The 143,283-nt window shown below is 49.1% G+C and overlaps 1 protein-coding gene across 2 annotated transcripts; it reads right to left on the reverse strand.

The window, feature by feature from the left end:
- Positions 1 to 24,823: 24,823 nt before the first annotated feature.
- Positions 24,824 to 109,803, reverse strand: Pax2 (paired box 2). Of its 2 annotated transcripts, XM_057777982.1 has the most exons (13): positions 109,796 to 109,803; positions 108,946 to 108,962; positions 103,932 to 104,042; positions 100,269 to 100,437; positions 99,452 to 99,649; positions 72,398 to 72,483; positions 70,431 to 70,550; positions 64,479 to 64,547; positions 45,351 to 45,526; positions 42,925 to 43,051; positions 28,783 to 28,884; positions 26,612 to 26,698; positions 24,824 to 26,119 (listed from the first exon to the last, which is right to left on the reverse strand). In XM_057777982.1, the coding sequence occupies exons 1-13, from the start codon at positions 109,801 to 109,803 to the stop codon at positions 25,998 to 26,000; spliced, it is 1,392 nt and encodes a 463-aa protein (XP_057633965.1). In that variant the 3' UTR covers positions 24,824 to 25,997. The 2 variants fall into 2 exon arrangements, with proteins under 2 accessions (XP_057633965.1, XP_057633966.1); XM_057777983.1 differs by lacking the exon at positions 64,479 to 64,547 and having other exon boundaries at positions 25,994 to 26,138.
- Positions 109,804 to 143,283: the final 33,480 nt, after the last annotated feature.

Genomic DNA, 143,283 nt, shown 5'->3' on the forward strand with positions numbered 1-143,283 from the left:
GGGAATTGAACTCAGAACCTCTGGAAGAGCAGCCAGTGCTCTTAACCGCTGAGCCATCTCTCCAGCCCCCCACTAGCTCTTATAACTTAAATTAACCCATTTATATTAATCTACATTTTGCCTCGTAGCTTTTTACCTTTTATTCTGTATGTCTGATTTACTCTATGTCTCATTGGCATCTGACATGTGCCTAGATTCCTCTCCTTCTTCCTCTCTCTTTCTGCCTGGAAATCCTGCCCATACTTCCTGCCTAGCTATTGGTTGTTGAGCCCAGAAGGATATAATATTACCTGAGTAAACAGGAAGTGGAGAGCAAGCCACTTCCAAAGCTATAGAAATGACAGAGATATCTGGCTGCCTGGATAGTCACCAAAGATTCCTCTATAATGTTGGGAATTCATCTTTGGCCTACAGGCCTAGAATATCTGAAAGACTTTTCTGTGAGACAGGAATTTTGAAGGACTGTCCTATCTTGTCTTGGTAAAGTTCAGCAGTCAGTTTCTTTTGTGTGCTTGTTGGTTCCTAGATAGTCAGCTCCGAAATAATCACACAGAAACTATATTATTTAAACCACTGCTTGGCCCATTAGCTTTAGCTTCTTATTGGCTAACTCTTACATATTAATTTAACCTATCCCTGTTACAAGGATGAGGGCCTGCTTGTTCATCCCAGCCACGCAGCTAGCTTATACCTAAAATACCACACAGAAATTGTATCAATTAAATCACTGCCTGGCCCATTATTTTTAGTTTCTTATTGGCTAATTCTCACATCTTGATTTAACCTATTTCTATTAATCTGTGTATCGCCACATGGCTGTGGCTTACCGGCAAGATTCTAACCAGCATCTGTCTGAGGCAGAGGATCCATGGCTTCTCTCTTTCTGTGCCTTCTTCCTCCCAGCATTCAGTTCTGTCTTCTCCACCTACCTAAGTTCTGTCCTATCAGGCCCAATGAAAACAATGCATGAACAGAAGAACCTCTTATACCACATCTCCATTAATCTGTGTATCGCCATGTGGCAATGGCTTACTAGGTAAAGTTCCGGCATCTGTCTCCAGAGGGGCTGCATGGCTTCTCTCTGACTCTGCCTTTTTCTTCCCAGCATTCAGTTTAGTTTTCCCTGCCTACTCTGTTCTTCCCTATCAGGTCAAGGCAGCTTCTTTATTCATTAATGGTAATCACAGCATACAGAGGGGAATCCCACATCAGAAGAGAACCATAACTTTTTGTTTTCTGCAGAAACAAAGGTGTAACCTCTCCCACAATGCAACATATTTTTTGACTTCCAATTTGAAGTTAAGACATCCTTATAATATATAGGTTGGTTTAATGTAGCAGTTTCCATAATCCAATGTCTCTCAGCAGCTATTGTTTCTTGTTTATTAAATTTTTTAATTTTAATTTTCTATTTAAAAAATTTATAGTCGGGCTGGAGAGATGGCTCAGTGGTTAAGAGCATTGTCTGTTCTTCCAAAGGTCCTGAGTTCAAATCCCAGCAACCACATGGTGGCTCACAACCATCTGTAATGAGGTCTGGTGCCCTCTTCTGGCCTGTAAACAGAATATTGTATACATAATAAATAAATAAATAAATAAATAAATAAATAAATATTAAAAAAAAATTTATAGTCAACAAAAGTACCATACAGGATATAGACACTCTGTATTTTCCATCTTAATGTGACTTTTTAAAATATTACTTTACTCCTCCTTTAAAGACCTACTTTATTATTTTTTAAACTATTTTTTCTATGACTGACTTTATTCATTTTCCTTTCTTTCTTCAGCATCTAAGCACATTTTAAAACATACTGTACCCTTTTAGAGGTTTTTCTGTATCTTGACCTGGCTTTACTAAGTATCTACAGTGTTAGCTGACCATGTGAGCCAAACCTTAATCTTGCTGCAGTTCCATACAAGGTGCTGGCTGGCTCAAACCTGCAGACAATGGCTGGGAGCCTCATTTCTGTAAGCCATGGGCCACCTAAGAGACTGCAGGATTAGGAAGCTGTATCTGACTGTTCATTTTTAGAACTTTTTAAAAAAGATTTCTCATGTCCTATGTAGAAATACATGTCCTCAAGTTGGACATCATATGTGACAAGTCTTTGTGCCTACAGTCAGTTCCCAAATAATGATACTCAGTATTTACCATGACAGCTCAACCTTGTCTTAGGCTTGTCCCACTAGCTCTAATAACTTAAATTAACCCATTTATATTAATCTATGTTTTGACTTGTGGTTTTTTACCTTTCTTTCATCCCATGTTCAACTCCCTCCACGTCTTGTTGGCATCTCCATGCACCTAGATGCCTGTGCCGTTTCTCTCTCTATGTGTAAGTTCTGCCTGTACCTCCTACCCAGCTATTGTTCATTGAGTTTTTTATTACACCAATCACAGCTTGATAATTGTTCTTATTATATATAATTTTACTATGTTAGAATTAAAACCTTTCCTTTTTATTTAGACAAAAAGGGGGAAATATGGGATATTTTTGTACAGTGTGTGAAAATTATTGCGTGCTTGGTGGTGATGGCACACACTTTTAAATCCAGCACTCTGGAGGCAGAGGCAGGTGAATCTCTGAGTTCAAGGCAATCACTACCTCATTGAAATTAATTTTTTTGATAAGATAAAAACATTCTCCCTGAATTCTTTCTTATTTACAGAATCTGTGTGCTAAAAATACTTTTTTTTTCAAACAGTTTCCCTTTCATTGTTTCATTGTGGTAGAAAAAGAGAAGAAATGCGTCATTTTAGTCTTTAAAATTACACACACACACACACACACACACACACACACACACACACACACACGCACGCCTAGCTGACACCCTTGGAGACCAGAAGCGGGCGTCAGATCCTGTGAAACTAGTTACAGATGCTTGGGTGCCACCATGTGGGTCCTGGGAATCTGGGGGTCTCACCTCGGTCCTTGGTTCTTAACCCCTGAGCCATATCCTCAACTCTCATTTTAGTAATTTTAAAGTATGCATTGATGATTCAATGTGTTGTATAACTACCATCCCTCTCTATTTAAAATATATTAATTACCCCTAATAAAAATAATGACAATGATCACTCCACCACTCCCTCCTGCCAGATCCTGACAACCCTATTCTACTTTCTGTCTCTGAATTTGTGTACTCTTGGAACTTTGTGGACATGAATTCACATATTTATCTTTTGTACCAGAGCCATCAGGGTTCATCCCTGCAGGGGTGTTTATCAGAGAATCCTCCCCTTCTGTGATCCAGCAATGTCCTATTGTATGTTTATGCCACATTTTGTTTCACCAATCGTCTATTGATGTGTAGACATTCCTTCTTTAAATCCATTCCTTCAAATTGATGTTCTATGTGCAGATGTTTTCCGTTATTTCAAATGGGAAGAATGTTAACAGGCTGTGTGTCAGCTCAAATCAGCTGACTTCTTGAACCATAGCTAAAACCCAGAAAAAGATCTGTAAATAAATACCAGCTTCCAATATCAGCTTCTTTTTCCTGTGTGTGTGTGTGTGTGTGCGCACACGCATGCACGCGCGCACGCACACACATTACGATGCCCATGTGGAGGTCAGAGGACAACTTGTGGGAGTCAGTTCTCTCCTTCTACTATGTGAATTCTGGGAACCAAACTCAGGTTGTCAGGTGCCTTTACCCATGAGCCGTCTCACTGGCCCCAAAAGTCTTATGCTAGGATGTAAAGAACTTAGCACACTGTTTCCTGGGTACCAAACAATGAGTAATCTGGCAGGAGTAGGACCTTGGTATTGGTCACACTCCAGGTTCATATCCGCTTGTCCACAAGGTTTTTTTTTTTTTCAGACAGGGTTTCTGTAGCCCCAACTGCCCTGAAACTCATTCTGTAGACCCAGCTGGCTTGGAACTCATTAGAGATCTGCCTGCCTCTGCCTCCCAAGTTTTGGAACTAAGGGTGTGTGCTGCCGCCCCAGCTGTGACTCTTTTTTTGCTATTATTTTGAGGCAGGGTCTCGCCTAACTCAGGCTGGCTCTGACCTTGCTGTATATTCGAGGATGATTTTGAACTGATGAGCCTTTTTTGCTTCTGTCTCTGGCATGCTGGGTATGCTGGGTTTACATGTGTGTGCCATTACACCTAGTTAAACAGCAAACACAGGGTTTCCCGAATGCTTGATAAAACTCTACCAACTGAGCTACAGCTCAAGGCCCACACATATTCCTGACGTTGTACCAAATCTATTGGATAGGCAGTTCGGGATTCTTCCTTTTTTTTTTTTTTTTTTTTGGTTTTTCGAGACAGGGTTTCTCTGTGGCTTTGGAGCCTGTCCTGGAACTAGCTCTGTAGACCAGGCTGGTCTTGAACTCACAGAGATCCGCCTGCCTCTGCCTCCCGAGTGCTGGGATTAAAGGCGTGCGCCACCATCGCCCGGCCTGGGATTCTTCCTGAACACCATTATATTTGGAATATCAAACTGAAATAGAAGACGTACATACTGTGTCTACTTTTGCTATAGAAATGGTTAAAACATGTTGTGCTATAGATGTATCATACAGAGTTCAGGTATTACAGCCCTAGGGCTGTTGGAGGCAAGCATTTATGGAATTTCATATGTAGTTTAAGGAGAAAAAGCAAGTTATATGGATTTATGTGCATAAATGCAGACCTCTGGAAGAATGTTTGGCAAACTGTAAGCAATAGAGAATGGATTAGAATGGGTGATCAATGAGAACTTTAGCTTCATCTCTAATATTTGTATTTTGTAGGGAATGCATTTATATATTACTAATACGACTAAATGTAACATATATTTGTTTAATGCCCAAGACCTTTGGGGTAGAAGGTTATGATGTAGGATTAACCAAGACAGAGAGTCCTCTAATTTTTCTTTATGTTTCCAGAGTATTATAGTGATTTCAAATCAGAAGCAGTAGGGGAAGATCATAATTAAAAGTCCAGATATAAGACACTGAGACTCTGCTGACAGGGACCTTTGGGGACTAATAGAGGATGAGAAGGGTCCTGTGGAGTGTTCATCCCACAATGGGAAGGACCCCGTGGAGTGGATACACACAGAGGAAGGACCCCATGGAGTGGACACACAGAGGAAGGACCCCGTGGAGTGGACACACACAGTGGAAGGACCCCGTGGAGTGGACACACACAGAGGAAGGACCCCGTGGAGTGGACACACACAGAGGAAGGACCCCGTGGAGTGGACACACACAGTGGAAGGACCCTGTGGAGTGTTCAGTCCACAATGGGAAGGACCCCGTGGAGTGGACACACACAGAGGAAGGACCCCGTGGAGTGGACACACACAGAGGAAGGACCCTGTGGAGTGGACATACACAGAGGAAGGACCCTGTGGAGTGGACACACACAGAGGAAGGACCCCGTGGAGTGGACACACACAGAGGAAGGACCCCGTGGAGTGGACACACACAGAGGAAGGACCCCGTGGAGTGGACACACACAGTGGAAGGACCCCGTGGAGTGGACGCACACAGTGGAAGGACCCCGTGGAGTGGACACACACAGAGGAAGGACCCCGTGGAGTGGACACACACAGTGGAAGGACCCCGTGGAGTGGATACACACAGTGGAAGGACCCTGTGGAGTGGACACACACAGTGGAAGGACCCTGTGCAGTGGACACACACAGAGGAAGGACCCTGTTGAATGGACACACACAGAGGAAGGACCCCGTGGAGTGGACACACACAGAGGAAGGACCCCGTGGAGTGGACACACACAGAGGAAGGACCCCGTGGAGTGGACACACACAGAGGAAGGACCCTGTGGAGTGGACACACACAGAGGAAGGACCCTGTGGAGTGGACACACACAGTGGAAGGACCCTGTGGAGTGTTCAGTCCACAATGGGAAGGACCCCGTGGAGTGGACACACACAGAGGAAGGACCCCGTGGAGTGGACACACACAGTAGAAGGTCACACACAATGGAAGGGTCCTGTGGAGGAGTCACCGCCCAGCACAGACAGTGACAGCTTTTCATTGTTGTGGTGTAATACCTGGGAACATCAGGGGAACAGCAGCGAAGTTTGCCTCACAGTTCATGATCACTTGGTTTTGGACTAAGGTGTCCAAAATGTCATTTTGGGGAGTGCGTAGGAAGTGAAGCAAGATTGTAACTGCAGTTACAGATGGTTGTGAGCCACCATGTGGGTGCTGAGACTCAAACCCAGAATCTCTGGGAGAACACCTAGTGCTCTTAACTGCTAAGCCATCTCTATAGCCCTCATTTCAAATATTTTAAAAATTGAAGTAAGAGAATATGCTAAAATCTTGGTAGTTACTAAAATTTGCGATATTAAAGTATGAAAGTTTACTGTATTATTTCTTCCCATTTTGTGTGTATCTGAAATTTTCATACTAAAATGGTCTATTTATGTAGCCCAGAAATGAACTGAAAAGGATATGCAGCTGTCTTCTTATTAACAATCTTTCTTATTGTCAGATTGTCTAGACAGATCTTTTGATATGTCTGTCGTTCCTTATATTCATAGACAATGCTTACATGCACATTTTAGTGTTTTGTTTTTAGATGTAATCTGCTCGCCAATGCTGGAGGATTGGGATGAGGGTCTGACGTCACCATCTAGATTCATTTTTTTGTAGTCTCCTAATACCCCAGTATTTTATCCTTAATAAATTAAATCTATTTTCAACAGTTGATCAATGCTATTTTATCACATTTAATTCCTTTCCTCCCTCCTTCCTTAGCTTTTCCATTCCTCCCCTTTTTTTTTTTTTTTTTTTTTTTTGGTTTTTTGAGACAGGGTTTCTCTGTGGTTTTGGAGCCTGTCCTGGAACTAGCTCTTGTAGACCAGGCTGGTCTCGAACTCACAGAGATCCGCCTGTCTCTGCCTCCCAAGTGCTGGGATTAAAGGCGTGCGCCACCACCGCCCGGCTTATTCTTCCCCATTTTTACCTTTATTTTTGGCCTTGTTGTAGCCCAGGTGCTCCTCGCTGTAGCCTAGGTGCTCCTCAAGCCTGTGTTCCTCCTACCTCGGCCTCCCAAATGCTAGGATTACAGGCTTTTGCCACCATGTCTGCCTTGTCACATTTAATTTCTCATATAATGTTTGTTTTTCCCTAGAGTTGATAATTGCCTTATGTTTTTGCTGTTGTTAAATTTTCTAGTCACTTATTCCTAATTCGTCGCTAACAGAATGAAATTTCCTTTGCTTTCGCTAAATACATATTGTGATCTCTAGCACTATGTTTTTATTTTAATAGTGAGATATTTCCTTGGTTTGTTTTGTTTGGAGGCAAGGTCTTGCTGTATTGCCCAGGCTGGTGTAGAACTTGCTCCAAGCTGGCCTTGACCTGTCTGTCTTCCCAGTGCATGCTTTTGGGACCTGAATGTATCCATTAAAGGCTGCCACTTGCACAAATGACTATTTTGAATGAGTTAGAAAAAAGTACTTGTCACAGACAGATGAATTTTATTCTAATCTTTATTTTTCTAGGTTTTTTTTTTTTTTTTTTTTGAGACAGCTGTAAAACAGCCCTGGCTGTCCTTGAACTTGCTTTGTAGACTAGGCTGGCCTCGAACTCACAGAGATCTGCCTCCTGAGTGCTGAGATTAAAGGCGTGTGACTCACACCAGGCTTGACAGATACAATTTAAAGAGGAGCTTTCTAAAATGACAAATTCAAAGATTTAACTCTAAGGGAAAATTAGTAAGAAATCCCTTTCCTATAGTTGGATGCAATCATTCATCAGGACCTTGTCACTGGAAGCAAAGTGAAAAGGGGATCTCAGCTCTCTCTCTGATGGGCTCAAACCAGATGCTTTCGGGTGTGGAACACCTGATGACTGTATTGGTGAGCGCATCCTTGATCCTGTCATTGTGAAATTTTCTTTTTCTGCCATTTTGAGGATTTTGCTCATTTCTCTCCAATGTTAGATCCTTTGCTTACTGGATTTCAAGCAGTCTCCTTTCTTGGTTAATTCCTTTGTGTTTTTTTTTTTTTCTTCTGCAACAAAGTTTTTTCTGTGTAGCCTAGGCTGCTATGAACTTGGTATCTGCCAGGCTCAGCCTCCTGAGTCCGGAGATTACAGGTGTGCACCACTGTGCCCGAAACCCAGTCATTGTCCACGGTGGACATCTCTAGCAATTTTTCAAGGTAACATTCATGAGAGCTAAATTTGGGGAGACTTTGGATGTATGTTAGTGACATTATTTCAGTTTCACTGTTGATTGATATTTTGGTTGGGTATGGAATTTTAAATTTGAAATCACTTTTCCCAAGAAAATTTCACTTGATATTTGCCAAAAGGCCAAGGAAGTTTCCTAGGAACTTTGAAGGCACTGTTACATTATTAAAGTTTCCATTGTTGCTGCTGAGAGGTCTTAGGCTATTCTTCTTCTCAACAGTCATATTGGATCCTTCCTGCACCCCTTTCTGAGACAAGGTTTCTCTCTGTAGCTCTGGCTAGCCTGGAACTTCATCTGTAGATCAGGTTGGCCTCAGACTCAAAGATCTGCCTGCCTCTGCTTCCCCAGTGCTGAAATTCCAAGGTGTGCACCAACCATACCCAGCTTATTACTTTTTCTCTTATTCTAGAAGCTTCTATTTTTTCTTTGATGTTCTATAATTTCATTCAAATGTACTTTAGTGTGAAAATTTCTAAATCTATTGTACTTGCCTTTCTTAGGCCCTTTCAATTTAGAACTACATTCACTTCTGAGGAATTTCTGTAATTATTTTATTTTCTCACTCTATTTCCTTTTGTTCTTTTTCTGACATTCTTGTTAAATGTTCAAGCTTTCTGTATTTATATTCTAGTTTAATGTGTGTGTGTTAATGTGGGGGTGCATATATGTTTGTATGTGTGAAGACGGAGGACAACTTCATGCATTCTTCCTCAGACAATGTCCTCTATTATTTTTGAGACAGGGAACTCACTGGTCTGAACTCACAAGTAGGTTAGGCTGCATGGCTTGCAAGGCCCTGCTTTCCCAGTTCTGGGATTATAAGTGTGCCCCACAATGTTTAGCTTCTTTTTACTTGGGTCCCGGGATCAAATTCATATTCTTGTGCTTGTGAGGTAAAAATCTGACCAATTTTGCTATCTCCTCGGCCACAGTTAAACAGTTTCTCTTCTTCCCAGTTTTCATCTCTATTGTCCTTTTTCATGATTTCTTGAATTCTATCTTGGAAATTTCTACTGGATATTTTTCTACTTTTCACGTAGATCACATACACAATGTACATATATTGATTTCATGGAATTAAAAAATTATTGTTATCTTCTTAAAGTATTTATTTATTCATTTTATGCACATGGATATTTTGTCTATAGGTATGTCTATATACCGTGTGCATGTCTGGTGCCCTTGGAGGTCAGAAGAGAATATAGAATTCCCTCAGGACTGGAATTATAGATGGTTGTGAGCCACCATATGGTTTCTATTGAACCCAGGCCCTTTAAAAGATCAGCTAGTGCCCCTAAACATTGAACAATCCCTCCAGAGTCTCTCTGAATAATATTAAATATACCAAAAATTGAAAATACACCATGTTCTTGTTTCATGGAGTGAATTTTTTTCCTTCTCTGATGGTACACAACATAGTTTATAAATGTTTTTTCTTTCCTGAATTGTTTTTATCCTTAAAACTCTTTTTTTTTTATTGTTTGTTGAGACAGAGTTTTCCTGTGTAACAGCCCTGGCTGTCCTGGAACTCATTCTGTAAACCAGGCTGGCTTTGAACTCACAGATCCACCTGCCTCTGCCTCCCGAGTGCTGGGATTAAAAGCAAACACCATCTCAGTCCAGACAAACTCTTTTATCTTGGAGCATTTAATTTCAGAGTTTATCACTTATGCTAGAAGTTTGTTTTAAAATATTAGCATCCTTTTCTGACTATCAACATACAAAAGTAAGACATGCAAAGATTACTTTGACATTTTTGCTCATCTACAGGGCCTAGTGATTAGTGCATATATTGAAGAAGGAGCAGAGGAAGACCCAAATGTATAGGAGACATCATAGTCAGATCTGTAGATCTTTTCTCTTTGGCTGGACACTTTCTTCAGCATCTCTGGCTCTGAGGTTTGATCAGCTGATACAGCTATCAACTTTCTGAAGGTCAATGTTGGAGAGTCATTTACCTGAGTTTGTCTAATTAGTCTTCATCAATAAAAGTCGGGAGTCAGCTATCAAGGTAAGAACCCGAATGATCAGAGAAGCGATGGAGAAGCCACCAGTGACCTCCTCGCTCTTGAGTTCCTCAGTCCAAGAAGCTGGAGATCCTCTCTCAGCCCAGTCTTACTACTTCCTGTCTCCTATCTATCCTCAGTCCAAAACCTCTGTGGTTAATTTTGGTCAGCTAGTGGTTAGCTCCACCCTCTGACTCAAAGCAAACTTTATTGTCAGAATACGATCATAATATCACTCAACATTTCCCCCTTTTGTGTAAATAAAAAGGGAAGGTTTTAACTAACATAGTAAAACTATATACAATAAGTACAATAACTATATACAAATATATACAGGTAGGTAAAAATTACATTAACAATGTCCAGTACATTTGCATTTGGTAAATTCAGAGAAAATGCTCCTTTTATCCTATCTTGATAAATCCAAAGTTTTGTACCTAATTCACTTTCTGTCCTAACTTGCATTAGCAACCCCAAATTATCTTTTTATGTCTCTCAACCTTATATGCTTTACACCTATTTTATGAGTTTCTTTTCTGAATTTGTTAACAAAGAAAACTGTAACTATAGTTATTTGGTCTCCAACTCCATCAGAGACCTGATATATTATTACCTGAGTAAACAGGAAGTGCAGAGCAAACAACTCCCAAAACTACTTATTGATTTATGTATCTCTCTCTGTTCCTTCTTTTCTTTTTAAGTTGAGGACCTTAGGCATCCTTGATAAAGGCTCTATCACTGAGTCACATACACAGCCTGGGCTAACTCAAATTTAAACAGCTCATTTCACTATAGTCTTGGTTTAAACAGTTGTTATTGAAAACTTCAAGTATATATAAAAGTGAGAGAATGGTACAATGACCCCAGCTTCAACAATTATTAAGTTTTAACCAGTTAGATTTTTTTTCTTTTGACTTTTGAGACAGGTTCTGGTGCAACCTAGGTTAGCCCTGAATTCACTATGTAGCCATGTATATCTTTGAACTCCTGATTTTCTTTTTGACACAGGATTCATCTGTGTATGCTTTCTGTCCTAGAACTTGCTTTGTAGACCAGGTTGGGTTTGAACTTACAGAGATACATTTGCTTCTGCCTCCTGAGTGCTGGGATTAAAGTTGTGTGCCAACACCACTCCACCTCTCAAGTGCTTGGATTATGGGCATGCACTCTCACACCTGGCTACTATGGCTGGTTTTATTCCATATATTAATGCGATAAGTTCTATTCCATCACTATGTTATAACAAAATCCAGATACTGTATCATTTGATCTATCTCTAAGATAAAAAGATTTTTAGTAACATTGCTAGCACCTTATTCTTATTCTTACTCTTCACTGTCCAAGTAGAGCAGAGCTTATATAGTCATTACGTCACACCGACTCCCCTCTACTACTTACAGGATGCAAACATATGTAATTAATTGCTACACCTCTTAACTATATTTTAATCTATTCATTTGTCTCACTTCTATTAATTGGAGTAGCTAGGTTTTATGTACTGCCACCATCTGTAGTTTTCAAGTTGTGTTCTTGTGGTTACTCTGTCCACAGTATTTTCTGTAAAATAGTGGCTGCATGTAGGCTTGATTAGATTAATGAAGGCCTGATTTTTCAGGAGAATTTTTTCTTGTGCTTCCAGCATAAGGAATCTGATGTTTTATTGTTTCTCTTTTCCCCAAATTAAGAGCCACAAATGGTGGTTGTTAGCTCCATTATTTCATTGGGAAGTTCAAAGTGAGGATGCTCTAATTCTGTCCACTTAGTTTTCATCTGTTAGTTAAATAATAATAATAAGAAAACCTTTGTAAAAAGCAACTTCTCATCTGTTTATCCTAGACACCGTTCCTATAAGAAAGACGGTCAAGATGCTTGGTCCCTTCTTTCCCTATCAGCTTTCCAGGTAAGAAGGTGCTTTTCTAGCATCTCCAAAGAAGATCAACAGAATTCCTCTTTAAGTATAATTACTGCTCATATTTAAATATCATAACTGCGTTTCAGTCAGCTGAGGTTAGTGATGCTCACCTGTCTCACTTTTGGTCAATGAGAGCCTCTAATTGGTGCCTAAGTCCCTTTGACAAGACCTAGTGCACCCTGAAAGCCCTTTTGCTTTCTAACAAGACTTCCAGAACCTTCTTGCCTATATTTTGTTCTAGACCTGCAATCTTCCATTTCCCCTAAAGAATTCTAGTTTCTTCAAGTCAAAGTGGAGTACAAAGACCGCAACCTGGGAACTAAAGGTGCTTGTTGCTGTTGCATGGCTTGACTCCTTGCTCTTCATGGTGGAGATCACCCTGAGATAGATACTTTTACAATTAAGATGCATTGAGGGTTATCGCTGATCCTTCCCAATCAAATTCAAGACGGGGGAGACTTTATTAATCCTCACCCACCATTTGTTTTTGTTCGTTTCTTTGCCCCACACCCAGAGCCTCCAAGAACGCCAATATCATTACGTATTTGCTTTATTAGTGTATACCCCACCAGGGATGTATGTGGAGTCAATTATTGGATTTTAAATTACTTGAAATAGTTTCTCTCTATGTGATGATGGCACCAGCTCAATAGACAGTTAGGTTCATTTATTTCATTTTGCTTTGGAGTTTATTTATTTATTTATTTGCTTGATTTTTATTGTGCCATCATGTAAAGTATTTTCATTCTTTTACATTCAAATCTATAAAATAAGCTGTACTTGGTGATCTCTCTCTTCTACTCCGTCCTCTCTTCACTTTGTTTCTTCTCTTCTCTAGTAATGATTTTAAAAAAACATTTTAATCTTTTCAGTTCATGAAGTGTAAGCAAATAAGTATATTCATATTTCTCATTTAAAAAAGATAAACAATTTCTATTATGTACAATTTATCTACCTTAATATTTGCTTTTTAAAAACATTTTTGTATAAGAATGTGTTGCATACTTATCTTGTGACTCAACCTGCCTCCTGATTTTTCTTATGTTGGCCCACTGCACACTTCTTAAAGCAAACAATGCTAAAGACATGGATTGCTACCCCTCTCCTGCTGTGTGATTTCAACAAATAGGTTCTTCTCTCTGGGTGTCTTTATCCTCATCTGTAAAATGGAAATAGTGAGACTCTCCTCATAGGCGTTCATCATGGCTGAGTCAGGAAGAGCGCTTGGCACCATTGTCAGTACGTGGTAGGTTAGGTAAATGTGAGCTTTCAACAGTGTCACGATTAGAGCTGGAGTTTCTTTCTTAGTCTTGTCAATTTGAAGATTCCAAGGGTCTTCCAATTTTCCCTTCCTTTTTTTCTCCCAAAGACTGAGTGAGCTGTCAGATCGCTGAGTGAAGTCAAAGAGATTCAGCTGCCAGTCAGCAGAGATAGTCCTCCTGACCTAGGACCAGCCTCCTCCATCCCAGCTAGCTCACAATGTTGTGTCCAGTCTTTCAAAGCCACCACCATGTCCTGCCTCCTCAACTTTTCTTCTTGGCTCAGCTCCTTCTGACCCCGGATGCAGAATCCTTCCAGCAACTACTTTTATGCCTCTGTTGCATCCTAAAGTATCTTTTCAAAATAACAAATGTCTTTTTATTCCATTTTTAGGCTTCCGGAGCCTTAGTCTAACATATCCATCTTCTTTCTTCCTCTGCCTTTGAGACTTTATCATCACATGACATTATTTCTGTATCTCGATGATGTCATTCCATCATTATATCAGTACATCATCACCAAGCTACACGATTGCACTGTCAGATTGTCATTCTGTTGCTGGATTCCCCGTACAGTTATGTCAGCACTACAGTTGTGATACTTTATTACAACCAACTATTGCTAACCTGCAATGCATTGACCCATCATTTCTTGGCTAATAGTAGTCAATTGTCACTCGGTTATCTTGTTTTGGAATATGTTATTACAGCCCTGCACTATGGCTTTCACCTCATGGTGGCATGTCTTTGCTGTATTGTACAATTATGAGATTATTATGGTTTAGTATTTTACTGTTATTCAGTTGAAGAATTACAGACACCATTCACACTGAAATAAAAATTTAGAGAGTTGAAGGCAGAGGCAGGAGCATATATCTCCCAATTTCCCTGAGCTATTTTACTGTAACCCTGTTTATGGGACATCACACCCAGGCACATACAACTCAGGCATGGATAATCAGTATACAAAATCATGCTCATTGTTATAGTCCTGACTTGGTCCCTCTTCCTACCTCTGCGAATGGCCCTACCAGCATTCAGTCTCATAGAATGCAGCCTCGGATGCAGTCATTTTTACTCTGTCTCATTTTCTCATCTTCTTATCTAATTGATAGCCAAGTCCAGATCTGCTTGCTACTCCAGTGAGTCTGCATCAAGACTTTCTTGGACCAGATATTTGGAGTTAGTGCCCATCCATCCAGATACTTCAATCTGCTCTGCCCCTGGAAGGAGACTTCTCCATTACAGGTCAACCTGAATCTCCCTCTCTATCTCTCTATATAGATCTCTCTCTCTCTCTCTCTCTCTCTCTCTCTCTGTCTCTCTCTGTCTCTCTCTCTGTCTCTCTCTGTCTCTCTCTGTCTCTCTCTGGATCTATATATGAATGTACATATATATGAATGATAGATATTTGTGTATATAGATAGATAGATCATTCTCTTCTTCCCTCTCTCTCCACCGCTTACTGTATTGACCACTTTTATATTGCTGTGACCAGAATACTTAACAGGAACAACTTAAAGAACAAGGGGTTTAGTTCCTCATAGGTAGACGTTCTGGCAGATCACCACAGTTCATAGTGGCAGAAATGTGCTGAGTGCTGGTTATACCATGATAGATCAGGAAGCAAAAAAATCAGACCAGAATAAGGGACTAAAGAGCCACCCCCTTGCCATCTACTTCTACTAGCTAAGCCCCCTTCCCAAAGTTTTCAGAGCCTCCTGAAACAACACCATCAACCCAGGAACAAGCACTAAAAAGACAACCTTACAGGGTCATTTCAGATGATGCACCAGCCTCCTGATGGCCTCCGGCCTCTACTCACCCTTCAGTCTCTCTGTCTAGCAGCAGAATTAACTCTTCGAATATCACTTTGCATTGAAGATGCCAAACTCAACCTGGCATTCATCACCCTTTTAAAATCACTCCTTCCTGTCACCCAGTTAGTATTCAAGTCCTATCAGCTCAACTTCTAATGACCATGTCATCAGTTTGGGAACATTTCAGCTGTGTCCCCTACCAGCACAAGGTTTCAGTCAGCACAGGCTCTGAGCCAAGCCTGCTTCACCCAGACCCTATCCTTGCTCTTGTAGGATGTCTACCAGCAACCCTGGCCATTTTCTCTGAAACCGTATCCATTAGCTTTCAGGACCCACCCCACCCCCACCACTGTCTGAGCCCCCTCAACACAGCAGTGTGAATCCCTATCACGGGGTCACAAGTTGCTTAAACAGTCTGAAATTTTCTCACTTCTTTAGCCCCCTAGCCTATCCTGGGCTCCCAGCAGACTCCTGATTCTGAGGAACCAGGTTCTTAAATCAGGATAGGACCTGAGCCAACACAGGTCCAGACATTTAAACATCTGAAAAGTGTTTTCTAGTATCTACTAAGATACATGGACTCCATTCTCATGGAACTTAACAGTTTGGTAGGAAGACAAAATAAGGGCCTGGATAGACAGCTCCATGGGAGAGTGTGCTGCTTTCCCAGAAGACCCGAATTCTGTCCCAGCGCTCACATTAGGCAGTCATGGTCCCCTGTAACTCCAGGTCCAGGGGATCTGCTGCTCTCTTCTGGCTTCTGTGGGCACCTGCATGTATGTGGCATACGCTTATGTCAACATACACGCATGCGCATGAAAAGAAAAGAAATGTACAATTACTAGGATGACCTATGAGTGGATGCATTGCGGAGGTTTGAGGAGCTATAAAAGTGTCTCATGGCGTCAGAAAAGGGTTCCTGCCTACAGCACAGTAATCCGAGTTTGGGAACATAGCTAGGAGTTAGTTAACTGACTGGTGGGAGTCTAGGGGTAGAAGGAGTGAGTCATGCTTCGAGAACAAGGTTTACAAATGCCAGCAAGGAAGGTCAGTGGGGCTGGAGACAGAGAGCACAGGGAATCATGCTAGAGATGTGTCTGGCTGGCAAAAGAGGCGAGAGCACATGGCCTGTGAGTTGTTTAAGAGTTCGAATAAGATCTCTTTCAGGCTCATGGTAGTCTACCAACGTGTGTGTATGAGAAAGAGAGAGGAGGGGAGGCGCATAACAGGCTGTTACTTGTGTTTTTGAAGATTGCAGTCATTCTAAACAAAGGTGTAAGGTTGGAGTGGAGTCAGAGGCCATGATAGCTCAGCCTGGGGGTGGTAGAAGAGAGCTAGAAGCAAGGGAACAACTGGATTTGTTGTATTCCCAGGGCTTTGAACTCTTAAGACTTGGATTCTGATTGGATAAGAGAGATGAGTCAGAGGAAGGAGCCAAGATGACGGGCAGAATGCTGACTTGTGCGGCTGAATGGATGGTGGTACTGGTCCCTCAGATTCCCACCAGTGAATGGGACAGTTGTGCTTTGGGTTACAAACGTCACCTAAGATGGGTGGGCGTAATAATAGAGGAGGGTGAGAAGTTATGGTGTCTAACTCAGTTAAGCGGTTGAGACAGTCTTTTTGATTGGGCCAGCTGGTGGCAAGGCCATGACTAAACTAAATGGGAGGGGCCTGGAAGTGGGAGAATCTGGAGACCTGGAGGCTTGGAAGTGGACCCAGGGTGGCCCAAGGCCTGGGTGACTCCAGCCTTCATTGGTGACAGACGGCTGGGCTAGGCCAGGCTGGCCTCTCCTCCTCTGATAATTAATCCCGCGCGGGGGCCGCGGGCGATGACAGGGCTGTCTAGCGTGCACTTAAGCATTAAATGACCAATTTCTGTCAGACTAACTTCCCCAGCCTCCCCATCCCCTCCCCTGCCGCCTACCCCCTGCCTCTACCCCCTCCCTCTGCTCCTTGCACTCTGAGTTTTTCAGCAACTGATGGCTCCTGGTTCATTTCTGTGGAATTAATTGGTCCCTGAATGAATTCTGTTGACAGGGCAATTTATCATGTGTTTGGGCTGACAGTGCGGGTGTGTGTGGGGGGGTAGGGGGTGGGGAGATAGACTGGGAAGGGTCCTGAGATGGGGGAGGAGGTTCCAGGTTGGGGTGAATATTGGCTATACATAAGGGCCTGAGAGGCATAATTCTAAGGGCTTGGGGTACCATAGAGCACCCCAATCATGGTGCCATCCTTTGCTGCACATCTTGGTCCCAGAAGCTTGATAGCAAATCCAAAATTAGAAAGAAACCCTAAAACTTTGTCTGGCTTCTCTTCAACTCTTCCATCACCCAAAATTAAGGTGTTTTCATTGGGAGAACTCATTACCATCCTGCACTAACCCTAATGTCTGGAGAGAGAGAGAGAGAGAGAGAGAGAGAGAGAGAGAGAGAGATTCTCATGCACTTAAGGAGTGAAGGGCTGATTAGTTAGTGTGGAGGTAAGCGGACTAGTCCCCGGGGAGCTGGGCACTCAGCCGGCCTGGCTAACAGGGGCCTGAGGGACTAGCTAATTAGGGTATTGGGGTGGTTCGGGCAGGCAGGCAAGCAATGGGGAGAGGGTGGAAATGTAGTTGGCCTCAAATAGCTGCTTCCTTTGTCTCCCTCCCTGTAGGCCCTACCTTGCGCCCTCAAAGGCCTCCTCAGGCCACTGTCATTTGCCTTAATGCTTTTGGTCTTGACCCCACTGACCTCCAGGCAGACGCTGGGAAGAGAGACAGGGGAAGGAGATGGTGGATGGAGATGAGCAATTCAGTCTTCTCCTGTACCTTCTCCCTCTGCCTGGAGCCACCAGAACTTTCGGGAACTTCTCCTGGCCACAGAAATCGCTAGAACAATATACAGTTACCAAAGACTGGACTGGAAAAGTGGGAAAAGGCCCTAGAAGCCATCAGCTTCTATGAGGAAAGAGAGGCATAGAGAGGGAGGAACTTGTGACATATTGATCTTGCAGGATGACTTCTGGGTTTCTTTTCCCCTTGACTTGGCTGAACCTCTGCACTTAACACCTTTTTGTTATTGTTCTGCCTCAGGTCAACATAAATGGGAATTTCTGTGTGAAATTCCTCCTCTACATGTGTCCAGGCCTTGGTGATAGACAGTCACAGTGACCAGACAGTGATACTGGGATCCAGGTAGGGAGGGCAAATAAAGGATGGGGAGGTTGTGGGAGAACAGGAAGGGAATGGAATCTTGGAAGCCCAGGGGTGTGGCATGAAGGACGGTGACAAGTGAGCCTCAGAGTTGCCACAGAGACACGTTCTTCTGCCCCTGCAGATTTCCTTCTGAATCCCCAGAAGAGGATCTCCGTAATTCCTTGGCCTCCTCAGGGCTGGATCCAGTCCTGCTCTCCTCTCAGGAACAACACTGGAACAACCTTTCCACAAGTTTCTCCTCCTCTCCCCTCTTTCTAGGCCCTCTTTCCTCTGCCAGCAAAATTCTCCAAGCCCCACCCTCTGCTGGGGTGTGTGCCTCTCCTCAGGCCTTCAGGCTTCCTTCCACAGGCTTCCACTGCAGCAAGTTTGTCCAGGTAGTCCTGAGCCTGAAGAGACCCTCTCCTGAGCTCACTGGCCAAGCCACCTGGCCCCTCCTGCTCCCCCTTTCAACTGTTCTAAAGAACCCCCCCCATTCTGTTTCCTACTTCCTTGGGCTCCTTACCCTACCTACACCTTCTGAGAGCACAGCTGTGAGGTCACCAGGTCACCTTGCAACAAACCCAGTGGCCTTTCAGTCACTGGAGAATCAAAAGAACCACATTTGATTTCTTCATGTGACAATTATGCTTCTATGTGTCAAGGATCTGGTTTTCTATTTATTTATTTATTTATTTATTTATTTATAATAAAGTCAAAACTAGACTTGAAGAAGTGCCCTCAAATCTCCCTCTTGCTTTGCCCTCCCCCCCACTGCTCTGTTTTCAGAGACACAGGCTTGCGTTAGATCGTTATTGGGCTTTCATTTATATGCAAACATGAAAATTTCTTGTCTTCTGTCTCCTCATATGATGTTTCCTCTATTTTGTTTTATTCAAAACTCTAGCCTTGTCAGTGTCTGGAGAGATGGTTAAGAGTACTTGCTTTTCTCACAGAGGACCCTGGTTCAGTTCCCAGCGCACACATCCGGCCGCTGACAGGAGATTCAGTGCCTCTGAGGCTGGCACATAGTATACATATAACTCACACATGAAAATAAGCAAGTCAAACGGTGAATAGGCTTGTCATATCTGCATCTCTGCTTCCTTCCAGAGCCCATCTAATTGTTCAGCTAGTCCCCTCTCTTCTGGCTCCCTGCACTGAGTTATGGGTGCACGCACTCTCCCTCCACTCATGGGCTCTCCTTATGTCCCAGTCCGTGCTATTGGCAGATCGTTCTTTCAAATAGCAGGCACACAAAGCGATTCTCTTTTGCCTATAAAAAATATCTAAAACCTTTAACAGGGTTTCATGTCCAGAGCTTCATGGTTGCAAACAACACCCAAAATATATTTGTTTAAGTCCCCAGATGAAAGCTGTATTGGCTTCTGAACCTGGAAGCTATAAAACAGGCCCTTATTTCAGATCTGTCTGGATCCAGGGGCTTAATTATCACTGCCAGGGCTCTCTGGTGCTCTCCGCTCAACTGTGCTAATCTCTGCTTGATTGAGTGGGCCTCACTTATGGGCAGGTACTCTGCACAGTAACACATCAGAGGAGGTCCTTATGGCTCCTAGGCCCTCAACATTGCAGCCCCAGTCCAGGTGGAGACCTTTGCTCCTTCAGGAGCCAGTAGCAGTCCTGCTGAGATGCTGAGAGAAAAAACTACCCTCCCTCTCTCCCTCCTTCCCTCCCTCCCTCCCTCCCTCCCTTCCTTCCTACGTTCCTTCCTTCCGTCATTTCTTTTCCTTCCTTTCTTCTTTCTTAATTTTGAGACAGGGTTTCCCTGTGTAGCCCTCACTGTCCTGAAACTCACTATATAGACCAGGCTGGCCTCAGTCTCAGAGATCTGCCTGTCTCTACCTCTTGAATGCTGGGATTAAGGGAGAAAACTACTACTTCTAACTTGAGGTCTGTGCCCTGCAGCCAGAGACACAGGTTCTTCATTATCAAATGGGGTCCCAGGCCCCATGTGTGGTCAGGAGCTGATGTGGCACTCCGTCAGTACCATAAGAACTTCACAGGATGTTACATGGCTAGTCTTCTGTGGAAGGAGGGGTGCACCTCCAGTGGCCCTCAGAGGAACTGACTGGAGCTTTGAGTTGTGAGGAACAGTTACTTGAGAAGCATGGGGCTTATAAATCTCAAGCCACCAGGTTGTGGGAGGACCAGGAGCAGCAGCTGTCTCCTGGAAACCTTTAGCAACTCAGCTACTCCCTCTGTGGCCACTTCTCTCCTCTGCTCCTTGCGCCTGCCTCTGCCCCTGCCTCCAGCCCCCTGTTGGCTCACCTCATTCCTGGTTGTCTGCCATGTTTGTTGAACAGCTATTGTGTGCCAAATGCTGTTCTTGACATCCCAACATACAGCGGTCATACAACAAACACAAAGTTGCCCTTATGCCTGTTTGTGCCCCATTGGCAGACGATAGGAGAAAGAAAAGTATACTGTAACCTGTTGGGTGCAGTGGTGCACACCTTTAATCTCAGCACTCAGGAGGTAGAGGCAGGAGAACCTCTGTGAGTTTCAGACCAATCTAGTCTACAGAGAAAATTTAAAGCCAGTTGAGGATATATAGAGAGACCCCGCCTCAAAAACAAACAGACAAAAGCACGTCCTTCCAGATACTGCTAAAACAGTATGAAGAAGCAGGAGGCGAATGGTGAACGGTTGTGCAGTTTGCTTCTTTATTTATTCCAGCACTGCAGGATTAAACCCCAGTCTTCTGTGTAGTAGGCAAGCGCTCTATCACTAAGCTACATCACCAGTGTCTGTATGCTACTTTATTTAAGGTGGTTGGAAGTGAGAGAGCCAGTCACGGAGCTATCTAGGGGAAGGATTTTCCAGACTATCCAGTGCACGTTTTCTCAGGACATAGGAGGTCCATGTTTGCTGTGACCATGGCATAGCCCAGAGGTCAGCAGAGAGAACCGCGAACTGAGAGCAAGAACAGGAGGTAGGTGAGGTGGTTGTGAGGGTGGAGCATGGGCAAACAGCCAGAGAGTGGAGAGCCTGGGAGTCAGTCAGGATTCATTCTGACTGAAGTAGAGAACCAGCTGAGGGCTTTGAACAGCTGGGAACGTAATCTGAGCGTAGTTAGGGAGGCTCATTCTGGTTGCTACCGGAGGAGAAGGGAGAAGTGGAAAGATCAACCAGCGCTTTTTCCTTTTCTCCTCCCCCATCTGTCTTTTTCTCTCTTGTATTTTTTTACAAGTTAAATGGCTTAGACAGTATGGTACAGAGCAGGGAGCAGGAAATGGGCACATTCTGAGCCTATTTTTAACGGAGACTGATTTTGCTGATGAACCAGGTTGACATGCGAGTCCATGAGAAAGGTAGGAGACTGGGAAGATCTGAGCTTTAGCCTTGAGGATCCAATAGAGCTAGCTTTGCTGACCCAGTGAAAATTAGGGAATCCCCTCAGAGTATTCATGGGGCTTTGCCTCTCCTGAGGAACAGCCTTAATTTCTTCATACTACCTCTACCTACCTCTGCTTGGTGAGAAAGGAAGGAACACTGCCTCAGTGTGAACTCAGCCCCATATGCTGTGTGCATGGGCAGGATGCGACTCTGGGGGATACCGCTCTTCTTAAACGGCAGGTACCATTCTGACATTCTCAACATTCTCACCAGTGTCCTGGCTACTAACTAAACCAGTTTAAGCTCCGCCTGACATTTTCTCTCCTTATTCCTCCCCAAGTACCTGACACTCTAGCCGCTTTGGTATATTTTCATGTCTTAGTTCCCAACTGTTTGCCCAACCTGGGGCACATTTCCCCCCTATATTAAGCTGTTATATTTGGTTACATCACTTGGGAATCTGTGCCAACGAGGGCAGGGATAGCAGACAGAATTTGGGGGCAGCAAATTGAAACTAGGAGACCAGATTCTCTTGGTGTCTGGGTGGGTGCAAGGGCTACAATTAGACTAGGTAGCTGGCAGGGACCCCAGAGCAGGTTTGGGGGCTTTCAGGCTGATTCCAATATGAAACTAAGCACTCCAGGAAGGACACAGTGTGAGATTTCCACCCAGAAACAGTCACTGTAAACAGTGTGGCACCTTCTGAAGATCAAGAAAAAGTCTTAGAACTTCTGTTTCACTGTTTTCCTATGTCATTCATAATATACTAATATCTTTATGGGAAGTGTAAATAAATGATTTACTTAGATTGAGGAGAACTTCCAGAATTCTTTTACAAATGCCTTAGTATGGCCAAAGAGATTGAAGAGTGTCTTTCTGGAGACTGGAGGCCAGGAGGGGAATCACCCGCAGGGTGAGGTGTGAGAGAGGGTAGACACAGGTGAAAAGGGAGAGAGAAGATGCTGATGGTTTGCTTATATGTTTTGGGGGTTCTGTGTATCCCCCTGGTGGCGTGATATGAATAAGCCTGGGTAAATAGCTCTAGGAAAAGGTCTCTGGCATGTTGGTGGGGAGGAACTGTCTGGAAGGCACTGCCCCAGCCAAGCAGGGAAGGTCACTCTTTAGTCTGCTTCCAGATCCTGCTTGCAACTCTACAGTCAATCAGGAAGATTGGGCGGAAGTTGAGAAGGAAATTGAACTATGGATGCTTCCTAGAGTTGAGAAGGGAAGTCTCTCCTGGTGGAACACAGATAAGAGCTGGTACCACAAGTCTGTGTCAGCAATAAGGAAAGGCCTAAAGCTGACAGGATGCTGAAGAGATGGACAAGGGACACTTCTATGTTTCTCTGATACAGCAGGGCAGGTATGGACAATCAAGGCATCCCTTCTCTAAGCAGGAACAGACAAACAGAAAGACAGACACAGATCTTCCCTCTCACCTGAGCACAAATGTGTTTAAAAAGACCAACACTATTCCTCCCTCTTTGCTTCCAGACCCCTCTAGGACACATAGGCCCACAGAGAACAACAAATGTTTCCTTACATACAGGAAGCAACTGATCCACCCACCCACTCACATTCTCTCTCCGGGTGCACCCAGACCCTAAACCTGAGCCACTAGTTTCAGCTGCTGCTTGACAGGTCCTAGGTGGGACTTTGCAACACCCACGTGGTCCAAGAGGTCCCATGAGCCAGCTCCTAGGGTCTAGAAATAAATGCTGAAAAGAGAAACTTGGGGCCAGGGTCTGCGGCCTGTGTGGTGTCTTAGGGGACACAACACGAAAGTGCAGCTGTGCCAATGAACAGCTGAAGCCACTGGGGGAGAGGAGAGAAAGACAGAGCCTCAGGCTACCCCTATCCCCAAAGAGAGAGCCCTAGATTTGCTCATTCTGGGAACCTGCGCCCCTAGGTGTGGCTGCAGGACACTAGCAGCAAGGCAAGGCTGATTTGTTAGAGAAGGGTAATGTCAAAGTTCCAGAAATCCAAAACTCGTGTGTGTGTGTGTGTGTGTGTGTGTGTTTGGGGGAGCGGGGTGGTGAGGAACAGACTTCTCCAGGCCATCATCAGAGTTCAGCTGCAGTCCAGGGGAGTCTTGGTCAAGGATTTAGAGGAATTCGCATTGGGAGTGGAGTTGAATCCTTGACAGAATTATTGAAGGCCCTCTAGTTGGAGTACAGGGGCAGGAGAGACAAACCTGGAGCCATGGGGAGTGCCATACAAAATTTTATTATTATTTATTATTATTATTTATCATGTGCACAAAAAAAGGAAAAAAGGAAGGAAGAAAGAAAATAAAAATAATTAAAACGAACCGACACGTTGAAAGTGGCGGAGGAGACCAGAACTGTGGAAGACCTTTCGAAAGCTAGGCCTGATCGTGGGTCCCGCGCTTCTTGAGCGCCGCCAGCCAGCCCGACACAAGACCGGGGTCAAGCCTGGCCTCGGACCTAGCGCTCCGCTGCTGGGCCCGGACCAGGCGCCGGCAGTGCCCTTACACTCTTCTCTTTTCTCACTTTCCTTTTCAAATAAAAAGGCTCGAAGGGAAGAGAGATCTGGGCTAGGACTCCAAGCCTTTTCGGATTTGTTCAAGGATTTTTATTTATTTACTTATTTATTTTTTCACTTTTATTGACTTTGTTTCTGTTATTTCGAGTCGTCACGATCCACGGTTGAGGAGACATGCAGGGAGCATCGCCGCTACCGAGAGAGAGCAACTACAGGGCGGGGAGGGACAGGGCGGCCTAGCCGGAGCATGGTGGCAAGGCCACAAGGGGCTAGCCTGGAGGCTGGCTCTGCCACTTTTAATGTAGCCTTGGAGGCCTGGGGCAGGAGGGCCGGGATCGAGACAGAGACAAGTGAGGCAGAGAAAGAGACACAGAAGGGGAGAGCAGTAGAGAAAGGGGAGATGAAGAGGGAGGGAGAGATGCAGGGAGGTGAGAGCGGAATTACAGAGAAACAGTCAACAAAACAGAGGCGAGAGGTGTCCACCGGACCATGTTCGTCATTTTGCATAGAGATTTCTTTCATAATTTTTTTTGTAAAGTAAAAAATGCCCCCTCCCCCAGGACGTGCTGTGCTTGAGTGGGCATGTAGCTGTGTCCCCCCTCCCCCCCAGCGAGCGGCGACCCTCACAGCACGGACAGCAGGTGTATCTACAGGCAGGGCGGGCGGGGGACAGGGACTCTACGGTACCCGGCGGGCGGGCGGGCGGGGCGGAGAGGGAGGGGATATGTACAGAGAGAGGTTCGCCTCCACACCACACACACCGTCTTTCTACAAAGCAGCCTTTTGGGTTTTTGTTTTGTTCGTTTATGCAAAGACCATCATATTAAATAAGTGTAGACTTTAGGGGCTCTGTTCGGCTGAGGGTGGATGGAGTGAGGCAAGCAGCCCCCAGTTTCCATCTCCCGGGCAGCTCGGTCGTCAGTTCGCTCCTGGCTCCTACCGCCCGCAGGTTGGGAGTTTGGGGTGGGGGGCAGCAAGTTACTGCTGGGAAAGACCAGTACTGGCAGCCGCAGTCGGAGGAAACTGTTCCCGCGGTGGCCCCGAATGGGCTGCGTGCAAGGTGTCCTGGGATGAAAAGGCTCAGGAGGGGAAAGTCAGAGTCAGAGGCCAGCAGATGGAAGAGGCGCTGAGGTAGGGGCAAGGCGGGGCCTAGAGTAGAGTCACTTCAGGAGATCCCACGCCCTGGGGAACTAGGCAGTCAGGGTGGACGAGCTCAGTTGGCGTCTGCTCGCCTTGGGTACCAGCCTTGGAAAACTCTGACGTCCCAAACGTCCCTCGAGTCCGATCCTCGCGTCCAGGTGCCACTGTCAGCGGCTGGACGCAGACAGAAGGCGGGGTCAGCCTGGCAGGCACAGGGGATGGGGTGGGGCAGGAGTTTCCCCAGGGGTTCCGACCACGGCTCCTCCTTCGGCACAAAGTCCTTTCCTTAGTTTCCCTAGCTCAGCTTCTGCAGCGAATCCTCCCAGTGACCGGGCGTCAGAAGCGGGCTGCCCCCGGGTGGGCCACGCTGATTGTGTGTCACAGAAACGTGCCGGACGCGCGGGCCAGAGGCAGGCGAGCTTCCGGGCGGCGAGGTGGTCCAGGCAGGCAGGGAGGGGCGGCGGGCGGGGCTGGCGATGAGCCGGGGCCTGAGGGTCCCACCCGCCGCTCCACTGGTGCTGTCAGGCCTTCGACTGGGTGACGTGAAGGGCTGCGGGGGAGGGGGGAGGGTGTCTCGAAGTGGAGGGGTGGGACTGGGACGGTGGCCGAGTGGCAGCTCGTCGCTTCGGTCCTCCCTCCCTCTGGGGTGGGCGGTCAGACTGGGACGATGTGGAGGCCGAAGCTGTCTGCCTGAAGCTTGATGTGGTCCCCGCGGTAACTAGTGGCGGTCATAGGCAGCGGCAGCAGCGGCAGGGGCGGAGCCCCGGGGGGCGGCACTATAATAATAAGGGGAACCTGGAAGTTAACACAGGAGAAGAATGGGCTGGGTGAGAGGACAAACAGGAGAACAAAAAAAGGAAAGAAAAGCAAAGAAAAGCCCTCCCCGGGTCCGGCAGGAACAGGACTGGAGGAATGTGACCGCCCTGAGGCCAGATCCCCAGGAAGAGCGCTGCGTTCTCAGGGCGGGAGAGGGACAGGACAGGTGACACCTGGCGGCAACAAGCCAAGGGATCCTACCGGCCCCTGCGGCCAAGAGCCTTCCAGTGACCAAGAGACAGGGGAGGGGGAAAGAGGCAGGAGGCAAGGCGCCCCCGAGGAGTCCTCAGGCCCCAGCGTTGCTACAATGAGTCTGTCTCCCTGGCCCATCCGGGTACCCAGAGTTAGGGTGGTCTAGAGTGGGATCGCTGTCCCGAAGCAGCCTGCGCGCCCGACCGGGCGGGCGAGCAGGCTAGCCGCTGAGCCGCCCGCCAGCCAGGTGGCGTACTCACTTAGTAAGGCAGGGTTGCTGAATCTCCAAGCCTCGTTGTAGGCGGTGTACTGGGGATGGCTGTAGGGGTTGCCTGAGAACTCGCTCCCTGTGGGAGGGTGGGGAACTGGAATTAGATGTGCTCAGTGTGCCCGGTTGGCCTCTTCTGCCCTCCCCGCTAGTCCCAGTCTCGGGTGTTGCAAGCAGAGCAAGGTCCGTGGGGGCAGGGTAGAGGTGAGGCCACGTGGGGACAGCCACCAAAGGCAAGAAGTAACCGTAACTCTGCGCACCTAGGCATGGAGGGATCTGTGGGCAGGTTTGTGCCTGGGATCCCCCGCGAAGCACTTCTGGCTACCCAGAAAGGGTTTGGCCTGGTCTGGCTGTGCCCACTTAAGTAACTTGGGAGCCTGAGAGCTTTTATGGTGGACACCTGCTTTAGGAACTCCACAGGATTAAAGAGGGGGAGGGTGGTGAAGGAAGGCCCTTGAGACACTTTGTCCCAGAAAGTCCTAAGAATGGTATCTCAGCGCTGTGCCAAAACTAGGCAGGTGGTGATGGTGCTGTTCTCCCGGGAAACAACCCCTTCCACTTTTTCCTCCTGAGGTTCACAATGGGCACCACGCAACTGAAGAAGGAGATTTGCAGGAACCAAGCGGACTGCCCGCAGGCCCGGGAGCCTGGGTAGTGGAGGGCACTGTGGGTTGAGCGCTGCCTCCCTCCCTTCAGGAGGAGAAAGGCCGGGCCTATGGGTTTCCCCCTCGCCCTTTCTCCTGTGTGATGACCCCAGACTGTTTACAGTGATCCCTAACCGCGGGTTAAGTAGAGGAGAAGGGGCCGCACTCCAAGAAGGTGCTGGGTGGGGGTGGGGGATGCAGCCACTGGAAAGCCTGTTTATTGACGAGGAGGGAAAGCATGCGTGCAGCGGGATAATGAGCTTCTGAGCTCAACTGTGACCAAGAGGAACTGAGCTATCTCCTTCCCCATCGCTAATGAAACAAGTGTAATTTCCTCATCAGCACTAGATTCTGTTTAACGACTCCCCCCTTGCCACCATGAGCTCTCTGCGGCTCCCCTCATCCCCACCTCCCTGCAGACTCCCCACCCCCACCTTCCCTCTCTTTCCTCACCCCCCACCTCCCTAAGACCTCCTCCAGCCTCCACCTGCACACGGATCTACCTCCAAAGCCTCTCCTGGCCCCCTACCAAGGCTTCCACTTGCCTTCTGCAGAGCCTGAGCGGGATTCCCTTCATCCACACCTCCAGCTTCTTCCGGTCCCTATTCTCTACTGCCCTACAGCCGACTCCCTAGTTTTCTCCACCCCACCTCTGCTTACTCAGGACTGTTCCTTGATGGATGAGGACAATCACCCTTTCTGGCCTCTTCTCCCCCTTCCAGTGAGAGTTGAACTTCAGGAACAGGGCAGACAAAAGACTCCAGAGTCAGTGGGTTGCAGGCTGGGAAAGTCTTGGTCATTTTAAGACAAGAGATCTTGGTGTTTCTTTGCCTTTAAATCACACCCATTTGGGATGGACGGTGGGGATAGCAACCACCAGGCTTTAAATACAGTCTCTGCCTCCTTAATTCCAAACCCAAGTACAAGGCCTCTGAGCAAAAAAAGGTGCGCTGGAGTCCCAGAGGAGCCCAGAGGCCCGTGTCCTCTGAGGTGTCGAGGTGTTCTAGATTGTTTCTCTCTGAAGTTGGGGTTTCTCTGTTTCCCTCCTGTCCTCCACTCCACCTTGAGACTAGCTTCCTTCTCTCTCTGAATTAGGGTTGGTTCTCTATAGTGCTTTCCCCCTCTGGCTTGGTGTGGACCAGTGTGGCTTTGTCTGAATGACTGCCATGCCCCTGAAAATGGTCTTTGGTTCCAAGTTTCCATGGAAACCAGGGCAGGCTCTTCCAAGCAGTGTCAGCTAGCTGGGGTGGGCTGGAGCATTGGGGCATAGGCTTGGACGGTTGGGTGCTGAGGAGGGGCCATAACCTACAGCTCTGTACACAAGGGGCACTTCTGAAAGCTTCCTCCTGGCATTACTTCTAAAGGGCAAACTGTGGCTTCTAAGGAGGAGGAGGGATGAAGGACAGTGGTTTGCAGGACGGTGGTTTATTGGCTCTCCTCCCACTCCCAGCCTGAGACTACAGACCATTCAGCAGCTCACCCACAATTTAGATCAGACATCTCCAGTATTGTCACCTACCAGGCACCATTCCTGCCAGGGTGGAGGTAGGATAGCTCCCCTGGCCAGTGGGGGGCACATGAGGGGGGTAACCAGGTAGAGTGGTGCTCGCCATATCACGACCTGGAGAAACACAAAGGGGAAGGCATGAGGCCCGGAAGAGAGGGGACTGCCTCAGCTCACACCTGGATGCTAGGGGGAGGAAGGAGATGTGCAGATGTGCATCTGAGCCATTGGGCCCTGAGTGCCTGAATTTGGGTCCAAATGTGATGTGTGTCCGCCATCAGCCTTGAGCGTGTGTGTATGTGTTTAATGTTACTCATTGTATATCTGTGCATACATGTATGCCTGCCTCAGTTTTTGTCTCCATGATTCCCAACTGAGGAGGAGATGGGCGGATATGCCCTGGGTTTACTCCTCTGAAGACACTTAGCTACTGTTGTTCTGGTGGACCTCTGTCATCCTGTCTGCTGCTCTAACGCCTATCTGTCCCTCAGGTCGAAGGCACCACACTACCACCTCTGCAAGGGTAGAGTCCTTCTAAGCAGACCTGTAGATGCCAGGCCTGGAGGATGGGAGACTAACCGGGGGGCTATTTTGCTATGGTTGGCATTTAAATAGAAAACCATCTATGAAGTGAATCAGGAACTTTGAGGGCAAGCAGGATCGGATCAAGTTCCAGTGAGCAAAATCTGCTCCCCCTACGAACAGCCTCCCTGGAAGCCTCTATTAGTCAGAGCCTACAGAGTGGGAGATGGGACTTCCATTGCCAAAAGCAGGGAGTGGAGGCAAAGTGAATCAATATTTGAGAAATACTTTCACGCAGAGACATTTGTCCTGGAACACAACAGCATGTGTCCATTTCTGTGGAGGGGTACCTTCTAACATACTCCAGTCTTCATGGATAGCATTGGCTCCTTCCTACCTCCCACACCCCATTACACTAGAGCCTGCCCTCTCCTGGGGTCCATGCATCTGCTGCAGATTCCCCTGTCTTCTCGCCAGATGGTGTCATTCTATTCCTCAGGCCTCTGTCCAACCCTGGGAAGGCAAGGTGTGGCTGGAGGAAGTCATAGCACTCTGTACACCCCCTTAGTTGGGTCCTAGTCATGGGGAGGTCCATGGAACTTTTCATGGCTATTCCATAGCATCTTTCTTCAGTACCGTCCACTTGGTGATGTCACCTACTTAATTCCTCAGGCGTACGCTTTCTCATCCCTACCTCGACACCTCTGAGAGAGTCATCCTTCTCTAGGAGTAAAGAGCCTGCTCAGGCTTTTCCATTTCCTGCTGCCTGTTGAATGCCCTCATTAGCTGTCCACTGTCACCTCACACTCAATAGGAATAAAGGCACTTCCATCTTCTTCTCTGTCAGTTTCCCAGTCCTTTTGAAGACACAGCCTTCTTTCCCCATCCCTTCCAATAGGCAACAGATTCTCCTTAGCCATTTCTGTTGTGTTCATTTCTATTCTCTCTGTCACATTTGTAGTTCGACCCCCGAGTTCCTGCCTTTGGCTTGCTCCAGTGGTTTCTCTTTGCTTGTATTCCTGCCTTCACAGTCTTCCCCCTTACCAGGCTAAAATGTGGCTGCTAGCCCTTCTGAAACACTGCTTGCTTTCAAATACTGCCATTGACTCCCTGTAGGCTACAGTTTGAATAGGGAACTCTCCAGACTCCGTGTCCCCCAGGTACTCACCCCACTTGGCTTTCCTAGCTCTGATTCTTTCTTCTGGTTGAGTTTGTTTTCATCCTGTGATGTAAAATGTCTGTGCTTGGATGTGACCTTTGCTTCCTTCTTACTCATAGTTTTCTTCCAGCTCAAGCCTCAACATTCCTATCCCTCTACTCCTCAAGGAAGTTTCTTTCAAGTTTCCATGACCTCTGTGTTCCATGGTTGACCATGTCAATGTCATTATATTGCAAAATGCAATGTCAGTTCTGCTGTTTCATGCCAAACCGACCATAACCCATTCAAGGGTAGGACCTACGTTCTGATCTATCCTGCATAGTTGAGAACGCAGTAGACTCTCAGTAAGTACTTATTGATCAATCCTTACAATTCCTCCATTGCATCCACAGCTGATCCCTGATGGACGATAATGGGTTCTCATTGTTTCATATTGTGTTGATCTACTACAGAGAAGCACAACTAAGACGAAATCTGTTTGTATCTTTTCCCTTTAACAATCAATTGAAATGGGGCTGGAGAGGTAGCTTTATGGTTAAGAGCACTGGCTACTCGCCTAGAGGACCCAGGTTCAATTCCCAGCAGCCAAATGACAAATCACAACTGTTTGTACTTCCAGTCCCAGGGGACTGATGCCCCCTTCTGGCCTCTTTGGGTACCAGGCATGTGGTGCCTACACATGCAGGCAAAACACCCTTATTTATTAAAATAAATAAAAGCTTAAACATTTGAAAAATAAATTAAAACAACAGTGGAATTTTTACAAAGATTTTCAGCGGTAGATTTATCTCTGGTGACTCAGATTTACTATGCAATAGAACGGTTTCCTTCTATGCCTGTCGGGTGTGGCTATCGCCTTACACGTCCTGAAATGCACTAATCAGACAACCAGCAAAGAAGATGCCACTTCTGAATCCCAGGCAGTAGAAGAATCTGCATTTGCTTTTTGTTTGCCCTATTTTGTTTTGTTTTGAGACAGTCTTACACCTAGCTCATGCTTGCCACAAACTTGTGATCCTCCTGCCTCAGACTCCTGAGTACTGGGATTACAGATGTGTGCTACCACAACTTGCTTGTGTTTGCTTTGTTGTAGGTTTTCTTGTGTGTGTGTGTGTGTGTGTGTATAATTTTGTTTTTCAAGGCAGGGTTTCTTTGTGTAGCCTTGACTGTCCTGGAACTAGCTCTGTAAACCAGCTGACCTCGAACTCAGAGATCCAACTGCCTCTGCCTCCCGAGTGCTGGGATTAAAGCTGTGTCACTGCCTGAATTCTGTATTGACTTCTATTGCCAATAAAAAAAAGTGCACATCTCCTGAGCATCTCTCAGCAGAGAAGACCCAAAGCTCACAGCAAGAGAAAAACACCTATCAGTTCCTAGGGAGAGAAATGAATTATATGGCATTTATTTGCCAGAGAAGACCCAAGAGAAAATGGGATTACAGGAGATGTGGAGGTTTTGAAGCTAGAGAGATATAAAACATGATTCTTCCAGGCCCTGTGATCTCAATATCCACAAAGCAGCCAGGAAGCAGAGTGTGCCTCCCTCCTTTTTTGCCCCTCCCTTCTTATTCTTTCTATTGTTTTTCATTCTAACATCATGCCTTTTTGTTAATAACAGGAGAATTGAATTTGATGTTCACTGTCGTCATTCTTACAACTAGTTGAACACAAGTTCCCCACAACGGAAGGTATTCACATGAAACAACAGACCAAAACAAAACAACAAAACCCAGAGGAGACAAAGAAAGGGTGGATGGTCCAGAAGCTGTCTCCAGTCAATTCTCTCGCAAAGTTTATTCCCACAGCCACCTGGCCTGCAAAATGGCATGTTCAACTTCCAGCAGGTAGAAGACTTTGCCTACTGAGAACTGCTCCCTGAAAGATTGATTGGAAGGCACGTTTCCAAATTCTACTTAAAAAAAAAAATCTATTTTTTTAGGTATCAATTTAAAATTCAAAAAATATGGGAGAAGAGGCCCATGGTGAGGAAAAAGCATTTGAAGTTTTCCAGTGCTTGTCCTACACCTGTGCTTTGCTCTGTAGCGGCGACGCACAAAGAGGTCCCTGTGCAGGACCTCTAAGTCAACAAGGTGCCAGCCGCTGCATACAAAGCGTGCTCAATGACTTCATTAGTACACAGATGACACCTGATAAGCAGGGAAAAATAAATTGACCAAAGTCTTGCTAGAGCCATATATTCTCCTGGAACACCGTTGTCAATAACGGCAAACACACAGTGCAGGAAGTTTTCAAATTACTAAAACTATCATACCATTTGCCCAGCAGCGTTCTTTGAGCAAGCCTCCTTTGGCGAGGAAATATCAATGGGAAGCAGAAGAATTGACAGAAGCGCTGGGTGCTGCAGCCTTACAGGGAGCTGGGCAGATGGTGGTGGGGGTGACTCAGAAACTGTGAGATGGCAAACAAGCCAAAGCACAGGAACAGGAGAAAAGCCTACACGGCAGAGTGCATCGGTTATGAAATACGTGCCATCCCGCGGAAGACAGGAAGCAGTAAAGCATCGGCTTGCTCACTGACACTGCCAGTAACATAAAAAGCACCAGGAATCCGAAAGGATAAAAAGTCAACGTCCCTGTGAGGGAATGGGCATTTCATATGGCCTACTTGCCTTCTGATGCTACAAAGCTTTCAAAGATGAGTCTTCGGGATGACTGTGCCCTTCTTTTAAAGGTAGAGAGACGGGGACACAAAGGCATAGTGACTCTCCTGGGACTACATGCTATGAATGACAGCACCAACATTAGAAGCCATGTCCATGCCGCACTGCCTTTAATGGCAGCATGGACCCAGATACTCCCCCAAAAGAGCCGAAGAGAAGGAAAAGAAGTTTTCCAGCAAGCAAAACCTCATACCACTACATTACCATTAAGATGAGGCGAGGAAAAAAAAAAAGGACACAAGGAAGGAACAAGCGTGTGGGAGGTCTGTAGTAAAACTCCATGGGGTGGAGTCTTCGTCTCCTTTGAGAGTTCTTTAACACGAAAAAGCCCCTGTGAGAAGCAGCAGTAGTGGAGAGTCTTAAAGTACCCAGAAGTGTTAGAAGCACTGCACTTGATGAGGATGTCTTCGCAGTTCAACTGCGGGAATCCCTGAAGACTCCAAAGCCAATTTTTGCAGCAGTCGCTCTGTCTGAATCAGACAGTGCACTTTCGTCAGGCATTCCTTAGCAAATGGGCCAGAGCAAATCAACTGTTTTGGAGAATTCTAAGTGCAGCCTCTCTCCCAAGCATGGACAGAAGCAAAGTTGCAAGCTTTATGAAGAAATTAGAGGTTTTAAGTCATCAGATTGTGTGTGCCGTTTGGTTGAATCAGCAATCTCCTGGCTCCTGGTCTTTCTAGCATCCATTGAACAGCTACCATGTTCTAGTCCTCACCCTCGTTATCTTACATGTGTTATCATCTCCTTTAATTCTTTATCAATTCTACCAGTTGAGCTATTTTTAATCCCTGATTTTTCAGATCAGAAACTGAAACACAGAGAAACTAAGGATTATGGTCAGGATTTCACAGCTAATTGACAGAGGACCTGGACTATAGAAATGATAGGCCAGGAGATTGATACCGGACTGATACTCCCAAATACGACAGACCTAAAGGCAGAGTAACCTGGGCTCATGCTAAATGAACCTGTCCTGTAAGAGGACATCTTAGACTGTTTTGGTTTGGTTTCTGGAGACAGGATTTCTCTGTATATCTCTGGCTGTCCTGGAACTCACTCTGTAGACCAGGCTGGGCTTGAACTCAGAGAGCTCCGCCTGCCTCTGCCTCCCGAGTAGGGGGATTAAAGGTGTGCGCCACCACCCCCGGCTCAGCACTGTTTTGTGCATTTCAGCTTGCCTCATTTTTGTGCAGCAGGGGATTTTAGACTGGGGTTCACTGATTTGGTAGGGCACCACAGATATATTTCAAGGGTTTCACAGAAAGCTATACGTAAATGTTACTATACCTCTTTCTGGGTAGGAGGTACATTTAAAAATGGTACTCTCAAAAGTATTCATGACTCCAAAATGAATAAGCTATGCTTATAAAGCAAGCAAGCAAACGAGGGAAACTGTCGTTTGGTAGAAGAAACTGATTTGTTTGTACCTTCTCAAACAACATTAATGAAACCATACAAGAAACAGCCAAGTATGGAGCATCAGGCTTATCTCAAGTCCAGGTCTATGTCCGTGTTCAGAATTAAGAGGGAAGCTGCCCAGGCACAGAAACTGCTTCTCGAGAGTCTTTGGCAACGAGGCTCATTAGACACAGATTTACACAGCAGAAGTTTCACCCAAAGACTTTAGAGATGCTGTTGCTTGGCATCGTTCTCGGAGGATGAGCATTTCTGCTATCCATTTGACACTGCGGAGAACCCTAAGGCCAGAAAACATAACTCTTGTTTTACTGCCCTAGCCTCACGTTTATCTGCCTCTCATATAAGGTGGCAAAAAGGAAGACATTAGATTTCCTCAAGGCTAGTGGTCTGTGCTTACATCTGACACAAACATAGTGCATGCAAGAATATAGTCGCCAACTTTTTAATTGCTGCCTAAATTATTTTATCTTTGCATTTACAAGTTATATGTAATACATTAAAACAGTGACTCTTGAATCCATAAATGATGCTTTCAAGAGAAGGAAATCACATTCTATGTTTCATTTTGGTTTTTATTTCTAAGATTTCCAGACTCTCCCAAGGTTTGCCTTCTAGAACAGAGGAGCCTGTGGATGGACCCCACTTACACCACTGTGTGGACTTGCCTGCTCCAGATTCCAGCAGAGGGGGCTGTGCTCACAGCTCAGGGTGGCTGTTCTCCTAGCTGAAGGGCTTGTCCACTGACAGCTGGACTTTTAGTCCCCCGAGGTATTCTAGGCAGAGATGCTAGACCTGCACTGGCTCAGTGAGGTCTGTGCCTTGACCGCCAAACATCTGGGCACAACTGGTCAGGCTATTTCCACCTTCTCCTCTCACACAAGGCCCTTATAGGGCTGTGCTCTGCAGCATGAGGGCAGAGGGAGCCCAGGAGGGGCATGCCTCTAACTTGGCTGGGCATGGATGGAACTGCTGGCTCAGCCTGAGAGAAATCTAAGGAGAATCGCACTTTCAAATGGCCAGAAGGAAACTTGACTCACTTACAGAGGTGGAAATTGTGACTTGGGAAGGTACCGTCTTCTCTGACTCCATGAGCAAATGAAAAGCAGAGTTGGGCAGATGCCGGTGCCCAGGTGGTTGGGCAAGGCGCTCACACACAGGCTCAGTGCATAAGAGACCCTCGTGCTGGGTGGGCAGAGGTTAAGCCGGTTTGCACAGTCTCCTGCCACTCCTGGGTCTCCCAGTTCCTCTCTGGCTTTATTTTGTTCTCTGAGAGTGCTGGGTTGTCAGGTCTAATCCTTCTGAAAGCACAGTGTTTCTCAGGCTCTCTGTGTGAGTGAAACCCTAATCCCGAGGAGGAAGACGGCCACTTAAGCTGCTGGAGCATTAGCCTGCTCCTGGAGCCGCTGGATTTCCTCCTCTCTGCCAGGCAGCCCCACTGCCACCGGGGAGGAGAGCAGAGGATTCCAAGCTGAAGGCAGCAAAGCCCCTCGGAGTGACAGGAGCAGGAGCGGCAGGGCTGCCTCGCAGAGCTCAGGGTTAAAGAGGCACCGGCTTATTTGTCCTGAGGGTCTTCCTGTCGCCTTGTGGGTATCTGGTTCTCTGAGAAACAGGTTTCAAGTCTTGCCTTGGTGGCTTTAAGGCCACTAGGGCATTTCTGAGCCATACCTGTGACATTCCTCAGAGCACCACCATCAGAATTCCCAGTCATCCAGGAAAGACTGTATCAGCAGCCTTCTCCTTAGACAGCCTCTGCTTAGGAAGTGCCAAAGAGCAGAGCAAACAAACTCAGTGTTGAGGAGCCCCTCTTCGGGCCACCCTAAGCATCTCTAAACAACATTCGGCAGCTGAAAGGGTCTTTCCACCTCCCTCATTGTAAAAACACGGTGCTTGCCCAGGCAGCCAGCCCTCCTTAGCCTGAGCTGGGTACTGTACAACCGCATATATTTAAAGACCATGGGTTTTGTGACAATGTTTTGATTCACACTAAGAGGCCTGTCTCTCTTATCACTAAATAACTTAGAGTACATGATGAAGGAAAAGCGTGGTCCGTTTGACATGCCCAGCATCTTGGGCTTGTTTCATGGATAGAAGAGATAAAGAGAAGTGGTAGAAACTCCCATGGTGTGGACCACATTCTGGCTCAGCTTAGAAGGCCACAGAACAAGGCTGCTAAGATGCCCCAAACTCTTGTCATCTTCTCCATGATTCCCTGTGTGGTCCCAGTGTTTGCTTCTGCTCAGGCCCACTTCTGGGGAGACTAGCCCAGCATTCCTGGGATGGCTGGGTATATGTTACAACACTTCAGCCTGGGTGCTACTCTAAAGAGTGAGCTAAAGGCTCTTCTTCACATCTCTCCCCTCAAAAGGTAGACTGGATAAAAGAGGAAAGGAAGAGTCCCATCCAGTGCTTCCCTAAGCTGCAAACCCTGGGCACCAGCATATCTGTCAATGTCTCATTGCTATGGAAATGCCTCCATAATTAAATCACAGTGAGGTCTGGGGCTTAAGGTCCTTGGGGACACAGCTAGAGGCCTCAGAGATAGCTAGAGGAGGCCTCACCTCTTTGCCTCAGGCCTTCTCTGCCTAACTAGAGGTGTTGAGGAGAAGCCCTGTGGTGTGGGTTGGTCACCACTGGAATGGGGCTCTTAGACTCTCCACAGGTCTGGAGTTGCCCTCACCCTTTTCTTTCAAGGTTCGAGGGAAACTCTGGTGTCTGTGTTCTAAATTCCTCCACCTAATCAGGGGCTGTGAACCAACAGACAAGAGTAGGAGACTCCCAGCCTCCTTCGGCAGCATTTCTGAGCTTTTATTGCCTTCTCCTACCTGTAAGGGAATAGCCAAGGGCTATGTGTTTATTTTATGGGGGAAATGCAGTTGCATTGGAAGGGGGTTGTTAACTACAGGAAAGGGGAGGTCCCTGGAGGTGCTCAGGACTCTTTGAGTAGAGGAGGAGGTTTCCCAGGGTCCACAACTCTCTCTGCCAAAGGGTCACTTTGCTGTCCACTGGAGATTCGGGCAGCATGTGCAAGATGCTGCATTGGTACCCTGCAGCCAAGGTTGTACTGGCATTGCTGCCTCTGATCCCCAGGACCGGGGTCAACCCTGCTCTTCAGCTCTGAACCTGGGGTGTCTAACCTCCTCATTCTGTCAAAGTCGACAGTTTCTACCTCCTCTGTCTTGGGCACTCCCCTCTTGAGTAGCACCCCCAAATCTTTCCTGGACCTAAGTGACAGCTTCCTTCAAAGCTGTAGTTTCTAGGTAGCCAGGAAAATTGCCCTGAGCTCTTGAATAAAACTACCTCCTCTCCACCAAGGCTGGGAAGACTAGAGTCTAATTAACTAACCTCCCCTGCAACATACACAGGGGAGGGGAGTGCTGTCCTGGGTCTGAAATCTCTCCTAGTCAATATTATCCAGAAGAAGAGCAAAACTCTGTACTGAGAAGACTCTGAATTAGATAAACTCGGAATAGGCTCGTTCCTCTTCCTTTACTCTCATTGGCCTTTTGGGTCTCTGTTATCTTAAAATTGGCTTGGCACTAGGGGAAAGGATCCTGGGTCTAGATCTGGGCTAAAGAAGCTCATCTTTCTCTTGGAGTTTTTCCTTAATTGCTGTTCACTTTGGGATATTCCGTGAGAGCTGGCTTTGGGGGACGTTAATTGTCCTCTGTATCACATCTGCTAACTTTCCCTGATGGTTCACAGGCACATGAAATGTGGAAGCATTTTTATGATGAGTTCATCTTCTATGGTAGGTTCTTTTGTTTGTTTGTTTTTGTTTTTTCTCAATGGGAGTCCTCTGCATCTTGGATCATGGGCTATCTCTACATAGAAGGTTTTACTTCATTCCTGCTCACACCAGAGTGAACTATTGTCCCCCACAAAATTCCCTGTAAGTTCTTAGCATGGGGTTCCTGCAGCTGCTTATGGCATGAACTTGGCTTGTCTACGTATGAATTTTCCTGGCCCCTTTCCTCGCAATGACATGTGCCTCTCTACTTTGTATCCCTGGGTCATGAGGAAGAAACACCCATGGCTCTCCAGTCCCTGGACAGTGTTTCCTTGTTCTGTCTCCATTTCTCTTGGGTCCAAGATCACACCTTCTGCCTGGTGCATTCTGCCTTAACATCCCTGCGCTAGGGTTTACCTCTATGAGAAGGCCGCAGTGTCTCACAATCTGCTTTGACTCTGACTTTCCTGTTTCTGGGTCCAGAGTGAGGTGTGACTATGTATTAATCACTCTGCTGCTATATTTCAACCAGCTCTGTCTTATCTATAAGCTTAGTCTGCCTTGTTTCTGAGTACCAGGGCCGTTCCTCTCATACCTTTGACTCTACCGAGGGGGAGAACTGCATTTGCACAAGGTGGTGTTGCCCACTAGAGGCCAGTGAAGCCCACTCTATGCAGCTGCTCTGGGGGCATGTGTGCTCCTTAGCCTCTCTGAGAAGCATGGGGGCTATGCTGGCACCAACTCCCTTCAGCCTCATAACAGCCCGCATACACCCAGGAAGGAAACTTGCCCTGCTGTAGAGCAGATTTTGCCTAAGTCAAGACACTCTCGAATCCCTAAGGACTTTGAGGATAGAACTTGTTTTCAGTTTCTCCTCTCAGAACAACATTGCTTTTGGGGTCTCTGCAGGCTTCCCTACTGCCGCAGCCTGGGCCAAGGCCAGAGAGGAAGCCATGGGGAAGAGGGGTTGCTCCCGGTGATGGGAAACTTAATAAATGAATGCTAGAACAGGTGAGCACAGCAGAGTCCCAGATCAGAGGGCTTGGGGAATAGGTAAGGGTTAAAAGCTACTACTCCCCTGTGGGGTCCTTTGAAGAGAATAAGCAGGCTTTGAAGGCAGCTCCAAGCAGCCACCCTGAGGAAGCCCGAGGCCAGAGTGCCCCTGGCCCACCCTCCCATCCGGTGGGTCCCCTTTTCCTTATCACTTAGTTGAGATTCGGCTCTGTTCCAGACCAGCAGCCTAGAGCAGTGGGCTGGAGCAAAGAGACACAGCCGAGCTAGGGCAACCCAGCGGCAGAGAGGAGAGTGGGTGATAAATTTAAATAACCAGCTTGACTTGGCAGCTTGCTGAGTTGTGATGCAGTGAAATTAAAATCTCGGCAGAACTTCCAAACGCTACCCTGAGAAATTGGTGTCTTTGCCTTGGTTCCCTGCTGGAAGCTGGGTGGGGAGGCTCTCAGGCTGAGTCCTAGCCTGTGGCAGCCACCCTTGCCTGTGATGTGATTAGCTGTGTCCTGGCCCACTGGCTCCCACTCTCTCTGCCACACAATAGTACAGGCTCCTGTCTCCTCTCAGTCCTGACCTTGTGGAACAGCTGTATCAAGTGGCTGGTGAAGTTTGAAATCAGCCTCTAGTGCCAGGAGGTGGCAGGAATATCAATAAGGTCTGGTTTGCAGGTTGGGCCAAGGTCTTCCCCACCAGCTTCCTTAAGACCCATTTCTTAGGGCTTGCCTCTTCTTAGGGAGGAGGCTGAGCTGACTTGTGGATTGCCTTGGCACATCCAAGACTGTAGGCACAGCCTGACCTGGCAGCTCCCTGGTTTAGCACCCATGAGGCCACACCTACTACTAGGTTCCCTTTTTCCACCATCAAAGTCCTTACCATTCTCAGATGAAATAAGCTTTTAAAGAATGTTTGTGAGCTGGATGGAGTGGCTCACTCTTTTTAATCGAATCTCTCAGGAGACTGAGGTACTTAGCTGGACTGTTCTGAGTTCAAGGCCAGCCTGGGTTACATACATAATGAGGCTGTATGGAGGTTGGGGGTAGAAGAATTTCTGCAAATACACCGAGAGTCTCTCTCACCTCCCCAGCATGCTTGGAGCCCAGTTCTCACAGATGTCAACATCTCTCTAGAACTCACTCAAAGTCCATTTTGTTCTGCCTGTCCTTGCCATACTGCTTCTTGCTACCTGTCAAGTCCTGGCCCCAAAAAGCCAGCAAGCTAAACCTGTTCCCAAGATGGCCCACGAAGTCTCTGGGCAATACCCGTTTCTCACCTTGACAGTAGCTCCAGCAAATTCTGTTTGTCCCCATAATAAACACATCATGAATCATTCATCTTTAATAGATTATGCAAATTAGGAGGACATAAAATCAACAAAGATCAATAGCTTCAGCCGTTTAATTGCCAGCTAAAACATTTTAAGAATGAGTATAATCTGCAGCTCTTTCTCGAGTAATGGCGCTATTAATCCAAACATTGGCTCTTGGTCTAAGTGTGAACAAAATCATTCCCTGCCCCCAGCCACCCCTCCCTCCCCTCCCCCACTCCCTCCACACTTCTCTCTTTTTTGGTAATTTCCAGTTTCTGAGCGAGTTTCCCCGTCATTACCACTGGCGAACAGCTCCGAATGTTAATGGTTCTGCTTTTGTTACTCCTCGCTTGATTGAAATGTCGCATACAGATTGAGACGTTAGTGCTAACTTGCCACCTGGGAATGTCAAGCTGGGTCTGAAATGAACTTTTCTCACACTTGGATCCAGATGGATCAGCCGAAGATGTTCCCAGGCTGAGCTGGGACCGTTCCAGGGCCATGGGGGGGAGACTGGGGGGGGGCTGCTCAAGGTGGAAGCATTTTTCTACATTAGCCCCCCAGGGTCCCTTGCAGCAGGAGTCCTGCCCGGAAGAGCCACATGTCCACCCCCAGGAAGTTCCTGCCTTCTGGACTGCAGCGCTGACTAAACTCGGAAAAGAGTCCTTACACTCTTTTCCGAGTTTTGGGGAGCAGCCACTGTGTCTGAAAGCTGGCCTGGCTTGGGCAGGACCATCAGAGAACAACTATATTGGGCTTCAGAGAACTCATATCTAGGGCCTGTTGGTCTAAGCTAGGGGGTTCTCAACCTGTGGGTCATGACCCCCTTGGGTCGCATATCCTGCATATCAGATAATTACATTATGATTCATAATGTAGCATAGTTAACAGTAGCAAAATTACAGTTATGGAGTAGCAACGAAATACTTTTATGGTTGGGGTGATTGCCACGGCGTGAGGCATTGTAGAAAAGGGTCACAGCAGCAGGAAGGCTGAGAAGCACTGATCTAAGCTGTGTCCTGACTCAGCTGGTGTAGCTCAGGACATCACTCCGAGAAGCCCAGTCAGTCCAGGAACTCATCAGAGACTCAGTCTCTAGATTCCTAGCCAAAGATTACAACTCTGTTTTTACTGGACATGGTTGTATGGGGCATCACGTCAGGAAAGCATGGGAGATGTAGGGCTCTCTGGAGCCCCCTGGAGGGGCCTCTGAGCCCTTCTTTGCCTGAGTTGAGCTTCTAGCCACAGGAAGTCACCAAGTCACCAACACAACAAATCACCACAGAGCCCTGTCCTGTATCAGGGCCCGTGCCTGCTCCCTGTCTTTGCCCCTGGATGTCATGCTGGCGGCCGACAGCCTTGCTGCCCTGTCCCCAGGCAGTCTCGGCTCACTCACAGGTAATGAATGCCTCAGTGTCTCCCAATCCCCACCGAGACCCTTCTCAATCATCCTGTCTCCCAAGGTACAAACGGCACATTGGCTTTAGTGCCTCCAGAATAATTAGGTGAATTTTAATAACACCTCGATGTGTGCCTCTCTTACTAGAGCTCTCTCCTGGCCTGGAAACCCTTCCATGGCACCACGGACCTTCTGAAGCTGGCCTCTGAGGCCTTTCTACCAGCTTTCCCCTCTATGGCCGCTCCAGTGCCTCTGCAACTCTCATCCCTGGAAGGCTTGGCCAGGGTGCCTCTGTCCTGTATCTGACCTCCCCTGGCCTTGGAATCCAACTTTCCTCTCGGTGGCTTTCTCCAGGAAGAAGAAAGCACAAAGGCCACAATAACCGTGTTCCACTCTGCAGGGCCACTACTACACCCTCAGGTCCCAGGCCACAGCTACTCAAGCTGCACGAGAGAGGAAAACAAGGCCCTCGGCAACCTTGGGGACAGAGAACTGTGAAGGCTAGAGGCTGAGGGCGTCACTTTCCTCAGCTGGCCTATTTGCCCAGACATTCTTCTGCACATGTCCTAGACAAAGACTGGGAAGGCTGGACAACTTGGGGAGAGAGGAAGGAAGGAAGGAAGGAAGGAAGGAAGGAAGGAAGGAAGGAAGGAAGGAAGGAAGGAAGGAAGGAAGGAAGGAAGGACAGCGGAGAGCAGGCCCCTAGCCCCCACTTTTCAGGCCGAAGTCCAGAGCCCTGACCACAATGTTTCAAGCCTTCATCCACACACATCTGTTCAGGAAGTCTCTCTCTCTCTCTCTCTCTCTCTCTCTCTCTCTCTCTCTCTCTCTCTCCAGATACCATGGCAGGGGGCCCACTTGTCACACTGGGCCCCAGATGGCATCAACCGAGGCACCCCACTGAAAGCAGCACTCCACCCTCCTGGAAGCCCTCTTACCGGTCACGACGGGGTATGTCTGTGTGCCTGACACATTGCTGCCCAGCTCGGGGTTGGCGGATGCAGAGAGACCTGACTTGACTTCATCAAGCCCAGGGGTCAGGGCCGGGAGAGAGTACTCATTCCCCTGGGAGGAGAGAGAAAAGTGACAGCTCTCTATTGATGTGCATACATGGAAGGACGCAGTGCAGATGGAGAGGAGGACCCTGGAGCCCTCCCAGATGGGGCGGAAGGAGATGGCTGGGTGGGGCAGGGAGTCGGGGAGAGTTTGGAGAGAGTGGGGGGCTAGTCCACCCTGGGGGTGGAGTTCACAGCTCTGCTGGAGTTTCTTCTTTAGCTTCTGCCTAAGGAGCTCCAGGGGGGAGCGTAGCAGTAGGGAACCCCTTGCTGAGACGTGTGGGGTGCTCAGGTTCCTCTGAGTAGGAGCCTTGGGGAACAGAGATGGTCCCTGACACATGGCCGAGGTAGTTGTTGGGGGAAGGGCCTCTTGGGGCCTCCAGCCTGGCACTGCTGGATTGGCTGATGGGGTATGGGCGCCCCTCTTTAAAAAACAAACAAAGACAGCCCCATGGGCCCTTTGCTCTCTGCCTGTGCACTGGGGTATGAAATTGGGGAGGGGGAGAGTCCACATGGCTAACAGAAGGGTGGGAGGGGGCCAGCCATTGAGTCTGAAAGGGTGTCCTGCCCGAAACACTTGGGTAATTGCCTTTTTATTGCGGCCACCACCAAACCAGACCCTGAAGCTGGGCAGCCCAGGAGTCTGCACAGAGCAGGAAAAGTTGCTCTGATTAATATTACGTTAAATTAAAACTGATTTTCTGCTCTTTCGGGTCCGTTTTTTTTCCTTCCGCTTCCTGGCCCCCCCAGAGGACCCCCTCCCCTCTCTGGCTGGACGGGATTGCCTCGTCATTTCCAATTCCTTCTCGTATTGATCTTCCTGTAGAAATCAGTTTTGTAATTAGCTGCAAATTAGGCCTTCTACTGGGGGTGAAGCTGCCCCCTGATTTATCACCAGAGTAATTCGCTGTGATCGGAGAGAAATTAAAATGAACTCAATTAGGCTTCGGATTTGCTTTATGGGCCCTGCTCCGAGTTTCAGGGGGAAAAATGACTGTGCTGGTGTTTAATAGTCTAATGAAAGTAAATAAAGGTTATTCATTGTAATACAGCCGGGGACTTGGGGAGGGTGCACTGAGCCGCCCGCCTCGGCCAGCTCCTCCTTTGTTGGTTTATGGCTCAGGGCACCTTAAAAAGACTTTTGATTTTTGTTTTATGAAGACAAACAGCTTATGGGATAAAAGGCCGGGCGGGGAGAAAGTCGAGAGGCTAGGAGCTGTTGGAGTCTTTGAGTGTAAGTGTGCTATGTGAGCCTGAGGGCCTTTGCCAGTGTACAAGCGTGTGCATGTGTGTGAGCACGCAAGCGTAAGTGTATCACAGCAGGCTGTGTTCTGCTGCACTCGGAGGCCTGATCTAGGTCATATATGTAGGCAGGCTGAGGCTATGGTGATGTGCGGGTGGAGGCGTGTGCTAGAGGAGTGTTGAGCGGGTGACCTGGGAAGCATGCGCATTTACGGGGTTTGCAGGACGGCTGGGTTACATAGCGAGAGCTGCGTGCGAGGGAAAGAGCGGTACAGTAATGGGAAATGGGGAGTCTTCTTTAAGTTTTAAAATAAAAAAAATTATAGCGTGGGGAGTAGGTCATCCCTTGGCACACATGTTAAAGTCTGTGGAGTCAGTTCTTCCCCTCCGCCTTTTCATGAGTTCCGGGACCAAACTCAGGCTGCCAGGCTTACAGCGCTGGGTGGCAAGTGCCATTCCCCTCAGAGCAATCCTGCTGGCCCTGAAATGGGAGGTCCTTGGGGATATGCTTCCAAGTGGTGTGTTTTGCTGATGTGGCATATGCGCCAGGCTGTGTTGCGCTCTGTGCGCTTCTGTGTCTGTGGGCATGGTGAGCGACTAAGACAACCGTCGGCTGGACTGGGTTCAGAGTAGGTGGATGCATCAGAAGGCAGCCAGGTGGGCTTTCCATCTGACACAGGACAAGAGGATCTTCACGGACTTTCTGTAGGACCTCATGAGAGCAGGGCACGGGTCAGAGCAAGGGGATGTTTCTGTCCTTGTGCCAGGGTCACAGAATGCAGAGCTAGGGTGGGGGACTGTGGAATGTTGCACTGCCCTTCATAAGGAATCAGAAACTCTGAATAGAGATAATATTCATCCTTTCACCAGAGCTCATCATTTTCAGCGACTACATACTGGAATTATTTCTCTAAGCTATGCCTTAACATTGGTCTGTGCTGTCACGGTCACAAAGTACACACATGGTAGCCATATGAATGCACGCCATGCTGGGTGCTTGGTGTGAGAGGGGCCGTGCTCCACCCAGTTCCTTTCTGTTCTGGGTGAACAGGAAGCTCCCCTCTCACCTGTTCTGATTTGATGTGCTCTGATGCCTGGAAGACATCTGGATAGGAAGGTCGTTCAAAGACCCGATCCAAAGCTTCCAGCTGCTGCTGGGTGAAGGTGTCGGCTCGCAGGTGCTTCCGCAAACTGTCCACACCGCTCTGGGAGTCTCCATTAGGGACAGAGCCCTCGGACACATCTGGGGAACACATAGACACTTAAGGCATGAGCACTAGGGGCCAGCAGAAACAAGGAAGGATGTGGTGGATAAATGACTGGGCACTTGGCTCTGGACCCCGGCACCCTGTGCCTCTGCTAAGGTCCCTTACTTCTAGTCCATACACTACAGGAGTCTGGTCCTTCCTCAGAGACCTGGCTGAGGAAGTCAGAGCCATGAAAGAGTTGAGGAGAGAAAAAGAAGGGAGGTCATAGCTGTGTGGACAAGAAAGACTAGGCAGAGGTGGAGCCAGGGGGTCCCACGAAACTGCTTTCAAGGCTCTCTTTTCCCAGGACCTCCACCCATCCCCCAGCCTGAGTCATCTAGACGAGGGGCTGGGTTCCCAGACAGGCATTACTGTGGAGAATTGAACTGGGTTCAGATAAATTTCAGTTCCACGGATTCCAGGGGCTGAAAATCATCAAATCTCTGAAGCTGAGTATAACACAGAGTCTGGGGAAAGTAATTAACTTCTTCCAAGGAGGAAGGGTTCTGAGAGCAAAGCTGAGGTCCCCTGGCTGGGATGGAGACTGAGCAGAGGAGCCATGTACGGTTAGCACCCTGGACAGACTCCAGAGAACATGAAAACTGCTGTGACCTGGCACCATTCTCCCCTGGAGGTTCCTGGCTCAGGCCTCAGCAGGAGCTAGCTCCCTGGACATCTGGTTATTCCATCAGGTTTTTATCAAGAGTCAAGGCTTGCTCCATGGGAAAAGGACTGGACAGTGACCACTAGAGCCCGTGTCCAGCCAGAAGGCAGTTTGGTCTCCAAGTGAGGTTCCATGGCCCTCGTTTGCTGTCCATCACCCTGTTTGTCCCTGCCTTCCGGTGTTGAGTCACTTGGAGCTTTTAGAGCATACTGAGAACAAAGTGCCTGCCCTATAGCCCCTTTGATCCCTCACCTAGCAACTCTCCTGGTTTTCCAGCCCCAGACCTCCATTCCTTGGCTTCCCTCAGCTCATGACAAGCTAGGGAGCCTTGGACCTGGGGCCAGCCTGTGCTTTAGGGCCCAGGATGTTCTTCTGGGACTGTTATATATATCAGTTTATAGGTGATTATATGATATGATATAATCAATATCGCATTATATACAGTAACATGGTACAGTATCATTTGGGAGACCATAGAAAGTATTACATATTGATTAACCTCAATCTACAGCCATCCTCCCTCGCTGGCCACCCAGATGGAGCAAAAGGCACTGCTTTCCAAAAGGACTTCCCATCTTCCCACCATACTGTGCAGGATCAAAGAAAGAGTGTGGAGGGGGGAGGAGAGAAAGGAAATATGTAGAGAGAGAGGGGAGGGAAGAGAACAAGACAAAAAGAGAGAGAAAGACACAGAAAGAGAGAGACACACACACATAAAGATGAGTCTGAGGTAGGCAGAGGCAGCCTTGACGGCATTCCTGTGTTCCTGTGGATGCAAAACCTGGTAGCTGTACTTATTCTGCACGGTTCTGGAACCACGTGTGACCCTGTAGGGAAACTGGACTACAGTATACTCATCCCTCCCTTTGTGTGGGTGTTCTCTGTGCATATATATGTGAATGTAATAAACATCTGGGTAAATAAGTGTCTCGATGACTATGAATGACAGTGGGAATCTTTTTTGGAAGCATGCATGCATACAAGTAATGCGAGCCATGCCCCCTTTCTCCTGTGAGCATCTCTTTACAGAATGCATATCTCCCCACCTCCACCGCCTGTCATCGTCTGCATGGCCCACTGTGCCTAACTGTCTCTGCTTGCAGCCCTCCTGCTTTCCAGGGAAGTGCTGCTGCCAGGCCCCGTGAGAGCCGCATCAGGAGACTTGGTATTTATTGCTCCTACTGAATGGGTCCTGGGGAGCAGACGGTGCATTTGTCTGTGAGCATGCATTCAAATACGTGTGTGAGTGTGAGCAAGAGACACGTGGCAAGAGACATTTCCTGCCTCTGTGTGGATTTGTGTACATGCCTGTGTGTGGCTTGCTTCACCCTCTGACCGAGATGTGTGTGTGTGTGAGTGTGTGTGTGTGTGTGTGTGTAGGACTGAACTAAAGCTTTGTCCTCAGGTCACTGGCTGGAGGAGTCTCTTTGCCTTCATTTATTCAGGGGCCCTTCAGATCTTGACAAATCTGTCACTCTAAATTTGCGAGAGATTATGGCGCTCTCTCCCCAGCCCGCAGAGAGGTGATATATGATATCTGCTGCCCCTATTGATTGCCTGATCTGGTGGCAGAGGCCGGCGAAATGAACTTGAAATGAACATCATGCCTCAACTCATTGTGCGTATAATACACTACTTAATCCCACATTTTTCAGCCGCTATGGAATTCAATTGATCAATCATGTTCCACTGATAGTACTGTTTTAGGGGTTATTGCTGCTCCCTCCGCTTACTGACCTTTTTATTTATTTATTTTTTTGTACACACTGGCCCTGGTGGTAAGACAGGTTACAGAGGCAGCAAAGGAAAGCAGGGGAGGGCTGGAAGGGAAGGAAAGAGGAAGCTCACTGCTGGAAGAGGAGGCACTGGGAGGTGGAGACTGAGGAAGGGAAGTAGGGCAGGCAGGTAGGAAGAACGGGCTAGTGGCTGGTGCCGGAGGACAAAGCTGGCAGAGAACTCTGACCTCAGGCTGGAGGAGTCCCCAGGGAGTCCCCGAGTGGGAAGAAAGCCACAGAGGAAGCATCTTCTTCTGGAAAGGTGGGGTTCTGATGAGCAGTGAAGTATGGTAAAGGGACTCATGGCACTGTGTGTGTGTGTCGGGTAAGTGAGCTACGGGGCAGGAAGAGGAGTGCAGCTACTGGTGGAAGGCAGGGAGACATTTCCCTCCAACTCAGTCATAGGCCTGGGCTGTCACAGGGTGTTCTGTGAAGGCAATGAAGGAAAGGGAAGGAGTTAAGGCAAGGTGGGAGGGAGGCAAGGAGGGAGGGAGGGGGGGGGAGAGAGAGAGAGAGAAGACAGAAGCAAAGAAAGGAGGTGGGAGGAGCCATGGACCATGAAGGTGCAAGGAGGTGCCTCAGCAAGAAGCAAGCAGAAAAGCAGGGGAAGGGCAGAAAGAGGGAGAGGGAAAGGAAGAGACCTTCCACACTAGAAACTAGGAGGTGCTGGACAGCGTGAAGATGCTTAGCAAGAAGGATGGAACCTGGTGTTGCGGCTGAGTGTCCAGCTTTGGAGAGAGTCTAGAGCTAGGAGCGGGAGATATGGGAGGCTAGGAAGAGGAGGAAAGGGGAGAGAGTGGGAAAGTGGGGTAAAAGGAAGCAGTTGGCAGTGCCTGCCACCTGGAGTGCCCTCCCAGAAGCCATGAGACAGCACTCAGGCAGTCTGAAGAAGAGACCACTGCAAGGGTCAGTCAGGGCCTGAAGGGCTATCTGGCAAAGCTGTGAAACTATGGGCAGTCAGAATTGTGTCCTGACCTAAGTTTTTGTGTGAGAGGGAAGGAACACACAAGAATAGTTAGGTAACATCAATCGCAAAGACAATTCCCCACCCAAGAAGTTCCTATGGGCAGGGACCATGGATTTCTTTAACTCTATGCTAGGCACGACACGTAGCAGGTGCTCACTGACTGAATGACTGACTGAATGACTGACCGACTGAATGAATGAGACTCTCCCTTGCAGTATTCAGAATGAGATCCCTGGCAGAAATTCAGCACAAGTACATGCTGTTGTTTGTCAGGTCAGTCCTACTGCCTGTTAGCTTCTGGCAGCATTATCTCAGATCCCATGGAAGTCCTTCTTGCCTCAGGAATGCCACCCACTTACCTGCAGTGCCTGAAGCTAACAGAAAACAACTGTTCCCAGTCCAGGCAGAATTTAGCCTTGGAATCAGAGGGCTGCCACCTAGAGCAGGTGGCAGAAGCTGCTCCAGGACAGGGTTCAGGGTCTACATGAGTCTATATTTGAACTCCTTGTGCCAAGAAGGCTCAAGTATGGTGTCTGTATGTTCTGAACTTTCTGGAACAATTCCTATTTACAATATTTCTTTTAAGACTCAGGCTATGCTTTTAGAGAGATGTGGAAACTGCTGTTGTTGGCTTCCCTCAACATTTGTGGGAAATGGCTGGGTGCTGGCCCAACAGTTCCCACAGATGAGTCAATCCTGCTTTCCCCTGGCCCCTGCCAGACACCCTAGCACTGCCCAAGGGTCAGGAGCTCCTTGGACTGGGCTGTGGTTCAGTGGGAGCATTCACACAGCACATTCAAGGCCCTCGATCCTGTCTCCAGGACTATAAAACAGACACACAAACACACAAACAAAATAATAAAAAGAATTCTAAAACATACATGGCAATGCATGCCTAGAATCTCAAAATTCAGGAGGCTACAGCAGGGATATTGTGAGTCCCAAGCCAGCAGGGGCTATCTAGTGAGATCCTATCTTAAAAGAACCAAAGACCAAAAAGCAATGCTTCTGCGCTTCAGAGTTCATTGAATCCTTCCAACAACGCCATGAAATAAACTCCACGGCATGTATTTTATGTATAAGGAAGCCAAGACAAAGGACATTAAGTAGCTTATTAAAGACCATGCCCCTAGTAAATGATAGTCAGGATATGAGTCCAATCTAATACGAGATTTTGCCTTCTAAATTACTTTACTCTGAAGTCTAGGTACTGAAGCCAGGGGTCCAGCCAAGCATCACTTGGCCCTATTCAGGGTGCAACCCCAGTTCTTTGCTGGTACTTTGTGAGGCTGAGCACAGACTGCTTAGACAATTAGGGTTCTTTCTACTAGTTGGGTGGACAGGCTATAGGTGGATTAGTGAAGCCCATATTATCTTCTTTGACTTCTTATTTATTCACAGATCTTGGGTTATTTGGGCTTCCAAACAATTACCCAACATTACTAGGAACTAATCCTCTTTTAACTTTTGAGACAACTAAGGTTCAGAGTCACTGAAGTACAGATCATGTAAGGGTTAGGGGCCAACTCTAGGGCATAATCACCAAGGACTCCAGCACAAGGAAGTCCTTAAGCACACGGCTAAGCTATAGGCTGATCTGAAAGACAATACTGCCCGCTCAGGTCAATAGTAGGAAGCCTCCGTGTAAAGAACAACCATGAACGCAAAGGTCATCTCCACTGGAATACTGCCCCCAACATGCTCGCCGTGGCTTCTTCCTGATATAAGCAAGTTTGCCTTCTTTCTGTCTCTGCCGTCCTCCATTGTCTAGGCTTTGTGCAATGGCATGTGTTACCTCTAGGATCTTTATTTAAAAATATCTCAGGACTAGCAGGGGAGCTTAGTGATGGAGCATGTACTCAAGGCTCTGGGTTCAATGTCCAACACACACACACACACACAGCACAAAAAGGAAAGAAAGAAGGAAAATGTCTTACCCCTCCATCTGAACACCTCCTAACAGCCTTATCCCATCCATACTGTCGCCTCCTCTGTTCGTGGGCTGCTCTGGAGCACACACTATCTCATACTGGACCCCGGGCCAGAACCCTTAATCTGGTCAGTCACAAATGGGGGCGTCCAGCGAGGTCTCAGCAGCTCAGTGAGTGACTTGGGCTGGAGACATAGGAGAAACATATCCTCTCTTCCCTGTGTTTACCTTCACCTGGATTCCAAAAGTGGTCAGTGAGAAGGAAAGGAGGTAGATGCACTCACCAAAAGAGAGGTGGGTTATGGGAGCAGGACAGAATTAACAATTTCTTTTGTCTGAAGGCACCAGGGCTCCTAAAGTCTATACCCTCAGGGTGAGGTGAGCTGGGACAGTGTACTAAATCCCAACTAACAGGATTGATTTGAGCTTTTAAAATTATTCTGGTTTTATTGAGACAGGGTTTCTCTGTGTTAAGAGCCCTCACTGTCCTGGAACTTGCTCTTGTAGACCAGGCTGGCCTCGAACTCACTGAGATCGTCTGCCTCTGCCTCCCAAGTGCTAGGATTAATGGTGTTTGTCACTACCACCTGGTTTATTATTTTTGTTTTCAATGCTATATAGACATGGGTGAGAGTGTGTGCATGTGGATGGAGGTGCTACAGAGGTCAGAAACATGGGCTCCCCCTAAGCTGAAGTTATAAGCAATGTGAGATGCTCAGTTTGGGGGCTGGGACTCGAACTCTGGTCCTCTATAAAAACAGCACGTGCTCTTAACCAATGAGCTACCTCTCCAACCTCCAAGAAACTTTTTAACATAGGAAAAAAAACCTATATAGCATTTATATTAAATTTTAATATAAAATTTAATTTAATATAAAAATATTAACTTTTTTTTCTTCTAGAGGTGGTGATCAAACTCAGGGCCTTGAATATGCTAGGCAAGCATTCTAGCATTGAGCTTTAGTTGTCTTAAGAACAAACACAAAGGTGCAGTGGTCATGGAAAAACAAACAGTACGCTTTCGCTTAAACTTATTAAATCTGTTCAACTTTACTAGGTTCTTGTTATCGTCATCATCATCATCATTGTTTTTCAGATAAAGAAATAAGTCCCAGAGAGCAAGTTGCTTTGTCTAACAGAGAGCTGGTCAGTAGCAAAGCCTGGATCTAAAGCCGGAAGAGTTTCCCTTTGCCGTCCGACCGTGCTCAGCACAACCATCATTTACCGCTCACTTCCGGTCCAAGACCCTCTTGGACGGACTCAAGGCACTCGCCACACGCTGCCTCTAGCCCTCCCTCACCGAGCACCTGAGAAAGAGATCCCGTCCGTTCAGTTTTACAAACAAGGAAACAGCTGTGGAAAAGTTCAACATGACCGCAAGAACTGGTACAGAAGGGCAAAGAGTATGGAAGAAAACAGCAGAGGCTGGGGCAGGCGCATTAAATTTATTCCTCTACCTTATTTCCTCCACGTTCTTCCCCCTCAAAGGGCTCACCCCCAGCCTGTCCCCCAGTCTCCCCAGCTGCCGGTTGTTGCAGCTTCAAACTCAATTGTTCTCCCCGGTACTGAGGCAAATGGAGTCATTAATTACCTTCTATCTGCTGGGCTGAGTTCAGAATGCGATCAATATCCCTCTTGTCATTCAGGGCAGGCTGCCTGTGCAGCCCCGGCCCCACCCCCACAGCAGTGGCACAGCAGGACTTGGACAGGTTTGGGCTGCCATTTGGGCCCTCCCATCTGATAGTGGAATGGGGATGAGATTGCTCCCCAGAACTGGGAGAAGAGCAAGGAATGAAGGGAGGAGGCAGAAGGAAGGGGAAAGAAGCCAAGAAAACAAAGGGGCATGAGGAAAAGAGTCTGGATGTGAAGAAAATGGAAAACAGACACGGGAAAGATGGGAAGAGAAGACAGGAAAGCCTGGGAGAAGAGAGAAGGAGGGAGAGAGAGAGAGAGAGAGAGAGAGAGAGAGAGAGAGAGAGAGAGAGAGAGAGAGAGAGAGAACAGGTGTCACTGTATCCTGCAGTGGCCTGGGTAGGAGATAGGATGTGGTACCCCACTGCTTCCCACCTTAAGATGGACAACCTTGAAGTTTGGTCTGGCCACGAACACCAAATCAAGCTTGGAAATTCAGGAGTCGTGGGGCCTGCCTTTAATTCCAGCACTTGGGAGGCAGAGGCAGGTTGATCTCTGTGAGTGTAAGCTCAGCCTGATTTACAGAGTGAGTTCCAGGACAGTCTGAGCTAGATAATAAGACTTTGGAGGTAGAGAGAGAGAGAGAGAGAGAGAGAGAGAGAGAGAGAGAGAGAGAGAGAGAGCGCCCTCGGCCCAGCCCACTAGCCCTGGCAAACCTTTGGCCACACCCATCTTCTAAACACTGAGTAGGTTCACCCTAGGGTGAGAAGCTAGGGTGGCTGATAGTATTCCTGCCCAGGTTTGCTATGCCATATCTACTTACTTCTGGGGACACCATGTTAGGGACCTTAAAACCAGGCTGGAATACATGAACCACCCTTAAGACAAGATTTGGCCCTGGAATAGATGTAACATTCCCCAGGCTGAGACTTGACTTTTCTTGCTCACTTTCCTTGTGACCTTGGACAAATCCTGTGAGCTTTTCTAAACTGAGTTTCCTTAGATACAGACGAAAAGGCTGGGGGTTATCCGACAGCAACATTGGTTTTTCCTCTCAGCGATCCAACGCTATCTACCCAAATCTCTGCTGTAGCAATAATAATAATATGGACCCCGATTCTGGTATGATACCAAACCCTATGCTTAACAGGAACACGTGGATTTAACTCGTAGAACAATGGCATGTTCTAAGTGTGTAATCGGTCATGTCAGACGGTGTTACTGTAGTAACACATTCAGTGTTCATAAGAAAAACCTTATCAGGGAGCTTCTCTTATTATACCCATGCCACAGGTAAGAAAATAGAAGTTTGGAAGTCAAGGGACTTCCCTAAGGTCACATAGAGGCAGCTAATGACTGACAGCAGAGAAGGCAGAGCCTCACTGTCGTACCTCTGGAAGCTAAGCTCATAACCTGGGGAAACTGAGGGCTTTCAAAGACAGGTGACTTGTCTGCTCCAAACAACTTTCCATAGCCAGTAAGCGTCAGAGCCAAGAGTAACCTCTGTATGCAGCACAGTTACATTGCCATGCTTGCTCACTTTATTAAACTGTCTCTGAAAGCAGAGACCCCGCATTTCCTCGTCTTTGTAAACCTAGCGTGGAGACTGATACACGTGATCTCAAATGTTGGCCGACTCATCAGATTCCAGGGCAGAGGTGGATGAGCCCTGAGCTTGCCTCCCCGCCATTTTACTTTTCAGAAGGAGAAAAGAAGCAATGATATAGACGTTGTCATGCGGCCTCACCCTCACACTTTCCAGCTGTCGAGTGTGTCCTGAAGATGCTTAGATCTGATTCCATCTTAGAGATAAAATCAGAACAACAACAACAAACCCCCCCACAGGTTCAGAGAGGCTAGGTAGCGTTTCTGTGTCACAGAGATGATCACCTGTCCTATCCCTTTACTCTGGCCAAGAAAGAGAAATGGATTAAAGGAAAATGATGGGGCTCCGGGGGCAAAGCCACTCTATCTAAAGCAAGCAAAGGAAAGGGACATCAGCGGAATCCCACAGGAAGAGAAAACACACATGAAACTCCATGTCGAGAGATTCTAAACGAAGATATAACCCCATGGATGACAGATGCTCTGAAAGATGCAATTCTGCCTCCATAAGCTTAAACCTGATGAAGTAAGAGGACTGGGAGAAAGGGAGGGCCGACCGAGAAGGGCACTTAGGGAAAGCACCGTTGCCGCACACCACTAAGCTTTAAAATATGATGAGCCTAGACTTTAAAAGGACATGTACATTGAACAGTGGAAGATTATGCAGCCATTAAAAAAATCATGTTTTCAAGGAATATGCAATGACATGTGAAAATGCTACTATATAACATTAAGTAAAACTAGCAAGACACAGAGCTGTGTGCAGAGCAGCTCCAGCTTTAATTAAGAACTACATATCTAAAGTTGCACACGTATAGGAGGAAAAGGCTCCAAAATATCGCCTCATTTCAACACTGGTTATCACTCAATGATGAGCTTATAGATTTTTGGGCTTTTTAGAAATGTATTGTCCTGTCCAAATATTTTACATAAGCATGGACTGCATTTACAGTCAGACACAAGCACCCTGTCCCCCAAAAGGGTACAAAACAGATGGAAGGAGGGGCCATAACCAAGGAGAGAGATGTGAGTAGCATATGCCTGCAGGAAGACAAAGACTCAGAAGGAGCCGAGACAATGCAGAGGAGTCCTCCTCTGTTTGGAGGAGGGTCGCAAAGGAAGGTATGCCGGGCTCAAACCTTGGGAAGAAGAGATAGAGAGGAGAGGAGAGAAGAGAAGAGGAGAGGGGAGGGGAGGGGAGGGGAGGGGAAGGATAGGGAGGAGAGGAGAAGGGAGGGGAGAGGAGGGAAGGGATAGGAAGAAGAGGAGAGGAGAAGAGAGGAGCAGAGGAGAAGAGAAGCTTGTCTTTGTCTCCATAGGAAAAGACAACAATGCCCAGTGTGAGCCCAGGGAGCTGGAGAGGGAGGGCATTTCCCATGTGCTAACTAACTCTCTCAGGTCACTGTTAGACCTCAGGACTCAGAGGAACCAAGGATCCTAAAACTGCTATTGCTGAGTCCTTGAGTCCAGATGTTGGTTTTCAGAAGATTTTGCAAACGACACTGCAACATTCAGTCTTAGGTTTTGGGTATTTTTCTGAAAATAACTGAATATTACATCACCGATTTGCAGGGACTAGAAAAGAAAAGGTGATACCCCGGAACCTGAATGTTGTGGCACATTAAAATGTTCCTCCACCCCCGCTGCCATGATGGTGTACCCAATTGCCTTGCTGGAAGACACAACTCTGTTTTGTCTTTTAAAACATTCCTTGTAGCCATCCTGCCATGATCACAGCATCAGTCATGTTCTTCCTGTGTGACATGTGCACATTGGCACATGTGCATCTGTCTCTCAACTAGAAGATAAGCTTCTTGAAGTCAAGAGCTGTCCCATTTACCTCTGTAAGTCAATCATGCATCTTTCCAAAGCAGGCGTTCCATTTTCTTACACTGATATTTTCTTTCTTAACTGATTTATTAAGAAAATCATGTGGATATAGAATATGTTAACATTTGACAAAGACGCCTCTCCCCTTCCCGGAGACAGGGACAGGGTAGGGAGAGTGCGATAGTTGGTGACTGCCAAGTTCAATGGTATCTAAAGCGCTGGGAGGAGGGCTTCACTTCTTGCCACATGATTTTCTTTATGTGAAAGGAAAATAACAATGAAAAGAAGAGGGAGGAGAAGAAAGAGGAGGAAGAAGAGGAGGAAGATGAAGAGGGGAGGAAGAGCAGAAAAAACTCCCAGGACTTCTTGGACAGTGATATAGAAGACATCCTTGTGACTTACGTCGGGTAGAGTTAAGAGCCTGAACCAACAAGATGAAAATGCAACAGGGAGCCGGGCGGTGGTGGCGCACGCCTTTAATCCCAGCACTCGGGAGGCAGAGGCAGGTGGATCTCTGTGAGTTCGAGACCAGCCTGGTCTACAGAGCTAGTTCCAGGACAGGCTCCAAAGCCACAGAGAAACCCTGTCTCGAAAAACAAACAAACAAACAAAAAAAATGCAACAGGGATAAATAGAATGCCCTATGTTTAGGTTAAAAAAAAAATCAATTACACAAGTCCAGAATGGGTGGACCTGGCTGGATAGCAATTGATGTGAAAAAGATCTTGAGGTTTTAGTTGACCATGAGCTTAATATGTGCTCGAGTCTGACACGGCTGCTAAAAAATCGAATGTAATCTTAGGCTACGTTATGGGTGTAGAGTCTCCAGGAGGGAGAGGGACAGAGGTTCTGCAGTAAAGTACCTGGCCTTGGCTGAACTGTCTCTGAGGCTCAGTGCTCACGAATCCAGAGACAGGTGACCAGGATGGAGAGGGGACTCCCTCGAGGGGAGGAAGTGAATCATGAGGGAAGCTGAAATCCACCCAGGGTTCAGCCGAGAGTTTGCTGAGTGCCTGGCAGACAGGGTGGAAATGACTGAGGGAGGGACAACGAAGGACAGATATCAAACGGAGGTCCTTTATCACCATCCACTGTGGTCCTGGTAAATGTCATGACCTCTAAATATTTTACCAGAAACTCAGATTGCTCAAGCTATTGTAAATACTCAAAATAGAGCCAGAAAGGTGTGGGGTGGGCTCCTGTCCTATGCTCTGCCCTCAAGCAGAGAAGGGCATAGCTGTAAACGGTAGGCACTGTTCTGCTATGCCCCGTGTCCACGCGTAGGCTGTAGTCCAGCAGGCGGAGTTGTGGGAAGGGCGGGCTCTATGGTGAAAGGCAGGCAAGGCCAACGACCCTCAAGAATCTGGGATTCTCCCTTGTCACCGCTCTCCCAGTCTCTGGAGACAGCCAGTCCCAAGGCGAGCCCCGCTGCCTGCTTGGGCTTTCTGTCATCTCCCTGCACCTCTCCCGAGTGCATAGCCACGAGGGTCAGCTCTCAATGAGCAGCCAGCCTGTGAAGCCCTGCCTTTCCAGCACAGTGGGCACCGGGGCCCACACTGGTACAAAGCTCAAAGAGGACTCCTGTGTTTTCAATACCCTACCTACTGACCATAGCAGCTCAGAGCCTGTCAGCTTTGAAATCTGTCTGCGGACAGAGAGATCATGAAAATGATCATTTAAGGCCCTCAAGGTTCATAGCCAACCTAGAAAAAAGAGACGGAGTAGAGGAAGCCTAGAACCCCAGGAAATTGCACTAGCGCAGCTACGTGGCTCATTTTGGGTAAGCTGGCTTCCTCTTCCACCCCAGAAAAGCCCGCAGGTTACCCTCTGCTGAGGCAGAGCCAGCCCCATTTGGCCTCTGTATAAGAAGTTGGAGATGCTCAGTGAATAGAGATGGGGGAGAAGATGAAGGCCAGAGGCAATGGGAGGGCACACAGAGGTGGTGGGAGAGCCGACAGACCCACGGGAGGAAGGAGCACTAGGGGTGAGTTCCTGATGGCTTACCCTCAGTGGGCTGGAGGGGCTCGTGGAGTGAAGGAGTCCCTGTTTGAACCCCAGTTCTCCTTCTACCCCCTCCAAAAGGGACTGGGGCCTTCTGCCTGATGGGCTCCAGTTGGGTCAGAACTGGTCCGAAATCTCTCTAAAGCTAAGAGGGAAGGGGGCTTTGTTTGCTCTAAGGACACAAGCAAGGCGAAAAATTACATACCAGGCCGCCCTAAGTATGCTTGTTTAGAGAAACTGCTTGCATTTATGAAGTCTTTGGTGCGGAAAGCAGGGTTGCAAATGACTGCATCAGAGCAACAGTAAAGGCCATTAATTTCCTGTTATGTTTTCCTGTGTTGGGGGCTTTATTAATTTAATTTTACACTGTCGAACAACAGCGAGAGCTGACACTGCCACACCGCCACGGTTGGGGTTTTCTTTTTGTGTGTGTAGCAAGGCTTTGCCTGACATGCAAATCAAGGCCATTACCAGAACCAATAAAGATGTGTGGAGGGAAGGGGGAGGGCTGAATGGAGAGGGCAGAGGAGAGCAGGGGACAGCAAGGACCAAGGCCATCCCTGGACAGTTCCAGCCTTAACTCAGCACCTGCTATATCCGGCATGCCCTGGTCTCCACAATCAGCAATTCCTGCCTACCCCTCCCCATCTCTCCTACCTCCCCTCTCCTCTCCGTTCTGTGCCTTTGTGGACTCTACCCTTAATTTTCCTCTGTCCCAGATCCTGCCAGAACTTGAAGAGACATGGGGACAGGGTGGCGAGCTGACATCTCATTGGCAGGTCAGAGTCAAGGCACTCTTGCCTTTCAGCCACATTCTCCCTGACAGTCCCTTTCCTCAAAAGTTTAACCAGGTCCTGGTTAAACTCAGTAGGACATATACTATACACAACACACACACACACACACACACACACACACAGTCATGGAAGGGAGGGAGGGAGGAAGGAAAGAAGGAAGGAAGAAAACAGAAAACTACCGCCCCCCTCACGAAAACCATGGCAATGGAAGGGGAAAGGGACTGGTTGAGAAGACGGGATTAGAAGAAGGGAGGGAGATAAGAAAACATTATGGGGTGAATATAATAAAAATATACATGTATGAGATATCATACTGAAATCCATCATTATCTATAACTAATATTTGCTAATGAAAAACAAAATATATTATTATAAAAATAATAAACAAAGTTATGAGTTCCGGCCCATTCACATATTCCTAGCACACAGTAAGCAAGAGCGAGCCCTGTGCTGTCTGCAGAAGGTCTGGAAGGGCTGCTACTCTAACTTGATTGTAAGTCCCTCTGAGATCTCTCACGGCCTCACCTTGTCAGTCATTTATTTCCTTAAGAATTCTTGGAGAGGCCGGGCGGTGGTGGCGCATGCCTTTAATCCCAGTACTCGGGAGGCAGAGGCAGGCGGATCTCTGGGAGTTCGAGGCCAGCCTGGCCTACAAGAGCTAGTTCCGGGACGGGCACCAAAGCTACAGAGAAACCCTGTCTCGAAAAACCAAAAAAAAAAAAAAAGAATTCTTGGAGAAAAGCAAAGGTCTCAAATAATCTTTCCCTAAGAGACCAGCTGTCTTCAGTAGCTACAGGGATCCCACGTGGACATCACCAGCATCGGAAGAAGAGGTAAGTTTCAAGGAGATCTAGTGGTACCATATTCTGGTCCCTTCCTCAGCCAAGTCTTCATTCCCACTGCCCAATACTGTCCCTTACTGGCTTCCACAAACTGGCTGTCCATAATGTCTTTGGTTCAGTTTACCATACAGACATGACACCCAGTGCCCATACTGCCAAGCGTCTGGGCTGGTCACTCTGCCCAAGCTGGGAATACAGATGGCAGGTGGGCATGGAGAGAGGAGGAAAGAGGGGCTGCTGGAGCCTCTCCTTCCAAACATCATACCATCTGCATCCCTCTGTCCTGACTTCTCAGACGTCCTCAGCCCCCCCCTCCCGTGTATGTGTGTGTGTGTGTGTGTGTGTGTGTCTGTGTGTGCGTGCCCACCTGAGCATTTGCACAGTGTCCGTGCATTTCTCCCTCTGTCACTGGCTCACTCATTCTCCTGCCCACACTTTTTTCTTCTAGAACCACTTGGCAAGCTTAGAGCAGTTGTTGGATGGAATCCAGCTCTCCCGAGGAGGAAAACATAAACTTCATAACCTGCATTTACTTTAATGCAGGTTCCTGGGGCTGTTTCCCTCTGGCTTCTCTTTTCCTCCCCTATCTGCTCTGTCTCCATCACTTTCTCTGCCCCTGTATGTACCCTGACATATACATGTGTGGGTGTACACACACACACACACACTCACACACACACACTATGCAGGTACATATGAAAGCTGGGGTTGAGCATTGAGCAGAATGGAAGGGTACACGTTCTGGGTGTCCATTGATGGGGGAAGGCACAGTCCAGGGTCCCCCACAGGCTCCAAGGGATGCCCATGTCCTACCTCCAGTGGAGAGGAGCACAAAGGGAGCTTTGAAGTTGGCCTGCCTCAGGGAGGGAGGGGATGCTGACATTTCATAAGGATGGCCAAATGCGGAGCCACCTGGGAGCCAGGCCACAGGCCCGCTAAGAAGGGAGGGAAAGCAGGCCAGCCTGCAGCAGGTTTGTGAGGCCTCTAGTATGGTGCTGTCAAGGTCAGCAGGTTTGGGTTCACTGAAGGGTCAGGATGGTTTGAATTACTGGCTCTGCGGCAACTAGGCTCTGAGACTCATGACTGACTCCCAGCCCCTGCGCCAGGCCCCACCCTCTCCCAGCCTGTCTGGCTTTTCCACTGCTATGGGCCAGAAAATGAGATCCCAGACAGCCCCAAGGCCGCCATGGACTCAGGAAGGCAGGATGCGGAAGAGTCGCTCTCTAGTCTCAAAGGTCTAGAATGCTGCCGGCATCCTGGGGTTCTCAACCCTTCGTTTTCTTCAGATCCATTCTGAGAGGCTCCATGCTGCCTGTCTTTCCCCATTGGTCTGCAGAAGATAGGGGCACCCAGGAAGGTGGGCCCAGAAGCAGCAGGGTCAAGGAGAGCCTTGACCTCTCTATGAGAAGGGAAGAGCCCATCCTGGGGGAGGAGAGAGGGAGGAAAGCAGGCCTGAAGCAGGGGATTTCTCCAGGGACGCCCTTGCTGAGAGGGGGAAGGAGAAGCCAAACCAGCCTGCAGGGCTGGAGGGCAGCTGCCTAGGGGAAGATGAGGAATGGCAGACATATTTTGATATGATGGCTTCTCGTGTGACTGTGACAATAAGGAAAGGCATGGAGGACCTGTTTGCCTTTGTGCAGGAGCAGAGAGACCCAAACGATGCCCTCTGCAGCAAGCCAGTACCTCCTCTCTTGGGGCTGCCAACCTGCTCTTTCTGTCAGTGTACAGAGAAAGCACACAGTTGCAGCGAGCCTCAGATACTTTAAGTAACTCACTCGAGCCACAGCACCACAAACTAGCTGGGAAAGGGGAAATATACCAACGTGACTTTCATCTCTAGTGTAGGTCTATGAATCTCTGCACGTGACCATCCCACACAGCCATGGTTAAACTTGGTACCTTCTCACAGAAAAACACGAGCTACTTCTGGACAGAGCCCACTTCGAAGGCTTTAGTAAAACATCAATACGACCTGCATTTGCTTCTGAAGAGTCACAGGTTCATGGCCAATGTTATCCAGATAATTCAGCTGAAATATGCGATCTAACTGAGATAGAAAAGAACCTGCCACAGGTACAGCCAGTCTCATTTCCTTGGTTATCAAGAACGTATAATCAGAACTACAAATGAACTTTCATAAGTGGGTTTCTCTCTCTGGAGTCTTAGTGACCTTTGAACTTAACTCTTTTTCAAACTGGACAGTAGCCAGGTTTGGAGTCTTTGCTAGAGATGAACATAAATTATTAATGCAGTTGAACCTCAGCACCTGCCTAAATGGGGGCTCCCATGATCGAGCTTTGCTTCCTGGACTGCTGAGGGACCTGTTGCACTGAGGCAGAGCCTGTGACACATGCTAGGTAGCATCTAGCACACACAAAGCCACAAAACCCCAGCGTGATCCACAAGGAGCCTTACTTCTCCCTTATGCCAGGTTTTGCTTTCCCTGGCTTCAGTTATCTTCCATGTAAAGATATTAAGTGGATGGGACTGGAGGGATGGCTCAGTGGTTAGGAGCACTGGCTGCTCTTCCACGGCTCAATCCCCAGCACCCACATGGCAGCTCACACCTGTCTGTAACTCCAGTTCCAGGGGATCTGACACCCATGGCTAAACACCAGTGCACATAAAATAAATAACATCAAATGGAAAATTCCAGAAATAACAATTCATAGGTTTCCAGTCATATATCTTTCTGGGTAGGACGATAAAACTGAGCTGTCTTCTCAGTCCCACCCTGTGAGCAAACCATCCTTGTGCTCAGGGTATTCCTGCTGGTCACTCGGTGGCTGTCTCAGTTATCGGTTTAACGTTCACAGTAGCAAACTATCACTAAAATTGTTCTGCTTTATCATCGTTGTTGTTTATGTCTAACTGTGCCTAATCTATACATTCAACTCTTGTATGTATGCATTGGGAGAAACAAAGCCTGTATAGATAGGGTTGGGCATATAAAGCTCTCTGAGTTCAAATGTCTGCCGGGGTCTTGGAGAGACTTCCTTATGGGTAGGAGAGGATTATGGTATTCTCAAGAAACCAGTCAGATAGCATCCTCCTCTCTTACCAACTCGCTCTCACTGAACTCTTTCCCAGACATGTGTGTGTGTGTGTGTGTGTGTGTGCGCACTCGCACGCGTGTGTAAAGAATCGGTGGGCACAGTTGTGCCCAGGTGCTTGGTTTAGGCTTAAGAATCAGTTCAATCTCATCTTGTTGGCCCAAGGATCCCTCTTGCCTGTCTGGTCTAAGGTCTCTTCTGACCCCCTCTCAATACTTCTCCCAGCTCCTTCAGGCTGTATCCTGTCCCATTGAAACAGTGTGTAGTCAGCAAAACTTACTCGTGTCCTTCTCATGAGACAAGCTCCAAGACCGAAGGCATTGAGAGAGTCAGACTCAGTTTACAGTCTCTGCCTCTAAATGCCAGCCCACATTCCTCTCAGGTCCAGCTGTGCTCACCTACATACCCACCCCTAAGCTGCTACCATAGCAAGCTGTACCCAGAGATCCAAGGCCAGGACAGCTTCTCCTCTTCCCCAGAATCCCCCTTGTCTGTCTGGTCTCACACCGCTTCTCTTCCCACGGTTCCTCCAAAGGACATCCAGGAAGAGCTCGGTGACCAGGGCACGCCTGGTCTCCATTAATGAGATACACGAGTGTAAGCCAGCCGTGGAGGCAGCCTACAAAAGGAGGCGATCACGGGCGGCCAGGAGCCGAGCTGCTCAGGTAATTGGTTTATCTATCTGGAAGCAGGGGGAGCAATCTCAGCACAGACAGACTAGCAGTAAAGTCTCTTCCTTAAGGCTATTTCCTTTGTCTTTTCAATTGCTTGCACATCCATGTGAGAGAGGGAGAGAGTGTTAAAGAGAGAGGGAGAGGGAGAAATGTTAATTTGTGAATTAATGGCTTTTCTCAGCGGAATTGTAAATTCAAATGTCACCTCACACGGTGACACCACCGCTGGTCTGCTGAAGAAGCAATGATAAGATCCCCCCACCTCCCTCAGTGCCCCTCCCTCCCCAAAGATAGCTGCGGAGTGGAACATGCTACTTTTAATTTGCAATAACAACACAACAGAGGTATGCAGTAATGACTGCCTCTTCCAGCCTCCTCCCAGCTTCCTGCCCCCCAGTCCAGGTGGCTCCCCCATTTCCTCTCTCCCCACCCCCTTCTGAAGTACCTCACCTCTCCACCCCAGCCAGTGGCTGATCACATGGGGGGTGCCTTTGGAATTGACGATGCTGCAACCCTCTCCTCTCCTTCAATAATCAGGGAATTAATGACCCTGAAGTTAAAGTGAGGCTGATACGAGGCCCTGCCCAGCGCTGGGAAAAAGCCTTCATTGTTTTCAAGCAGGAGGCGGGCAGCAGTGAGGGAGATTCATGGATGGAGATTGAATATGCAATTTTCTTTCACCTTGCCAAGAGCTGCCCCTGGGCTGTGCCTGGCCTAAATTTTTCCTTTTACCATCTCTGCCTTATCCGGCCCTCCCACCTCCCTTCCATTCTTTCCAGAAAATTACCTTCAAAATTGATTTCCACTTTTACAAACAAATATAATGGGAACACAGGAAAAAACTTGGGCCGTGATGAATTAGGGCTGTCAGGTGCTTCCAGGTCTCCTTTGCCTTTGTTTTACTACCCGATCTACTCTTTGTTTTTCCAAGGGCTGGAAAAACTGCCCCCATCCACTGAGCGGCTGACCCTCTGGGCCACCAGGCCTCAGCCCCAAACCTCTGCGGTGGCCCATGGTGGAAGGAATCCAGGCAGAGAGACTGTTAGCTTTCTAAGGCTCCCAGGAAAGTCTGCGCCTTTGCCTCCAGTTGGCTGTCTGCCCTTAGGACCCATGTCTCTAGCCACCACCCCCAAGCTATCCCCTTGACCCCCACACCATGTTCCCTCTAGCCCTCATACCTCTTAAAGTCCAGACCAGATGCAAACCTCCACCTCCTCTAATGTGGGCAGGATCAGGGTATACCTCGACTAGAGTAAATAAGAGACAGACAGACACTGAGAGATCCCGAAGGACAGGCAGGTAGATCGGGGGCCAGATCCCCAAACTGGGAGACCAGGCTCCTCTTCAAAGAGCTACAAAAGTTCTGAGCTGCACATCACACACAGCCTGAGTGGGAAGGACTGGTTCTCTGCCTCAGTCTCCCTAGTCTTGGGGCCTGGCCACTCTCAGGGGTAGGCGTAGGGCAGCCCACTGGTTTGCCCACAGATGTAGGTTGATACCAGTGGGTTCTCGGGGCTAAACTATACGCCCAGGACCATGAACTCTCAAAACGCCTGGGTCTGGCTTAGGATTCTGCTGGGTACTGATAGCAGCATGGCCATGTAATACTCTCTGTAAGCTGGTGAATTACCTAGAAAACTGCATGCCTTCTCCACATGTGACATCCCACATCCTGTGATTCCCAAAGATCTCAGCGACATCACACACACACAAAATACACTTGCTTAAACCATAGAAATATTATATATGGTTCAGAAAACAAGCATATGTTCTCCCAGGTAAAGAAACAAACTCGCATGTAGGAATAGAAATGCACACAGAAAGACAGGGAGCCATGGCCCCAGATTAGAAAAACAAGGGACTTTCATATTTACATGCATAGAAAAACTATAGTGGAAGCTGAAACATGACAAGCGGCCCATTGAATGACCACAGAATGATGTGGACAGGGAGAGGTAGACAAAGGTGTCTCAACCACGCAGGTGAGGCCAACGGCCTCCTTCTTTCCATATTATTTTCTCTTAGAGTGACGAAGAGCCCCGTTGGGGTTAGGGAGTGTAGGCCCAGATAAATTTCTTTCTCTCACAGCTTCATTTCCTCCTTGTGAAGTCTGAACCTGCCTATTAGACTATTTTTTTTGCCTAGGTACACAGTGACCCATCGTCCAGGGTGGAGCTGACCCAACACCCTAGAGCGGCACTTCCCAACCTTGCTAATGTGGCAGTTCCTCATGTTGTGGTGTCCCCCAACCGTAAGATTATCTTCATTGCTACTTCATAACTCTAGTTTTGCTACTGTTATGAATCATAAAAAAAAATCTGTGTTTTCTGATTGTCTTAGGTGACCCCATGAAAGGACCATTTGGCCCCTAAATGTGTTGTGACCACAGGTTGAGAAGACTGCTCTAGACACCTAAGATTTTAGAAACTTCTCTGTAAGAAATAAGGGTTGAGCCAGGTGGTGGTGGCACAGGACTTTAATTACAGCACCTGGGAGACAGAGACAGGCATATTTCTGAGTTCAAGACCAACCTGGTCTACATAGTGAGTTCCAGGACAGCAAGGTCTACACAAAGAAACCCTGTCTCAAAAAACAAACAAACAAACAAAAAACAAACAAAAGAAGTAATGGTTGGGGGCTGGAGAGATGGCTCAGAGGTTAAGAGAACTGACTGCTCTTCCAGAGGTCCTGAGTTCAATTCCCAGCAAACACATGGTGGCCCACAACCACCTGTAATGAGATCTGGTGCCCTCTTCTGGCCTGCAGGCATACATGGAGGCTGAACACTGTGTACATAATAAATAAATAAATACATAAATAAATGTTTAAAAAAAAGAAGTAATGGTTGTTACTACCCCATTTGACAAAGGAGCTGGGGTGGTAAAATGTCTTCCCCAAGGTCACAGAGTTGAGTGGCTCTAAGACTCCAGTCCAGTGTTCACAGTTAAGGCAGCGCTGTGTGGATACAGCAACTCATCCCTGCTCCTTCCTTCCAAGCGTCACCTGAGCCCCTTGGGAACTTCTAGGAGGGCACTAACCAAGGAAACAATCCTCTTCTTCCAGCATCAGTGGCATCCAAGGCAGAAGGGAGCTATTCACGCAGTGACGGGACTCGGCCTTTTGCAGCCTCGCAGCCTGTCCTGCCTACAAATGCACAACTGCACCAGCTTGGCACCACCCCATTGCACAATTCATGGTATACCTAATTAATGCAATACAAAATCACGGCCCCCTGAAAGCCCACACATGGAAGGCTGACACCAACACAGCTCCCTCCCACAGATCAGCAGACTCTAACCATATGACTGCATTTGCAGTTTTGGATAAGTTATCAAACTTCCCTGAGCTTCACCTGTGCCACCAGTGCACAGCAATGCACTGAAAAGCAGCTGCTTGCCAGGCTGTGGATTGAACCTAGGACCTTATGCCTGTTAGGCAAGCACTCTACCACTTAGCCACACCCCCAGCCTGGCTTGAGTTCCTCAGTCTGATTATAGATGGGCTGGTACAACCCTGTTTTCCAACCACAAGAGACAAGGTGTGTAATATTCAGGGACTTATGTGTTTGAAATTCCCAGAGAAGCAAGCTCTAATATACCTGCTCATGACCGTAGGCTGGAACTGAAGCTTTCAACAGGGCATTGATAAAGAGTTCTCCTCCTTGGACTGACACACAGACTGTGTCCCAGGTCCTTCATGCATATTTTCTTTCTCTCCCCCTGGTCTTTCTGCCTAGGGTCCATGATCCCTAGGAGGAGGCTTCAAGCTTCTTGAATGCCACATTTCTCCAAAGAAAGTCTAAATTTTTGCCCATTCCCACAAGTCAGAGCTTGGGACGCCGTCTCCATCAGCTCCTACCTCAACCCTGGGTCAAAGCCGATTGATTGGTCCTCCATGAATATCCCCATGGTTGCCACTGATACCAGCGATGCTGTCAACATTCCAAGAGCCAGTGCCAGTCACATTCTGGTTATTGCCAGTGCGATACCAGTCACTACTGCTGAGAAGTAAGGTCTGCACTGATACCAGGCATACTGCAGGTATTGCCCTTGCTAACGGTTAGAAGTAAAGAATGGGCCATGCTGTGAGGTGGAAACCAGAGTAGCAGGAGGGCAGAGGGACACCCATCTTGCCTCAAGATAAGACACTTCTAGGGAGATGTCACTCCATCCGTGGTCAAAGGGAGGTCAATATAGTTGATACACGTAGGAGTCTCCCAGAGGAAGATGCACCTGGTCCTCTAGTCCCTCTGGGGTCTGGTCCCTGAACATCCATCCCAATACTTTGCCCTCCCTCAGACCAGTCTCCATTTTACCCAGAGTCCTGGCCCAAGAGTTGAAGGACACACCTGGGTGTGTGTACAGCCTATGCCCGAGGCTCCTCCTGCGACAACTAACTGGCCTGCCAGCTGCTTTGCTACCTTGGCCTGACTACCGAGTTGGGCTACATCATCTTGACACATAATTATCTCCCCATTCTTAATCATCTGAGCCGCTCCCTAATGCAAACTGGGCCCTGCTGTTTGGAGGCCTCTGGAGGGGGGAGGGGAGGAGTCCTCCAGGTCTCCCTTTACATCCTTTTTCTCCCTCTTCTCTCGTCCCACCTGGGTCCCATGGATCAAGACTGAGATGGTGGTCTGGGGAGAGGGGAAGCTGGCATCCCTCCCAGAGCCAGCTTCCAGGAAAAGGACAGCTCCATCTGGCCTGGGGGTGATTTTAAAGAGAGAGAGAGGTAGAAACAGGGCAAGAAAACTCCCACAAAAAAAAACAAAAACAACTGGTGGGATCCCTGATGTTTCTTGTAACCTGGTTAGGCCTAGCGGAGAGCGTCTGAGGCTCTCACCATCCCTCACTTGCCAGCTGCAGCTTCTTCCTGCACTGGCACCGGAGGCCCCAGACCAACCCTGCTCCTGAGTCTTCCTGCCCAGATACATTTAGGGCTACTCCTGCCTTCAGAGAAAAACCTGTCCTCTTCCATAGCTCAGTTTTGGTCACTTCCTGTGACTCTGTCTACTTGGGCTTCCTTCTCAAAGTTCCCCTTTTGCCCACTCAACCCTTTCTTGCTAAAGTCACCCTGCGACTGCTGTTCACAGGCTTGATGCAGCAGACAGAATTCAGGCTGACATTGTCCTCCACACCCTCCTCAGCCATCCCCAGGGCCCTCCTCACAGGACAGCCCTTCTTGGCCGTGAGTTCTCTCACTACCTCCTCCGTACAAAGGCCTGGCCAGATCTCCACCACACGTATCTGATGGTCATTCAACTCTCTGGACGCAGTGTTTAACATATGCACTAGAATACAAGCTTCCTAAGGATAAGAATTATATCTTGTTTGGCTCAGGGACCTTCTGTACTAAGTCAGCTATTCTCATAGCTGACAGTCTGAGTGGGGTGGGAGTGGAGGTTGCTGAATTGAACTGAATGGGAACAATGAATGTGAGCAAGAGGAGTGGAGAGCGTTCTGTTCCTGCCCTGGCCAACTGGCCCAGCCTGGATAGCCCCAGCCTCCCTTGGCCATCCATGAAGGCCCAGGCAGCAGAAGGCGCACAAAGCCACCACCTCAGACCAATGAGCAGTGCACAGAAGGGTTCCGGTGACCTTCCGGTCCCCCTGGACACCTCACACTCTAAACAAGGCAGGTGGCTAAAGAGAAACCCTCAGGGTTTGAGGCAGACTCTACCAAGGCACTCGGGGTGCCAGGGAGCTTGGCTAAGGCCTGGATGTCAGAAGCCCCAGGGAGAACCGGGGCTTAGGGCCTCTCCCGTAGTCTCCCTGTGCCCATCAGGGGCTGCCGCCAAAACAACCACAATGAAATTTAGTGAGTGGCAAAGGCCGTGGCAGCCAAATGGGTTTGGATATTTTGGAAGAAAGAGAAATCAAGCCAGACAAGCTGTTTCCCTGTGAAACGAGGCCATTAGGGCTCCTGGAAGGAGGCCAGCGCCAGGTCATCACTGTCTTGCCAGGCCTGGGTCTCTCCTGCACTGTGTCCCTTCTCCTGGAGGCCAGGGTTCTTCTGCTGTTTTCCCTCTGCCTGGGTCTGCAGCTTAAGGAATGTCATCGTTATCCTTGTCTCTGTTCTTTACCCCCCCCCCCCCCCCCCGGGAAGAGCTTGTCTATGCTTGGGATGACTACAGAACCTACTGTCCAAACACAACACTCTCCGAAGGGAAAGGAGACATGCCTGGTTCAGATGCAGGGACAACAGGCATAAATTACGACTTCCTTGAACTAAAGGAACGTACGGTCACTTCCTCCTTTATGTTCATCTTTGCAGGGTCTGTTTCATGGAGAGTATCTTTAGAAACCGGTATTCCTTGAAATGCCAGAGGTTACCACTTCCCTAGCTAGGACCATGAGAGAGCTGGAGCAGGAAGCTGGCCTGAGATATTGACATCTGTGTTCAGCTGAGGGCCCAGGCCTCACACACCAGAAGAAAACTAGCTGGCCACCAACGCACCACGAGTACCAAGCTTCTGAAAAGCACCTTGTCTCATGTTTATGCCTATCAGGCTCTCCCTTAATTTTCCTTCATCCCATGTTCTCCTCTTTAATTCCCCATTCCTCTTAACTGGGTCCATGCTACCCAAGGTACTGGCTCAGGGAAAAGGAGGAAAAGCGGGAATCAGAATGGTGTCCACTCTCATGGTCAAGAGTAGGGTAAGGCCCTATGTCCAGCTCCCCAAGTGGTTTCAATGGGAGCAGTATCCATGTGCTACGAGAAAGGACTCCAGGGCCGCCCACGTCCACATCACCTGCTACCTCTAACTGGGATCAAGTGAGGCCAAAGCAGGCTGGCCTTTCATCCCCAGGTCAGATACCAGCTGTCTCCCCAACCTCTACAACCTTCCCAAGGTAAACAGTTTATGTCACTCCTCCTGGCGTCCCACGGGGACAGCTGGGGTGAGTCCCAGCAGAAGGTGAGACCATCGGGGCTGAGCAGATGGTGAAGCTGGTGGCCCCAGCAGCAGCCTCCCTCCCTCGCTTCAGGAACCAGCAGGGCAGTGGGGGTACCTAGGCTTTGCTGCTAAAACTGATCTCGCGGCAGAGCAGCTGCGAGGCCAGCAGAAACCGGAGCCCCAAGTCCAAGGACAAAGCACGCAAAGGGGAGCCAAAGCGCTTCCCTCCCCCTTACCTTCATCACGTTTCCTCTTCTCACCATTGGAGCGAGGAATCCCCAGGATCCCATTGATGGAGTAGGATCCCACTGGGTCATTAGAGGCGCTGGAAACGGGAGGGGAGGCCGTGCTGGGAACTGGATGAGAAGAAGGAGGGAACACCATCAGGATAACAGTTGTGACTGGAGCCCCGGGGCTGGGATGGGGGGAACAGAGGGCAGAAGGACAAGGAGCTCATATCCTTTTCCTTCCTCTGAGACTTGAGGGAGGAATCACTCCCACAGACAGACAATGCAGGCTGTTAGCATTTCTTCCCAGCCTGAAGTGAGAGGTGACCAGTCAACCCAGGCCTCCAGGGCCACCTATGGCATTTACTGGTCCCTCATGCCCCTCCTTTCAAACAGATGTAGTTTAGGCCCAGAAACTGTCAAGATTAGCTGTCTAGAAAGCACTTCAGTGACCTTCTGGATAGCACAGTTCCAAAAGATGCCCTCTGGGGCCACGTTTCTAGCCCCCACCTAATCCAATGGCTAAACAAATCCTTCCAAGCAAACCCCAGCTCACTGCTTCTTGGTCTCCTGGGCCAGCCCTGATTTAGCGTCTGAGGTTTCCCATCTCTGACACTTGGGGAGGCACAAAGCTGGTCCCAGTGTTTCTTTCTCTCTCCTGGATGTCTCTGGCCTTGAAATCACTGGAGACGTTCCTACTCCCCTCTTGGGGACAGGCCAGCCAACACACTGACTGTGCTGTGGTCAGCTCAGGTACAGCTCAGCACACCCCACCCTCCAGCACACTAGCCCAGGCCTGGCTGAACAAAGGCTCCCATAGCCCCAGCAGAGCTGGACCAGCCTGTCTGTCTCCTGCTGGTCAGCAGAGAAGAAAAGCAAGGAAGTCAGTGTGCCTATGCGTGGGGCCTTGGAAAGTTGCAGCAAGTGTTCTGGCAGGCCTGGGTTGTATCTCTGAGATCCTGTGAAGAGCTAAGGGGGCCAGAGAGGCAGGCAGAGAGCAGCAGAGGCAGAGACAGAAAGATGGGAGGAAACAGGCCAAAAGAAAAGAAGCCAGAAGGAATGATGCAGACAGACAGAGGGACAGATCCATAGCCGTGCACATGAGGTGAGGGAAGAGGACTGGGAGAAAGAGAGAGATGGGGAGAAGAGAGAAAAAATTTTAATTTTTTTTTTTAAAAATTTAAAGGCTGGGTATGTAACTCCATGGGAAAGTATTTGCCTACCGTGCTAAGATTACGGGGTTCTGTGCCTTCCTCCTCCCCCTCAATTTTTTACTTTTTTTTTCGAGACAGGGTTTCTCTGTGTAGCCTTAGCTGTGCTGGAATTCTCTGTAGACCAGGATGGCCTTGACTCAGAGATCTGCCTGCTTCTGCCTCCCAAGTGCTGGGATTAAAGGCGTGTGCCACTGCTGCTCACCAATATTTATTTCTTTAAATTCATGTGCATGTGTGCACATATATGCACATGCATGCCTGAGGAGGTCAGAATGGTATCAGAGTCTCTGGAACTGGACTTACAAGCGGTCATGAGTCTTGCCTGACTTGGGTCCTGGAAACCAAACTGAGTTACTCTGTAGGATCAAAACAGGCTCTTAACTGCTAAGCCATTTCTCCAACTCATCCCATCCCCCCCCCCAAAAAAAAAGATGTTTTAAAAAAGAGGAAGTAAAAAAGTAGATTTGAAACAATGTGGCACTTAAGGTGTACAGGGAGAGTGCATCAGAGAGAATAAATGATGGTGGAACAGAAGAAACACCCAAAGGAAGAGATTGAGGGGCAGGAGTAAGGAAAAGGAGAGGGAAAGGAGGGTAGAAGACAGACTGAGGAGGATGTGGGAGGCACTGAGCTGGCATCAGTACTCTAGGAGGGAAAGGAGTAATTGGGGATCACAGAACCATGGATCTCCCTGGAGTGGACAGTTCCCAGAGCTGAGTTGTGTTTTCTAAGTTGGTTTCCCTCTTTCCTGAGCCCTCTTACCGATGGTGTGGCCAGGGGCAGTCACTCCTGTCCCTGCGCCATCCGGTGTTGGGTGGAAAGGCTGCTGAACTTTGGTCCGAATGATCCTGCAAAGCATCACAACATCATTACAGGTCACAGGCCAGGCCCAGGCTCGTCCTGCCTGGCAGAGGGGCCCTGCTGAGCCCAGCGCAGGCTTCACCCACTGCTGCAAGGCATGAACTTTCCTTCCTGTCTGCTCTGTAGTTCACTTAGCACAGCTCTGGGCAGAGGTGGTCTGTATGCTGTCTTGCCCTGAACACCAGCTGAGCTGCAGCTTGAGTTTGGGCAGCAAGAATTAAGGCTCAGTCAAGTGGACCACAGCATCTTTCCCGTTTCTGAGGGGTGAGGACCACCCTGGTGGTTAGTGATCCACCTTCCCTCCGCAGTCACATTTATGCAGCCCCTAGTACCAGGAACAGCTGGGTCTGGAAGTCATTTTGACTGGCTTTCCAACTAGGACCAAAATTAGGGAAGGAGCTTCCTCATGTATTGAAGATAGGAGAGAAGGCAGAAACGCAGGTCTCGTCCCCCGTGACCCCACAACATCTAGTCTCTGCCAGGCATCAGGCCCCTCACAACCGGCTCCTCATCTGGCTGGCTTACAGCCTCCCTTTCTTTTCTATGGTCTTCCTTGAGTCAGAGTTTCTTTGCCAGACTGGTTGAAGAGCTAGCACCATGCTTTGTGCACCCCCCGGGAAATAAAGGAACAAATGAAACCCTCTCGGGAGGGAGAAGCCCACCTCACAGGAGTCCAGGAAAACACGAGCCCCATAATGCGAGAGATCAAGCCCAGGGGCTGGGCAGTTTGCTTCTCCCTGTACCCTATCCAACTCAGCGTCGCTCCTCCCTACAGAAAGCCAAGTTCAGATCCACCCCAGGAAGCTGCAAGCTGGGAATCTTTCAACTTTAGCTTTTTCTCTTTCTCTCTCTCTCTCTCTCTCTCTCTCTTCCTTCCTCTTTCTTTCTTCCTTCCTTCCTTCCTTCCTTCCTTCCTTCCTTCCTTTCTTTCTTTCTTTCTTTCTTTCTTTCGTTCTTTCGTTCTTTCACAGGGTTTCTCTGGCTATCCTGGAACTTGTTCTGTACATCAGGCTGGCCTCCAACTCTCTCACAGAGATCACCCCTGCCTCTGCCTCCTGAGTACTGGCATTAAAAGTGTGCACCACCACCACCACCTTCAGCTCAACTTGAGCTTTTTCTAATCACTTACAGGCACATAGTTGGGACACTTCCTCCCAGTGCTGGAAAGTTGGGGGAGGAATTCATATTTAAAGACTGCCAGGTAGCCCAAGGCCACGAGGCCGCCAGTGCCAGAGGAAGAGGCATCCCTTAAAGGTAGGGACCAGGGAGGAGAAGTAAATGAGGATGTGGAGCCTGGCACAGACCCAAAGCAGAGCTAAGCCGATTGCAGGAGGGGCACAGGAAACGGGAGAAAGTGCACCAGGCTGTACAACAGAGCCAATGTTTGGTCCCTGTCACTAAGAAGCCACATAGCCTCACATTTATCACTTAGTGTCTTTGTGCCTCAGTGTCTCCAAGTGAACAATAATGAGCTCACAGTGACACAGCATCTCCAAAGTCTCTTTCCCCAGGAGAAAAAAAATGAGCCTGGTTTTAAGATGAACAAGAGAATGGCGGCGCGTTATACATAGGTGCTGGGGGGGCAGGGGAGACTAGTGAGGAAGCCCAGACAGAACACAAGGCTGGGGCTGGTGCTTGCACCTACAGACAGAAGTAGCAGAGGTGTGAGCAGGAGGGAGAGGAAATGGGACTGAAAGCTTGCACCTGATGATAGAAACAGCTCTTTTCCACTCATTAAAATGGGTACATCAATATTATATATAACCTATATGACCCCATATGTACTTCTCTTCATTTGTACAACTTCAGAAATAAGTACCATTGCCTTCATTTTGCAGATAGAAAACCAAAGCCGACAACAGTTAATGATTAAGGATTCTTTAGGACCATACTGCCAGTTAGAGCGGAGTCTAAATTCAGTCTCTGAAGCTTGCATCTTCTGCTACTTTACTATCCTTCCGTCATCATGTAAGAATCAAGCCTTAGAGGTCTGAAGCCATCAGCAATGCTCAAACTAGAGGGGACGTGGTCAAAGTGATTGATCTCAGGAAGCTAATTTGTCCGCATGAGGTACTAACAAGGGGACCAAGAGAAAGAAAGAAAGAAAGAAAGAAAGAAAGAAAGAAAGAAAGAAAGAAAGAAAGAAAGAAAGAAAAGAAGAGAAAAGAAGGAAGAAAGAAAGGTGAGAATCTTCAAAAGTATGAAGGAAAAGAAGTAAGGGAGACTGGTCAGGGTTTGATGGCTAGCTGGAGTCAAGCCTGGCTCTAAACCACTCCTGGATAGTGGAAGCCGTGTGGCATGTATCATTGTGGAGAACAGGCATGCAAAAAGGTGAATGGCACAGGAAGGAAGTGTGCTGTTAGCTCTGGATGTGTGAGGTGGGCAAGCCCAGGCATGGACTGGCGCAGAAAGGAGTCTACTGGAAAGGGACATGGAACAAGATGGGAGGTTGCAGTTGTGGCCACTGGCAGCACCAATATAGAGCAGGGTAGCCTGACCTCAGTGGATAGAGGGACACTACAGTGCCAACGGCGGCCATTAGTGACTTCCAGGCAGCTGGAGCAGGATCCTGGCAAAAGAGATGCAGGGAAGAGAGGGGACTTCTAAAAGATTATGGTGGTGTGGAAGTTAGAGGTTGGCCCAGCAACCACAGAGGGTCGGAAGGGTGATTCAGGGCAGCAAAGAGGAGTACCAGAGAAGAGGAAGAGGGTGAGGTTGCCAGGGAGACAACAGATGGAGGATGCAGAGCAGGGCAGAACAGTGGGGGACTGGAGTGAAGGACCAGGGAAGAGTTAGACAAAGACAACCAGAATGTCAGAAAGGAACTTCTACAGCTTTGTACCCTTAGCAGTCAGAAGATAGAGGAGGGGTTTTGAGTCACTGAGAGCAATACGACCCCACCTTTGCGAAAGTGTGGAAGGTAAGACTTCTCCCAAGCAGCTGTTTCTACACACGTTTCCAGCGTCTGGTGAACCTGCAGTGGCCCCGTTTAAAGACTGACAGGCTCTGGTTTAAGGAGTTCCAGAGCTGGGGCCAGGGCACACAGATAACTGGACTGTCTGGTGCAGTTCCTGTCTTTATTACCAGAGCCTCTGACCCCTGAGGCACTGATACAGATTTAGCTGAGGCAGCAAGTGATGGAAAATCACTATGCCCTGACAGCGGCTTGGTGGTGCATGGGAGAGAAGCTGGGCAGGGTGCCTGCTATGAGTTACTAAGGCTCTTGGTGCCCATCCATGACCCCAGGCAGTGGGCACCTGCCAGGCACCAGAGCTGATCATAGGGAATTTAAGATCTGGGGTTCCGAAAACTCTATGGTTATTTATATTCCTCCTACACCCTGGGCTCAATGTGAAAGAGAGGGCACTGCTCCCTTTCCCACCCGAGCGGACTTTCCCACACAGGATGCTCTTCTTCCTTGATTTCAGCAAGAGCCCACCTACTCGGTGCTTTACCTTGCTCCCAGTAAAGGGACTGCTGGGATTGCAATAGGGGCTGCTGGGATTGCAATGTCTCCCAAGGGTGATGTATAGCTAAAGGAATTCAGATCTTGGTTTTGCTTTTTTTTAAAGATGTTTTCATTTTTATTTTACAAATATTTGCCTATATGTGTGTATAAATACTATCCACATGCCTGGTACCCATGGAGGACAGAAGAGAGAACTGGAGTTGCGGACAGCTGTGAGCCATGATGTGAGTGCTAGGAAGCAAGCCTGGGTTCTTCACAAACTCAGCCGATGCTCTTGGCCACCGAGTCAGCTCTTGAGGCCTTGGTTTATTCTGTCTTTGTTGTTTTGTAGCAGGGTCTCACTATATAACCCAGAAACGCCTCAGAGTTGGTCCTCCTGCCTCCCAGGTGCCGAATGGTAGTAATACAGATGTGTACCGCCACCCCTGGACTCGTGAGGGGTTTAGGATATGGACTCCGGGGTTAGTCTACCTGAGTCAGAACCCCAGCCCTGTTTAACTCTTTTTGGGAAGCCTTTGGACTTCTCTTACTCCTTTATCTGTGAAATGAGATAGTACTACTATGGACTTCCCAGGGCTGCGGCGAGGATTAAGTAGGATAATTCATGTAAAATGATTAGAATGATGGCCGGTTCGATAAATGCTAGCTGTACTAATAATGTTCACTTGTGTTATTATCCCTGTGGGTGACCCCTATGCCTAACTACTTTCAATTTAGGGGCCAAGCCAGGTGCAGGCAGGAGGCCTCCCTTCTTAATATGCCCCAACTGGATCGATGCAGGTACTCCCTGGGAAGACATGGAGAAGACAAAGAGCAGCAGGAGCCACGGGCTGATCCCAAGAGGTTGCAATCAGAAAGACTTCCCAGAAGGCAGACTGCGCCTGAACTGAGTTCTCCTGAGTGCCCTGGGATGGACCCACAGAGGACTCAGGTGATGGCAGCGCTTCAGATGATGAAGCAGATGGTGAGGTCACTTCCTCTCTGGTTAAACTCCCATGAGACCTCCACTTCCTCCCACCTTGAAGATCAAAACAGTCTCAGGTGCTCTCCCAGCAAGTCTGTCACATTGGTGAGGAGACAGCTCAACCTTCACTGGGAAGTCGGACTCCTACTTAACCCTTCTCTGTCTTTCTCCGTCTCTTCATTTCTGTCTTGGCTCCTCTTTCTCCCTCTTTGTCCATCTGTCCATCTCCTTGCACCCTGAAGTCCCACTATGACTGTGTGAGTTTATTGATTCCCGGGAGCTGGGGGAAAGCGGGAGGTAGGGCTGGGGTGCAGGGCTCCGGGATGGAAATAGAAGGCTATAAATTATTTGTGACAGGAAAGCAATAGTGGCAGAGTGCTGAGCACAAGTCCTGTGTCACTATTAGATTCCTTTTAGCCTGATGACACTGTAAAAAAGGTTAAGTGTCTGCTGGAATCGTACACCTGGGGGGCCGGGTTGGCCTGGGAGCAGAACAAGCCACCGAGAGCAGGTATATCAATTCTCCAGGCCAATAATATTCCTCTCATTGATCGCCACGCAAAGTTCAAAAATCTCATTACAGCCAGGCAGACCGGGAACTTTTTACAAATCAATAGAATGATATAATGTATGTATACTTAGTACAAATGTATCTATTCATCCATCCATCCATCCATCCACGGTCTGCCTCAGGGTTTCCAAGCTAGCCTACCCATCATATTATGTTATGTTATGTATGATAGTATGTTGCATTATATTATATGATAATAAATGGTGTGCAAAAACTTCCCCTCAGGTGGAAACAAGAGGCAGTCCTATTAGCACTGAGATGACCTCCGACAGCTCCCCCTGGAAGGAGTAAAGCCTAGGTGGTCAGTCCCGCTAAGACTGACGCCTCCCCGATGAAACTTCAGTGATTCAAGAGCACTGGATCCTGCCTGGGTGAGAGGCCATGTTCTAAGTATGTCCAACATTTCATTTGCTCCATTCTCCCAGGAAGCTGCTTTGCAGATGGTCAGAGACCATCTCTTTTATAAATGGCAAGTCAGAGATTTGGATTTAAGAAGACTCATCCCAAGGCCACACCCTCAAGCCCTCAGCTCTACTGCTCCCAGAGAGAGACTTTCAAGACAGCAGACTCCCAAGCTCCTGTATCCTAGACCTAGACAAGGAGGCTAAGGGGCTGCTAAAACCCACGGGTCCTCACCAGGACATGGGAGTAACAGCGTGTGTTAGGGCCAGCTGCCGAGACACGGGATCCCCGAGAACGTCCTCCTGAAATCCCACTCACTGGCTTCAAGCAGTCTGCCCTGGAAACTCTGGAATCATTTCCTCAAGGAACAGCAGGCTGCCCCCCAAGCCTGCTCGTATTATTGGTTTGCTCCAAGAGCCTTAATAGTAAAATGTCAAGTATTTGAGCACACATCCTCTGTACATATATATATAAGCCAGCTTAGACTGTTCCATTCTGGAGTCTACAAAACATACTCAATCCCTAGTATGGGATCTGTAAGGCAAGTTAGGGAATGTTTCAGACTAGATAAGCTGACTGCCCACTGAGCCGATAACCAGTGAGAGGGCGGGGCCTCTGCCAGTGACTTCAAGCTGAGGGGCCATCAAGAGCTGGCTCATTCTTAAAACAAACAACTATATTTGCTTCAGCAAAGGATATTTCATCCAACAAATTCAGGTAATTGCTTCATCTCAGGTCTCTGAGCACTGCCTGGGTTGGGCATGTATCCCCGGCTTGGCCCTGAGGCAAGCCAGCTGGAGACAGTTCCTAGCAAGTGAGATGCCATAGATCACCCGGAAGCTGTCACCTCTCCTGATGTGGTGCCTCCTGCAGAGGACCCCACAGAACTGAGTAACCTTCTCTTCACACAAGGGCCCCTGGAAATCCTGCCTCTGTCTCCACAGTGACCACTTGGAGGGCCTCCACGCACACTCTCCCTTTGTGGGCTCGACTTCTGCAGTGTGCATGGTTTAAAGGTGTTGCCCTGGCTTGCTTACAGGCTCTGCGGGGTTTAGTTTGAACAATGAGAATACCAGTGAGGCAGTCATTCCTTACAGCTGAGAACACACCTTCCCATTCCGGCTAGAGCAGGACACAGCTAGAACACACAGCTTCTCGGTTAGGAGAGATCTTCCCAGAGGATGTCAAGATCTCTCTCTCTCTCAATATATATTTTATATATAATATACAAAAGATATGTGCTTATATATTATATATAAAGATAATATATTTTAATTTATGCATTTATATGTAATATATTTAAACATTTTAAATAATATATTGTATATATTTAAATATGATATATATATATATATACAGAGAGAGAGGAACAAACAGACAGACAAACAGATGGGTTGGTGCTCATTTAGCCTAGGCTCACATCTTAAACTTAATATATATGTAGCTCAGGCTTACCCTGTACTTTTTTTGTCTTGTTTTTTGAGACAGGGCTTCTCTGTGTAACAATTCTAGCTGTCCTGGAACTCATTTTGTAGACCAGGCTGGCTTTGAACTTATAGAGAGCCACCTGCCTCTGCCTCCCAAGTGCTGGGATTAAAGGTGTGCGCCCCCACCACCAGGCTTCCCTTGTATTAATCTTCCTGCCTCCACCTCCTAAGTGTTTGGGTTGTAGGGATGCTCAGCTGGAAGTTATAATTAGGCTTCAAGAATGAGAACCCTACCAGAAAGCTTGCAAAAGGGTGTCCTCAGATGACCGCCCTAGAACTACCGGCATCAGAATCCCTTGGGACATTGGTAAAACGTAAACCCCTCAGTCTCTCCCTGATCTTCCTAAATTAGAGTTTCTGAACTCTACAGTCTGAGAAGATGAGCTTAAGCCGGGGTGCGAGGGAAGCACCTGCTGGTTGGAGACGGGGTGGGGTGGAGAATCAGGAGATGCTCTTAGAGCACGAAGATGGCTTCCTTCCTGGTCCTTCAGGCCACAATTCTCACAACCTGGTAACCCTGACTCCAATCAACAGACACCAAAATTCCAGAAGCTATCATTTCCTCTGAAGAGACTAAATTCTAGGTTAAAAATGAAAACGTTTCAAAATAGTTCTTGGACATCCCAGGATGATCACCTTCTAGTGGTTTTCTAGATTCTACGCAGTTTCCTGTCCTTCTAGGACTGGCATTGAGGGCGACAGGCCTTTCACTGTGTGTCCCTGGGATCCCAGGCCAGACACAATTTACCAGGTTAGACAGCCATGGGGCTGGCCCAAGGGGGCACTAGTGATAGTTTATGTGATGAACGGTAAGCATATGGGTTGATTTAACGTCAAGATATGCATAGGGGCAATGTGTTTAACTAACCATTTAGAAACCAGTCTGCGGTTCATGCCAAGCCAGAGCGTGACCAGACTCTCTCCTCTTGTCACTGGCCTTGCCCTCATCTGTCAGGGCTTCCCACTAAGCTGGGGTGCAGCAGCTGTTCACCCCACAGTCCTGCCTGGGAGGGACCATCTACTGTAATGGTAAAATGGTACCGCTATAGGCTCACTACCGCACTGAGTCTTCGCTCTGAGCCTGGCATCCTGCCTCCCCCTCCATACACATGCCCCCCCCCCCCGTAAGCAGAAGGAAGCCTGCAGGGATATTAGACTTTCTAGTGACTGCCTGGCCTTGCTGCCTCTAGCCCTTGTCACCTCAGCCACTCAGGGACTCAAAAACAACCCACCGGTCATTGTCCTGAAAGAATAGGAAGGAGCTAACACTGTCCTTGCTTCCTGTTTCAGACATGGTGAAGTCAGAGCTTCTCAGCCTAGTCTTTAGAATTGCCCCCACCAGCCTCCTGCCCCCCAGCCTTCTGACCCCTCACCAGCCTCCTGCTCCTATACCTTCCCAGTCCATCTCTTTCTGCCCCCTTTGCCAAACAGAACTGAAAACTTTCTCTGCTTGCCCAGTTCATACTGAATCCTCCCATGGACTTAGCTCAGCAAGAACAAGTGTCACAATTATTTTTCTTATCGCCAAGCAACAAACAAGGTCAGCTATAACAAAGAGAACTTAACTACTGAGTTATTGATATTATTGGAACAGAAGAATCTTAAGGGCTACTGTGTGCTAACTTATGTTCTCTATGTACCAGGCATTTGCTAAGTGCTTTCTATGGACTTTAAAATTTAACCCCTGTGCTCAGGAAGCAGAGGCAGGCAAATCTCTGTGGCCTGAGGCCAGCCTGGTCTACACAGCAAGCACCAGGAGAATTGGGACTATATAAAAAAGAAAATAATAATAAAATAAAATTCAAGTCTTATAAGTATCTATGAAGATTATTATTCCTGTTCTTTAATGTGGAAACTGAGGCTCAGGAATATTAGCTAACTTACCTAAGGTCACACAGCATTTCTGTAACAGAGCCAGAATTTAAACACGGGTGTCTCACTCTAGAACCCGCTCCGCTAATTGCTTGGTAGAAAAAGTTAGTCTTATCAAGAACAAGTGGTAGGATCTGTCCAAGGCTAAAGCTCACCAGAAGAGCTGCACAGAAGAGCAGTGAAAGTCATAATTATCATATGTTTTAAAGCTTTTACATGTATTCATTTGTGTGTGGAGTGCTCCTGTGGAAGTCAGAGCGGATCCGTTACCAGAAGAAGCTAACTCTTTACACCAGTCTGTTTTTGACCAGGGTGGGGGGATTGAACGCAGGTCATCAGCCAGGGCAGCAGGTACCTTCACCCACTGCATTTAGTTTGTATTCACTGTATAATAGACGTTGTACACAACACATTTTCTCATTCAAATCCTAACCATAGCTCCGTCACAGAGGTATGTTCTCTAGTCTACGGTAAAGTCAACAGCATGGCTAAGCAACTCACCCAAGGTCACATTCTTAATATCACATTGCTTTGGATCCAGGCCTGTGACTTCAATATCTGAGAGCTAAGGTAATATAATCTCCTCTGGAAATTTCTATATTAATAGCCCTTTGTGTCTATTAGCTATTTGAGCATGAACAATTTTCTTAGTCTTTTCACAGATGCGATTTGAACCACTGCAAACATCTGTAGACAACTAGCAGAGGTTGCATGTGGCTGTGTTTCGAAACATGCTTTCCTCTCCCATGCATGTGCTATAGATTATTTGATAAGCATCATGTCTGTGTTACAGACAAATCATAATTTGCAAATCGTGTACACAATCCCATGATGAGCCTGCATATGGATGTTTCTCAGCTTCTACACTTTAAAAACTATTTCTGTGATGAGCACATCTTTATATTCATATCTTATCCATATCTGTTCTGATGCATTGATCTGAGATTTACAACAGTGAATATACTTAACAAAAGCTGATCATGAATATCTGCCAACTTACGCCTGTTTCTGTTGCGAAACCCATCGATGTTCCCTTTTCAGGGTGCTTGAGACTCTCACATCGCAGTCCCGTTTTTATATCGGTCTGTGAGGCTATTGATGTGCATAAATGTGCATTTGTATACCTGTGTATCTCCCTGTCTGTGGTCAGAATGGGGTGGGGGTTGGGAATGTGGAAATGAGAGAATTATTAAATGCCAAGTAGATGTGCAATAAATTCCATTGATTTTATAAACTCCAACTTGTCTTCAGTCTCCTTCCATTCTTTATCCTGGGGGCATTGCAACAAAAACCTATTTTAAATACCTTGGCCTCCCCCTCGTCCCCTCCCCAAAAAAGTGTCAATATTTTATTTGGATTTTTAACTTCGCTCCATAACAGTTGTTTGACCTCCTGACTCGTGCAAGTCACATAAATTCTGGGACTTTATTCAGGAGCCATGTTCCTGCTATTGAATAAGCAATTTGGGAGGGTGAATTAATGACTTGTGCTGTTGCCGGAAAGTCCCTGAAGAAATATTAAAATTGCTTGCAGACCGAATCGATACTCAGTGAACACCCAGCAAGAGACGGCTTCAGCTCAGAACGGCCACAGAGGCAGGAGTCAGAGGGGAATTCCTGCACCCAGCTTGGAGAGTCCCCAGCCCCCACCTTTCCCCATCATCCCTGGAGTTCTGTCATTTGCCATAACAGCGAGGTCTTATTAAACCCCAACCAGGATAGAGCTGATTTGTCCTGTCTCGGGAAGCAGGCTCTGGGGACAGTTTACTCTTTTAGTAGTGGCCAGAGCCTGGAGGCCTTGTCAGAGGTGATGGTCTAGATACATCCACCTGCTGGACAGGGGGTGGTGCTGGCAGCTGCACTGTGCTCAGGAACTGTATTCTATTCTGCAGGGTGTGCTGAGGGCGGGGTGCTTCAGTGCTGGCTCTATCTTTGTATGTCTTACCTGTGTCTATCATTGCTCCGAGGGCCACCTAAGTTCAGCCTTTGTGTCGGGGTGGCCTGTGGGATGGGGAGTTTGCATTGCATTATGGCTTAGTGTGTGTGGCCTCGTGTGGACACATTGCAGCAACTGGCCTCAGGTTTGTTTTGGTTTGTGGTGTTGTATTGAGGTGACGGCACTTCTTGTAACAGTGAGTTGGAGGAATTTGAGTATTGTTTGGTGGCAGTGTCTGTTTCTGCTTTGAATTATTGTGTTCATTGATCATATCTGCATCTCTTTATTCATAATGTATGTCTCAGAGATTAGGTTAATGGGTGTCTCCTTGGTGACGTGGGCTGAGTAATGGTGCTGGATCTGGGTGGTGGCTCTGTGATTCAGTAATTGCTTTAATGGACTGCTTCTTACATTTGTGGGTGAGAGGGCGGATCCTTTGGCTTTTTTTTTAAAAAAAAAAAAAAAAAAAAAAAAAAAAAACTTTACTCTGGCCTGGTCATTTGCACTGCTCCTTTCCAGAGGAAAAAATCCAGAGATGCGGGACAAATACCCTTTGGATGATGAAGTTTAGATTTTCTATTTCTATTCTTGGCTGGAAGAGTTCTGATGTAACCACACTGGTTCAGATCTGGGTATCTGAACACGCTCCCTGCTCCTGCCTAATATGGAGAGTGAAACCCCTAAGCCAAACTCTATCCCTGTAGTGAGTCTAAATCCTGGCTGGGGAGGGGGAGGATGGGTGGAAGTAAAATTCCCAGTCCCAGTGGAAACAACACCATGGCCTCTGTCTCCCAGAGCCCCTGTTCCTCTCCACTCTGTGGCACTGCCCCAAAGCATCTTCTCCCCAACCATTCCTGGATGATTGCCCTTCCACTGGGGCACAGGGTGCGTGTTTTAAGTTTGTAAGTAAATACATGAAATCGCAGCAGGGCACAAGACGAAGCAGGGACTAGTCAGGTCTGCATTTTCTGTGATCCAGAGTAGACAAGAACTGTGCTGTAGTAGATAAGCACATGGGCTCCAGCACCACGACTGCGTGGGTTCAAATCCTGGCTCTGCTACTTAGTCCATGACTTTGAGCAAATTATTTGACTTCTCTGTACTCCAGTGACCACAACTATAAACACTGCTGTAAAGCCCTGTGGGGTTGTTCATCAGGCTTACATCAATTAATACATGTGATTTGCTTAGACTGCTCTGCAGTAGCAAGGACTGTCTAGCTACACGTGGGATGATGATAAGATGACAAGGATTAGAAAGTTTACTGGGTAAAGCCACATGAGAGTGACCAAAAATAAACACGTGTGCAAGTGTGCTCATGCACATGAAATCGTAAGGCCAATCAATGGGTGTATGTGTGTCTTTCAAGAAAAGAAATATAAAAAGTGCAGCTGGGTAGAACGGGGCTGGCAGGGAACTCTCTTCCCAGTTGTTTGGACAGTCAGGGACTGGGGGTTGACAGTGGTAACAGCTGGCTCTGAATTAAGGACTAGAAAGAAAGGAAGACAGCAGCCCTTATGTAGGCTCATACTTAACTGGAAAAACTCTGAGGGTGATTGAGCCCCCACGATTCCAATTTAGTTGATTTTAAACTTTTCCTAGGGTTAGGGATATAACTCAGTGTTAGAGTAACTGCCTAGAGTGCACAAGGCCCTAATCTCACATCCCAGCACTGAGTTAGCTTTATAATTTAAAACATAAGGACCTTTAACAGCCAAGTTGCCTGTTAGATATCCAGAAAGAGGCTGGAGAGATGGCAAAGCATTTAAGAGCCCATACTATTCTTGCAGAAGATCTGACTTCAGTTCTCAGCACCCTGTCTGGCAGGTCAGTTACTGCTTGTAATTGTAACTCCAGCTACAGGGGACCCAACATGGCCACCGGGACACATGCCCTCACATACCCATACCCACTCTCTCACACATGCACAATTAAAAATAAAAGAAATCTTAGTATATCCAATAAGTGACAGGTAGGCCCTAGAGTGTGGCTCTTTGGGGTTCCTGGAACTGAAGGAGGTCACTGAGCCAAAGGGGGATAGCACAGGATTGGTCCTCAGCTTCATTCCGTGGGATGTCCCATAGAGATGAGACCCATCATTCTGAGTTGGGACATATTTGGTTTTTACCATATTTTTGCTGGACACTGAGTAAATAGAAGAATCTATTAATGTGCAGTTACTTTGGACCATTGCACCAAAGTAATTTTATTTCCTAAAATCTTTTCTTAAAATACTTTTCCCTCAGTAGTGGTAGTAACTGCAGTGGTTACCAGATCCCTGTCCTCCCGTGACCACTTGACAGATGTGACTTGAGTTTGTCAACTACTGGCTTGCTCCTCTCTTTCATCCTTTGTCTTATCTCTATTTTCTTTCTTCCCCTCCTCTTCCTGTTTGTCCCCCCCCCTCTCCAGTATGGCATTTAAGAACCAGGAAAACCCTTCAAAACTATGACATGAAGATTCCCCCAACACTGTTCCATTTATCTCTTGAAAAAATTACAAATGCAAAGAAGCACAACTCGGGAAAATGCCATGGAGCCTGGAAAATGCCAACCTTCAACTCCTCAAGCAACGGCAAGCTCATCCGGGAAGAGTGCAGCATAAACACGCAAGCACGCACACGGGCGCATCCACACACACACGTATATACAGGATAGGCTACACGCGAGCATGCACACGCTCACACGTGTATACAGGCTGGGCTACACATGAGCATGCACACGGGAGCATCCACACTCACACGTGTATACAGGCTGGGCTACACATGAGCATGCACACGCTCACACATGTATACAGGCTGGGTTTCAAAGTGAACAAAGGGACAATCACTCAACTAGCTCTAGTCAGTGCTCAGAGACCAGAGGCACAGAGATTCTCTACCTCCTGGAAAAGACACAGAATCAACTCCTTCCTGAATTCAGCTGGGTTCACAGGATGCCTTGATTCTCACTGGCTTTCCCCGTACTCAACCCTGCTCATCTACTACACATTTGGCTCTTTGAGCCATCTTTCTTTCTTTTTGTTTTTTTTTTTCTTGTTTGTTTTTTAACTAAGTTTTCTCCATATAGCCCCCAAGTTGGCCTTAAATTCAGGAACCGACTGCCTCAGCCACTTGAGTGCTAGGATTACAGATGTGAGCCAAGACACCTGACCCTTCAGACCTTATTATTTAAAATACTTCAGTGCTCATACACAGACAAGCCAGAAGACACACATATTGACACAGACTAGAACTAGAAATGCATACTATTATTACTATTGTAATAAGAATAGTAACATATATTGATCCCTTAATATTAGATAGCTGCAATTCTAGGTAGATTTATGGCTCATTTAATCCTCATGAGAGCCTGTAAGAGACGTAAATGATTATCCCGTCCCTATAAGACTAGGGAAACTGAGGTACAGAAAGGACATGAGATTAGCCAGACTCAAAACATGGCAATTTTTCCCTGGGACCTGCCTCTTGCTTTGTGCCAAGGGGCTTTATGTGACTTGCCTGGCACATAGCAGGTACTTAGCGGGAGATTTCTGAATGGGTGAGTGGAAGGATGAATGAGTGAATGACCATGTCTACTAGGGACCTTCGGATGGCAGGCTCCCTAGTAGAAACCAGGCCTAATGGACAGCCGAAGGTTATTTGGTTAAAGCTTCTTCCAGTGTGTCCAATGGCTATGCTTGTCCAGATACTAACTGCTGCCACCATTGTGCCTGGCCCAGGCTCCCTTTAACTCAGAACTCAGACCCAAGTGCATCCATGAAGCTCCCTAAGCACACTGTCCCCTAGAATATTTTCTTCTGAAATACGTGTCTCCTGAGATGCTGATCCTGTGCCTGAATGGAACCTGATAAACCCAATCCACCAGGGGGGCGTGCTAAATCACCAGATCTTTGGCATCCTACGGACAGCTACCATTGGTGATTGACTAAAGTTTTTGATTTTCATCCAGATGTTTGGGCGTTGCCATGGTCATTAACCTGCTTGTCAGCAAGTGCGCATGCATTCCCAAGACACAGGTGAACATTAAAGAGGGAAGAACAACCCAGAATAAAACAGACTAAAGAGGACAGGGGTAGCAGTTGTTTGTGAAATCAGTCAGGCAGGCGGTGTTCCAGGAATGGGCTGCTACCTCGGAGAACCATTAGAACGTGGATCCAGCTCACAGGGGACTCGTGTGCTTAAAGACCTTTAAAGACCCTCATGCGGCTGTATCCTTGACTGTCTGCAGAGCCGTACCAATCAGATCCTGGCACAGGGAGCCGATGGATCAATTCCAGTATCCAGCACAGTGAGCAGCCTGCCCACTGCCAGGCTGGCCCACCCTGTCCACACTGTCAGGATGCCCTGGACGTGTGCACTCAGGCACACGGGACCCCCACCTACTGTCAATCCAGGTTGTGGATTTTGCAAAGCTTGGTATAAATCTGGTTTGTGACTTTGTACATGAGCCCCTATTTGTGATTTAACACTCTGCCTTTTCTCATCTCTCCTACCTCTATTTCCTTTCCTTCTAGCGTTTTAATGCTATTTACAACTTCCTTACTCGTAGAACACCATAGCAATTTTTCAGTGTCTCTAACTGATATACCCAAATGATTTTTCTTACCTAGGTTTTTCTCTCCTCTCAGCCTAATTTATGTTTTAGTAAGCAGGAACTTCATATCGCTTCATATCATTCAATAGTATAAGGGCTACTGCTTCTATCAAAGGGATCGTGGTACTAAAAGACTCATAGCGAGGGCCATTTGTTTATTCTTATGAGCACCCAGTTCCCCCGGTGTGTAAGAGGCTGTGTGCGTGCAAGTGTGCATGCACAATGGCCTTCTCGATGCATGCCTCTATGCTCCACTGCCCTGTGTCAATGCCACTTGGCATTGGCAGGAAGGACCCAGCAAAACCACGATGTGGACAGCAGCTGACCCTGCAAGTGCTGGAGGGAAAGCCAGGCTGTAGGCCTCCCTGTTGACCTTGTTGCGTTCTTTCAGGAGCAGATTCATATATGCCTGGTAGGGTTCTTTCCTCCAAATCCTCCCTCCCACACCTCTTTTTACCTCAGATGCAAGGAAGGCTTATGGTGACATTATTCACAAGCAAGTTTGGGCTTGGGAGGGAGGAGTTTCCTATTCTTATAGAAGGAGGAAGGTTAGAAAACCAAGAAAATGCTTTCCTACATTACAGGGTTATCTATTGCCTTTTCTCTTCTTTAATTCGTCCTATAACGTCTCCTCACGACTAATTGTGTTTGACCTTGACTTCCGGCCTCTTCCTTCACAGTTAAAATTTGTTGCACAGTGGACAGCACCTGCAGAGTGGTTACCTAGTCTGACAGGCCTAGAGACCAGCAGTCAGAGGGGCCAGACCATCACTCCACTCCTGGAAATAAATTCCATTGTATTTGCATTTTAATTTTCCACATAAACAAAGGCTCAGAGTACTCGCTTGGGCAGCATCACTGGACGAATTTAATTAGAAATGAAAAGTTTATAGGGCCTCTTTAATGCGATTAATGCTCAGTTAACATTTATCACATTCGGGTGCCGGAATCGCCTTTTCTGAGCAGCCACTGGCCATGAAATGAATTTCTCTCAACTTTTTGTACCTATCCTGAGAGGTCAGTCATCTCTTAAGAAGTCTGCATGACCTTCCAGAGTGTCTCCCTAGGGTCGGGAGCTGATAAAATAAATGGGAGTGGGGCAGGGGCAGATGCTACATGGTAGGCAGGATGGTAGAAGCGGACAGTGGGTATGGATTCCACCACCCCCATTTCTAGAAGGAACTGGACTAGAGCCAGAGCTGTGTCCTCTGCAGGCAGCCAAACCCCAGCCCTGAAGGCTCGCACAGCCCAGAAAGCCCCACAGCTGGCTGTTTCAGCCTCTTTCTGGGGCCCCAAATCAAGCCTGAGGTAGGGCCAGTCAGTGCCAAAGCATCCGGCCCTCACCTCTGTTTCTCTCTCACCTGGGAGTTTACCAGGCTTTCCCTCCCAGGACCATGGTGTAAGGAACCTCCTTCCCTCTGGCTTTCCCAGAAGCCAGACAGTCACTCTAAGTGGAAGTCTGCCTGCCTTTCTTAGACACGCAGAGGAGAGTGGGGAACACGACACCTTCATTGGTCCCTGGAGGAAAGCTGCCTTTCCTTATCTTATCAGATTCTCTTCACTCTTCAACTAGAATCAGCTGAGATTGGGCTGCTCCTACCCATCCTTCTAACCCAGGGAGGAGGGAGGAGCAGGGGAAGGACTGTGGGATGCAGGACTGTGGGGTGCACCCTGCAGATAATTGCAGATAACCGTCCTGACCCTTGGTCTCATCCACACACAGGTAGAGACAATCAGCGCTATGGCCACACATAGGTGACACACTCACTTCCAACAGAGCAAATGTGCACCGATCTCACATGAGTCCACCCTCCCTGATCCAGGCTTGCTCATGGATTGTGTCAGAACCCTCTGTGGACCTGACTGACCCTTACTCGTTGACTCACTAGGACATGTATTGACATCTACTGTTCCTCTGAACCCTTGCTCTCTGGATAGCATGCAGCGACATCCCGAACGAGTAGACTACCTAAGTCTTGGCAGGGAGTCTTGCTTCAGGACCAGATGGTTCTGCCAATCAGAAGCTTTCTGAATAAGGAAACCACCAGCTCCTGGTTTGACAAGCCTGACTTCTGAGAGTTCCCAGCGATGCTAGGTCAACCTCCCAGGCTGTGAAAGCCAGGCTCAGCTAGAAACCACCAGCCTACAAAGTCCCTAAAACAGAGTCACATAAGCCCCACAGGCCAGGTCTTTCAGCTTCTCTCAGGACATGATGAGCTTTGAAGTAAGAAAAAGGCTGGCAGTGTAAGGGGCAGAATGAGGTACTTAGGCCCGACTCTCAGGGATCTTCAGACCCGACAGTGTCTGCCAGCCTCCTGAGCTCCTCTCCTTGCCTGACAAATATAGACTGGGCATCTGAACCCCCCAAAATTCCAGGGACAAGAAGGAGTACCAGAATCAGGAAAGGCAGTCTCACAACTAGCTAGATGTCATTTGAGCGAGCTCTGGGGCCCCTTTGTTGTCCCTTTTAATGTCCTGGTCTTCCTCCCAGGTCACTAAATCCTTCCTCACATTGCTCCACTGTGCCCGCAAGGTGAATACTGTTCCCTCTGCAGCCAGCTGCCCTGCTCTATACCCTGCCAGGAAGAGTCTGGCACGCTCCTCCAGCTTTCTCTGCCCTCAGGCCACTGCAGAGGGAGCACACCATGGAGAGACAGGCCTGGAGACAGGCATAGCAGGAATCTGTGACCTTAAGCTCCAGGTAGCAGGTAGAGGGGACTCCACTGTGGAACCCCAGAGAACAGGGGCACCCTACCTTCTTCTTGACCTCACTCATGCTTTTCTTGGGCCTGCTAGTGACAGCCACAGTTACTGCCAGGAATATGCAGTGTGCTGAGGGGTGGGTGGTCACAGCCACGTTCATCTTCCCATAGGTCTCTCTTAGAAAGGACAATGAAACTCTGACCTTGAGAATTTGCCTGCAATATCACTTCCTCTGCCCCACCCTCATGTCGGGAACTCCCCAGATGGTGTCTCCTTTTCGCCTTTGTCACCTCTGGGCTTCTCAGAATGTCACCAGCCTACACTGCCAGCTATCCTGGGCACTGGCTTTCTCTAACCATGTCTAAGATGCTTCAGGGGACCAAATGTCTCTTATTTGGATTTTGACACCCTACCCCTTTCTCAGCTGTAGTTACATCCTCTGTGTTTCAGTCCCAAATACTATGCAGACCAAGGAAGCTATCAGACCCCTTTCACCTCCAAACTTCTCACCTCCTCCATCACTCTCGTGATTAGCATCATATCTGCTGTCCCCCGTCACCACCCCTGACTTCCCTGCTCCTCCTCCAGGTAGAAGGAGTACTACCAAACCAGGAAATCCCCAGAAGCTGCTGTACGAAGATACAATGGAATGCTGGACCCCTCCCACTTGCTCTGAGCTCACATTGCTCTTTCCTAAAGCAGAGATCAGTGTGAGGAGTTATACAAACCAGAGGCTGCCGACTGCTGGCCAAGGTAGAATCAGACCCAATGTGTGCTTTATTTGGCTAGCATGGAGCTGTTAAAATTTGTCTTTAGGGGTCCTGCAAGATGGCCCACTGGGAGCCGGGCGGTGGTGGCGCACGCCTTTAATCCCAGCACTTGGGAGGCAGAAGCAGACGGATCTCTGTGAGTTCGAGACCAGCTTGGTCTACAAGAGCTAGTTCCAGGACAGGCTCCAAAACCACAGAGAAACCCTGTCTCGAAAAAAACCAAAAAAACCAAAAAAAAAAAAAAAAAAAAAAAAAAAAGGGCCCACTGGGTAAAGGTATTCGCCATGCAAGACCGAAAACCCAACTTCCAACGCTGGAACCCACAAGGTGGGGCAAGGGGCTGGGGAGATGCCTCAGTGGTCAGAGAGTTTGTGGTGCAAGTGTGAGGACCAGGGAATTGAGATCCCCAGGACCCCCACAAATGCTGAGTAGGAGCAGTGGCCCACCTACAATTCCAGCCTCAGAAGACAGAGGCAGGGTCCCCAGAGCAAGCTGACTAGCAAGACCAGTCGTATCAGCAAGCTCTGGGGTTTAATTGACTTTTTCTCAATGAATAAGATGAAAAACTATGGTAGCTGTGTTTTCTATCTCTCTCTCTTTCACACACACATACGTATATACACACCATGCACAAAAACGGGCGAGGAGGGAGAGAAAGAATAAAAAGGGTAGAATCAGCTCCCAAAAATTGTCTTCAGACATCATGCATACACAAACAATAATAAATATAAAAACTTTCTCTGTATCAGTGCTTGCAAGCTGGGCCATGTCCAGCTCCTGCGACATCTATGCATCATTTCTGAACACACTGGTGTATGAGCCCTGTGGCTATACTCATTTCCATCACTGCTCTTGGAACACACCAGCTTAGACATCGGGACCCTACTGTCCTTACCCTTGCATCCAAAGCCAAGCTTTCTGGAGTAGATGATCACTCTTAATTCTTTACTCTCTGTCTCTCAGCACAAAATACCTTCTCATCACATTGTCACTCAAGAAACACAAAAAAGGTCCCAACATTTCCACGACTTGAAAATAAGCTGTGAGCAGAACTTGACTATATGACCCCTGCCCTCTGCCCTCTACCCCCTTCCACCTGCCTTCCTTCCTACCTGGTAGTTTCTGGGTGCAGGGCCCTACTCTTTCTGCTTCAGGTCAGGCCATTTTTCTCTCTTCTCAAATGCCAGCAGCTCTCTTGCCTAGCCCTCTTAGTTCCCAAGTCATCCTTTGATACTGAGCCTTGTCTGGCTTCAAAGCCTTCTCCAGTTCTACAATGTGTTTAATTTCTCATCTGGAATCTTCCCTGTTCCCTAGTACCTGGGGAGGATCTGGGGTTTAGGCCTAGGTCCAACACAGAAGAAGCTGTGTTCATAGCTATGTACTACTGTTACTGCTGTGTTTCATTCTGGGTATTCTGGCCTGTGGCTCTGACCACAGTGTGTGTGTGTGTGTGTACATGTGCATGCACATGTGTGTGTTTGTGTGTGTGCATGCACTTGTGCGTGCGCAAGTGTGTGTATGTGCGTGTGCATGTGCATGCACGTGTGTGTGTGCGTGTGTGCATGCACTTGCGCATGCGCAAGTGTGTGTGTGTGTGTGTGTGTGTGTGTGTGTGTGTGTGTGTGTGTGTGTTGGGTGTTTGTTTTTTGTTTGCTTGTTTGAGACAGAGTCTCATTCTGTAGACCAGGCTGGCCTTGAACTCTTGGAGGTCTGCCTGCCTCTGCTGTGATCAAAGGTATATACCTCCATGCCTGGTGTGGATCAGTTTTGGAGAAAATTATATATCTGGAAGAACATTGTCATGGCTACTGATGTGACTGGTCCCTAACTAGTTTTGTCAACAGGGCTTGGGCTCATGTCAAAGTAAGGATGAACATATGATCACAAAAGTCCCCCTAACCAAGGTGGCACTGCAAGGGTAAAGGCCCTCGGATTGGGGTTAACTGGACTTAAGGAATATTGTAATACAAACAAAAATTGATGGAAAACTTGGCCTCAGGTTGTCTAAATTGTGAAATGGAACCACCTTTAGCCCAGCTCTATGACTGTTACCACTTCAGGCAACAACCTCACTGACTGACTTGTGATTAACCACTGGAGCCAAGGACAAGGTGCCCAGCCTTGTACTGTAACAACAGGCCACATACCAGAGACTGCTTTCTTTGTTCTCTTGACCCCAGAGCCCTGCACCTAAGAGTGGATACAGGTAGAGGCAAGCGCACACAATCTCCCACACGGAAGATGATGACCTTTACTCCTGTATGCCATTGTGCATACATTCTAACTGCATCCTGATAGCATCAAACCCAAAACTGTGACCGGCAAGAGAAAACCATCTGTGCCCAGTGGCAGCAGATAATTCCAGGAGACACCTTCTCTCCAATTGGTGTTTCCCTTGCTTGGATACTGGCTGAGAGACAACAGTCTTGAGGTTTTAGGAACCCTTTTGCCTTCCCTGGGTGCTTCATTGACCATAGATGCTTCTATCTTGTGAACCTGAACTCTGGACACCTAGCCTGATGGGGAAGGAAGTATGAAAAAACACAACAGGAATCTAGAAGATTCGCAAGTCAGATGGGCACCGTCTACTGGATTCTTTTAAGGACATGGAAAGTGGCTTCTTCTCAATGTATCCATTCTCCTCTTAATAGGAGAACTGCAAAGCAACCCCAGATAGCATCATGGAGGGTCTCGGGATCCCTGAGTACCAAGGCCCTGCAGGGTAGCCAGGTCTGCAGCTATAGGAAGCTGGAAATGGACAACGGGCCCCTGGGTTAAAGTGTTCCTTCATCAGTCCTGCTTAGAAGCAGGACCTCCGTCCTCTATGGGCTCAAGGGAACCCCCTCTCCAGAGTGCAGGTTTTGGGGAGAATGACTCATCTATGCTGGTTACTACTACTGTTTTTCTGTCTAAAACTGTAGCATTCTAGTCCTCAAGTCCATCTTATCCTGTTGGCCATCGAATCACCCTCTGTATACCACAAGCTACCTTCTAGAACATGTGTTGCTACCACTACCATCCAGTGTTGCCTGTCCTTCCTGAGGTTGACTGTGCAGCAATGCCTTGCTTGTGCTGGGAAGCATACACAACCCTGCCTTCCCAGCCTCTCCTCCAGGAAGCCCGGCGTCCCTTCTCCACTTGGCTAATTCCCCTTGTGGCCCCTCTATTGAACTGTTGTGTTGTCCATTTCCCTGTGACAAGGGCTCTGGTTACAGAGTTATTGATTGGTTTCATGCAGACAGATGGGCCCTTCCTGGCTCCCATCGAAATCCCTGGCTGTATGGGCTGATTGTTGCCTCTCAGGGTATAGGATTGCACCAGAGACCACCCTCCACGCAGTCTCCTTTGCCCGGGCTGTGGATGGTAATAAATGGAGTCAGCCTGAGCAATAATAAAGGCAATCCAGTAGGGTTACCTGTGCAGACACAAGATTTATGCCTCTTCATATTTGATGTGATTGTTTTATTGAGTTCTCAGAACAGTTGGGACTTTATTTGTTTATTTTGGGGTTCCCCCTCTCTTTTTCTCTTTACATTACCTCCTAAACCCAAACCGGAGTTTTTCTGAAGATAACCCCTCATCTTCTCAAAAGTTGCCAGCTGAGGTAGGAACTCACAGTAACCAACCACTGAAAACCCACAAGCCAACCACCAGGGGCTAGTCAGACCTGGAAGTCAGCGCAACTTTCTAAGTTCCATCCCAGAACCCACATGGTAGAAGGAGAGAACCAACTCCCACAAGCTTTCTGCTGACCTGCGCCTGAGTGCTGTGTTAGGTGTGTGCCACAAACACTCACTCACTCACACACTAAATAAATAAAAATAAAACATTAAAAACACAAGAAACAGATCAACAACCATGCCTGTCTCACATGTCTCTCTAAGTGTGGGTGACCAGAACAGCAGAGATGTACTCTAGGAAAAATAGCTCTGAGACAGAAACCTCGGAGAAGACACTCCGAGGAAAAGTTCTCTGCCTTTATTTTTCTCATTCCTCTTTGGGATGATGCCTTTTTCTTAACTCACTGACCCGCCCCTGACTCTTGACCTGTCACCAACAGTGGTGACAGACAGCTGCAAAGATCTAGAGATGTGGGGGCTGGAGAGGTGGCTCAGCGGTTAAGAGCATTGCTTGCTCTTCCAAAGGTCCTGAGTTCAATTCCCAGCAACCACATGGTGGCTCACAACCATCTGTCATAAGGTCTGGTGTCCTCTTCTGGCCTTCAGGCACACACGCAGAAAGAATATTGTATACGTAATAAATAAAAAAAAAAAAAAAAGATCTAGAGATGTGGCAAGCAATGCCACCCCTCTGCCCTAGCTTCCATGCCAAGCCTGGTTCAAGAGTCAAATCCACGCAATCTAGAGCTGAATTTCAGAGACAGGAACAGAGGTGTTGGTCTAGGAAGTGGCTCCAGAATCCCCAACGGCTGTGATTAGTGACTATTAGCTCACTTAAAGAAACAAGTGGTAACCCGCTGCCCACCACCAGACCAGTGACAAACACCTGAGAATTACACAGCAGGGACACGGAAGTGACACGAACTGGCATCGCTTAACACAGCGACGAGGCTGCAGCGGTCTTGAAGCCAGCGCTGTCACCGCAAGGAGAAATGTGCTCACTTCAAGCCAAACAGGTTAAGGAAGAATACAGGGGTGGTTGGTGATCGGCAAGCCCCGAGGGTCCACTGCAAAGATCTAAGGTTGCAGAGTCCTTGACCCCAAAAAGTGTTGACTAGCCTCAAGACATCCATCAGCTAGCTCAGAGACCACTCCCAGAGGGTCTTCAGTAGCCCTAGACTCCACCTGGAGTTCCTGCTGTTCTCTCAAAGGAGTGGTCTCTACCCAGGGCAACAGTCCAACCTGAAGACTCAAGCAGGAAAATCCTTCCTGCTTCATCAAAAACTCCACCTGACGAGGTAACTTTCCCCTCTTTCGGCACATGGATCTTCCATCTCTCCCCTGCCCATAGGCCATCTCCCATGCCAGGTTTAAACCTAAAGTTACCTGTTTACAGACACTGTCCCCAACAGTGGTGCCATACAGCTGAAGAGCTGGCAACTCCACGCTGAGCTGTAATTTATATTTATAACAATTCAATAAATTCCATGACCTGCTCAGAGCTAAGATTTTGGCCAATAATTTCTGAGTGTGGATTGCTCCCTACCACACGCCTTTGGCCCAGAGAAGCATTTCTATGGGGATTTGCCAGGGGAAAACTCAGGTTGGACAGCCAGGGCTTTATTGTGGCAGGACCAAAGAATACCAAAACCATTTTTAAACCATGAAAAGCAATTTAGTTTATAGCCATAACAGCATATTTCAAGTGCGGCGACAGCATCTGTTTGGGGGAGGAGAAGACGAAAACCTTTGGCTCAGGTGCGTGAGCAAATGTAGACTTCCTTTCTTGCCAATACTGGCTCCTGAGCACCTTACTCCGGACATGTATGTATGTACATTTTTTTTTTTTTGTGTGTGTGTGTGTGTGTGTGTATCAAAAACAACAGCAACACGAGTGGACACCCTACCATCCCCCAAGCTCTGAACTCAGGCACTCCCCACTTCCCAGTACATATCGCCTTCTATACACAGGGAGATCTCCAGTTCCTTCCCTACAGTGAAAATTCTCAGAACAGAAAGGCCCAAGTTCCCGATACAACCAGCACCTGCTGGAATGCCACGCCTTTATCAGGCATTTGCAAGAAACGTGGCTCCACAAGAACCTTCCCCTTCAGGGCAGAGTACCCACAGGAATGACATGGATGACTGGGGTGCCCAAATGTGTGCCCGTGACATACTGGGGAGCCTCAACCAATTTTTCCAAAGTACCAACCATGGGAGGATTCTTCCCAAAGCAAAATTTAGAACAGCCTAATAGATCCCATTGACAAATTAAGCCTTGAAGTCTAACTACAGAGCCAGGGCCGCCCATGTTGCTGGCTGGTGGCCTCCCTGGCTCCTGGGCTCATGTTCCATTCACCCTTCAGCAATGCCTACCCAGAAATGCCTCCTTCTTCGCGCCCAAAGGAAGCCTGTGGGTACCTCACATAACAGGCACCTGAGGCCAGCAGCCCTGTGGCTGTTAGAGTGGTTGGGCTCGGACCATTCTTTCCCCAACGCTCATCTCACTGGCATCCCGCTAGTCTACTTTCTTATAGCTCGGTAGCACCTTCAGACTTCTGGAGTTTGATGTTAGGGTCACTTGTCCTCTGCACTCTAGGACTCTTTAAGAATGAAACATCCTCAAACTTGTGCCTAAACCAGCTTTAAAAACAGCTCGACCATCCATGGATATGTGTTGGAGGGAAAGCAGACAGGGAGGGTGCTAGGCAAGGTAGCCGCCACACCCCACACAAATGAAGCAAATCACTGTGACTTATGTGTCTTGGACTCTCCCAAAGCTTGCAGTCCCCATCACAGACAATAAGTGCATCTCCAAACAGTCCCCAGGGCACCGCTGCCCAGCCAGGTGACATTGCCCCTCACTGCAGTCACTCTTGGCTCGGCTACTGACCTCCTAAGACCTCAGCTCTAGCTCACCACAGGGACCACCAGCTGGTCTAGAGGCAAAGTCTCTGGGTGGGTGGCTCAGAAAAAAAAAAGGAAAAAGAAGTGTTGTTCCCTTCCCCTAACTGTCACACCTGCCTCAATCTCCAAGCTTCCCAGCCTCCCGACTTTTAAACGCAAAGCACTTACTGCTTTCTCAAACCACCCAGTGTCATTCTCCAGCTCTTTTGGAAAAGTGTCTAAATGTCAAACAGCCACACGTTTCCAGTACCTAGCTGAGCCAGACCCAGGGAGCTGGAGAGTTTCGGAGGGTGTATAATTAGCCGATCAGTATTATGTTACCCTGTTCATAACTGAATAACCATTTTAATACAGATGGCACACACTGGGATAATTTCTGGGGTCGCCTTGCAGTATGTTACAGCACGAGTGTGGCAGAGGGAATCTTCTTTAGCCAAGGTACATTCTACCAGCTAATTCTACCTGCTGTTTTCGGGATGATTTGGGATAATTCCATATCATTTGCAAAATATTAAAAAAAGACAGGTGAGGCTAGTTGCAGAGAGAAACACCATCTGAATTATTAGTCATCCTGATAATGGGCCTATGAAGGGTACAAAGAATAACAGAGTATGAAACCCTTAACTCTCTTCTCGTTTAGGGGTCCCTGGGAATGAGGGGGACCTGCTTCTGGCTGGAGTGTGACTTTCACAGTCCTGAATCTCTGCATACCATGCATGGTCAGGCTCTAACAGTTCTGACGCCAGTTTGGGATCCTGAGATTGAGGGCTGCCTGAGTGTTCTGTAATCACCCTAGACTGATACCCTGGCTGGGGTGCATATGCATAAAGCATGACCTGTCATCTCCCAGACAGCACTCCAGAGTGCTCTGGGACTTAAGAGACCTAAGTATCCTGCAAGCTGAACTGACTAGAGTCTGCATGGTCCCAGTATCTGAACCTATCAGCATGGAAAAGATAGCAGCCTCCAGAAAGACATGCCTAGTGGTGGGGGCATCTCCCAAGAGTCAGCCGCAGGGACCCTGCTCTCACTCCCTGCCTGGCATCTCGGTCCTTGTCCAGCTCCCCTTCTCTCTGCCAAGTCCTGGCTGGTGGCTGGCATCTACTTTGTAGGCCTGGATGCCAGTGCTTCTCGGCCGGAAATTTGTGTGGCGCTGGCTAGCAAGACCTGGGCTCCTGGGAGGCAAGCTTTGTGGGAGTTGGCTGAAAGGGTAAAGGAGTCGGGCTTCTGGATGCCCCTGGGGAAGGGTACATGACTTTAGAAAGAAAAGTCTGTTTGGAAGCGGTGAATAGACAGTGGTCATTTTAAAAGCTTTGCTATGGGCTGTGATTGTCTCTAGATCCCGAGGCGGGTAATCTTGGAGTCTTAATTACCACAAACACTTGGATTCATTTCCAGGACACCGGCGGGAGAAGCCTGGCAGGGAAAACCCAGCTCTGTATTGGAAAGAGCCCTGTCTGTCTGTCTGTCTGTCTGTCTGTCTGTCTGTCTGTCTATTTATGCCTCTCAGGTCCATTTTCCTTACCCAAAGACTTCAGGCTAAGGGCTGGAAGGAGGGATAGAGGCTGGACAGAGTGAAGATGAACCCTGGGAGATGGCCCAACAGGCAGGAGTAGGGAACTGGAGCCCTGCCCTCCAGGCCCAGGGGGGCTTTGCTCACCTGTTGATGGATGAGACGCTGGGCACTGTGTCATTGTCGCAGATGCCCTCAGCTAGCAGCCGGTCACGGATCTCCCAGGCGAACATAGTCGGGTTCTGCCGCTTGTATTCAGCAATCTTGTCCACCACTTTGGGCGTTGCCACCTTGGGCTTGGAACCGCCAATCACTCCAGGCTTGATGCTGCCAGTCTCGTAGTACCTGGGCCAGGAAGGCCGTCGGGGTCAGCAAGAAGCCGGTGGTGGCAAGGGCAGGGGGGCTGCAAGCTCCAGAGCTGCTAAGCCGCTCTCCCTCCCTAGGCATCAGTGTGAAGGGAAAAAGGCCCTGTGTAGCTGAGCAGACTCCAGAAGGTGCTTGACTAGGGCATTGTAGCTGGGCATGGACAGCGGCTAGAGCAGGCACCCTGGGGAATGGAAGCCTGGCCCTCAACTTAGGAAGCAGAGAAGGACCCCTGCTGGGAGAGCTGATCCCATCTAAAGCCCAGAGTCCCTATGGAACCTGGACCCTCCTTTAGCCTTCCTAATGCTGTCTTTTCTCCTCTTGGGATGCCCCTTCTTCCAACCCCATTCACATTGCTTAGCTGGGAAAAAAAAAATCCCTCCTTTTCTGAATGTAACTAACTGCCTTCCTGGGAAGGCCCAGGGAGTTGGGTTATGTTGGGTAGACTCTACTCCACCCTCACTCCAAGGCTCAGCCACCACAACGGCCCTTTCGCAGCCAGTCTTTTGATCCCTTTAAGTCCGGACCTTCCTTTCGTGCCTAGCACCTCAACTTTTAACTAAAGCCTCAGCTGGAAAGGGAGGCAGCGCCCGGCCCTCACCTGCCCAGGATTTTGCTGACACAGCCATGGCTGACCCGCAGCTGCCGGGAGATGTCACAGGGCCGCACACCCTGATGGGCCAGCTCCACGATGCGCTGCCTCACCACGTCGGGTAGGGGCCGGCCGTTCACAAACACCCCCCCGAGCTGGTTCACACCCCCGTGCCCTGCTGGGGAGAGACAAGAAAAAAACACAACACCCCACACACAGCAGGGACCGGCCATTAGTCAGGGTCCGAGGCCAGCCAAGTGCGAAGGGAGCAAGCAGGGCTAAGGGGCATATCCGGGGATTCGGGGAGAAAGGTGGCTTGTTTGCGTGCAGGAAAGAGGAGGATTAGATATCGGACCCCGGCTAGGTAAGAACCAAGAAGCTGGCCTAGGGAAGAACCCTAGCACGCTGCAAAGGAGAAAGAGCGGGAAGAGTAGAGAAGCCAGGAGAGAACAGACGCGAAGAATGGAGAGGGAAAACAAACGACAAAGGAGAAATAATGTCGGCAGGGATGAAAGTAGGGAGATGGGGAGAGAAAGGACCGGGCCAGGGACAGCACTGTTGCCGACTAGGAACCCGCCTGCGCCGCAGGCTAGGCGCTGTTTGGGTATCAAATGGGCTTGGAGTCTGACGATTTTGGAGGGTCGGGGTCCTCTTGACTCAGCTCAGCGGAGTATTCAGTATAGAGAGGGACTAAGTCAAATGCACTCCCTTTTCACCTTCGCTGCCTACCTCTCCCCTTGTATCTGTTTTTAATTGTAATTGTACGATGTCCTCTTTCCCTGTTTTTTCTCTTCATTTTGTTTTAATCGGGAGTTCTTCCTTCTCTTTATGTTTTCTGTCTTCAGATATTTGGAACCATATTTTCCCTCTACATCCCTAATATCTAAGATGGAAAGAAATCCAGGTGAAGAAAAAAATGGCAGAAGAGATAATGATTCGGGATTCGCTGCACTCCAAGACAGCGAGGCGGCTAAGAGTCTCACTCGTCCCCGTCCCCAGCAGCCGCTGACGAACGTGGGCTGCTGGGGTTCTTTTGCCTACTATGCTGCTCCGGGCTGCGGTCCCCCGAGTCTCCCCCAGCCCCGGGTGGCATGGTAGGTAGGGACCGCACCTGCGGAGTTAGGACTCAGAGGCACTGGGTGTTACAGCCTAAACCAGTTCGGGACCCTCTGACCTCTTAGACCTCAGCAGCTGCCCAGGAAACCCAACAGTAAGGACGGATGTTCCACCTGCCGGAACAGAGCCCTTGGTTTCCAGATCAACTAGGCAACTGGGGGTGGGGGGGGCTCCCAACCTGGAAGCTGAGAAGGCCACCGGGGTGCCAGGCTCGAGGCCGCTGCCGACTGCCCCATTTTCTGCGGCCTAAAGCAGCCTAGAAATCCTGCACCTGCAGCGGTTAACCTAGAGCTGCAGTTACTCAGCAATCTAACAGCAGAGACTTCTAGCGGCAGAGTCAGGACAGACAAGGTCTGCAACCTGCAGCCACTGCCCCATGGCCTCCAGCGAGTTTCGGAGAAAGCGGGCACAGCTCGTGCCCCCTTTATCTCTTTCCCATAACATCCTGCCAAAACCAAAACAAGCTTGGGAGAAGCCCCTGGACAGAGGCCTCTAATCGAGAGGCTCCGGGAAGCCAGAACCTCTTATCTTACACCTCCAGTCCCCATAGTCTCCCCATCTTGGTCCCACTCTTCTCCCCCTCCCCGCCCTACAAACCCCGACCATCAATAATTTAGGCCCCGGGAGAACTCGCGTTACCGGTATGAAAAGGCGGCAGCTGCGGGCAGATTAAAGATGAATAATTCAGCCTCACCGGGCTCCGGGCCCGGCCCCTCTGCCCCAATATATGGGATGGGGATTGCAACCGGGCACTTCTGGAGTTCAGGGCCGATGGACCGCGGAGGACCCGCGCTGAATCAGGCCTGGAATGTGCTACTGCCGAGGGTACCGACCCGGGCTGTATGTAGCTCCTCGCCCTCCAGCCGGCCGCCTAGCCGGCCCGCGCAGTACCCTTCTCCCTTCCTTCGACCACCTTCTGCTGGCTTTGCTCCCCTTTTGGTTTCGGGGTGGTTCCCTGAGTCTGGCCCTGGCTGGCGCGTCCCGGAAGCAATCCCCAAAAATTACTGAGCTAGGCAGCGGCAGAAGGGCCGAGACGGAGGCTGGCCGCCTTGGTGAACCGGCGTGTGGACTGTTTCATTTCCTCCGAAAAAGAGCTAGGCTTCCCGGCTGCCCGAGACACCCGCAGTGGCCCGTAGTCCCTCGCTTGGGTTTCCTTTACCTAAAAATTATTTAGGGAACTATATTTTATTCCGGAAGTTTTTTTTTTAATCGTCCCGTAAAGTTAAACGTGTACTTAGGAAAGGAATAAACAAAACATGGTTCTCTCTTATTATATCATATTTTAAAGCACAGATCAAAGCTAGGTCTAAAAAGTTACCTTGTGGAAAGTTACAAATTATCCTTAATTATTAATCTATACATGGGGAGAGCTTTTCTATTTAGACTATTATTTATATTTTTAAGCAAAGGAAAATATCTGACAAATAGTTTACCAAGTTAAAGACCTAGCATGAATTAGATAAATTCAAAATTCATTAGATATTTCCCCGTTTTCTATTTTTCTATTTCTCCATCCCCATAACATAAAAAATAATTCTTTTATTTTCTTTCCTTGATTTCCCTCTCGTGATTTGATTTCTCTTTCCTTTCTCCTCGGCTTTAGCATTTGCCTTTCTTTTGTTCTTTCCCTCTCATTTTTCCATTCTTGCTGACCCCCTGGCCAGGGCGCTGGCTGCTCGGTCCTCAATAGAGAGTGGAGGCAGGCAAAGAAGTCTCCAGAACGCAGAGCATCCAGGAGCTGGTTCGGAAGGCTCTACTACTTGCTTTCTTCCTGACTTTGATTTCATCTCAAAACCCCTTACTGTTTTTAGAACGATCACCCCCCCCTGGGCAAAGTCAAGAAAAGTGACCACCTTCTCCTGGCAATCTCATGTTCCTAGCTGAAAGGGAAGAGAAGAAGAAGGCGGAGAAGTGGGGATGAAAGAAAGAGGATGGGAATATTTCAAACCAGTCCCCATGAAGCCTTGGCTGAGCTGGAAGGAACAAGAGAGCTGAGGCTCAGAAGGGGGTCACACCCCCAGGAGCTTCTACTTTGCTGTCCTGACACCTAGGCTGCTCAAGCTAGGAGCCTCCTCCTGATGGTCCACAACTCTAAGTTTGAGAGAAGTAGATATGAGGGGGAGGGTGGAGAAAGAGAGAGAGGAGGAGAGAGAGAGAGAGAGAGAGAGAGAGAGAGAGAGAGAGAGAGAGAGAGAGAGAACTGTCAATTAATCCTTCAGTCCAGGGCAAAAGCTAGGGAGTAGTGGGTGGCTCGGACCTGGGCCCAGGGCTATGTATCCCACGAGGTAAGGAGGAGCAGGTGGAAGGAGCAAAGGCAGGTGGAGCACTAGCAAAGGTACAAAGGCAGACAGAACGATAAGCATGGGGTGTCAAAAAGCAGAAGAGAGTAGCTAAAGACAGGAGAAACACTAGGTAAGAGAAATAGGCAGGGCGCGAAAGGAGGGGCCGAGGAAAAGCCGGTGTGGCCTCTAGGATAAGACCTGAGCGCAGGGGGCCGGACAACACTGGGGCTAGACGGGATTGGTACCGAGACAAGAGCCGGGCGCCGGTACTCACGGTGCATCGCGGAGAAGGGGTCTGCTTTGCAGTGCATATCCATGGGGAGGCAGAGGAGCGGGAGCAGCGCGGCCGCCGCCGCCGTGTCGCCTCTCAAACTCAACTTCAGGACTTGAGGAGAAAAGGAAGGGACGGTGGGGGAGGGAGGGTGAGCGGGCGCCCGGCTACTGCGGGGTACGCGAGGGCGGGGGGCGCCGCTCTGGGCTCCCCGCCGGGACTCCTCCGGGCCCGCCGGGGTTTGCAACCGCAGCGGCTGCAACTTGCCACCGTCGGGGCACGCGGCTGGGCAGTCAGTAAAGCAGCCCCCGGGCGACGGGCTGGGCCAAGGGGCACAGGGGGCGCATGGCTCGCGCGCCAGTTGCGGCCAGAGCTGAGGCCGGGTGGGGAAGACGACTCACTCAGCTCCCCTGGAACCCGGTGGTCTGAGAGGCTCTGAACGGAGAGGGCTCAGGGCAGGGGCCGCCCGAGGGCGCCGGGAGGGGAGCCGAGCCGTTCCAAGTGCCGGCGAGTTGGCGAAGTTGGCAGAGAAGTAGCAATCCCCGGGATGTCCAAGCGGCGCCCGCGGGAGGGGAGCGCGCGAGCCGGCCCCCGCCCCCGGAATAGGCAGGCGCTCGCCGCGGCGGCCAGGGGGCCTGGAGGAAGGGAGGCAGCCTAGGAGCCGAGAGGCGCCCGCAGCGCTGTGCTGGCCCCAGGTGGGTTGCGGCTGCAAGAAGACTCGGCCGGAGACTGGAGTCTGGGCTCCCGGTGTGTGTCTCTCTAAAAGCTGCAAAGCCCCCTCCAGACCCCCTCCTCCTCCCCGCGCCGGGAGATGGATGACTTGTCAGACAAAGGCAATAGATTCCACCACTCTGTGATTCGCCAGCGCCGGAGCCCGGAGCTTCGGCAAGGAGGGCCCCGCGCCTGTCACTCCGGTGCCGGCGAGGGGAGGGCCGGGGAGGGGGAAACGGGAGGGAGCAGCGGGTGAAGGAAGAGGGAGGGTGAGGAGCAGGCCAGGGGGGAGGAGGACTGGGAGCCCGGGATTAAAACTACACTGAGAAACGAAACTCGCCGAGAAGATAAACGTTAGATAAGGATAAAGAACGGCCAGCCTAATGAATATTCAGGCAACCACAGTGGGCCTTCGAGCGCGCGGCGCCCCGAAGCCAGGCTCTCTGTCCCAACTCGCCCAGCCCTGCCATCCACCGGCCAATGCCCGCAGATCCCACTGCCCGCGGGTCCTCATCCTTAGTCTTAAGTCGGCTATCCTTAGCGCTGAGTTCCCTTCCGTTCCTCCCTGTGTCTTCCTTCCTCCCTCCCTTTACCTCTGGTCCTTCCCTTTCGCCTTTCCCTCCTGTGGTACCTTCCCAACCACGAACGCCTGATTTTCATTCCGGGGCAAAGTGCCCAGCAGTTTGTCCCCTCCCGTCCCACACGCTGTGGCGCGCACCCCCTCCCCGGAGTCTGGGCAGCCCAGAACGCTTGGTTCAGAATCAAGCTAGAGGCCTCTGGCTAGGACCCACCTGCCTTGGTGGGACCCAACGGACGGCAGGAAAGCCAGGGAACTTGGCTCTTGGACCCTCGGGTAGCTAGGGAGGGGATTGGGCTAGAGACCGTGCGCAGCGGATTGTCCACCACGGCGACAGAGAATGCAAAAGCCCAAGGCGGGACCAAGGCGCTCTCTCTCCCCGGTTGGAGAGAAGAGGACGCTGTGAACGCGGCTGAGCGCCGCCCGCCGCTAGCTCTGCGGATCCGGAACGAGCGCAGCCGGCGCACTACGCCGGCCTGGCCCGGCTTCTATCCGAGCCGCTGGCCCAGTCTCTGCAGTCTGACCCTTACTCGCTCCCTTGTTCGCTGGGGTCCTCTCGCACGCACTAGGCAAGAGAAGTCCTTTGTCTCCTAACTGGTTAAGTACAGAATATCCGGGAGATCTTTATGAAATATTTTCCCTCGTCTCATAAATCATCTTGGCACTTCAGCTGATGTTTTAACTCTCTCTCTTCCCCCTTCGCTCCCTCCTCCCAGGCTTCCCTGGGTCTGAGAAAGGGCGGCTCTGGGAAGCTCGAGCTGCCAAACAGTGCTTTCTTGCCTGGCGGATCCGAGCCTCTTGGCGTTGTCTGCAGCTCCTGAAGCCCAGAGGAAGCACAGTGAGCGGATTCATGCCCCTGTCCCTATGGCCAAAAAGCCTCAGCAGTATTTGGGATTGGGGAAGGCACCCACTAGACTCAGACTGACTCCTACTGGGCATCTAGAACCCTGGTTTCCCAGGATGCTCTTACTCTGGGAGGGTTTCAGGCCAGGCTCGGCTGCACAGGATTCTGAGCTTTCCATTGCTTGGGGAGATGAGTCCGCTGGGATCCGGGCCTTTGCCCTGTCTCCCGCAAATTTCTGATACCGATCTGATTAATCCAATTGCAGAGTAACTGCTGAAAATTAAAAATTAAAAAAATAACAAAACAAGATAAAATACCTACCTGTCTGCCGCCCACCGCTCTGTCCCTCACTTCCCTTGGGCTGAGGACTAGGTTGGTTCCCCTGGGCTGGAGGTTATAGGCTCAGGGGTCCTGCCTGGAAAGCTAGTACCTTCCTCCCAAGGCCTGCAGATGGCGCTCGCAGGTTTTCTTTGGCCTCACAACCCGGGAACCCGCACTAACTTCGCGTGGGGGAACGAAAAAGGAGAAACAGAGTAGTCAGTTCCCCAGCCAAGAGAGCCAGGACCTCTCAGGTGGCACTAACTGGCATAGCTTTAGCTTCCTTCCAAGAGCTAATCAACTCAGAATTGAATGTGGGGAGCATTAAAAAGAAATCGTGGTTAGAAACCCATAAAGGAGCCTTGGCCAGGTCTCCGTATGTTGGGCGTACATAAGTTATGTCTTGATGAGTCTGAACTGTTGGAGAAACAAAAATGCGTGGAGTCCCTCGTTCCACACAGAAATCCACACTTCTCTAGAACTCAATGTATTCCTTTTTCGTACACTATGAAGTGTGAATGTGGACAATGGGCATTTTCACGTACTGGGGGAGGGGTTGATCTTTACATTTTGTAAAGAGAACTAACAGTTTGTAAAGCAGCTTGTTTGAAGTTCGCACTCCACACTCGTACCTTTTATTTAGACCCTCTTGGGAATAAGGGCTAGCAATTGTCCAATGTCCAGGTAGCCTCAGAAAGCCCTAGCACGCCTTTCTCCCCTTGCTCCTGGGACACTCTGTCTAGCTTCCCAGTCGGTTTCTGGCTCTAGATAATCAAAAGGCAAACCACCCCGCTGCTTTGAAAGCTCCGTTAGCCTCTGCACTGCCTTCTCTCTGGACTTCAGCATGAAGGGCTGGCCTGCATCTGTCCCTCCTCGGTGGCCTCTCACTCCAACTCCCCTTTCCTGTTCTTTTTCTTCTTCTATGGGTCCTAACAGAAGGGGAAAGAGTAGGGGAAAAAAGAAGAAAGAAGAGGAAAGAGAGGAAAGAGAAAGAAGAAAACAACCCAACCCCAAACACAACCAGGGCTCCGACCTGTCAGGGTTGGTTGCTTTTCCCTCGTCTGCCTCTAAATGAACCTTTTCTCTCCAGTGTTTTCAAAGCAGCCCTTCCACCCCCACCCCATCCTAGGGGCATTTACACTTCAAACAAGGCGCCCGCCTCCCTGCGGAAATTTAAAGGCAAATAAACTTTTGGGGAGTTGCTCTGATACCCATCTCGGGATTTGCTTCATTAGCCGCCTCTGTGCATCTGATCTGCCCAATAAATCTTCCTTGTGGATCTCGGCTCCTTCGCCTTCCCCGCTCCCATCTCTGCCTTGCTAGCTTGGCGCCTGGCGGCCCACTCCTACCTCCTCCCTTTCCGACCAGCTAGGGTTCTCCACTGCTCCGCTTGAGTGTTAGGTGTGCGGGAGGCTGTGGTGGCGATAAGAAGGACCTTCTGTATAAACTTATGCAGAGGTGTCCCAAGCCGTGTGTGACTTACACCTCAGCTTTCAGTGTATTTCTAAGCAGACTACGTATAAGTAAAGTGTGAGCGGAGATCCTGTCTGCTAACCCCTCTTGCCCAACTCCTATTTGTGACTCTTTTGCTAGGTTTTTGGTTTGTTTGCTGCCCAGGAACTTTCTGTCAGGACGGAAAAGAGAGTGACGTATCTGCCTCCCTTCTGCTCACACAGCGCTACCCTGGGACTAGGCACGGGGTCTCAAACAGTTCCCGAAGGTGTCTGTGCTACCGGGGATCTGGAGAGGGCCCGGCTGCAGTGGAGCATCCCAGCTGTGCCCCTCCCCCGTGGCCTAGGCTTGTTTCTCCTTCTACCTCCTGGGGAGTAGCGAGGGGAGCTAGGGCCTGAGCTCCAACGGAGGGGATTAGAAATTCCGAAATTAAGCGTATCTCCCCAGGAAATGCTCCCCACAGCGCAGACCAAATTAAAAGCATTAAAGTGTGTGTGTTGGGGGGTGCTGTTTAGAATTAAGGGACAAAAAAAAACCTAGAAAAAAAACCTAGTCCGAAGGAAAGCACAATCCAAAGAGAGAGAAAGCTCCGGTTGAGTAGCTACTACGTAGCCCAGTGTCTTTTCTGGATTATTCCATTTGGAACTCATCATATCCACTAACAAAAAGAAAATAAAAAAGTTCTTACAATCAAACTCTGGGTCGCACACCCGCGGCCCACTTGCCCTCCTAGTGCGCCCTTGGAGGGCGTACCCTAGGTGGTCAGATCCCTGGCAGTGGGTGAACGCTCTGAGGCCCCTCTCCTGCCCCGCCTGACCGGCTCCCGCCAGCCCCCCTCCCCTCCCCCTGCCTAGCCGGCTTTCTGGTCACATTGGAGGATTTTTTTTTTTTTTTGGAAGAGCTTCTGGTACAATATGGAGCACCATGGGCTGCAATTTCACACTCCACAGCGCATTCTCCCTAAAGCTACTTTTTTTTTTCATCCAAGACCCCCTAATTTCTGCTTCCTCGCTCTCCCCCCTTGCTCCCTCCCTCCCTCCTGTTCTCACTCTTCGTTTCCCGCCTTTGTTCCCAATATTTGGACACCCCACAAGAATCCCGGGGGTCCTGACTGCCAGCTGGCCCCGCCCGCCTAGTCTGTTGGTCCTGTAGAGGCCGAGCACACGTGCTGAGCCTTTATCCTCCTTGGCCCCTCCTCCCTTTAACCCCGCTTCCCTACGTAAGAGGACCTAGCAACCTCCCCGGCCCTTCACAGCCCCTTTGAGGAGTAATGACAATACAAACCACTTGGCTACTAAAGGGGCCTCATATTGGCACGGGTCAGCCAGGTGGCTGCCTGTGGACCACTGAACTGGTGGAGGGGTGTAAAAATAGTCAAAACTTGGCCAGCAGGCCCACGGGGTAGGAGTGGAGGACTTTGACCAAAGAGGGAAAACCAGATGGGAAAGAATCAAGGAGGCCCTGATAATCCTGTCTCAGACCTGAATACCACCTTACCGGCCCCAGGCACCCACGGAGGGCTGCTAAAAGAACCATTCACCACCACCCCATCGCCCCCATCCCACCTCCCCCACCACCAACCCTGCCCTGCCTTCAGGAAGGAGAAGCTGTCTCTGCCTGCATAGTCCCTATGCTTTTTTCAGACCCCCAGTCTTCTCACCTGTAAAATGGGAACAATTACACTTGTCCACTATGGAGCCTTTGAAAGACAAACACTTCTGTAGTGGGTGAAGGAATAATTGTCCAGCTTTCTGAACACATGACAACCCCAAAGAGGGAAGTGGGGGGGGGGGTCTGAGCTTGCAGGCTGGCAGAACACGAAGGTGTTGTTTTCCATCCTATCCCATAAATGTTACTGGGATCCCTCACTGCCACTCCTTCCTGTGTTTCTGCCTTGCAGACTCCCGCCCCTTCCCTTTTGACTACACCACACCCATCCAGGTTTCTCTTCGTCTCTTTTGCCACTCCTCCATTCCCACTTCCTGCACACACACACAACACACACACACACACACACCAGTCTACTGTAACCGCTAGATCAGTTTAATTTCTCACCCACATCCCCAACAATCGGGTTAATTGTGACCCGAGGCGCAGTCCCCTTTGGGCCACTCCGCCAAAACCTTTGGCAGAGGTTGGGGAAAGGAAACCCCGTTCTGTCCGGTTCCAAACAAAGAGAGTTAGTCGTCCTAGAACCTGCAGTCAACTTGCCAAAGACTGAGCAGAGATGAGACGTGGGCAGAGCCTGATAGGAGTGCCAGGAGTGCCAGGAAGCGGAGGGAAGCAGAAGGGGTGAAACGGAGCACCCAAAAGGGGTGCTGAGGCCACCGAAGAGACCTGCCCCTGGAAGGCCTGCAGAGGCTGGTAGGGCAAAGCCGGTCTCCATCGGGCCAGCTGCCCCCTCCTCTCTCAGCCTGGGTGAGAGAGTCCAAGGGTGGTTGACTGTTGATGGGGAGGGAATGATTAACCCTCTTCTCGGCCTGCTGGAGCCGGCAGCTCAGCGGACTGTAGTGGAGGGAGACTGTGCTGGAAGATCTGGGACGTCCCCAGTGCCACCCACCGCTACAGTGACTACAGAGAGGGAGAGGATAGGAGGTAGCAAGTGGTAGTTGAAAGGAATGCAAGGCAACTGCAGATGCGGGGAAGCTAAGGGGAGCGAAATAGCCAGGGCCCACACGTCGGGAACGGCAGGGGTAGCCTGCGGACGAGGGCTCTGGGCCCTGCAGCACAGAGGAATAGTTGGAGAGAGGGGCGGGAGCACCAGGGCAGAGTTTCCCGGGAGTTACGAGCTGACACCAAATCTACTGTCTCGGATCCATCCGCGCGCCGCCCTCCCTTCCTCCTCTTGCAGCAGCTGTGTGGATGTGAGGAGCAGGCGGAGTGCGCGCCTGAGCCGGGAGCCGGTAAGGCAGAGCGAAACCTGCCAGCGAGGCAAGGGAGGCCTTGGGGGCACGGCCGCCCAGGCGGGGGAAGGGCTGCGAGGTTGCTGGAAACAAAGGACGGGAGAGGAGGGGAGAGAGGACACAGGGTAAGGAGGGCTGGCTGAGAGGGTGGAGGGCCAAAAGGGGTCTCTCGGGGACAGACCAAGGTTTGTACAAGGTTTGCCTATCCTTTCCATCAAGCTTGGAGCCAAGACGCTCCCGGAGATCTTGGCCCGACGTCCAGTGGCCTCAGGTCCGGACAGGGGCTATAGCCAGGAGTAGATGCAGCTGCTGCGGAGGTGGGGGGTGGGCTTGTAAGCGTGCGAACTTGCAGGTGACTGGGCTGGGAAGAAATAGCAAGGGGCGGTCCCTCCTAGGGGTTAGATTTCTGCATTTGGTGCTGCAAGCCTCTGCCCTCTGCTCTCGGCAGGCCAGAGCATCTATCCCCTCAAACTTTGCTGAAGCAAAAGGCCTGAATGTAATTTTTTTGAGGTCCTAGGACAAATTCCCTTCTTTGGCGGGGAAGGGGATGATTTGGTTTGAGACTCTAAGGGTCATCTGTATCCAGGATTATCTCTCAAATTTCTGTCACTATAATTAGAAAGAAAAAAGCAGCGCACAGTGAATTCCTGGTAGAAAGCTCAGAATCGGGAGTTCTCCCACCCCACCACGTCTAGACCTGCAAAGAGCTCTAGACCCGCGGCTAACGAATACATTGATGAAACTGACTAAGGAAGGGAAACCCCCCTCCCCAGCATCTGAATCAATGAGGAGGTGTTTGACTGAATGTGTCTGAGTGCTGTAAGGGATTTGAAACGGTGGTGATGGGTGTTTAGGCAAACAGCTGTCTGTGTTCCACACCCTGGCTAAGGTAGAACAGGACCAGTGCCTCCTCCTCTCCTCACCCAGCCCCTCAGTCCAGGCCGCTCCGAGGCCAAGGCTTCCCAGCCTTTTCCAGTAGGGCTGCCAATCAATCTTGCAGGTCAACACAGCAATTAATAACAGGGTGAGGAGGGCCAGCAGAAGAGGGTGGAAGGTGTCAGGCTGCGTCTTCCCCCTAGGCTCTGAAGACCCAGTGACTGGATCAGGGAGAAGGAAGAGTTCTCTGAGGGAAAAACAACAACAACAAAAACCCTGGGAACTCAGTGGGAGTCCGGGAGATCACTCTGGGCTGCCAAGGGAAAAGGCAGGAGATCATCTCTAGGGAGCCAGAAAGCTGACTGGGGATCTGGTCAGGTCAGAGAAACAGGGAGGACCCAGACCCTTGATTTTTATACTTTGGGTGCAAGATCACAAGCACCTAGCTGCCCATTCATCCTCCTTCGTCCTTTCTTTACCCTTCCTGTGTTTGTTGCGTTGCTCAGAATCAGGCTAGAAAAACTAAATAAAACCCGCATCTCACGTAAACCCCCGCTGCAGCGCTCCTGCTCCCAACAGGCGTATTTGCTGGTTGGCGCCCCTGTTCTTCTGTATGTCGTTGTCATTTTAAACAGTTAGATTAGGAGAAAAAGGCTCATAGGGGGCCCACAGGGGGACACAGGGCACTGAGAGATCTGTGCAGCAGTGGGACAAGCCTGTGATGGAGAGAGTGGGGATAGAGGAACAGAAAGAGTGGAAGAGAGAAAAAGGGAAAAATAATTCAACTGGGGAGGGTGGTAAAGGACTTGGGCCTGATGTGGCAGTCATGGGGGTATCTTGAAAGAAATAGCCCTTTTTCCTCTTCAACATCCCCTGCCTCGCTTGGCAACTTCTTCCCACCCTGTACGAACTGTGCCTGACTGGCGTGCCAGCCGGCAAGTCTGAGCTGTAGCTGCTGGGCCACGAGCTGAGCCCCTTGCCTACCCCACCCGGTGTTCCCAGGGTAAGTTTGAAGAGCCTGGTTTCTTCTCCAGTGTCCTGTACAACTTGGAATGAAGACCCTGACGGGGTCACGGAGATGAGGCAGTGCTCTCTGTACCTCTGCTTCCTGAGGTGTTGAGCAGGAAGCTCGCATTAGGCAGCTTGCTGGGACTAGAAACCCAGTCTAGGCACCTTAGGTCTACAAGGCAGGCAGAGGCACCTGGTAAGAGAAAGGATAGAAATGTTGGAGTCCGAGCAAAGAGGACCTGGGGAGGAGGGGCAGGGGCAAGGGGCAAAACAGATTCAGAGAGTGCGGTGGAGAAACCCTACGTGGGAAAGGGAGGAAGGGGGAGAGGGGTTCCCAGGAAGGCTCAGCCATTAGGTCTGTCCTTGGGCTGCATATTTATACGGTCGAGGGGGTGCACAGATGGGCTCTCAATTGAATTCCATCTTCAACACCATCAGAGATTGATTTTATACTCGCTTTTAATTTTGCCATAATTAATTAGATCATTACAACTGTTTGCTATTGATCTTCCTACTTAAACCTCTGGTGTGGAGGGTCTGCTCAGAGCCCTAAAAGCCCAGGAGGCCACAGTTGACACTCACAGGGGCTCAGGCTCTTCAGTAGGGACACACTAAAGAAGAGTGGGGACAGTCCAAGGATTGAGCCAAGAAGTTAGAGCAAGAGCTCCCGTTGGGGCGGCGGCACCTGAATTATCAGTTGAAAGAACTAAACTTGAGCTGGGGTCGCGGGGTGGAGAGAAGAAATGAGATTTGTGTGGGTGAGGAGTGAAGAAAAAAGGCCCCGAGTTAGGCCTTGACCTCTACAGAATTATTTGGAAAACTCTGGAAACTTGATCCAGCCCTCTCACTCACTTCAAATCTCAGTTTGGGTACTTGGCTTCCCACCCTTGCCCTGCGCCAGGACGCCTACCGGGCAGTCACAGCTGAGTTGGCAGGTCTGGAGAAGAGGGGGAGGAAGGGAAATAAAGGAGGGCCGTACTAACAGCTCTTGAATAGTCAGTTTCAGATTCTCCCCCCCCCCATCCAGGCCCCCTGGCGCCTGTCATCTTTCCCCTAAGCTCCCCCCCCTTGACTCTCTCTTGATGGTGGAGGGGGGGAGTTGGTTCTCTACACTACTGCTTATAACCAAATATTCAAAGCCCACACACATGTGTCACTGGCATATATATTCCCAATACCGGAAACCAAAGCCCGCCCAATGTTCCCAACTTAAGGAAAGTTGTGTAAAATATTTATGCCAAGAGAGAAATCAGAACGATCAAAGTCCTAAGCACTCAATAGAAAGGAAAAGCCAAATTCTGCAAAGAGAAGTTGTAAAATTCACATTCCCTGGCTGGAAAGTTTTCAATAGAAGATTTAGAGGTCACCGGGCGGGAAGGTAAGAAGTCCCAAAGAGGAGCGGCCACAGAACCTCTTTTCCCCAGCCCTCACAGTCCCAGGTGTGGACCGAACCGGGGAAGGAAAGGGAACCCGCTCTCACCTACACAGACTCCATCCTTCTCCTGTGACCAGCACCCCCACTCCCACTCCATCACCCCATGCTCTCACTCCCAGCCTTGACTGCGAGGGGTTCTAGGTCTTACCTGCTCGACCCATACACTGTTCCATGCTCTGCTCGCTGCTGCGCGGGCCTGGGGCTTGCCTTGCGGTCTCCTCCGTCGCCTCACAGTCGCTCTTGCCTTGGCCGCCGCAGCCGGGAGATCCGGGAGCAGCCACCCGCGACCGAGCGGCTCAGATAACCGCGGCTGCCGGCCGCCTGGGCGGGCTGTGAGCTGCGATCGCGCCCGCGCTCACACACCCGGCCGCATAACACAGCCAGCCACCGGCCGTGGTGCAGCGGGCTCTCCGGGCCGCGCACAGGCGCGCACACGCACGGAGGCCCCCAGCCCTGCAGGCAAGCCTACAAACATATTCTCGCTGCCCAGAGACACCCGAAGACCGAACCTCGGGTCTAGACGCCGGCACACCCTCTTACCCCACCCCCTCATCTTCACTGTCACACGCCCCCCCCCCTTCAGATTACAGACTGTGCGGCCAGGCTTTTGCTTTCTGGCCCTTGCCTTCTCCCCCAAGTTTGTGCGGTTCCCCTTCCCCAAGACTTCCGGTATTCACCGCGTCAGGCTTCTTCTCCTGCCTTGGACTTTTTGGCTCTCAGTTTAGCTTCTAAAGTATCCACAAATGCACCCCAACTTTTGCAGACCACACAGTCTTTCCCAGAGTTCCCCTGGATTCTTTTTTTCTTTGCAACAAATAAAAACTCAGGATAAAAGGTGTCCTTGAAGAGGTATTGAGGACCAAAGGGAGGAAGGAAGGGCCCACCCTTCCCTTACTCATTCTGCACTTGTTTGGTGTTTGGACAGAGCCTTTCTGCAGTATTCTGAGTCCCCCCCTCGCCCCCAAGTTTCTTGGGCCTTCACACTCACAACCTTTGTAACCACACCCGTGCTTTCGCCCTCGTCTGGCATCGTACCCCCTCAATCTGGAATTTACATCTCTACAGCTTCGGCCATAAATATTGGAAATCTCTCACAGCCCATTTATGCACCTGCTTGTACTTCCACTTTCTTTCAGAAGCACACACCTGTGCCCTCATGAGCACTGGTGTTCCTCCCTGGGGTCCCTCTCCTGGGTTCTTCCTATTATCTTGCTTGCCCCAGCACTCTCCCTCTTAGAGCCTTGTTCTCATAACTAACCCTGAGCAGCTGTCCAGGAAAGTACTGGGTGAGTCCAGTGTGCAAAAAGAGGTCTGTGATGCTTACACACACACACACCCCAGAGAGAGAGAGTTTAGGAAGAAAGGATCAAGGCAAGAGTTGTGAGGTGCAGGCCTTTATTCCAGGCACTCCACAAACAGAAGCAGGCAGATCTCTGAGTTCAAGGTCAGCATGGTCAAGGGCAGGACTTCCAGGACGTCCTGGGCTACACTGAGAAACCCTATCTTAAAAACAAACCAAACAAACAACAGCAGAAACACCACACCTTGTTTCCTTACTTGAAGACTTGAGTTGACTTCTGAGACCACACCTTTTCCACTGAGCTCACCCTAGAGAGATTACCCAGCCAGAAAAAGGAAACTGGACTAGCTTGTGGAGTCACAGCAAGCCTATAACTTCCTGTCAGAAGATGACTTTCTGGGCGAATTATCACCTCATTGGCTTTTTCTTTTCCAACAGTGCTGGGGATCAAATCCAGGAACTCTGCCTAGGTATGCACTCTACCACTGAGTGTGATATGCAGGCCCAGACCTGGCTTACCAACATGTTTTGCTTCAAACATTAGATTTCATCGGCTCCTCCTCCTCCTTTTCCTCCTTCTTATTTAACACTGATTTTCCAACCCAAATGCATAAAATTTTAAAAATAAAAAAAATCCTCGTTGGATGCACACCTTTAATCCCAGTACTCAGGCAGCAGAGGCAGGCAGATTTCTGTGAATTTGAAAACAGCCTGGTCTAGATACTGAGTTTCTGGTCAGCCAGGGATACACACTGAGACCCTATCTAAAGCTATTTCTTTCTTGTTGTTACATACAGAGAAATATTTCCATGGTCTAGAATAGAAGATGATGTGCACAATTAAACTCTACACACACACTCTCTCTCTCTCTTCTCTCTCTCTCTCTCTCTCTCTCTCTCTCTCCCTCCCTCCCCCCCCCCCCTCTCTCTCTCACACACACACACACACACAGAGCTGTCATGTGATTACTCTGTTCAGGCCTGTGAGATGATGACTCGTGATTAGCTTCTCATTGTCACCTAGGACTGCACCCAGGTGTGCAACTTTTTAAAATGTTTTTTTGCACTGTGTGTGTGTATATGTGTATGAACAAAGAGTCCCATTGGGAGGTCAGAGGGCAAGATTGGCAGGAGTTGGTTCACTCTTTCCACCATGTCTGTGGGGGTCAAAATCAGGTGATCAGGCATGGTGTCAAGTGCCTTTACCCCTTGAGCCACACTACACATACATGCTTGTTGGTTGTGATGGTGATGATTTGGGGATGTTGTTTGCCTCTGTTGTTGTTTTGAGACAGGGTTTCTCTGTAGCCTGTCCTGGAACTAGCTCTTGTAGATCAGGCTGGCCTTGAACTCGTAGAGATCCACCTGCCTCTGCCTCCTGAGTGCTGGGATTAAAGATGCTGCCACCACCTGACTTTGTTTTGATTTTTGTCTTGTTTGCAACGATCTCATTGTATAACTCTGCCTGGCCTAGAACTCAGGGTGGCCTTGAATTTGACCAGGGTGGACCCCAAAGACTAGGGTGGCCTTGAACTTGAACTCACAGAGATTCGCCTGCCTCTAACTCCCAAGTGCTGGAATTAAAGGTGCACACTGGCACACATGGATTTCGTCCTGTGGACTCACACCTTCACTGCAGAGCTCTCTGTGTCTTTGTCTCCTAGCATCTGAAATGGTGGTACTAATCCCTACCCTTCTCACAAATTTCTTAGGAGACAGGGTGCCTAAATGATTTACAAAGCAGAAAGCTGGACCACACTTTCATCAAACATTCTTGTTCCTTCTAAAACCAGGAATTGAGACTCAACCTCCCAGACACACAGGTAGGTAAGCCCTCTAGTGAGGACTTTTGAACTGAGGTCCCATACTCAGCTGTCTACCGAGCTAACTACCCACTGGTGTCTAAACCCAGGGTTGGGGTAGTGCCGGGGTCAGACCTAGGTCCTGGAGAGGCCGCTGAGTCCACTATACTTAGCAGCTTGTAGGCATCGCGGAAGGGGCTTGAGAGGGAAGAAGTTTCTTAGCTTCTTCCCCTGCTACTCTCCTCCAGAAGCCTACAAGACGCTGCCAGTCAATGGCACTGGTCCTTCAGCTCCCTCCAGCCTCCTCCCTGGGGTTCTCTCTCCTTTTGTCCCCAGGCCCTGACTCCTGTACCACACTGTCTCCTGGGCCCTTCTGTTCATCGGTGGGCCCATTGATTGAAAGTTTCTTTCAGGATCTCCCAGGAGTCACAGGAAAAATGATCCACCAGCCTATTGATTCTTCATTAGAATTACATTTTCACGTGTGCTAAATTGGTTTTAAAAGCTTTTTTCTGTTGTTATTGTCTTGTCAGACCCTGCGGTCCAGGGCAAACCAAGTTTAAACGTTGTAGCTTCTTAAGGAGAAAAAAAAATCACCAGCCCTGGGTCTGTGATTACCTGCCTTACTGCTGTCAGTAATGATGGTTCTGGTTTGGTTTAAGTGTCTTTAGGAAAAGGGCCTCCTAAGAGGAGGCTCCCCAGGTCAGGTTGGCTGGCTGGTAAGGAATCTGAAGCCCCAGAGGAAAGACACTAGGGCAGGTTTTGGGCTTTTTTCTTGTTTTGTTTTGCTTTCCTGAAATTAAATTTAGCAGTAGAACTTTGATAATTGCTTCGGGGACAAAAGGGAAGGCACAAATTTTAAGAAGGATTTTTCTGTTATCCTGCACCCCTTTCAGATGGAATAGGAGAAATGAAGACACTTTTTCTTCTCCTTTTATAGATGTGTGTGTGTGTGTGTGTTTCTAAGTTTTGGGGAAAAGGCTATTTTGCTTTGAGTTAGGGCAAAAGCCTAGTTACAAGAACTTTGGTCGTGGTCATATTCTGGGCTGTCCAGGGAGGAAGAAAGAAAGACTGAGTCACGATAGAATAAGGGAGAAGGGAAGCTAATACTTGGGACTGGGGAGCAGGTATCAGGGACAGGGAATGAACAGGGATGGCAGAGAAATGGAAAGAAAGAAAGATGGGAGGGAGGAAGAGAGGGGAAGCAAGCACAAGAAAAAAGAAGAAAACGAATGGAGATAGAGAAAAGAAAGGAAATGGACAAAAGAAGGGAAAGAAAAGGAAAGCAAAGAAAGAAAAGGAAAGCAAGGAGAAAGATCAAGGCAGGCAGAGGAGTAAGCCCCAGGGACTCCCTCTAGGCAGCCTGCCCTGCCCCCAGTCAACCCCCCTTTTCTGGCCTGGCAACTGGCGGCATTGTAGTGGGCACAGGCATCGATGGAGCTGAGGCAGGAAAGTCGAATGTCTCCGTGATGTGTTTATCCCCTAATCAGTTCATTAGTTATAAACAACATGACATTAGAAGTTAGGAGGCAGTTGATATTAATTTTTATTTAACTAGTTGATGTTTAATCCGTCACGCCAGGCTGGGTAGCAGTGAGAAAGATCTTCCTGACACAAAACCAGTTAGAACTTCATAAGGCGCAATCAGTGTCCGTGCCTTGAAACAAACAAGAGAGACAGAGACACATGAGTGCCCGCGCTTGCGCGCGCATACACACACACAGAGAGAGAGAGAGAGAGAGAGAGAGAGAGAGACAGAGAGACAGAGAGACAGAGAGACAGAGACAGAGACAGAGACAGAGGCGGAGAGACTCAGAGACAGCTCACCAGAGGCTGAAAGAACCTGGCAGGCAGGGAAAAACTAACTCAAGGCTAGGGTTAGGGCTAGGGCAACCGAAGCTAGGAAGACCAGGAATGGGAAGATGACCACTGCCAGGCAAGGGCAGCCCTAGGAGCAAGGGCCTTGGTAAGCCTCCGCCAACGCCTCTCCGTGAGGAAAATCCCAGCTCTGGCAGCCTGGCGGGAGACCAGAGGCAAACGTGCTAGTCAGACCGGGTCCCAACTCCCAGGTTTTGAGGGCGATGACCTTCTGGTTCCCAACTTCAGGAAAAACAGGCCTGACAAGAAAGGAGGGGGAGGGTGGTTAAGGAGTTTAACTAAGTTTGCAGTGTTCAGAAGCCAAAGCAGGGTGTGTGTACGTGTGGACTGTGGGGTGCTGTCAGTGACAAAGATTGGGGAAATGAGTGATCGTCCGGGTGTCTGCAGGCCTGAGAGGGCTCTCCCCTAGTTCACCTATGTCTTCTGAACATCACCCAGCAGGCGAGGCTTGGGGCCGAGATCTGGCTGTTACTTTGGGATTCCTGGTGTGACTGTACTGTGCCTGCCGGTGCCTGAGGTCCCGCGCTAAGTCTGGATCAAGCTCCACCCTCAACTTCGCTCCAGCACAGGAGCTGGGCTTTTTCCACCTTCTCTGCGGGCACTGCCTGGGTCACGGCCCCTGCTCAGGCAGGCGAGGGGGACCGGAGCTGTAGTTTTCCGCTGTCCGCTGGCGGGACAGTTCGGAGAGACAGTCATCCTCGTGGCGCGCAGACTCGAGCCGATCGCCTCCCCGTTTGCATGTTAATCTGCTTCCACGGCGAAAAGGAAATCGCTGAAATTCCGAAGAAAATTGCCTCTCGACAACGGTTAATAGTTAACTCAGACGGGAAAGTTCCCAGGGAAGGGTGAAGCTCGGGCAAGAGGAGCAAAGGAGGCTCCTGAGAGGCGCCCAGGGTGGCCCGCAACCCGCGCCTTTCCCCTAGCTGGCCCAGCTAGATCTGGTCCCGCGCACTTCCCCTCCTCCGGCGGCGGCTCGTCCCGTACCCCGTAATTAGCATCGTTTAGTTCACAAAACCCTTCCTGGGAGAAATCTGTTCCCTCGTTCCGGGGATCGGTTCAGCACCTGATTCCACCGAGCGAAGCGAATAAATCACCCTGGCGGCGGGGGAGCCGGACCCAAGCCCGCCAGACGGGGGACCCCTGGGAGAAGGAAAAAGTGAGAAAAGAGCGGAGGAGCCAGGAAGATAACGCCCGGAGACCATGCAACCTTCGTCCAGGGACAGCGAGGAGTCCAGAGAAAGAGACCTAGGAGACAAGAGGCCAAAACAGAATAAGAGAATAAAGACAGTCGATAAAAGAGAGGCAGAAAGAGAAAGAAAAGCGAATGAAAAGAAAAAGGAAAGTGGGGAGAGAAACGAAGTCAGAGAAGAAGCGCTAGGAGGATGGAGAGGAAGAAGGAAGAAATAAAGCAAGGAAAAGTGGAAGAGCAAATGTTTTTGCGGTTAATCGTGGCAGTGAATGCGTGCCATGTGGAGGGCAAGGTTGGAGCAGTGGCCACCGACTAAGGAGGCCACAGCAGGGAGCTCAGTATGTGCCCTAGGGACTCTAGGCCGGGTCCCACATAGAACTGGACTCAAAGGAGAAGTCCCATGGTTTGACCACACAGAAGAGTGTGTGTGTGTGTGTGTGTGTGCGCGCGCGTGTGTGTGTGTAAAATGACATTCTGACTCCATGAAGTGAGGGAAACCCATGTAGATTTAATAACACAGGCTCCTTTTTAGGAGTTGAATTGGGTGCCCAGGACTTTTGGCCCTTCCTGAAGTGGGGCGGGGACCGGGTGGGAGCAGAGAACCGCCTGCACCCCCGCAGCTCGTACCCTTCACTCTTTAGCAGGTCCCTCAGAGAATTTCCCAGTCATGGATCTGGAGCAGCCAGGAAAGAGAGACGGGTCACAGCCGTGAGAAAAAAGCTATGCAGAGAACCGCGATCCAGTGCCAGCGGAGGGCGCATTTCCTAAATCCGCTCCCGGGGATTTCTGAAAGGCGCTGTGCTGATCCCACTTGCTTTGGGGTGCCTTAGCTAGCACTGGCTGCCTAGACCAGAGGGTAAACAGGAGGAATGAAGAAACTTGAAAGAGGAAAGTAGTGGGAAAGAGAAGGGAGAAGAAGAAGGAAACGTGGGGAAAGGAAGGCCTAAAGATGATAGGAATTGTCGTATATGATAGAGGTCTCTGTGTGAATAGGGGTGGGAGCGCCCTCCCCCTTTCAGGCTTCGCCATTGCAAGCCCCAGCTTTGTCACTCCCGGAATGCCAGAAAGAAGACTGAGGCCCCAGCAGGGTTGCAAGGGCCTCTGTGTCGGTGTGACCAAAGTAAGGAGAGGAAGTCATCCAGTCTGGCCTGGCAGTCTCTGGATGACAAATGTTCAGGAAAATTTCCAGACTTTGAGCCGCTGGGTTGATGGGGTTCAACCCACACCCCACTGTTTCTGACCTTCTCTCCGTGCTGAAGCAGGATGAGAAAACAGTCCTCCAGGAAGCAGATGGGCCGCTAGGTCACTTCCTACACGTGTAGGGACACAGGGTGTATAACTGATGCTGAGACCCGAGGGCAGAAAGGAGGCAGCACCGAGCTTGGACAATGGCCAGAGGCAGTATATCCCTTAGAAAGCCTAGGTCTGCACCGTGCTGCCCACAGTGGCCACAGATGTTACCCCACCCCCTGTTCCCGTTGTCCCCACTCCCACCCCGGGCAAACTGGTCCCTTTTAAGGATAAAAATTATCAGAAAAACGCTGAACATGTCAATATGTGGGCTCTCAGCCTGTCTTGTTGGTGCATGCCTTTATCCCAGCACACAGGAGGATGAGGCAAGCTGATCTCTGAGTTAGTTCAAGGCCAGTCTGGCCTAAATAAGGAGTTACAGAGGAAACAGAGCTACATAGTGAGACCCTGTCAGTCTGGGCTGATGGTGGGTGTGGGTTGTCAAGGTGACTGGAATACAGGGGAGCATAACTTAGTGCCAGAGAACACTTGATAAAAAGTATAGGGTCTCACAGTGACTTGAGTTGAGCCTGTTACTGCAGGCGTGTGATCCCACTACTCTCTAAACTTTATGCATATGTGTGTGTGTGCTATATACATGCGAAAGCCCACAGAGGTCAGAAGAGAAGTGGAATCTGTAGGAACAAGCAGTTGTGAGTGGTCATTATGGGAATTGAACCTGGGTCCCCTGCCAGAGCAGTGTCTTTAACTTCTGAGCCTTCACTGCAGTTTCTATCTAGCTACTCTTGAGGCCGACACAGGAACACAGAAAGGTCAAGGCCTCTCTGTATTCCAGAACAAATTCAAGGCCAGCCTTAGCAACTTAGGAATTTAAAAACAGGGGGCTAAGAAGTCTGGGGATATAACTCAGTGAGATATTGCTTTCCTAGGGTTTGTCATGTTCAGTCTCCTCTGGGAGGGGTAACCCACGTACCCTAAATGGAGGGTTGGGGTGCATATTCTCTGGGCCTAGAGTGTATAAAGAGAAAACGCATGGGGAGGGTCAACAATTTACCTGTTGGGGACTGTTAAACAAACAAACAAACAAACCTAAGAAGCCATGGAAAGGGAAGGGCAGAGACAAGGGCAAGAAGACAGTGGAGTAAAACAGCGTTTTCCCTAAGTTTTGATTTTCCTTGCAGGCCACGGGGTGCCACTTGGTGATTTTAGACAAGGGAGCAACAGGTCCGATTTTGGGGGGAAGCTCATTAGTGGAGGACGAGTAATAGGCTGGGAGTGAGAGAGAGAGCAGAAACCAGGTCAGCTATCTTTCCCAGAATAGACAAAACTGTCAAGGCCAACTAGTCTGAGGGAAATGTGAGGTGGAGAGGAAGAGGTAAGAAGTCCCTCCTCTCTCTCTCTCTCTCTCTCTCTCTCTCTCTCTCTCTCTCTCTCTCTCTCGTGTGTGTGTGTGTGTGTGTGTGTGTGTGTGTAGCATGCCTATGCCATGCATGTGGAAGTCACAGGACAACTTGTTGGGAGCCTGTTCTCCACTCCTCTCTGCAGACCTCAGGGACTGAGCTTGGGTCATCAGGCTTGGCAGCAGCTGCCTTGACATGATGGGCCCCCTCACCAGCCATTGGGTACTTTAATCTCAGCTCTGGCTCCTCCCCAGTGACTTCATTCTCTCCCCAGGCATCTTTCTCACTTGCACTCCCCCTCTCTTTTAGAAGGCAACCCCCACACAGCAGTGCAAAGTATCGAAGGGTCTGGCTTGTCACCAATCCCAAGACATCAGAGACAACATCAAGAGTGGGAAGTGAGGTAGCAGCCCTGAGGTGGACTCTTCTTCAGATAAGAAACATACCCACTGTGTGGTCAAATCCCCTTGGATAGGGGCCCTAAATATGTCTGCATTTGTAATCCAGAGCACAGATGTTAAATACCCCTATATCCTTGGCACGTGTTACCTCATTTCCAGCCCACTTTGCGCCTTTTTTTTTTTTTTTTTTTTTGTGATAGGTCTCTCTATATTGCTCAGTCTGGTGTCAATCTGGATACCCTCCTGTCTCAACCTCCAAGTAGCTGGATTATAAGTATAAGCCACCGTACCAGGCCTCTGACTTCTTTATGCTGAGCACAGAACAGGGTGCTGGAAGCACAAAGACATGTTAATACAGAACCGTGGGGGGTGGGAAGCAGTCAGTTCAGAGGGCAGGCCTGGAGTGGCAAGGTGAGTGACCAGAAAGTTTCACGTGTGTAATATAAGCATGCTTTTATGTGTGGGCACGTGGAAGTGAGGTGTGTGTGCCTGTGAAAATCAGACGTTACCACAGAAGGTCTTCCCCCATTATTCTCCACTTTCCTGAGGCAGGGTCTAACCAGTTGAAGCTAGCCTAGCTAGCCAGTTTGCCTTCTGAGTGCTGGGATTACCTGTGGCACCTACGCCCTTTCGTGTGAGTTTGGGGGATGTAAATTCTAGCCTGTATGCTTTAGTGACAAGGGCTTTATCCATGGACCCATCTCCCCAACCTATCACCTACCTCCCCCACCCCAGACAGGATTTCTCTGTGTAGCCCTGGCTGTCCTGAAACTCACTTTGTAGATCAGGCTGGTCTTGAACTCACTGGAATCCTCCTGTCTCTGCCTCCTAAGCATTGGGATTAAAGGCCTGCGCCTCTACAACCACCTACTTTTATCAAATCCATTTTATAAATGAAGAAAGTGAGACACACAGACTTTTAGTAACTTTTCCTCCATCACACTGGGCAGGTGGCATAGGCAGGCTTCATAGCTCGAGGTTGCTTTTTATAGCTTATAGCTATGAGCTTATGCTGTGCTAGACATCTCTGGTTCCCAAAGGAGAGTCCAAGGGAAGAGAGATTCTGCCTGCATTTGGGGACTGCTTGGGAAGTCTTGTGCAACACCCGAGCTTTCTTCCACTCCTGCCCTGCTCCCCACTCTCCCTCTTCCCAGGGCCTACCTAAATCTGGAAACCCAAAGCTGGCTTCGGTGATGGCCCCTGAGGCTGCAGGGCCACACTGCCCTCACTCAACCCACACTCCGAAAGGTATTCTCTGTATTGAGAGGCTTCATTCCCCAGACAGACCCTGTCTCTGGCTAAGATGGCTTCTGACTTGGCTTTAAACTTCAGAATGGGGAGGTAAAGTACCCTTTGTACCTATGGCAGCTGGACTTAGCCTCTGATTCAGCCCGTTCCTCAACACCAGCTACAGACAAGACCCCTAGGGTCTAGGGATTCTCAACCTTCCTAATGCTGACACCCTTCAATTCAGTTCCTCATGTTGTGTTGATCCTCAGCCATAAAATTATTTGTGTTGCTACTTCATAACTGTAATTTTGCTACTGTTCTGAATTATAATGTAGATACCTATGTTTACAGATGGTCTTAGGTGACCTCTGTGAAAAGGTCACTTGACCCCAAGAGGGTCGAGACCTACAGGTTGAGAGCTGCTGCCGTAGGCTGATCTTCATCCCCAACTCCAAGGCATGACCTGGGTTGCCCCAAACAGAGGCTACCGAACCTGGTCAAAGCCCCCCCCCACCTGCACTGGAGACTGGAAACACCACCGAGAACCCCACTCCTCTCTACAAGGCTCTCTGTGTCCACGTCACACAATGGGTCCTGTGACTATCCTGAGAACTGACCTTACATAAGCCGAGGACACTACCTGCACCCATGCTCTTAGCGTTTTATCACTGCTCCTTTCTCTAAACCGGAAGTCCTCACCTCCTGGCTGGCAAAAGACTGGAGTTGAGCAAACCCTGAAGCCCTCCAGGTCTGTGAGGGCCATTCCTCCCTTAACCCCAGGAGGAAAGAAAGGAGTGAGTATGCCCCAGAGAGGGGAGGATCTTAGGTGCATGTCTCTGGAGAGGACTCCTTTTTTTTTTTTAAATATGTATATACTTTGAAACCTAACGGTTTCAAATTACATACATATAACGTATACAACACTTAATACCTTCTTTCAAATGACCTTGGGGGTCTGTAAAACAGTTGCCGTGGTCGAACAGATAGATATTCCCACAGAGCAAGCACCATGGAGCAGAAACCATTTATGTACTCCTCTCAGGGCTCTGCCTTTACAGCTCCAAGTCTAGTCTTGAAAATCTTGCGGTAAGATGGACAGGGTGTTGGGCAACATGCCAAATTGTTCAGAGCCGACACTGGGGATGAAGGTGACTGACTGGATGGATGTAAATCAGAGATAGGAAATGTCTCTCTTGCGTCTCCCTCCCACCTCCTCACCTTTCTCAGCCAAGGAAAAGTGTGTGTGTGTGTGTGTTCCTGGGAGGAGAGCAGACAGCTTCCCTCCTAAGACCAAGTTACTCTAGAATCTTAGGTCCTTCGTCTGGGAAGTGGAAAGCCTCATCCATGGGATTAGGGAAACCGAATTCTTAAAGCTCCTCGCGCAGTGCCTAGCGTTCAATAGGAGCCTCATAAATATCATTGATTTGCCTTTCAAGGATGCATCCTGCTCTAGGTCACAAGCCCTTGACACCTCTGGGCAGGGGACGGAAGTGGAGTGGTTCTTCTAGCAGAGCCCCTCCCGGCTTCTGTTGCGGACTTGCTGACCTCCCAGGCTGACCTGGGCGCGGAAGGGGGTGGGGGTCACGCAGGTGCGCCAGTCAGGCCTGGAACCTGCTGCTCTATGGAGGCCCGGATGACAGGTGCACGAGATCACTGGGGGACCCTGCAGGCTTCAGCTCACATCAGAAGGGGACCTGATCGCAGCCATCGCGGAGCCCGCCGGGCTTGCAGATGCCCCGGACCCCGAGCGGACTGCACACTCGGAGCCTCGCTCACCAGCGGTCGCCCCTCCCGCCAAGCGCCGGTGCTCGATTAATAATCATAAACCCCCCGCTCACCCTCCTCTTAAAATTAATAACTCTGTAATTAGAGTCATTTCAGGAGCCTCTGGAGCCGCCGAGGCCAGCAGGGCCGCCAGCCGCCCCGCACCGTGGGCAGTAGTGAGGAGAGGCAGGGCGCGGGCGCGGCATCTGCAGGTACCGAATGAGAATTAAAATCGCTCTCGCCAATCCAATACACTTTTTATCAGCCATCTATCTGGGAGCCGGGCCCATTCATCATCCGAGGCATTCTCCCTGAAAACAAGACCCATTCAGATTTTATACAAATTATCATATTTATCATCGTCTCCAACTCCGGAGTAACATCTCCGCAAAGTGTCTGCGGTCTCCCCAGGGAGTCGCGCGCCTCGGAGCGCCCGAGCGCCCGCCAGTCCCCCACCCCCACCCCCTGCCGAGTCCCTCCCGGGTCCCTCCCACCTCCTCCCACCCCCGCACTGGCCTTTGATCCGTTGTGGTTCCCCAGCTCTGGGGTCCACATTTCCCCTCTCTCTGAGCTCTCCTCCTTATCTCTCAGCTTGGCCTTTGATCTCTCAGTCCCAATACCCCTCCCCCTCCACTTGCTGACCAGGGCCCTGTGGCCTACTGGTCTGCCCGGCTAGCCCGCCCTTCCCCTCCTCTCTCCCTTTCTTTCTTCCTCTCCTTCTGTGTCTACATCCTTACGTCCCTCTCTGGTTTTCCTCCGTCAGAGCACAGCTCGTCTCCTATCTCCCTAGGAAAACTAAGAAACAAGAAGGGCCCTCTAGAATTCTTCCAAAGCGAGGCTCACACTAAGTGTATTGCAGGGACCATTTGGGGCCCGCATTCAGGAATGAAAAGGAATGAAGCAGGGTTACATACATACCAGACATACCCATCCTAGTGTGTAGAAGGTCAGCATGGCTGCTGCCCAGTTCACTGCACACAAACAGCACACATAGCACAAAACCTCCCCCACAGATCCCACTGCACAGACTACATGAGTTCTTGCACTGTTCATCCATAGCCCTAAGTTCTCACGCAGCCTCCCGTTGTATAGTGTCACATAAACACTAATACTTAAACGGAACTCTGGGCACAAGCATAACCAGGTTTCCATATGTAGACATAGCTCTCCGTGGTGATATTTTGTTTGTGCTTTAACAAATAAAGCTTGCCTGAAGATCAGAGTGCAGAATTAGCCACAATAGTTAGCCATAGAGGCCAGGCACTAGTAGAACACATCTTTAATCCCAGCACTCGGGAGACAGAGACGGACTGATCTCTGTGAGTTCAAGGCCACCTTGGGCTATAAGAGACTGAATCAATCTAAAAGAGAAACACAGCCAAGCAGTGGTGTCACACACCTTTAATCCCAGCACTAGGGAGGTGGAGACTGGAAGTGATGTGACTGGGCTGAGAGGGGAATAGAAGGCGGGAGGAGACAGGAGCTCAGCATTCAGTTTGAGGATTCCTAGAGACAGGGTACTCCATTTGATCTAAGATTTCCTAAGAACTGGTGACTGGCTGCTCAGCTTCTCTGATCTTCCAACATTAACCCTATATCTGACTCTGGGTTTTTATTGTTAGGAACAATTAGAATTCTCACTACAGCTCTCCACATGTTGCACACAGCTTCCCAATGCACGCACAGCTTTCTGTTGCATACACGGTCTCACAAATATGCAGATACACAAAGATGCAAACACACGAATGTGGAGATCTACAATGGTTTCTTCTGGGGTTCTCCCCTCTCCATCTCCCTGCCACTCTTGTCATCCTTCCTCCCCTTCTCCCCCTTCCTCCTTCTCCACACTGATACCCCTCAGGTGGGCACAGGCAAGACACAGCAGTATCAAAAACATATCTCCTTTGGGTGGGGTAGAATAGTCTCCTTATAGCTTGTTGCCCACACAGCCCTTGGAACTTGCTCTGCTCTGTGGGGGTGATGAGGTTTCTCTGGATAGGAGGGCTTATCCGGACTTCAAGGGGAAGGTGTCATACATACAAAAGAGAGCAGCAATATTCAAAACCCAGGCTTCTGGCTCAACCATCATGAAGAACAGCTTCCTTGGTAGGCCTCAGTCCTGGCAGTGACCCTTTGGTCCTCTGGGAACAGCTAGTCTCCAGCCTTATACTGATGTCCACAAGACCTAGCCTATTAGTTTCCTAAGGCTTGCCTCAGCCTGCTGCTGTGGAAGAGTCTGTAGTTGTGTGTCCTGTGGGTCGTTGGCTGGTTTGTTCATTCATCAGTTTGTTCATTTGTTCCTTAGCTGTTTTTTCCCACAGCGTTATTGAGAACCAGCTCCGGAAATGGCATGAGAATCAACAGCGGTGGACAAGAGTTGGGGAGTTCCTGCCTTTGTGGAGAGCCTAGTCTAGAGCAGTGTAGCCACAGAACTCCCAAGATGCTGCAGATGTTCAGTCCAGAGCCCACTGGCCATGCCGAGTGTGATTGAGGAACTGAAAGTGTGTACATCCTCGTAAGTGTGCATTTGGTGCCCTTGTGTGTGCCTGTGAAGGCCAGAGATGAAGCTCAGGTGTTGTTTCCCAGGTGCTATCCACCCTGGGCTTTGAGACAGGCTCTCTTACTGGCCTGGAGTTATCAAGTAGGTTAGGCCGGCTGCCCAGTGAGCCACAGGGTTCTATCTGCCTGTTGCCACCTTTCCAACATTGGCATGATAAGAAAATGTTACCATGACAAGCTTTAAAAAAAACAAACAAACATGGGTTTGGGGAATTAAATCCAGGTCCTCATGCTTGGATAGTGGACACTTTACTAATGGAGATATCTTTCCTTGTTCAGGGGTGCTGATTTTTTCAATTAATTTAATTGACGTATTTGATAGAATTGTGGCGAATGGCTACCATAGTGGCCAGCAAAATGCTAACAGGCACGTTAGTCTTCATTTTGCTAACTCTGACATGAACTAGGTGGAGGAATTTCCTCCCTCCCTCCAGAGCTTTGGAAGACCTGTGAGTATATCTCTGAGAAGAAGTTCCTCTTCCTGTTTGGATCCCCAGTTTCCTGAACACTCTTAGAATGCAACCTGGCTCTGCAGAGATGGCTCAGCCATGGGAAGCACTGGCTGCTCTTGCAGAGGACTCAGGTTGAGTTCCCAGCTCACACATAGCAGCTCATGATTGTAAGTCCAGTTCTAGGGGATCAGACCCTTCTGACTTCCAAGATACCAGGCGCTCATGCAGTACATATACATGCAGGCAGGCAAAACACTCATACACATAAAGTTAAAAATATATAGACTTAAATAAAGTCCCACACATGCATGGAAAATATTCAGTTTAAATCTGAGTCCTCAAAACAGACACATTCTAGAACTGTAGTTAGAAGAATAACTCCTTGTGAAAGAGAAATAATCTATATTACATACTTACTTGATAGCAAACACTATTTTTCTATGGTCTGTTGCATAAATCTTACCAGGACTCAAATGTACGTAAAGAGTTAGTTGAGAAGACAATAGAAAGGGGCCTGTGCTCAGAGAGGGGAGGCCTCTTCTCTTAATAGTCTGTGAACCCAGTCTAGGGCATGCTAAGCACATGCATTACCACCGGAGCTCCACCAGCAGCCTAGGAAGGCCTCTTTAAAGTACAGGGTTTCTTGGTTCTGAACACACCAGGCTGGGATGTAACTCAGAGGCAGAACAGTTGTCTACAGCGCGTGAGGTCTTGGTTGAATTTCCAGTTCTGGGGGACAAAAGGAGACTATGGCCATACAGAAGATGGAGTTGATGGTGACAAGTTGTCTGGTTGAAAAATATTGTTTGAGGGTTTATTTATTTATCTATTTTTGACATTTTGGTGCAGAGACCCAAACTCTGGATTCCATGCAAATCAGGTGTGTGCTCTCCCATTGAGTTACATCACTGGCCCAAGTCGCTTGCTTTTTAAACAGTAACCAGAATAACTGATTCTTAAATGAAACGCACTGGAAACTATTTAAAATTTAAAAGACAAGCGACCTAATGGGTCAATGCTTAAAGGACAGATAAGCAAGGATAGTCATGGCCATTTTATTTGCACACCATTGAAAGCCATAGAAGTCATTGAAATCCCGGACTTTGCCGCACACCGATAATCCCAGCACTTGGGAGGTAGAAGTAGGAGAATCGGGAGTTCAAGGTCATCCCTAGCCTTATAATAATATTGAGACAAGTTTAGGCTACATGAGACCCTGTCTCAATTTTTAAAAAAGGAATTCTAATGTCTATTGTTAGGGTTGAGTTAACAGACTTAACCATTTTCAATAGAATGCTATGTAGCCTTAACCTAGAGAAAAGTCTCTTCTTATTAAGACACAGAAAGATCTCCAAGATAAATGAGGAAAGAAAGCATGAAATAGGTGTGCAGTATCTCTGATGCGTGAGAAAGAACATACAAACGTTCACATCCCCATGCTACCTGCATAGATCAGTTTTGGATTGACACAGAAAAACTGATTACTTCCATGAGATGGATGGAAGAAGCTCCCCCCCCACCCCCGTGTATCCTTTGGCATAGTTTAAGACTTGCTTTTGTCTGTTAAGAAAGCATCTTCTGTTGGCCAAACAAAAGCTCTGGCAGGATCCAGATTGATTGGCCTAGGGCAGCCAGAGACAGCCTTAGACAAAAAGGACAAAAAGGTAAGTTTGGCGACTGGTGTATATCTTGGCCTTCCCTAGGGCCTCAAATATTACCTCCGAAGAACTAGTTTTACAAACATTAATCAGGTACTTTCAACACACGCGGCACTGTTTGAAGGACATTATCAGCATGTTAATTTCCTCTTGCTGCCAAACAAATTGCTACTATCTTTTAAAACACATTTTATTTTATTACATGTATGGGGTTTTGTCTGTATGTATGTCTGTACATCACATGTGGACCTGCTGCTCAAGGAAACCAGAAAAGGGCACTGAATCCAAGTGTATTTGAGTGTTAAGCCATCTCTATAGCCCAAAATGTGAACTTGGGTGGATTCCTCACCTCAGGCCTGGCATCCATATACCCAAAGAGTCTGTAATGTTTGGGTGGAAGTTTCATCCCAAGCCCCTCCCCAGGGAGTTGCCTTAGTCCAGACTCCAACTCCGAGAAAGCCTAGAGATGGTCAAGACAGCCTCCCACAGAACAGCAAGCAGTTTTCCAGTCTTCCTTCCCCATCTCCTTTCTGGGGGGCTGGAAGGCCACCTGGGAGCGTTGGTATTCATTAAACCTGGGCTTTTTCTAATTCAGTTGATTTGAATTATTGCATCGGTGGAGAGGCTTAGAGGGCCCAAAAAACTCTTTAGTGAACATCTTAAAAATCACATTTATTACATTTTAGGTTTAGAATTTTAAACTGTGAGGATGGGGCTTGACTTTTTCTCAAGGCTCTGAGAGAGAATTTGCTTGATTGCTTGAATCTTCTGGAAGCCACCCACATTCCACAAGTCATGGCAGCATCATTTCTGCCTATGTTTTTGTCCTCATTTCTCCTTTGACACATGTATTCTCCTCTGCAAGTATCTTTCTTATGGCATAAGGCCATCTAGATCATCTACGATAATTATTATTATTATTATTATTATTATTATTATTATTATTATTATTGAGACAGGGTCTCACTATGTATCCCTAGCTGGCCTGTAACTGTGTATATAGAGCAGGCTCTCCTCAAACTCACAGAGATCCACCTGCTTCTGCCTCCCAAGTGCTGGGATTAAAGGCGTGCTCTATGAAGCCTGGCAATCCAGGATAATTGGCTCTTTTTGGGATACTTAAATTTTCTTTACATTTTATATATATGAGTGTTTTGCCTGCATGCATGTCTGTGTATCACGTCTGTGCCTAGTGTCCAAAGAGGACAGAAGAGGGCATTTGACCCTCTGAAATTGGAGTTATAGGCAGTTGCAAGCCATCATGTAGGTTCTGGGAACCAAATCTAGGTCCTCTGTAAGGGAAACTAATGCTGAGCCAGCTCTTGCGCTAATCTCTTGCAGTTTCTTCTTCTTCTTCCTATTCCTCTTCCTCTTCTTCTTCTTCTTCTTCTTCTTCCTCTTCCTCTTCTTCCCCTTCTTCCCCTTCTCCTTCCCCTTCCCTTCCTCCTCCCTCCTTTTCTCTCCCCTCCCTCTCCTCTTCTTCCTGTTCTTATTCTTCTCCTCCTTCTTCTTCTTGGTTTTGTTTTTCAAGACAAGGTTTTTCTGTGTAACAGTTCTGACTGCCCTGGAACTCACTTTGTGGACCAGGCTAATCTCTAGATTCTCAGTCACATCTTGAAAACCCGTTTGCTATGAATCCAACCTATTTATAAGTTTTTGGCATTTTTAAGGTACCAGTTATTCTTGTTTCCACCATAGCAAGTATTAATTTGTCTAACCCTAATGACATTGCCACCATTCTGCGACGAGTGATCCCAAGATACCTAGAGGCTATTTGCCCAAGGTCATACATACACTCAGAACACAGAAAACATATACAACTCAAAATATGTTCCCTGCATGTGTGCTCCTAATCGCCATGAGTTTGGAGGCCTGATTCACATAGATGCTCTGTGTCTGCAGATGCACATTCTGTCAGCTCACATATGTGTTATTCATACATACACATATACTTTTCACAAATATGTATTCTGCCCAAATATTTATGCACTATAGATATGGGCATATATAGCAGATATCTGGGCATTTGCATCTACAGTCATCTCCGTTGCTCATTTTCACTCCCATCACACTCATGTGCACACGCCCTAAACACATGCTCTGCACACTCACACTCACGGGTCATATCTCAAGTACTGTCTATGCAGGCATATCATGCAGACATAGCAAACATACTTCTGATAGTATTTGGACTTACCCTGTATTAAAAGCCATGTAATATCCTATGATGTATGTGCCCTGCATATATCTGCACATGGAACCATGCAACACTTAACCTCTTGGAAAAATATACCAAGGCTGCACTAAACACATGCACTGTCCACAAACACACCATACAGACATGTACTCGGTAATTGCCTATGTTCCAATGTTATCTAGACTTATATCTCACCCACACATACTGCTCATACACGTATATATTGCACACAGAGGCTCATTTATCTCACATACATGCTATAAACACTCAATGTACAACTCAAAACGTCTTGCCCTGAGCTCCCTATTTATGTGCACACACCATGCTTTTGTCCTCCATATGAGTCATATATAGAGAGAGCCCGAGCACATGGTACTGCGTACACACACACACACACTCAAACACACCGAACTCTTAATACATTTTATGCACACTTCCTGCAGTTGTAGAGAGGTATATACACCCTATGCAGAAATTCTAAATCCATGCTGAATTCTCTGCTTCATTCAATACATCACATAAGAAAGAACCTCACAAATGTGCAAACTCATTGGAGGTCTAGAGGCGCTTCCCTCGGGCTTTCCCCACCTCGGAGTTCTGTTTATGCCCATTTTCCTGGGGAGGAGGCTGAGGCAGGAGAGAGGCGGGGCTAGGCCAGGACCGCCCCGCCCCCAGCCCGTCCTCAGCCGAGGTGTGATCAGCCCCGGGCACCGTATCCCTCATCCCCAATAGAAAAGTAGTTCCAATACCATGTTTGTTAACTAGGTTATCTAGGCTGTGGAAGATTTTAATGTTGAATTTTATAGCTTTACCACGCTCTGCCGTCCTTGTGAATATTGTAATATTGCATTTTTTACAAGTTACTCTTCTGTTAATGTTCCAGCTAGTAACTTTTATAATCCTCCTCAATGAAATTTTTTTGTATTCTTCCGCACCGTTAACCCCAATGGCGGCGCCTCGGCCCCTGGCAGGAGGCAGATACGAGATGAATTCCTCTTTAATCAGAAATAATAATAATAAAAACACACACGCGGCTACGCTGCCTGTCGCCCCGGCTTCCCCCGCGCCGCCGCCGCCTCTCAGGGCCGCCTGTGAGCCCTGTGGCCTAGGCCCGGGGCGGCCTGCGACAGAAGGTGGCGGCGGCTGGGGCAGCGCGGGATCGCAGCCACCTCGGCCAGCCAGGTCCCTCCAGGCTCCCGGCTCTCTAGCCCGACCCCAGCTTCCAGCACCCCGCTCTGCCTGCAGCCTCTAACTGTGGGTGTCCATCTGTGTGTGTCTCTCTGCTGCTGCCTGGCCAACCACTGTTTCTCCCTCTTCTGTCGGTATCTGCCTCTCGCTCTCATGCTCCTTTCATTTAGCTGCCTCCAACCACGTAATATTTATTTTTAGACCTAGATATTATTATTATTTTTTTCCTTCTGGCTAGTTTTCAGCTTTTCCTCTTTCCTTCTTTCTGCACACGCCTCCCCAAAAGACCCAAATTTGGGGTGGAGGGTAGGAAGTTCCAGGGAAAAGATGGGACCCTGGCCTGTGAAGTAAAACTCTGGGCCACTTTGGGGATTGGGCTGGCAGTGGTATACAACTGGACCCCCTCCCGTGGGAACCAGAGGAGAAAATTCTGGTGTCTGTGGGCGTGCCTCTAGGGTAGGCCTCTGAGGTAGGATTGGGAGGGTGTCCAAGAGTTGAGGGTGAAAGGTCAGAGAGGCCTAGAGAAAGCAGTTGGCCAGTGGAACTCGGGTGTTATACCACAAACATTTTTTAAAATTAGATTTATTAATTTTATTTTTATATATGTATGTGTACTACACGAGTGCCTGGCGCCCGATGAGGTCAGAAGAGGGCATGGGATCCCTTGAAGCTGGAGGTATGGGTGGTTGTAAATCGGTGCTGAGAACTGAACCCAGTCCTCTGTAAAAGCAACTGTTCTTAACCGCTGAGCCATTCTGGTCCTGGCTTCTTGTCGAAAGGGAAGGAGCCACCAAAGATGCAGGAAACAAGCTGCTGCCCGGAGCTAGAAGGGATGTAGTTGGGCTATAGTCTTGATGGAGGGAGACTGGATGCGCATGCCTTTGTTCTGAGGTAGATGAACTGACTTGCCGAGAAAGCATGACCCTGGACTCCCAGGACTCCATTTTTTCGAAGCATTTGCTGAGCACGCCCTAGGCCCTATACTAGACCCTGGGAAGCCAATGGTAAGTGGAAACCGGTCTTGACCTGTGGGGCGGGCAAACTAGTAAATGCGACAAATATTTAAATATGCAAATATCTCTCTACTAGTAAATGCGACAAATATGCAAATATATCCCTGGATAGCTACCAGGGATTTCCGGGGTACATCTTTATCCTCTGGATCGGATAGCAGCTCCAGAGTCACATTCCTGGGATTCCCATCTTCCTACCTATTCTTCACACACACACACACACACACACACACACACACACACTCACGCACGCGCACACGCGCGCGCGCGCACACACACACACACACACACACACACACACACCCCGCTCCATTGGAGAAAGAGCAGAGCCCCCTCCCAAGAGAAATTTTAACTAGTCTCTCTTCTAAGACTCCTCTGTATCCGAATTTCCTAGCCACTCCCAAATCTGACCATTACAGCATTCTCCTTCTTCATGCAGAAGGGATTGTGGTCCCACACGTGAGAACAGAGGTGCCCAACATCTGGAAAGCAGAGTCTCAGCTCAGCCGAACATCTGGAGCGCTAATAGCAGGAGACGCCAGCGGGCCCGGGATACTGGGTTCTGGAAGGGTGTTAGGAGTGGAAAGGCTTCGCTATCAGGACACTCAAGTCCTTGGCTTCACGCCCCTCAACCTAGAAAACTCACGTTGGTGCAGTATAAACGGTACCCGGTCCTTTCTGCGGCCGGCCGGCGCCTATACCACCAGCCTAGCCACACAGACGAGTCCCCGTTCTTGTAGGAAAGGGTTAAAAGGCCCTGCTTCTCCGCTCTACCTTTATTAACCAGTTTGCAGAGTGCAGGTGAGGGGAATATTGTTAAGTGGGATCTGGGGAGGAAAGAAGGGGAGGGGGAGGGGCAGGGGCGCCCGCGCGTCGCGCCTGTGCGGAGCACGGAAGCTGCGAACGCCCGCGACAGTAAAACATCTGTAATGTGCCATTCGCCGCTGCTCGCTGATTGCTCATGGATTAAAGATTAAAATCTCGGCTTTGGCAGATGGGGAGAGAGAGGAAACTCTTACGAGCACGTTTTGCATCTGCATTTCATTCTGCTCTGTTCCCTGCGCCACGCCTGGTGGCGCCCGCCCTACCCCGCCCACCCAGCTCCCGGCTCCCCCAGCGCGGCCTAGCTGGCCAACCACCCCTATGGCGGCTAGCCCTCTTCCTGTCCTTCCTGGCGATCTGGGCTTGTGACTCTTTTCATTTTCGTCTAAGGCTCCCACCTCTGGTCCGAGTGATCAGTTTCACGACCCGGCCCACGCTCTTCGCAGGTCAAGGTGCTCCTAGCAACCCTGTGGCCAGCATGGTGCTAAACTGTCCGCCCTAACCGGCATCATCCTGCCGCGATCCTTCTGTCTTTGAAGGGAAGCAATTGTAGCATAGCCAGGTGGGCTCACCTGGGCAATTGTCTTCCCATTGTGTTTCTCACACACTGAGGGACAAGGCAGGGATGAAGACAGAAGCTGCATCAGGGTTCCTTCCCCGGCCTCCGATAATCCTTTTAAATTAGCCTAGTCCTAGCTCACTAAAGAGCTTGCTTTCTCAGGTTCCTGGGTAGATTCTCTAGTCTCATCCTTTCCTCCTCCTTAAAGGGTGTGTTCTTCACATCAAACTTGGTGGAGGAAGAAAATCCAGGCCGACAGGGTTAGAGACAAAGGAGTTTCAGGAAGACAGAAGGGCACTGGAGAGACAGAAAGGGAACAAAAAGCTGCAGAGTGGCGTGGCAGATGCTGGCACCAGCATGTAGTGGTGGGGGCTGAGAAGGCTAGGGCCAGGGGCAGGAGGGGGTCCTGCCAGGTTTTCAGTGGGAGGAGAAGGTGGTCCAGGGTATGCAGAGGGAAAGCTGAAGGAGGATGAATGAGAGGAGGGTCGCTGTGGCAGATGCAATTAATTACAACATATTCAAATGTTTGTTTACAGGGATGAACAGCGGCCTAGGTCTGATGGTAACTAATTCACAGAATTTCCCAGTATTCTTTGAGCCCCAATCCCTATGGGGAGGGGAGAGGAACTTGGGTCAGCTGGGCTGGGTAAGAGGCCAGAATGGAAGGGGGTGGTGGGTAACTCAGACGTTGCCTATTGCAGCTCCATCCTACCATAGACACTTGGAGAGTCCAGACCAGGGGAGACGAATGGTTCTTTCTCAAAACCATCAGCTAGTTAATGGTAGAACTTGGTAGGACTATGGTCTGGGCTTCCTAGGAAAGTGTTCAGGGCCAAAAGAATATGGATGGAGGTCGTAGAGGAGAAGAGCAGAAAGGGCGTTGGGACTGAAGGAGGGTTTGGGGAGAGATGATTGATGTGGGCTCTTCCTGGAGAGGTGATCAGAGACTCCCTCATTCTGGAGCAGTAGATAGGATGGAGTGGCCCTCATCCTCACTGCACTGTCCTGGCCCACAACACACTGTCCCTAGCGGAAGCACTGAGCATCCTCAACCTTAGTGTCCCACAGCCTTTGTGACTTTAAGGAAACTTTTCTTTTTTTCTTTTTTAATTTATTTATTATGCACCAGATCTCATTATAGATGGCTGTGAGTCATCATGTGGTTGCTGGGAATTGAACTCAGGAGCTCTGAAACAGCAGTCAGTTCTCTTAACCTCTGAGCCATCTCTCCAGCCCTAAGGAAACTTTTCTAGGCAAGCCTTCCTTCCTTTCTCTAGTCTCATCTTTCTCCTGTCTTGAGCTTTTTTCAAGGGAGTTCACTGGTGGCTGGAGAGAGGGCTCCACAGGGAAGAGGGAGTTCACTGGTGGCTGGAGAGACAGCTCCACAGTGAAGAGCTCCCGCTGCTCTTACAGCCACATAGCTGCCCTCTGGTTCCAGGGGATCTGACATCCTCCTCTGGCTTCCTTGAGCACTAAGCTTGTAAATGATGCACAGATATACAAGAAGGCAAAACAGTCACACGATAAAATAAATAAATAATAAAGTAATTTATTAAAGGATAATAGTTGAGTACTTAAGAGACAGGTCTAAATTTAGTGTGTGTGCTACCAAAGCTAACACTACCAAAAATGTAGTCTTATTTTATGCACAGATGGGTGTTTTTCCTGCATGTGTGTCTTTGCACCATATATATGCTTGGCTCCCAGGGAAACCAGAAGAGGGCATCAGTTCCCTTGGCACTGGTGGTACAAATGGTTGTTAGATTCCATGTGGGGGCCGAAAATCAATTCCAGCTCCTCTGGAAGAACATCCATTGCTATATTTCTTTTTCTTCTTGAGATAGGTTCCTCTGTGTAGCCTTGACTGTCCTGGAACTTGCTCTGTAGACCAGGTTGGCCTTGAACTCACAGAGATCCACCTGCCTCTGCCTCTGGAGTGCCCAGCAGGTAACCAGTGCTCTTTACCAGTGCTCTTAGCCAGTGAGCCATCTCTCCAGCTTCCTTTCCTTTGCTTGAGACTAGGTCTTAGTATGTCACCCATGCTGGCCTTAAACTCACTGTATAGCCCAATCTGGCCTCAGAATTTGGTCTTTCTGCCTCTGTCCTTACCCACTTCACTGGCGCATTGTCCATCTCACCCTCTGGGATTGGCCCAAATTCACAAGCAATCACAGTTCATTCATCTATTCATCAAGGATTCAGTAGATGTGTTGTTGGGAGGAGGCAAGATGAGAGGAATTACAAGACCCACAAAAAATAATAGTGGAGGCTCAAAGGAATGCCAGTGGAGTGAGAGATACAGTGGAGATGGGAAAATGCACTCCTGGGACATCTGGTCCCTGGCCAGGACACAAAGGACAAGGGAAGTGGGACAGATGTGAGGGCAAAGCTATGTCCGGGGAGGGTCTGGGTAAGTTGTCAGGTACTGGTAGAAGTTTGGCCCATCCTCGGGAGGAACCCCATAAAATCTTCTCCTTAATGGAGAGGGGATCAAGAGTTCCTTCCACACCAAATCTCCTCCAGTGAAGAATACAGTAAGGGGAAATCATGGTCCAGGTGAGCAAAGAAAAAGCTGAGGAAGGCCTTCTGGAAGGTTCTGACTTGGAGCAAGAATGAAAACTGGAGCTAGTGATGATAGACTACTCTGTGGCTATGAACAGCGTGCCCCTGATTGGACTATGCCTGCAGGTGTGTGTGTGTGTGTGTGTGTGTGTGTGTGTGTGCACGCGCGCGCGTGCGCGCGTAGGAAAGTCATTACAAAAGAGAAGTTTCTTGCAACCAATACAAAAAAATACACAGATGACAAAGCCCAGAAGACGGAGATGAGCTAAAAGAATAAATGACATCAGGGAGAGACCCCTATATGTTTCTCTTTCCTTCCAATCTTTTTTCTTCAGGAACAAGGGCGGAGCAGGCTGAAACCAACTGTGCCTCTCAGCACCTCTCTTTCTCCACTCTTTCTGTCTCCACATCCCAAGCCACCTGGCCATAGGGTCGCTCCGGCTCTCCTGTACAAATCCCACGCTCCGTAGAGGAATTCCGGGGGCGACCTGGCGGGCGTGCTGCTGGGGAGCCGTGGGCCGGCGGGGCAGGCGCGGGGAGAACCGGTGGAGGGAAAGCGCGGAGGGAGGCGGGGTGGAGCTGTCGCTTCCCATCAGCCGGAGGATTGTTCCCGACACGCGCAGGCCCCGCGGCGTTTCTGTGTCAGGGAGTTTTGCCGGCGCCGTGACCCATGCGAGGAGGGTCGGGCTCTGCGCGGGGAGCGGCCAAGAGTGACCAGCGCGGCCGGCCGCATCATCACCACCTGGCCGGGTCACTGCTCTGCTCTCGTGCCCGGAGCCTCGAGGAGCGAGGGAGGGCTCCTGGGGATGAGGGAGGACACCGGCTTCTTCCAGTGTCTTCTCTCCTCACCCCTTGGGGAAGGTCGAGGGAGAGAAACATGTCCCACACAGAAGGAAGGAGGCGCCTAGAAAAAGCCAAATCAGCACCCGAACTCACTTTCTTAGGTTTGGAACTGGGGGTGGGGCCTTTCGTGGCCCTGCCTGAAGACAGTCTAGTTCCTTGAAAAGTAGCGAAGGGCACGGCTGGGGAACGCAATGTTCGAGGGTGACGGGTCCCCAAAAGAGGCGCGGAGGGGCTATTCAGTCCCAGATTACTGTTCAGATTGGGCTGGAAGGCACCAGGAGGCCGAGGAGGGTGTGTCTATGCAAATTAGATGGTAATAGGGTCGTGGGTGGCCAGTTTCCGGAGCCGAGGTGGAGGGTGGAGGATGGAGGAGGGGCGGTAGAAAGGGCAAGGAGAGCTCCTGACCTCTTCCCCCGCAACCCACTGGTCCCATCTGAAGTCCGCCGGCTCCATCTTCAGCACTTAATGATTTTGACGGGCCCCACCCGCGCACCATCGGGGCTTTTGTGTCTGCCAGACCAATGGCCCCTCTCCTGGGCCCACCCATCAGTCACCCGGAGCTCCAGCTGTTCCCAGCCTTTGGAGCAACCTCGGCCCGTCACCACTACAAATTGGCTTTCAACAGCCGCTTGGAGACCCCTTTTCTGCCATTGTCTCCGGACAAATGGCCTTTCCCCTGCACACTGCCCCTGCTGGCCCAGCCCAGGCTGCCTGCTGCTTCTGGGAAAGGGGGTCGTTGAGCTTTTCTAGGAAGCCGTCCTGACTTCCTTTTCTAACTGGTACAATCTAGGCAGGCTGGGCCAGGAAACACCTCATCATAGCGCAGTACTCCCGCGTCCTTTCCTCAGTGGGCTTCTTGAGGCAACTTCTGCTGTGTCCTTCCCCAGCCTCAAGTGCTGGAGAAGTCTCACTTGTTGACTGAAGCTGAATTAAGGAGTACCAAAGGAGGGAGGGCTGGATTGCTGGGTAGAGCAGGAAAACTGGGAGCCAGGGATCCCAGGAGCCGCCATGGCCAAGCTCAGAGCCAAGACAATTACATGCCTAGTTTTGCTGATTGCATTAAAATCATTAGAATGAGGGATCTGAAAAACATACATTAAGGGGCAGAATTAGGAAGGGCTTTAGAGACCGGCAGGCTCTCCCAGAATGAATCTGGTGCCATTAGCTGGAATTGTGTTCCTCCTGCAGTCACACTCACAGAGTGTCAGTGCCTTCTCATCACTTGCCCCCCCCCCCCGTATTTCTTTTTCCCCTGACTGCTGGATCTCAGCTCAGTCCCCAGCCCCCACACCTTCTCTGCAAAACACATATCTTTTGCTCTCTTCCTTGCTCACGCGTCAATCTTTATCCCCCAGCACTGGTGCCCTAGGTGTATTAAGCAAGGAGGAAAAAAAGAAAGAAAGAAAGAACAGACTAATGGGCAGCACATGGTAGCACAAACCTTTAATCCCAGCTTTCTGAAAGCAGAGGCAGGCAATCTCTCTCTGAGTTAGAGGCCAGCTTAGTCTACACAACAAGTTGTAGGCCAATCAAGACGATATAGAGAGATGCTGTCTCAAGCAACAACACTGTAGTTTGACTTTAGGGATGGGAGAAAGCCCAAGACACTTTCGGTGGGTCTAACCTTACAGTCCAAAAATTCATCTGTATTAGTGTAGGTACCAAGGCAGCAGCAGAATCCAAATGGTGAAGTTGAAATGAGAATGGACGATATAGTGGGCCTGTCTAGCGTGTGTGTGTGTGTGTGTGCGTGCGTGTGTGTGCATGCGTTTGTGTGTGCATGCGTGTGTGTGTGCATGTGTGTCTGCGTGTGTGTGTGTGCATGTGTGTGTGCGTGTGTGTGTGCATGTGTGTGCGTGCGTGCGTGTGTGTGTGTGAAAAGAGTCTGAATATTAAAATCTGGATACGAGTCCATGGCTACCTGTGTGAACCTTTCAGAGTATGTGTGTGTGTGTGTGTGTGTATGCGCACATTCACACACCCAACCTTTATGTCTGCTGAACCTTGATTCTCAACATAGCTGGTCTTCAGTGGGCATTGACCAGGGTTCTAGAGAGGAGAGCACACCACATAGAGAACTTTGGATCTCAAGTGATCATGAGTGAACTGGGCTGGGTTACACCAAGGTAGGCTCAGGCCAGGCTAGGCTGAACTGGGATGAAGAGTGTTGTAGCCATGGTGAATGGGACTATCTGGTTAGAGACATGGTGGAGGAAGGATGGGGCGTGAGTAGGGGTGGAAAATGGAATTGCCAGCCCGGAATGAATGGATGGTGGAGTTTCTCTTTTGTAACCGGGAATAATTAAGATAGATGTGCGGATGGATTAGCTGTCCTGCAAGGTCAGGAGCGCATTGCTGGATCACTCTATTATTCCGCTGCGCCACAGCTACCCGGCTAACGCCTTTTTCATGATATTTTGAACATCCGCACAGAAAAAACCAACTGAGTGCGCGAGAGATACAAATGGATCGTTTGGGGGAGAAATCTGTCTTCGTCACCGCCACCAGGCTGGGATTAATGCGATTGAAGGCCCCTCCAGGCTCCGCCAGGGAGACGGGCTCAGGAAAGCAAGAGAAATTGGTTTGTACCCCTGGGAACACGATTGATGGGCCAGACCCTCCAGGCTGGGCTGGGCTGGGCTGGGCTATGGTGTTCTCTGTAGGGCTGGGGGCAGGGAGTCAGTCTGGAGCCTGGCCTTGGCCTGGGTGGGGCTCTGATCTGAAAGAGAGGCCTAGACTGGCATGGACCCTTATAAGAGCTTGCTTTGAGGCTGTGGATGTTAGCGTGGGGAGATCTCAGACTGGTGCCTAAGTTGGGCTGAGGGACTTTGAGTAAGAATAGGAGGAAAGTAATATGCTCTCCATTGTCACCTGGGCTTTTGTGAGTGACCAGGGCCAGACTGTTAGTGCCCATCCAGTCACTGGTATGGACGAGAGAGATATGGTCTGAGCTGAGCTCTGGGTTTGGTGAGCATGTGGTCCCAGTGCTCTCAGGGTGCAACACCAGGAAGGCAAACTCTGATGGGCTCAGTCCAACTGATGCAGAACTTGCCAGGGAGAAGTCAACAGTAGGGGGCAGGGGCAGGTAGCATGGGGGAGCTCACCCTTCAGGGGTGATGCAATAGAGGCATTTATTTATTTGTTTGCTTGGTTTTTGAGAGGGG

The sequence above is a fragment of the Chionomys nivalis genome, chromosome 8 (genome assembly GCF_950005125.1).
Source record: "Chionomys nivalis chromosome 8, mChiNiv1.1, whole genome shotgun sequence".
NCBI classification, from domain to species: domain Eukaryota; kingdom Metazoa; phylum Chordata; class Mammalia; order Rodentia; family Cricetidae; genus Chionomys; species Chionomys nivalis.

Bases quoted from the DNA above. Each gene is read 5' to 3' on its own strand.
- Pax2 (XM_057777982.1), bottom strand. The intron at 99,650-100,268 runs GTGAGGGCCGGG...TTCCTGGCCCAG, and splicing joins GTCAGCAAAATCCTGGGCAG to GTACTACGAGACTGGCAGCA. The intron at 26,699-28,782 runs GTAGGTGACAAT...ACCCTCCCACAG, and splicing joins CCTGGCAGGAATGGTGCCTG to GGAGCGAGTTCTCAGGCAAC.